At 42.0% G+C, this 144,179-nt stretch overlaps 2 protein-coding genes and 2 long non-coding RNA genes across 6 annotated transcripts; 3 read left to right on the top strand and 1 right to left on the bottom strand.

Moving 5' to 3' along the window:
• Positions 1-21,584: 21,584 nt before the first annotated feature.
• LOC308473337 lies at positions 21,585-29,186 on the top strand. Its single transcript, XR_013984050.1, has 4 exons — positions 21,585-21,748; positions 25,545-25,820; positions 27,824-28,148; positions 28,882-29,186. It is a non-coding gene; the product is annotated as an uncharacterized lncRNA (long non-coding RNA).
• A 12,410-nt stretch (positions 29,187-41,596) lies between these two features.
• Positions 41,597-86,265, bottom strand: IBTK (inhibitor of Bruton tyrosine kinase). The gene is made up of 29 exons (XM_080998726.1): positions 86,088-86,265; positions 78,500-79,166; positions 76,823-76,919; positions 76,179-76,303; positions 75,550-75,660; positions 74,421-74,591; positions 72,857-72,974; positions 69,100-69,280; positions 68,420-68,543; positions 67,146-67,320; positions 64,263-64,437; positions 62,632-63,240; positions 62,353-62,439; positions 60,886-60,968; positions 60,760-60,797; positions 57,828-57,924; positions 56,385-56,486; positions 55,833-55,950; positions 54,460-54,520; positions 53,570-53,697; positions 52,768-52,880; positions 51,003-51,151; positions 50,069-50,232; positions 49,314-49,406; positions 48,778-48,921; positions 44,561-44,695; positions 43,769-43,840; positions 43,549-43,681; positions 41,597-42,618 (listed from the first exon to the last, which is right to left on the bottom strand). Exons 2-29 carry the CDS (start codon positions 78,821-78,823, stop codon positions 42,493-42,495), a joined length of 4,053 nt encoding a protein of 1,350 aa, XP_080854852.1. The 5' UTR covers positions 78,824-79,166; positions 86,088-86,265; the 3' UTR covers positions 41,597-42,492.
• A 145-nt stretch (positions 86,266-86,410) lies between these two features.
• Positions 86,411-87,600, top strand: LOC308473335. The gene is made up of 2 exons (XR_013984048.1): positions 86,411-87,246; positions 87,345-87,600. It is a non-coding gene; the product is annotated as an uncharacterized lncRNA (long non-coding RNA).
• A 15,090-nt stretch (positions 87,601-102,690) lies between these two features.
• TPBG (trophoblast glycoprotein) lies at positions 102,691-110,856 on the top strand. Of its 3 annotated transcripts, XM_080998736.1 has the most exons (3): positions 102,691-102,807; positions 103,990-105,436; positions 110,489-110,856. In XM_080998736.1, the coding sequence occupies exons 2-3, from the start codon at positions 104,307-104,309 to the stop codon at positions 110,493-110,495; spliced, it is 1,137 nt and encodes a 378-aa protein (XP_080854862.1). In that variant the 5' UTR covers positions 102,691-102,807; positions 103,990-104,306; the 3' UTR covers positions 110,496-110,856. The 3 variants fall into 3 exon arrangements, with proteins under 3 accessions (XP_080854862.1, XP_080854860.1, XP_080854861.1); XM_080998734.1 differs by lacking the exon at positions 110,489-110,856 and having other exon boundaries at positions 103,990-108,568; XM_080998735.1 differs by lacking the exons at positions 102,691-102,807; positions 110,489-110,856 and adding an exon at positions 102,814-102,939 and having other exon boundaries at positions 103,990-108,568.
• The last annotated feature ends 33,323 nt before the right edge of the window (positions 110,857-144,179 follow it).

Genomic DNA, 144,179 nt, shown 5'->3' on the forward strand with positions numbered 1-144,179 from the left:
GTGGAAAAAGCTCCAGCTGCTGCTGATTTCTGTATATCAAACCAAAGGATAGGAGGAGACCAGGCCAGTTTGGTTTGGGTTTTTTTTTTCTGGCCAGTTAGCAAGCCTAGCTATACTGCATGTAACGAGGGTTGGGGTTGACATTGTTCAGTGTGCAAATTGCCCCTTTGGGCTTTAAACTGATTTTCACAATGTGAACTCTCTAGCATGAATTTTCCAGGCAAAAGACTACATTCCTCCTCAGAGCTGCCCAAAAGAAAAGGAAGCGAGAACGTTTCTACAAAACTGTAGCCTAATTTTCAAGAAAACAGAGATTTCCCAAACAGAGAAAGCCAAAACATTTGGATTGTGGTAATAAACGAGACCGTTTATAAAAAAAAAAAAAAGAAAAGAGCTGTGGAAGAAGCAAGGACTGTGATCCTGAAAGCAATTTATGCATAATAGCTTCTAGATGCACTCATTCACACTCATATAATGATGTTCCCCTGGCTTTCAAAAGCAGCATTTAAGGGGTGATGCTTTTAAAAAAAACTCCAAATCAAAAGACTCACTGTACCCACAAAACTAGAAACACACCTCTGTGGAAAGAAACACATGGTGTTTGGATAACTAATAGTCAAATCATGTGGATGTGTACATGCATTTCCAAGGGTCAGGGGTATTTATAAGTTTATGAATTAAATTATATATTATTATTATGATATATTCATCTATGCCCTGCCTTTTTCCCTGAGGGGCCTCAAGATGGCTAAACACAGTTAAACCCAGCATTCACTCCCACAAGAAGGGATTGCATGGCTTTAAAAGAGGAAAGGACAAATTCATGGAGGATAACACTATCGATCGCTGTACTCTGCTTTCACTATCAGAGGAAGAATCCCCCTGAATACCAGTTTCTGGGACTTGCAAGTGGGTCCGATTCTGCTTTGGGTTTTGGGTTTCCCATGGGCATCTGGTTGGCCACTGTGAGAAGAGAGTGCAGGATTAGATGGGTTCTTACATTCTTAACAGCGATATCAGTTAGCATCAATGAGCACAAATCTGGATGGATTCCCAAAGCCTTGTCTCTCTTAAATATAATCAGAACAATAGGAAACTCCAGCCAAGTGCCACCTATTAGCTAAACAAGCTCTTACTGTACTTTTGCGATTCTTAAAGGTTGAGGATTCAAGTGGAAATGCTGCAGACACTCAAACTTTTATCCAGATTTCACCAAGAGCTGAGTTTTCTAGCTCTGATTCTTTGGCATGAGGGGAAAGATACTTCGTGAGAGACAGTGATAAAAGTGGAATACTTCACCTCATATATATTTTCCTGACCTAAATTACAGACTAGTTCTGTAGCAGACAGCGAAGACCTGCACTTTGGAAACAGAGAACACTGGTCTCCAAACATAATAACACTACATAAAGAGTTATGCCCTCTAAATTATTTTCCTTCCCAAGCTTCCCTAGCTATGAATGGTTAAGACAGGTTTCCTTCACAGGAGCATGAACCAAATGCTTATTTAGTGAGAGAGCATCTCACCCTTGAGGTGAACGCAAAGAATATTCCACACACTACAGAGCAGCACCACAATTTGCAGTTGTCTGGCAGATACCAGGAATTACAAGAAGTAAAAGCTAAACAGCAGCAGAACGAGTAGTGTGTGCCTTTTTTAAAAGAAAAGAGATTATTTTACCGACTCTGACACAGTATTTCTTTTGCCAGTCTTCACCTGCCTCAAGAGAATTATTAGATTGTATAATTTTTTGGAAGGTTAGTCTACTGCATCCAAAACAACAGAGAGTCTTGTAGCCCCTTCTATATATAGCCATAATCTTTTCTGGAACCTGTTCTACTTCGTTCTTTCTCTCAGACGTATAGTCATAAATACACTGTCACACACAAACACACAGGCAAACTCAAACACACTTGGCATTTTAGCTCAGGCCTCCAGTATCATTTGGAGTGCCTCTCCCAATGTGAACTTACCCTGACCCTTTGGTCCTCATCTTCTTGCTTCCTTCATATGGCCCCTCTGAGGGAAGTTCCTGGTGAGGTCCCCCCAGCATCAACATTACCATCTTTTGGGCGGCAGGAAAAAACTTATTTCTTCTCCCAGACATTAGGAACCTAGGAAGCCTCCTTATTGTGGGTCAGACCACTAATCCATCACTCCTGGGTTTCGGGCAGGAGTCTTTCCCAGCCCTACCTGAAGATGCTTTGGGTTGAGCCTGGGACCTTCTGCTTCCAAGGCAGATGCTCTACCACTGAGCTATGGGCCTTTCATTTGACAGATCATGTTAATAGCTCAACGGTTTATTGATGGAATGGTTTCTGCTGCTGAAATTTCCTCATACGGTTGGGTCTGTGTTACAGGTTTTGTAATGGTTTTATTGTATTAGATTGTTGTCTGTTTTTATGCTAAGCATTTGGCTCTTGATTTTTTATTTTTTATTTTTTTGGCTAGTCATTTAGAGACTTTACTTTTAATCATTAATAACTGAAATAAATGATACAAATAAAAAATAACTTCCAGCCCTCCTCACTTCGGAGCTGGGGTGTGGGTTGGAAATACTACCTTTTATTTTGACAGATCATTCTGGGCAAAATGAAACCCAGGTGTGGGATGGGCAGAAATGTTGCCTTTTACTCCTAAAGAGCAGGTAGGCAGTTTTATTTTCTGTCTTAGCACTGTGGTGTTTAGCACTAAGATAAGGTTGCCATATTTCAAACAGTGAAAATCCAAACAGAAAAGTTATAGGGCTTTGTTTGGCCAAAGTTGTTCAGCTTTTTTATAGTTTTGACCAAATTCGCCAAAAAAAGGGAAGCTTTTTTAGCTACAGTGGTACCTCGGGTTAAGTACTTAATTCGTTCCAGAGGTCCGTACTTCACTTGAAACTGTTCTTAACCTGAAGCACCACTTTAGCTAATGGGGCCTCCTGCTGCTGCCGCGCTGCCAGAGCCCGATTTCTGTTCTCATCCTGAAGCAAAGTTCTTAATCTGAAGCACTATTTCTGGGTTAGCGGAGTCTGTAACCTGAAGCGTATGTAACCTGAAGCGTATGTAAGCTGAGGTACCACTGTATTTTTAAGGAAGATTGGCAAAAATGACACTGCCGACATGGGTTGCCATACATCCACATTTTACCAGACATTTTTAGAGAGATAGTTTGGCAGTGAAGTACACTAACAGAATCCCTACCCTGTCTTGGGAACCCAATGCCAGATACAGACAGCAGGCTGCTAGCTTGAAACTGCAGTCAGGCTTGGTCCCCTCTAGTAAGCCAACATCTCTTTGAGAAGCATCATAACTAGAAGGCAGGCAGGCAGCAAACAGTACAGCACACTAACTTTCTACTTGGGTATAAGGCCTGATCTTCTCTTCTTTTTAAACAAATCCATAAGAAACCTATAAATTCCCACTGGTAGTGTTGGCCTTCTGGAGTTCACACAGTTTTTCAACATTCTTCGTTTTCTTTGACCAAGCCTGTCTTAATTATTTCCATCATTTCTGACTAATTCTGAACATGAATCACAGAATCATAGGTCTGGGAAGAAACTTCAGGGTCCTCAGTTACAACTGCCTGCATTAAATCAAACTTACCCAGTCTCAACCACCCTTGACAGATGTTTGTCCATATGGATATGATCTGTAGAGGTCTTTGGCTCCTTCACTGAAAACTGAGAAATTCTGCAGAGAGCCCTTTGACCCAGTAGAAAGTATGAAGTCATGTTGGACTCGGTTCATGTAAGAACACAAGGGCATCTAGACTAGCATCCTGTTCTCACTGTGGCCAGCTAAAGGCTCATGGAAACCCAAAAGCAGGGCTTAAGCCCAAAAGCTCTCTTCCCCACTTAGGATTTTCAGTAAGTGGTATTCAGAAGCATACTTCTTACAACAGTGGAAGTAGAACATAGCCATCATGGTTAGTAGCCACTGATCCTCCATGAATTTGTCTAATCCTCTTTTAAAGCCATCCAAGAGGACTCACCATAGTTTATTAACACGTTTCACTGTGCCCCCTTAGCGAAAATACATACCCTGTCCAACTTCTCAGGGCTTTCTCCATACCTTCTCTTTTATATACAGTGGTACCTCGGGTTACAGACCCTTCGGGTTACAGACGCTTCAGGTTACAGACTCCGCTAACCCAGAAATAGTACCTTGGGTTAAGAACTTTGCTTCAGGAAGAGAACAGAAATCGTGCGGTGGCGGTGCAGCGGCAGCGGGAAGTCCCATTAGCTAAAGTGGTACCTCAGGTTAAGAACAGTTTCAGGTTAAGAACGGACCTCCAGAACGAATTACGTTCTTAACCCGAGGTACCACTGTATGTGAAATGGTGATGAAGGCATATTTACCCAAAATTTAAAAAGTGACCTGTAGTCTAAAAAGATCGTCACCCCCTGCTACAACCCCCATATAATTAATCACAAAGTCCTTCCTAAGTGTGATTTAGTGCATGGAGCATAATTGCTAAATGGCGGCCCCTGCCCCTGTGTGGGAATAAATCCCATATATTTCAGTGGCTTAGTTCCACATGATGTCCACAAATCCAAACCCTTATAGGACATGGGCAAGGAACCTGTGGCCTTCCTGAAGTTGTTGGACTCCAGCTCCCATCAGTCCCAACCAGCATGGCCAATGGGTAGGGATGATGGGAGGTGTAGTTAGCAAACCCTGGATGGCCACAGGTTCCCCAACCCCTGGTGTAAGACTTGGAGATTCTCATCCATTCCAAGCAGCATATTTGGCCCGTGTTATGCAGGGTAAGACCTTGTGTGGATACATTAAGTTTCCTGTCTTGTGGAAAATAAATAGGTAGTTACAGTGGTACCTCGGGTTAAGAACTTAATCCGTTCTGGAGGTCCGTTCTTAACCTGAAACTGTTCTTAACATGAAGCACCACTTCAATGAGGCTAATGGGGCCTCCTGCTGCCACTGCACCACCGGAGCACAATTTCTGTTCTCATCCTGAAGCAAAGTTCTTAACCTGAAGCACTATTTCTGGGTTAGTGGAGTCTGTAACCTGAAGTGCATGTAACCTGAAGCATATGTAACCTGAGGTACCACTGTATTCTGGAAACTCTTGTTTGTAGGAATGGGTCTGTGCTTTAGAAAAATCCCATGTTTAAAGGAAATAAAACAACGTATCAGTAAAATCTTCAAAGACAGCTCATAGTAAGCTAAACTGCTCAGCTTTACTGAAGGCTCATAGAAAATAACATTTTAAAAAAACCAATCTTCTGGTGGGTGACACATATTCAATGTGTGCTTGACAAGGGGAAAATGCATTACAAAATCTCTTTGAAGCTTGATATTTTTTGCTAGATACTCATATTTTCCAGCCACACTGCAACCCTTGCTATCACTACTGCTGATTCATCCCTTTGTGATGCAGGATAAAATGTTTTATGGGAACAGTAGGAGACCAGCACTAAATTATTTTGTCTGGCCCAAATGGCTGGGTGGCTGGTTCTCCACAGCGCATTGAGAAAGATGGAGATTTTCATGGTTTGTGGGTCAAATATATTCCTCAATGATGAAGAAAATGCTGCGGGACAGGAAGAATCAATTAGTCACGTTGTTGCAACCCACAGTAATTATATTGTGGGCCCTAGATGATAACTAAAAGACCATTGTTTTTCACTAAAGCCATTTTGGACTTCCAGGAGGAAAGTAAAGTGTGGTATAAATAGAAAATGAAATGGAAATGAAGAATGCTTCCGGCCGGGTGTTTATCATAGGGTAGGTGTTCCACATGCATCCAAAAAATAAACTGCAGCATCCACATATGGTTGGCATCATAATTCTCCCCATCCTCCTACCACCCTTTAATCCGTATTTATCCTTTCCAGGAGGAATTTTTTCCTCAGATTGTATTTCTTTCTCTCTGAATGCTATCACTATACATCATGGTCTATGGTCACCTTTTGACATTGTACTGGAGGCAAGTGCAAAGGGCAACTCATTTAATTATGTAGCAATCTAACAACATATTTTCACCTTCCAGAAACCTATGAAGTTTGTTTGTTATCCTTGGCACCAATGTCATGATTTTAAAATGTTGATTTGCCCCCCATTTTATGGAATGCAATGGCCTACCAAAACCAACAAAGGGTTGAAATTATTTTCATTTTCTTCTTTTTGTTACAACGAACTAACCTGGTTACCTTCTGGAAATTGCCTACCAGTTACATTTGAACTTCATGAACCTCTACCTTTGGAAGCAATCTTGTGATGGTCATCTTTCCATCAACACTCTTTATGAGCTTTGCGCCTTTTGAAAAAGTAATAAAATTGTGAGCTAATAGGCATTCTAGCCTGGATGTCATGGCAGTGTCAAAGTTTGAGTGTTACTCTGCACTTCACAAGCAATGTGACACAAAGCCTTTGCTAAGCCTATTTATTTCAACCAAGATGACTGAACCTTTAAAAAAAAACAAAAAACCTGTTGTGAACACACCTGCATAGAAGTGGGAAAGGAATCTTGGCAACAAACTCAGCCTGCAGTGAATTTGTGGGCATCTATACTCAGCTTGCAGTAGAGGGATTTCCATGGAGTTAAGACGGATAGAGTGAGGAGCCTCCAGATTCCCAGACTATCCCTGTACCTTTTGCTCTATGCTGACCTCTCTATCTCTTTGCTGTTTAGACTGATACGTCTTAGGTTGTATCCCGTTTACAACTTCCTCCTCTTACTTCTCTCTTGGACCTGAAAATGAGAAGTCATCTTCAAGCTACCCTCTGAGAGAACAAAGGAGCAAGTGTGGCTGCCTCGTTCTTCTCCAGACTAGTTAGACTAGAACGAGAAAACTTTTATATCTAATAAACTATGTTGTTGTTTTCTTACCTACAAGCATCTCCGTGTGTGATCTCAACAGGCAAAATCTACTCTTTAACCAAAATTCACAAGCTCTTTAAAATAGGGTTGCCATATTTCAAAAAGTGAAAATCAGGACACAAAAGTTGTTGAGGTTTTTTCTGGGCAAAATCACAAAAGAATTTTACATTTTTGAGCTTTTTCTAAGTAAAATTGCCAAAAATGGCATACATCTGGATTTTCCCGGACATTTTGCTGATTTCCACCTGGACACTGCTTCTAGACATATGACAACCCTACTTTAAAACCCTAAACAAACTTGGCCCTGTATACCTGAAGGAACATCTTCACTCCCATAATTAAGCCCAGACACTGGGGTCCAGCTCCAAGGACCTTCTGGCAGTTCCCTCACTGAAAGGGAGGTTACAGGGAAGCAGGCAGAGGGCCTTCTTGGTAGCGGCACCCACCCCTGTGGAATGCCCTCATGTCAGATGGCAAAGAGATAAACAGTTATACGACTTTCCAAAGAAATCTGAAGGCAGCCCTGTATTGGGAAGTCTTTGTGGTCTGATGTTTCATTATGGTTTTATTTATATTCTGTTGGAAGCCAGTCAGGCTGGTTATGGTGACCAAGTCAGATGGGCAGGGTATAAGTAAATTAATAATAATACAGTTGTACCTTGGAAGTTGAACAGAATCCGTTCTGGAAGTCCGTTCGATTCCCAAAATGTTCGGAAACCAAAGTGCGGCTTCTGATTGGCTGTAGGAAGCTCCTGCAGCCAATCGGAAGCCGTGGAAGCCCCATTGGATGTTCGGCTTCCAAAAATAGTTTGCAAACCGGAACAGTCACTTCTGGGTTTGTGGCGTTCGGGAGCCAAAACGTTTGGAAACTAAGCTGTTCAAAAAGCAAGGCACAGCTGTAATAATAATAACCAGATGCTGCTTACTCTGCAGACTATGGGTAATTCACCCTGTTATCCCATAAGTCATGGTCGCCCAGGAGCCCAGGGGGCATGTCCCTTGCTGGATCAACATCTTAGCTTGTGTTGCCATACATTGCACCTGTGGTGCCTTAGGCTCTTGCCCTGCTTAAGTACTGTACCCTTTTCAGCATAATGTTGTTGGCAGAAAAATAACCCAAGCCCAAATTGTTCATCCAGAAAAAGCCAAGACGCGAACTGAGATGTCAGCTCATCGCCCTGGTGGTTTACAGTAAGGTTACTAGATTTTTTTCAATGAATCCAGGGACGCTTTTCAACTTCAATGGATTTTGTATGGAGACTGATTTGTAATTCCAGGAACTGTCCCCAGGAAACAGGGATGCCTGGTAACCTTAGTTTCTAGTTCCCTTACACAGATTGTGCAAATGTTAGGATTTGGCCCGATTTGTTTGTTGTCCACTTCTAACTGAGCTGAAGAGCTTATAGGCCAGCGGCTATACTTTAGGGTGCAGACTTGGCAACATCTGGAAAGTCTGCCTTTTTAATGCATTTTTTAAAGTACTGCCAGCATAGGAACCACTTGTGCCTTTTCAACCTGATAAAAATGTGAGAATCGCTGACATATGAATCAAAGCTGCCATCAGATCAGTGGAGCGGCAGCAACATCCTGTTGGCAGCAGGTGGGATCCATCTGCTAACAATTCACACATTACGCTTTTATGAGGTGTGCAGAGGTGCACGCCTTGTATGCTCAGTACTCACTAAAAGAAGCATTTAGATCAACACTGCCGGCTCAGTTTGCTTTGCTATCTGAAGCGGAGGCCAAACATGTGTGTCCCACAACTAGGGCCAGCATTTTATCACTGTGCCAAGAGGTGCCCAGTCAGGGCCCTGAAAAGCATCTCTCACGAAATGACACAAGTTCTTTGGCATATGCTTTTGTGGCTTTAAGAATGCTACTTTGGATGGCCAGTACTTGGAGTAAGCATAGTTTAGAAGCCTGTGCTGATTAAATCCGTCTTTCTTCATTTCCATTATCTATTTATTTATTATCTGTCTTATTATGTTTAGATCCCACTTTTCATCCAAGGAGCCTGTGGTTCTCCGTGTCCCCACGTTATCCTCACAACAACCTTGTGAGGGGCAGAGACTGGCCTGAGGTCACCCACTGAGCATGGCTGAATGGGGATTTGAAGCGGGTCTCCCAGGCCCTACTCGAACACTATCACCACTACACCACACTGCCTGTCTCCCACACTGTACATTAGTATAGAGAGCCTGTTGTATTATGGCAATGGTTAGTATCACCAGCGCGATTTGCTAAGTGGGGAACATGCTCTTTCCTAGCTGTAACATGTTGATGTTTATGTACCATCAGTTCATATGGTAAGGCTGAAGTTTACTATCTATGCCCCAAAACCAAGTCATTTTGGCTTTTTGTTTCTCTGTTACTGCTTAGAGAAATCTGGAGGTGGGGCAGGGCAGAGAATGGGCCTGGGCTATATGGCAAGGCCTTTCTTCACAGGAGAGACGAACGCTTGCCAAATACTGATGTTTCCAGTCAAAAACGCTTGAGGTACATATGCAAATACAAAGATTTGGCTCTCTTCTAGAAAGCCTGCATTTAAACAAAAATAAAAGTATCAGGTGTATTTAAACCTCATCCAGCAACTGGAACAAAATGAATATTTCACTGGAGATGAGCCATACATGGCCAGGAGCTGCAGAGACGAGGAAGGCTAAATTTTACATATTGATTTGGAACTAGCAGTCAAAACCTTTGCCTAAAGGCTGCTAGCAGATATGTCTTGTTTAACAGGACAGCAATTTGCATTCATATTATGCAGGAATGACGATATACTGGGAAATAAATTAAATACCAGCCCTATTACGTTCCATAGGCTCCATAGTGATATTTTGATAATACTACAGTGGTACCTCGGGTTACATATGCTTCAGGTTACAGACTCCGCTAACCCAGAAATAGTGCTTCAGGTTAAGAACTTTGCTTCAGGATAAGAACAGAAATCGGGCTCCGACGGCGCAGTAGCAGCAGGAGGCCCCATTAGCTAAAGTGGTGCTTCAGGTTAAGAACAGTTTCAGGTTAAGAACAGACCTCCGGAACGAATTAAGTTCTTAACCCGAGGTACCACTGTACTGTATAGTAATACCAAAAGCATCTGTGGTAACATATCTTAACTTATTAATACACACCAAAACAAAACAGAAACAAAAACTAGAAATTAAGCTGAATGGAGAAAGTGCCAATAGCTGGAAGTCATCTTGAATTTTTGGGTATTTGTCTTGGAAAGGGGTGAAGAGCTTGGCAGAGAAGCATAAATTCTGTTCTTGACATGCCTAAACCAACAGATGTTAGAAGTGTGAAACAATCCCCATGAATGGCAGGTTTTTGTTAGATATTCCTTCCAAACAATGTGCAAAATCTTGTTTTAAAAGAAAATTAGTTTGGAGAGAGGGAGACTGAAAACATCCTGGCTTTGGCGATGATGTTAATGAATCCAAATCTTGACAAAAAATATTTTATCATAGAAGCAACAGACAGCGGTGTCAGCAGTATTAGTGTCAAACAGAACAGAAAAGGCAACTTCATGGCATTTACACCTGAAATGCCATCAAATTTAAAAACAAAACACCTGTTTAAGCCTGAATAGAATGCATCAGCTGTGTTGCATTTGGAATTAATACAGCAATCTTAATGAAAATATAGTAAAATCTTAAAGAGAATTAAGAATGAGGGGAAGGAATCTAGAGAACTACCAGAACTTTGATGGCCGCTGTGAGAATAGGATGCTGGATTAAATGGGCCACTAGCCTCATCCAGCAGGTCCTTTTTACGTTCTTATTGCCCTCTCCAGGTACTCCTTCTCAGGAGCTCGTCCTACACTCGAGTAGGACCCGGGCAGAGACACATGCCCAACTGCCATGTTCCCTCCCTCCTGGTCTATAGTTCGGGAGCTTCATAAGCTTTCTTCTGCCAGAACAACACAGTGACCGACGGCAACAGACATTGGCACACTTAGGGATCCACAGAGTTTGCGCAGCTTGCGTAACAGACCTCAGCAACTAAGCATTTTGGCTAACGTACTTTATTTACATATAAACACACACGGAGCACTGCAACATGGCTCCCTCTCTCTCTAGCATCAGACAGCAAAGAGAAAAAGAACAAAGGACAATAGTCCCACTTCACGGAACACAGTAACACAAACATCCTGTCTCCGTCGCTTCCCACTCTGTGGAGTCAAAACAGACACCGTCATGTGATAGACAAAAATCCCATGACTGCAATCATGGAGCAGGAATTCTAACACTCCTATCTCCATGTTTCTTTCCAGCTGACTCGATGTTAATTGGCTACAGTAGGGTTGACCATGTCGGCCATGTCATTGTCAACAACGTTGCCCCCCAAAAGCTCAAAAACCTTTGTGTCCGGATTTTCACTTTTTGAAATATGGCATCCCTAGTTTTGGGGGTTCCAACCTTTGTGTGGATGTCGCCATTTTGCTATAGGCTCAACACCCGGGCAATCACTTCAGCATTAGTAGGAATGATTGTGTACAATATGCAAACATTTACATTTTCTTTAGATTTGCATAATTTACAGAGGTGGTAGAATTCAGCTTTTCGTGGCATAGAATTAACAATTTATTTTATTGAAGAAGAGTGATTTCTTTAATAAAAGCTTTGCGCAGGGTTTGCATTGGCCAACCTTGTAAAGGAAACAGGGCAAGAGGAAGAAGGGTAACATTCTTTCAGCCTAGCATGCAGAACTGGCTGTCAGACTTTTCATGTACTAGAAATACCAGGGAATCAGCAAAAAGAAGCACAAAGGGGGAAGGAGTACAGCAGTTCTGCTCTGTTTTTCGCTGTTATGGACTGGAAAGGAGAAATTGAAACCAGGCTACCCAAGTGCTACAGATGGAAAAATAATTACTCATCATGGGTAAAGATCGAAATGGCTGGATTAATTAAGAAGAGAGCAAAAGAATGTTTTCGTAGTAAAGGTGAAACCATTTTTAAAAAAAATATACATTAAACTGCACATTGAAATGGCAACATACATTTGGATGCTAAAGTGGCAGCCTAATTAGCAAAATGGTGGAATTCTGCTTAGGAAATAATACCATCCCATAAGGCCATATAAAAGCAAATATAGCTGGAGTTTAAGATTTCTTCACTGCTATGATGATGGACTAGATGGTGTAAACCGAATGCAAAGAGTAATCACATTGATATACAGATGGTAAGTGTGTGTGTGTGTTTATTCTATTCTTGTATTTAATATATATATTATAAGTCACCTCAAGTGTGGTCGGCGGAGTATAAATAATCTAAAATTACGGTAAATAAATAAATGCTAAGAATAGGAGCTATTCCTCTTCAGATGAAGAGCAGTTGAGCCATAGAGCAGATCTCAGATGCCTTTCTGCTGAGTTGAAAAAGGGCAATCAGTTAAACCTTGTGTAACTGAAAATTCATTCATCAACTGGATTGAGGTAGGCATTGTGTGTATGTGAGAGAAAGAGAGAGAGAGAGAACAGGAGGAGAACTGAAGGACCATCTTCTCTCAAATCAAGCTGCCCATTTGCTATCATTAGTGGAGAACCTGCTCAGAATCCCCTGCCATCAAAGATTAAACTAATAGTGACTGGAGACCAAGACTTCTCAGTAGAAATGCCTATGCTTTGCAAATCTCTACCCAATGAGGCAAACATTTGTGGAGCAAGGGACTTTGAAATGGTGTTCTGCTGCTGTTTGTTCAATGTGTTTTCAATTTAAGTTTGCAATTATATTTTTAAAAATTGCTTAAATTAATCTTGCTTTGCTGCTTTGGAAGTTCAGGTAGAAACTCTGGATAGCACTAGATTAAATAAACAAACCCGATCAACAGCATGAGCTATGAGTCATCATTTCAGCCATGACCTGCTATTTGCTTTTGGCCTTAAGCAAGCCACTGTTTCTCAGTCCCTCAACTGTAAAATGATGCTAGTTTAGCATAGAAGGTTGTTGAAATGATTGCAAAGATTATGTGTATGAATCACTCGGAACAGTGATGTATAGTAGCTAGAATTGGTGGAATAAGAGATGGCTTCCCTTAGGAAACAGATTGTTTACAGAGGAATGCCCTTACATTAGGCCAGAGCTTTCCAAACTTTTCACACTGCTGCAGGGACAGAGGAAGGGGGGTGCAGGCCTCCCCAGGTGTCACCACTGGGGGGGGGGTGACAAAATGCCAGGTGGCACTCACCGCAGAGCCTGCAGTGCTCCCAAGCCACGTGTCTCTCCTGGGAGAGACGCAATGGCTTGGACGCACGCAGGCTCCGCGCTGCCCAGTCTGCCTGCTGCCTCCCCTCCCCACAGCTATAGGGCAGCTGAGTGGGAGGAGGCAGGCAAACTCCAGAGGCCCCGCAGTGTGCCCCACCACTATAGGTGGCTCGCCTCACCCCAGGCACCCAAGCGGCTTCCTCCACCGCTGCGTTGGTGACACAATCTTTAGACACGCATCATTTCGTGACACAATAATTCAGTTTTGCTAGCAAACCGGAGGTTAAACTAACCTCTTTCCAGTCACAGAAAATGGGAGATACATAGCAGCTCCAGCAACATATCTCTATTTCCTCACATCCAGAAATGCAAGAAGGGCTTTTACTCTTGCTAGAAGCTCAGCCTTGCCCTCACCGGTTCTGGAAGGCTCCTATAGAAGAGTCCTGTACGCACAGAGACTCTGCGCCTGCCCATTAGGGGAAATAGGAAGCCCCGGACATATATTTTTTAGATGCCCTTTTTATGTTGAGATCTGTAGAGACACCATTGATCCTTTGCTGGAGAGGCTCGTCGATCTTTCAGGCAAGTCTAAACTTAATTCTCTCCTCTTAGGCAAAGATCACAAGACAACCTGGCTGGTAGCCAGATTCTGCACCCAGATTTGTAGGCACAGATCATCCTCTAGAATAAAATAGCTTACTAGGGAAATGCTGAAGTCACCCTTTGGGGCACCTTAGGGTCAATTTTTTATGGTTGCCCAAATCTCAGTTGTACAGGTGTATGTATATATCTCAATTTTAACTCATGAGCTATTGCTGCAATCTGCTCCAATTGTATATTTTATCTTTTTGAACGCTGTTTTTATTGTGTTATGTTATGTTGCGTGAACTGGTCTTTGACCGTAATAAATTATCTAAATCTAAAACCTCTTTCCAGCCCTGGGAGGAGTGCAGGGAGCACTCACACAACACACCTATACACTGCAGCCAACACACTAACATATCGCGACACACAGTTTGGAAAGGTCTGCATTAGGCCTTGGGGGAAGGCTCTGGATTGAGCAGAGGTATCCCCTTCACTCAGCTCTACCAGCTAAGCTGCCCTCCCACCATATGCCAATGGACTGATGCAGCTCCAGAGGATAGGACCCAAACCAAAGGATACAAAATACAAGGAAGGGGATTCCAACTAAACATTAATAACTTCCTGATAAGAGCTGTTCAACAGTGGAACGCACTAGGTGGTGGACTCTGCTTCATTGGAGGTTTTCAAACAGATGTTGGGTGGCCATCTGTCATGGATTTCTTAGCTGTGATTCTTGGATGAAGCGGGGTTGGATAATCCTTTGGGTCCCTTCCAACTCTACAGTTCTATGGTTCTGGGTGTCACTCCATTGGCACCAACTTTCCCTTTGGTGAGAATGCCAGCAGAAAGCCCTGAAGCACTGCCATTGGGCATAGGCATCTGGAGCTGGTGCAGGGATTGGTTCCAATCATCTTGTCCCCTCCTTCTGCTACAGCCAGCATAAGCAATCAGGCTCTGGATGCAACAGTGGCTCAGGCACCCCACAAAGCCCCATGGGTATGTGTGGGATTAGGACTGCTGTCTTAATTGTCATCCGATTATGTCACCAGTTGCCCTTACTACTGTTCAGCACGCAAATCAGCTTGAAATTGCTTTACCGTGCTCCCTGCTGCAACAAGAATATACTAAATTCACAATGTTGGCGTGTGATGTGACACGGGTCATTTGAACTGGCCACCATTTTAACAGAATAAGAAGAGTGATCCAAAAGTACAAGAATTTGGGATTTGCAAAGAACCCATTTATTGATACCAGATGTTTTCAGTTGGCACATGCTCACCAAGCCTAAGAAATGTCAAAAGCTTTTTCAAGGTGAGGCTGGAATGTGGAATCTCTAAACACATCCTGTTTCGTGTTGTTGGACTCCATCTGTCATGGCAAAGATGTTGCTGTGAATGTTTGACATTTCCCTGATAGCTTCACAAAACCCATCACAGCAACCAAATTTATACCCCAGGGATAGACGAGGAAAGGGACTTGGCAGTTACCTTCTGCATAATGGGATGCCTAGAAAATTCAATGCCAGACTATACCACGTATACAAATTCAGCAATGGTAGGACACATATAACAACACTGTTGTAGAAAGCAGATGGGATTAAAAAAAAAATAAGATTAGTATTTGCAGTTCTAGCATGAGAATGTGTAGCATTTAGAGAAAAATTGGCTTTAAAAAAGCTGAAAAAACTAGCTGGTTGTTTTTAAAAGTCTGTCATTTTAGCTCATGTTATAGATGTGATGGAAGAAGAACAGAGGGCTGTGCAGTTCATCTGTTGATTTTATTCCTCCTACTTTTAAATAATATACTGTAGCATCTTCTCTCTGTCTGAGAGTGCTTGCTGAGGGTTCCAGGAAAGAGGGAGGCTAACGCAGAAAGGAGAGGAGCAGAAGTAGCTTGTCAAATCATTTAAAGTCTGGATTAATATTCTCAAGCACACATGGTCTTCAAACCAAATCACAGGAGTTCACTGTAGCCAGGGGGGGAAACGGTGTATATTTTACATGAATTATGCAAATGCTGTTTATCTGAGCCCATAAATCATATTTCAATCAGTAGGCACAAAATTCAGCATTGGCAAAAATAAGGATTGCTTAATTGAGAAGCAGTTAGTACTAATTGCAAAACAGGGCAATTAGAAACAGGAACAGGAACAGGCCTTGTGGGATGCTGTCAACAAATGAGGACAACGGAGCTAGGCAGGGCTTAATTTGTCAAAAGAGATACGGTAAGATTTGAAGCTGGCTGAATGTCTCATTTCACCCAGCCCAGATATTTGAAGACCAGTTGCTGTTGCTCACAGCTGTATCGGAGAGGCAGTTGTCACATGCTCAGAAGCACATTCTTTCTTATCTACACAGTTGGGCAAAACACCTGCCCTGGGACTTAGGGTGACGGACAGGAAATAAATTAAAATAATGATTAAAAATAGCGCTTTTTTTAGGACCAACCAAAAGGTCACAAAATAGTAGGTAGCTTTTGCATTCTCCAGAACAAGGCAAGCTGTTATACAAACACATGTTCTATTCACTTGGCTCAAGTGAATGAATTTGGAGTGATCAGGAAGATTAAGTCCTGGCTCTAATTTTTGCTTGATATTTTTTTTTTTTTTTTTTTTTGCTTTTGAATTATGGTGCTGGAGGAGACTCTTGAGAGTCCCATGGACTGCAAGAAGATCAAATGTCTCCATTCTTCAGGAAATCAGCCCTGAGTGCTCACTGGAAGGACAGGTCGTTAAGCTGAGGCTCCAATACTTTGGCTACCTCATGAGAAGAGAAGACTCCCTGGAAAAGACCCTGATGTTGGGAAAGATGGAAGGCACAAGAATAAGGGGACGACAGAGGACGAGATGGTTGGAGTGTGTTCTCGAAGCTACAAACATGAGTCTGACCAAACTGCAGGAGGCAGTGGAAGACAGGAGTGCCTGGCGTGCTCTAGTCCATGGGGTCACGAAGAGTCGGACATGACTAAACGACTAAACAACAACAAATCATTTTTTTTTTTATTTCAACCATTACTATTCCATTTAACACCATAGTTTCTAAGCAGTATACAATGAGGCTACAAAAGAGAGGGGTTAATTTTATCATTTCTATGTCTACTAATAAATAATAATAACTATAACAATAATAATGCATTCACCAAGTTTGACAGGTAGGAGGCTTAGCTGATCTCAGCCACAAGGGAGTTCCACAGAATTGAACCTATGAAACTGGATGCATGACTCCTGGGGGATGCAAGTCATGGAAGGTTCCCCAAGGCCTCAGTAATTGGGCAGTGATCATGTTAGGCAGAGAAATGGCATTTCACTTTCCTAACAAAATTCAAAACATACACACCAATCTCAGCAAAAGGGTGAGAGCAGTGGTTGCTAGGTAACTGCAGCAAAACTCCTTTCTCCAGAACAGTTGGCAAAACATTCAGCCGGCTATTGAACCATTGGTGTAGGAACAAGATATCTCTGGCCAATGGCTGCAGAGCACCACAGACTTCCCTCAGGTTGTTCATATTGTCCAATGGATGGGCCCACCTTCCAAACAGCAACTGAGAAATTTGGGTGTTTCAACAGCTGACTTCCCCAAGAAGCTGCTAGAGTAATTTGATGGGAAATGCTGTTCAGGCCATTTTTATGCATTATATAAATTACCTTTCAGCAATAGCTTCTGCTTTGAATTTTGACCATTCAGTAGTTCAGTGCGAATAAAAAGCAAAGACAGAAACATTCAGAAGACAACGCAGGGCTGGAATTCCCATTTCCTATCAACTTCATATACTCTGTCATTCCAGACCTGGCAACCGAGGAGGACAAATTGCTTTTGAAATAAATGCTTTCACTCTGAATGAATGGCTGTTTGCCATGCACAGAAGTGTATTGATGTATATTTGAGATTTATGGCTCTGCGGTACAATTTATAGGATAGCAGAGAAGGTTTGCTTGGAGGTTTTTTGAAAGAAAAAGGAAAGCATTTTAAGCAATGCTAAGATTTCCTACTGAGCAAAAAAAACACACAAGAAAACCTTCAGCAATTTTGTTGCTTTGTTTCTTTGATTTGACTACTCATAGAAAAGGCAGAGGAAAAGTTTCTCCCACCAACCCTGGGCCAATCTTCCAGGGAAATAAATTAAATCTAGTGCACAAAGCCAAAACAAGTTGCATTTAGAACAAAGAGAGCTTTTCCAAATTATTCTATTTTGAAGCGGCTTAAAATTCTCCTTACCCAGACATTTGCTCACTGGGCTGCCTGTCATCACACAACATTATGTTCTGGGGTTCAACCATGGATTTCCAGATGTTAAATTAGAACTACAGTTACCCCTTGCCACCTCCATCCGTGGTCCCAATGAGGATCCAGATGTTGTAGCCCAACACCATCCAAGGACCCAAGCTGAAGAACCATGCGCTAGAATAGTACATTTTTTTTTTCAAGACGAGGGCCCACCTTAAACTAAAACTATTGATATGGAGATCACTTTTAATTGGTTTGTATTTTTAACGCACATTTTTATTTAATGAATATAGACATTACACAGGCCAAACAGGCTAAATAACAAAAATATTATTAAGAATATCATTTACTGCAACACAACTCATTATATAAACCTTTCAATATTCCTATATCTTAATACAAAACATTTAATAGCATAGTTTAATTGCATAATGTGTGTATGTGCGCGTGTGTTTTAAATAGCAATATTCTTCTTAAACAACTTCCTAAAACAGACATAGGCAAACTCGGACCGCCAGCTGTTTTGGGACTACAATTCCCACCATCCCTGACCACTGGTCCTGTTAGCTAGGAATGATGGGAGTTGTAGTCCCAAAACATCAGGAGGGCCAAGTTTGCCAATGCCTACTCTAAAACCTCAATAGAAGATATTTAAATGCTTGCTTCTAAAAATGCATGAATATGTATAAATTCATTTCCTTTATAGCAGCAAAAAAACTGGCCATGAATCTTTTATGCCTATTGTTTTTAAATACATAAGAATTAGGTTGATCGCTTTGGGTAGCAAATGCTGAGAGGTAGTAGTGGCCCCCTGGCTGTTCCTCCTGAGCCATCTCCCCAGCTGTACCTCTCTGCTAGACAGCAAAGCTGTGTATGTCACACATCCTGTCCTGGACCACCTAAGCCAACCTGTTGCCACAGGCATCCAGTCACTAGTGTTGAAGCAAGATTCAGCTTGCCATTCCAGCTGGACTGTGTATGTGGAACGGGGAGTAGACACCATCTTGTCCCCCACCTCAGGCAGGCAGTAAAATGTTTCATGCCAGCTCTGAGCATTACCTTAAGGTTCCTAGGAATAAATCTAGCTAACCATTGATAGAAGCATAGGAAGGAGGTTTTAATGATTCCATAATTCTAACCCCTCAGAGAGAGGGGGCAGGTTGTACAGAGAACAGCTGCAGAAAGGGAAAGGGATAGATATTGCGAGCTTTGCAACTGTATAAGAAAAATGTTACAAAAAAGCAAAGGGGGGAAATGGCCAGCTTCATATCTCCCACAGATAATAAATTCACACTGGAATGCTCACAAGATCATACTCTTGGATTCCACATTGCAGGCCAAATACTATCGCCTTTGCTCCTTTCTTATATGCAGCCATTATTCCATACTTAGAACACTTTCCCGATGTCACAAAATAGATTGGATTAAGGTTCTGGTCTTGTGCTTTAGAATCTTTTAGCCCTCTGCAGCAGCAGCAGCAGGCACCAAACTTTATTTTGTCCAGGTAATCACACAGTTTAAAAACCTTGCTGCTCAGCCATCCTGTCTCACACGCTCGCTTGCTGCTGTCAAAAACACACAAGACTCTGCTGTCTTCAGTCCTGGGAGGTTCTCTTATAATTACCTTCCACTTTTTGATTAACCTTTCTCATACAGCCCCCACCCGCCAACGTTTCACAGAAAATAACTGGGCTGAGGACATTCATATGCCCACACTGCAAACCAGTTTCTTTCGCACTGACAATCTCACTGCCTGACTACCCACATAAAACAGGGGCAAAAATAGTTGATAATGGATGGTCTGGAAGACAAGTATGGTGCTGGCATGTTGTGGTCATACGCATGCATGCATCAAGCATGTATATTACTCAAGATGTAACTACCCTCCCATTCAGAGTTTTAATCTACTAGAAAATTAAAGAAGGGACTACACCCTGAAAAACAGAAAAACAACAATGCTGGAAATTATTTGGGGGGGTTGTGCTTCAAAGGTACCATGTGTTGTTGTTTAGTCGTTTAGTCGTGTCTGACACTTCGTGGCCCCATGGACCAGAGCACGCCAGGCACTCCTGTCTTCCACTGCCTCCCGCAGTTTGGTCAAACTCATGCTGGTAGCTTCGAGAACACTATCCTACCATCTCGTCCTCTGTCGTCCCCTTCTCCTTGTGCCCTCCATCTTTCCCAACATCAGGGTCTTTTCCAGGGAGTCTTCTCTTCTCATGAGGTGGCCAAAGTATTGGAGCCTCAGCTTCACGATCTGTCCTTCCAGTGAGCACTCAGGGCTGATTTCCTTAAGAATGGATACGTTTGATCCTCTTGCAGTCCATGGGACTCTCAAGAGTCTCCTCCAGCACCATAATTCAAAAGCATCAATTCTTCGGCGATCAGCCTTCTTGATGGTCCAGCTCTCACTTCCATACATCACTACTGGGACCATGTGTACATAGCCTCAATACCTCCCCAAATCTCCCCAAATCTCAAAACAGCAACAGAATGGACAGAAGTGTATTCCTCAATTCCCTGTCTGATCTGTCTTTCATCAGCTCAAGCCTCTGGTCTTCCTTCAGGTTCTCCGGCTCTCCCAAGGTTCTGCACCCAGACTCCAATCATCCTATTTATTGGGTTACTGCTCCTTGTATTTCTTCACATGGTTTTCCAGGTCTTAGTCTCCCTACTTTGACAACAGACTTTCTATTGGCCATTAGGCCCAAATGAACACTTTTTCTCATGGTTTCTCATTATGTGAATGAGCCCACATGAGACTTGGTTTCATGGACTTCCCACTTTCTACCTCCTCCTCCTTCACATGCAAGGAGAGAGAGAAAAATCCACCTTGGAACTAACCACAGTTTCCTATTATGTCTCAAACCAGGAAACTGTGGTATGCTTAGTTAAACCAGTGTATGAAACCATAGTTTGATATCCTGGTTTGTTTCTTCACCTCCATTACTAACCATAGTTTTCTGTTTCATCAGAACTGGACCTTGAACTATTGTGAACATTTTATTGTTCAGCTTCCCTCAGAATGCATATGAACATTTCATACTCTTGTGGATTAACAGCCAGCCACGGGCCTCAAAAGCATCAGTACCTCTCAAAGCTCACTGCAATATATATTCTGTGTAAAAGGTGTGTGGGTGGTGTTGCAGCCGATAACTGAAATAAGGGAACAACATGAATTAGCTATATCACCACCAGTCTCATTTGCAGTGTGTGCCTTTAGACTGAATGTCTAAAAGCAGAAATTGTTTTCCTTGAATAGTGGCTGAAAGTCCATGGATCTTAAGCCTTTCTGTGGTACTCAATAAGATTAAAGAGGCTGTAAAGTTAGCTGTGGTTATTACTTAGATTTACAGCTTTCTAGGAAACCCTCTATGCCAGCATCCTACACTTGTATGGATAACCCAAAGTCCTCTATTTTATCATTTCAGAGACTTGTGTCTTTTCTGATTGACTTTGTTTCCAAAGCATGAGGCCGGGTTGTATCAGTTTGCATTAGGAATGACTTGAAATGTGGAAATGCTGAGCCAGAAGTTAGCTTTTGATTTAATGTCAGAGAAATGCAACTGGGCTATCTGACTTGGAGCATTGTCATTAAATTCTTTTGAGTATCATTTTATGCTGTGAAAGATCTTGACTTTGCATCCAAACATGAACCAATCCCAACGCTCATTAGAGATACCACCGAGTTGCACAATAGACGTTTTTATTACGAATGCCATAGTAACAAATTGACAGAGAGAGTTGTGAAACGAATTAGCCAATTACTGGTTTCTCCATTTCTATTTGGTATTTGGGAATCCAACTGGAAATAATGATGGGACGTTAAAAGTAATTCAACAAATTTGCCACTCGCTAACGAAGGCCACATGCTAAAAAGACCCAGACTGTCTTCTACGAGACAACCGGTAAGAATTATAGTCCCTTCTTTCTGAATCCTATTTCAGTTAACCAGAGTTTATTACCACTGTGAAAGGTTTTGAATTTGGTTCTTTAATTAGATTAATCTGATTTCCTGTGTATCTGTTTGTATTTAGGAGGGTTTTTTTTGGTCTGTACTTGGCTTGCACATGGTTCTAGCATCCATCACACCTTATATCAGGAATGGGGAGCCTTTTTCAGCCTTAGGGGTGAATCCCCTGCTAGGCAGAATTCTCTTTCTGTGGCACACATGTGACTGGTGGGCAGGGCCAGTGGCAAAAATGGGCAGAGCAATCAATGTAAATTGTACCTTTGTACAGTAGGCTAGTTTCTACTTGCCCAGCCCGCTCTGTCTTCCCTCTAGGCAAGCAAAAGTCCTTTCAGAATTCAAGGGCACATTCCAACCAGGGAAAAGGTGAAAAGGAATGTGCAAGGCAGGTCCAGTGAAGGTTATGTCCTGGGGAGAATACTGAGGGCCAGCTGGAGAGATCTGGAGGGCCAAATTCGAACCCCCAGGTCTGAAGATCCAACAATCCTTCCTTACATTGTTTCTATTCTTCTGTAAATTCATTCTGATTTCATCTTATGCCATTTCTCCTTTTCGTATTTTAGTATTCCACCTGCCTTGCATTTGCTGTTGCTTAAAGTGCACAGGAAGACTTCTGAATTCTTTCAAATATTGTTGTTGCAATAAAATAGCCCAGTGGCTGCAATTAAATAACCATAGCAGGGCGTCCAAACCAAGGGAATTAGATTCCTCATGCTTAACTGTTCCACCTTTGATGGACTTTGTTTATATTTTGCAAGAGGAAGCAGAAGATGGGGAAGAAAGAGCTAACATTTCACGGGCTTGACTCGCTCTCACGTCCAGTTCTTAGGCAGCAGTGCTATATTTTTCTAGAAAAAGAGGTGCTGGAACTCACCATAAACACCTCCCTTGTTCTCTTATAATGGCACCCACCGGAGTGGTGCCAAAACTGAGTTCTAGTGAGTTCCAACTGGAAAAAAAGCCCTGCTAGGCAGCATCATAAATCTCTTCAGACATGGAAAGGAGAGTACTCTGCCAGATGTATCTCACTCCCGTGCCCAGTCTCTACAGTGGAATAATCCCTGTACCCTGGACCATACTAGGCCTGGTAGGAGTCCTAAACTGATTTCCCCCAAGTCATAGTCATATGCCCCACACCAAATGACACAAAGGAACTTTCTAGAGGAGGCTTAAAGTGCTCCTGATTGTCTACAACACCTGCAAAATGCCTGATAAAGATGAAATCTCCATGCAACACTGAATGCTTGTTCACAATACGGAATCGAGTGGTTACTTGCATATGTGAATGGACCATCACCGATCAAGTGCTGCTGAAAGACCTTTCAGCAGAAATGAGTGCTGAGTAGTGACATGATCAGAAATTAAGCAGCATGCCTGCTTGTTTGAACCAGTCCCAAGAGTTCAAGCAGTGATACATATATAACATACTGAGTTCAAAAAGACATGGAGGAGAAGGGGCTAAATGTCACAGTCAAACATAGCACAGATATACACTTTTTGGGTGGTGGAGCAGTTTCAGGAGGTTCCTTTTTTGAGTGAAGAGGTGGGGAAGAAGGAAATGCTTAGCCTATTTCCACTGGCCATTTTTTCTGTTCCAAATCCTACCTTATGGTGATGGTTGTAGACTATTTGAAGCAGAAAAGGTGCTGACATGGAAAGGTTTGCAGTCCTCAGCCATGACTTCTGTGTTTAAGAACTGGCGCTTTCCAAAGCTACTTTTGACTGCGGCACGTAGTCTGGCTCTAACTTTCAGGTTCAGATCCGATATCCATCTAATATCTATCAAGAGAGAAGGAGAATGACAGACAGACACAGACAGATGAAAGATAGATATATTTCTACCCACCCTATTCTCTTGACTGAAATTAGTCTTAACTGATTTTAATATTGTATTTTAAAATTGTTGTAACCTGCCCTGAAACTTCATGGAGAAGGATGGGTAAAAAATCTAAAAATTAAATGGGAAGCAGCTTTTCACACTGTTATTGTTCTGTGCATGTGCACAAATTATGCATAATTCCTATCATTAATTGTTCAAGTTTGAAAACTGAAATTACTAAGATCTGGAAGTGAAGCCACACTCCAGAAGCTGAGGATTGTTTCTACTATATATAAACATAGGATGCCTGCGCCAAGTTTAATCAGAATATGGTGCAGTCAAGTGCTTTCTAATTTGAATGACATTAAAAACACAAACGATTTTTGTTCTCTTTGCTTAACATCTGCTTATGCGATTTGAAAGAATCTACCTCTAGGCAAAGATGAAGAAAGTTGCAATATTTTATGCCAGTAAAACCAAGAAAGCAATTTCTTTTTCATGCAAGGAATTTTGCAAAGGCACATTCTGTACAAGATTTGTCTCCTCCCAGAATATTAAAATGATCTGGCTAATAGACAGGTTTGAAATTCCAATATGCCTGGGACAGTTAAAGATGTTTCCAAGTGTTCTTTCTCTCCCTCCATCCCCAAGATAACAGAGTTCCATATGCATGAAATAAGCTGGTTAATAGATAGCTTCTCTTAGCCTGTCCAACAGAGCTGTTGCCCAAGAAGTGGGCTGACAGTCTGAAACCATTAGCTTTTTCCATTTCAAGAATCCATAAAGTTCCAGGAATCCTCTATGGAATTATCTCTTCAGAAGCAGATTCTATAAACTAAGAGGAAAAAGACCGCTAGGGATTTCTTTCGCCAAATCATATACAGCATCTCTTTTGTTCTGCTACCGATTCTGGTAGCAGAAAGAAGTTGCCAGAGGACAGCTGGGGAGTATTAAGAAAGAACTAAAGATACTTTCCTTTTATTCCAAAACTTGCTTTGCTCCACCATTGCTGAGCCATGAAATGTGAGAGCACTGTAGGTAGCCTAGGTAAGGGTTAGTGGTTTGCACTTCTTTATGTAATTGAGCAGCTCCAAGCACCTTCAGGCACACAGTCCCAAAGGTAAGTCTACTAGGAGTATCTGGGATGCTCAGAAGCATTTCCCAAGACACCATCACTTTGATGCTCATGATCAAACACCTAAAACAAGTATTCTGTGGCTAGGGATGGGACAGAGATTCAATTCACTTCAAATTTACAGGCAAACTTACAAAATTTGCACTTTTTGAAACAATGCACTAATAGAAGCACAGCTATCCTTTTAAATTTATGCTTGTTTGAATTTTGCACTGCATCCTTACAGACGTGTAATGGGCACAAAACTCCATAAATCGGGGCAAAAAGACCAGAACAATGCACATATGGGGGGGAATTCCTTGCAAATACATGTACATTAATCAAAACTGTATACAAATATAATTTTGTTGAGAAATTTGCACTAAAAGACTGGTGAATTTTCATGCGGATTTTTTAATTGTAAATTGTTGTGGAAATGTGTAGAACTGAATTTAAGAGTGCAAAAATGATCGCCTTGGAGCACCAAACTGTGACTTGGTGTCAAGATGGGAGGTAAAAACCATGAAGAAATCATTGTTTGAGCCTGGGGTTTCCTGGTTCACAGTTTAGCTCTTAGGCTGCAATCATAACCCCAGTTAGCTGGGAGTAAGCCCCATTTTTGAGTAGGCATGTTTAGGACTGTGCTGTTACACTCCTTTTTAAACATCTCAGTGCAGACTGGCCCATTAGGGTGAATTAGGGTTGACATTTCAAAAAGTGAAATATGGCAAAGTTCTTGAGCGGTTTTTTTGTTTGTTTGTTTGCCGAAGTTGCTGATCTTTTTTTAGCTTATGCTTCCAGTTGCAGGTTTGCTGCCTCCACCAACCACAGCTGCCTTTACCTGCCTGCCTGCCTTCCTACTTTCCAGACTAGAGGGGTTGAGATCGCCTACCAGCTTCCTGCTCCTTGGTCTCACTGCTGCCAATGTAGGACTCAGTGAAAAGGAAGATGGGAACAAACCTAGAATTAGTTGGTCCAATCTACTATTGGGATATCTGCCTTCTGCCCCACCAGTCTCAATGAGCACAAGCTGCTACTGCCTAAGGGACTTAGTGTACGTAAGCAGCGCAAGAGGAGGTAATATTGATCTTTTTGCCCTTCTGGTAGAACCCAATTTTTGAATTTGTGTTGTTTCCCCCCTGTAAATATGTACAGCCACAAATTCCTTTTAAAGATTGAGTGTAAATGACATCGGATCTGACAAGTAGAAATGACACACATTCTCTTCAAAACAATATTTTCTAAGTTGGAATAAAAAGTCCTATCATGACAATATATTTTTTCCTTAACTCCCCACCGCACAAGAAAAAAACCTCGTAAACCTTGAAGGGCTGTGCTCAGTCTGAAACAGAAACCACTATGGTTATAGTAGTATGATATATAGTACCGTGAACCTAAAGATAAATAAGAAAAAAGAATAAGACAAACACGATAGAGGTCTATAAAGCCATGAAGTATGAAGAGAGAGCAACTAGAGAAAAATGAATGTGCTTTCCCCACAATACTGGACTTCATTCAATGAAATTGTTCAGTGGTGGGTTGCAAATCTTCTGTATTTTCTTTCTTTCTCCTTGGAATTCTGTTCGATTTATATGCAAAATTTGCTGTCCCAAACCAGCTCCAGCTGTTGCCTTCCCTATGCTGTGTCTGTATGATAGCAAGTGCTAGCCTATAGCCGGCAAGTTGCAGAGGATAACGATCTTTTCAGACAAAGCAGCTCTGTGGACAACTTTTGCTAATGTATTGGGGGAGCTGTCATAACCAGAGTTTACTTCTGTGCGCGCAAGTGTGTGTGTTTAAGTGAGGTTCGCGAGAGTCATAACTAAACGTTCATGCTTCAACTTTCTATGCTGCAGCTAGGGAGGAGAAATTTGATTTAGTTCTCCTTTAAAGGCGAACCTCCCTAATTTGCACGTTCCAAAACAACACAAAAATCAAAACACAATCCTCAAAATTCCACTTCTTTTTGCACTGCCATTCTCCAGCCAAGTAAAGTGGACAAAAATGCACATATTAAATGTGCATAAAAATGCATATTTCCATGAAAATAACATACAAAACAATAATAATAATATGCAATCACAGGCATGATGCATTAGATGTCTGTGACACTTTGTGGAACTCCATTTCACAAAGCTATCACTATCCAGGCTGACAACTGTCCGTTCAGGCGAGAATGACATTTCACCAGTGACAAAATAATATGCTATCCTAGTGTCACGAAAAATTAGGTACCTCCACTGCAGAAGTGCTACCTTGAGAAAAGATATCTAGATCTCCTGCCACAAATGCCTATTTATTATCTGCTTGAATTCGTTTTTAGCACATTTTGACTTTTATGTTAGAAAATCCCTTTGCTGACTCATTCGCAGTTCATCACCTCATTGTAAGTCCCTCATCCTTCTGAGCAATACATCACAGTCCTCTTTATAGCTCATGCACCGAATCAAGAGAAAGCACATAGAACCATGGAACTGTTGAGTTTGAGAAGACCCTGAGGGTCATCTAGTCCAACCCCCTGCAATGCAGGAATCACAACTAAAGCATCCATGATAGAGATGGTCATCCAGCCTCTGCTTAGAGAGGCACACTTCTATTCAGTAATGCAATACAGGACAGAAGAGCCTGTAAGAGCATAGCCATTAACACATACAGTGGTACCTCTAGTTACGAACTTAATTCGTTCTGGAGATTCGTTCTTAACCTGAAACTGTTCTTAACTAGAGGTGTGCTTTCGCTAATGGGGCCTCTTGCTGCTGCGCTGCCAGCACACGATTTCCGTTCTCATCCTGGGGCAAAGTTCTCAACTCGAGGTAACTCTAGAGAGCCAGTGTGGTGTAGTGGTTCAGAGCGGTAGACTCGTAATCTGGTGAACCAGGTTGGCGTCGCCACTCCTCCCCACACAGCTCCTGGGTGACCTTGGGCTAGTCACACTTCTCTGAAGTCTCTCAGCCTCACTCACCTCACAGAGTGTTTGTTGTGGGGGAGGAAGGGAAAGGAGAGTGTTAGCCTCTTTGAGACTCCTTTGGGTAGTGCTAAAGTGGGATATCAAATCCAAACTCTTCTCCTTCTTCTTCTAGGTTAGCGGGGTTTGTAACTTGAGGCGTTTGTAACCTGAGGCATTTGTAACTCAAGGTACCACTGTACACCCATGTATATAGGAAATATATGTTGTGTTGGCTGTTTCACCATCCGCCTCAACACTTTCTGCCACCATATCAGTGGAAGACAGAAGTGCCTGGCATGCTCTGGTCCATGGGGTCACGAAGAGTCAGACACGACTAAACGACTAAACAACAACATCACCCCACTCATGTCCCATTGAAGTATCTTCAATGACATTACCACTATCTTTATAGCTTTCATTATATCCAAGACATGGACTGATCCTGCTTAGTTTGCTATGTGAGTATATTCTTTCAGATTGAATCAAGAACAGTGATGACAGGGGGGCGGGGAGCGGATTGGTTTAACAAAAAGCTCCAGACTCCTTCTGTAAATGTAACCTTTGTAGGCTGAAATGATTCACTGGTCCAAAGCTTTAAGAAATTAGTTGCTAGATAAAAGCCCACAGAAGTGAAAGGGCAGCTGGCCTACTTTAATTTTTTTTATAAAAAAAACGACGAGAGAAATAAGTTTTCATGTCTGTAGGCTTTAAGAGAGCATGTTTCACACCACTGAGTTTCATGCAAAGCATTAGGCAATATATTCACATAACCACAGAGCAACTCAAATCAAAACATTGATACTTGCCAATATTATCTGTCACACTTCCATTTATAAACAAAACAAAAAAGCCACTTTCTATTTACAGATAGAGGATGGTATCCAACTATCTAGTGCAAGCAAATGGCAAAGCGATGTCCCACCTTATTCAATCATTCTGTCTTCTTTCCAAGTTGCCTAAGTTACCTTCAGAGTAAGTGCACAGGATATAATAAAAGCAGGGAAGAATCTCTCTGTGAATGAACAGTTATAGTTCTTTAGAAAATAGCAAATTAGTTTTGGCTTCTGCCACTCATATTGGAAAAGCTATTTAGCCAACTATTTTAGACCCAAATATTTAATCCAAATATATTTATTTTCCCCATATTATGTTAATAGATTAGCTTAACTGTTCCTTTCTTCTTTTTTTCAGGTTCAGAACAGTGTCATGAGAACCACTGCCGCAAGAACTAAAAATACTACAGTGCTCGATGGCAAGTTGATCACTGTGTTTTAGATGAGGGTTTCTCTTTTATTGTTGGTTTTGATATAAAGGTCACTACAAAGTCAGCTATTATTATACCTTGGGAAGCCTAAACTCTATGCCACCACATACAGAAATGACAAGTTTTAATTCTTTGGCTCTTACCTAGTAGCGGGGGGGGGGGGGTATGTTTTCCATAGCAAAGTACTTACTCTAAGATGGTTGCTGAGTTTATGTTTTAGACAAGATGAAACATTTCAATTATGTTATATGTGGCAGAAAAGAAAAACAATTCTAGTAAACAGAATACCTATTGAGTAGTATTTGTACTTGGTGGATTGTAGGGGTTGCAACTAATTCCAACCATCCACCAACACAGACCAAGATGGACTGTCCTGCATTGGAGGGATGGGGAACCTCTGAAGCTCTAGCTGCTTGCTGGACCAACATTCCCATCATCTCTCATCATTGGCTATGCTGACTGGGGCTGATGGGAACTGTAGTCCTGCAACATCTAGAGGGCAACAAGTATCCGACCCCTGCCATTAAGGATGATTTTAAAAAAATCTTGCTGATTTTTTTTAGAGTTTTAACTCGCCATATTCTATAGGTTCGAGTTCAGTCACAAAAACGCCAAGCCCCACTCCCCACCCCTCAAAGTACATAAAATATATAACAAAAATACATAGAAAACATGCCACTAAAACAAACCCACACTTATCCCTAGCCACTAAATGCTTCCTTAAGTGAATTATATCATTTCTGAGAGCTTTCCAGGCTCAGCCTTTGGCAAAACCCATGGAAAAGAAGGTTCCAGAAAGGGAGAAGAGCCAGCCATTAGGTAGAATGAGGTGGAGCACTTCAGGACTCAAAAGTAAAGTTCAAATGCCACTGCTTTGCAGGACTGTTAGCTCAATGACCCATCATATGTTTGGTATGCAAAAGGACCCAGGTTTAACCCCTAACATCTCCAAGTAGGTCTCTGTAAAGTCTCCTGACTGAAAGGCTAGAAAACAACTGCCAGGTGTTGTGGACAATATTCAGCTAGCTTGACCAGTGGCTTGACTAAGTATACCATCTTCAGAACTTGGTTCTCAAGCCTTAATTTCACAGCACTTGTGAAATTCATCTGCCAGCAGCTATATACACCAAACACATACCTCTAAAAAATACGGAATAAGCAGGTAGGTCCTCTTACAGAATGGTAACAAGTTTAAGAACAATAAGCAAAAAAGAGAAAACGAATAAATGGTCAGTTCTCACAATGGAAGGATGCAAGAAGTAGACTCCCACAATGAATTGTATTGGGACTGGTACTTTTTAACTTGCTCATAAACAACCTGGAATGCGGGGTGAGGGGGTTAAGTTTCCTGATTTCTCCAAACTAAATGAGCATTAGAAGTACGATTTAGATTCAGTATAAGCAAGTGTAAAGTGATGCTTATTGGGGCAAATGTCACATGCATGGGATCTGAACTGATGGTGACTGAGTAGAAAAGTGAGTGACTTTGGGGTTGGAGTGGGTGGCTGTTATGTACTGAGTTGAATAGGATCCAAAATGCAGCAGTCTGATTGGTCCTAGAACAATAGGATTCAGAATGCAGCAGTCTGATTGGTCCTAGAACAATGCAGCAGTATGATTGGTCCGCAGGAGCCACCCAATCCAGCTCGAGGTGGAAGTGAATCCACAACCTGATTGGCCTACAGGAGAATCCCGGAATTAGCCAATCACGTGCAGCCCATTGTGTAAATAATGTATATAAAGCAGATACTTTGAGGGGACATTCATTCCTCCTCACCACTATGAGCTGAATAAAGAGCATGAAATCCACTCTCGACTCCGAGTATATTTTAGTGGCTCAATATAAAAGGTCAACCCAGCGCGCAGCCGCTGAGAAAAAGGCAAACATCATGTTAGGGATCAATAGGAAAGGAACTGAAAACAAAGCTGCCAGTATCACAATGCCTTTATACAAATCTATGATGCAGCTGCATTTGGAATCTTGCATACAGTTCTAGCAGCTGCACCTCAAAAAGGATACTGTAGAGCTAGAAAAGATTAAGAAAAAGCAGCCAAAATGATAATGGAGATGGGAAAGGTTACACTATCTGAGGCTTTTTGGTTTAGAAACAAGGCAAGAGATGTATAGAATTATGCATGACATTCAAAACTGAATAAAGTTAAGTTTTTCTCCCTTTGTTATAATACAGTAGAACCTCAGTTTTCAATCGTCTCGGAAGTCGACCGTTTCGGCTTTCGGACACCAAAAACCCAGAAGTAACTGCTCTGGTTTTTGAACAATTTTCAGAAGCTGAATGTGCCACGTGGCTTCCGTTTTGAGTTTCCCTATTGTATTGAGGCTTCCATATTGAGTTTTCAGTTTTCGAACGGTCTTCCGGAACAGATTAAGTTCAAAAACCGACATTCCACTGTACTAGAACCCATGGCCATCCAATGAAGCTCAGTGTTTGGGGAGTCAGGTCAGACAAAAGGAACTACTTCTTCACATAGCACATAGTTAAAACAGCTGAATTTGGTCCTGCAAAACATAACTTGAATGGCATTTGGAAAGGTTTAAATCAATTTGAGTCTCCAACAGTTTTTGGATTACAACTCCCATCATCCCTAGCTAGCAGCACCAGTGGCCAGGGATGATGGGAATTGTCATCCAAAATAACTGGAGACCCAAGTCTGAGAAACACTGGTTTAGATCAGTTCATGATGGATGAGGCTATTAGTGTCTACTAGCCATGGTGGCTGTGTTCTACCTCCACCAGAGGAGGGGATATGTCTCTGAGTACCAGTTGCTGCAAATCACAAGTGCAAAGAGAGATGCTCTGCTCATGTCCTGTTTGTGGGCTTCTTATAGGCCTCTGGAGGACTCTAAGAACTGGCAAGAGAAGGGACAGTATCACACCTGAGGGCAGGAGGTGGGTTTAGGATATAATCCACACAACTTCAATACCTCACCACTGCTTTCCACCAACACACCTGCTGCCTCACTCTGCCGTGGAAATGGCACACAAAGCATTCCTGTGTGACGGTAATGCTCCCCCAGGTTTTCTAAGCAGAGTACTTCTTTTTCCAGGAACAGAACGGGAAGGAAACAATACTTGGGAATGACTTGCAAAGGTCATACTTTGATTCATGCTACTATAGACACCTTCAAGAAGCTGAACAGGATATAGACACATAACTGTGGTTGCCAATGACATTGATATCTTAATCCTACTTCTGTATCATGCTAAAGGAAATGTTTTGATGCAATCTGACCTGTATATGGGTGATGTGATACCTTCTAATCTGGACATTGACACTGTACAAAGGACAAACACAAGTACCTGATAAGAAGTGCTCCAGATGACAGTCACTGCCTGAATATTCAAGAGCAAGTCTTGGGACTAGGAGAACCCCAATCCTTATTTATGTAAAGCATGTATACCTGACCTTTAAAAGTAAAATCTCTGGCCTGGGAGCTCCCATGAAAGCAAGAATATGCAACACAAAACCATCACAAAAACCCCTAACTATAACAGAACACAACCCTGTTCAAACCACCTATGTATAATAATAAAAACTGTATATCATCCAGCTTGTTAGCCTCCATGGAGCTAATTCACCAGTCTCAAACTTCCAGTACTACACCACTGTCACTTATAAATCTAGATGTTGACCCAACCATTTTTTGAGGGTCCAAAGAAGTGGATCCTGGGGTAGAAGCTAGACCAGGGGCAGCTGGAAGACCCAGTGGGGCTGCACCAAACTAAACTGAGGGGGTCGAAGCAGTTCCTGCTGTCAGAGGTGCTGCTTTACTGGCACTGACAAGAGCATGGCCTGAGCCCCAAGATCTTCTGCCTTCATTGCCAGAGCTTCTAAGTTCAATGTGATACATTCACAGTTGAACTTGACAGTGCCAGTAGTTTCCACGTGGATGAACAAGTACTACGAACCACCCCCACCCCACCCCAAAGTAATACCAAAGAACAAGCAGAAATGATTTAGAGCAAAATTAATCATTGAACAGCAAAAATTGATGTGCCAGTCAAATTTAACTATTCCGCATATGCCTCTAATACATTTCACTTCAAGGATTGATTTGTGGCGATTAGATAGCTCTCTTGGGTTTTATATATCATTCTGAAGAAGCATCTCCTCATGAGGCATGTCGGTTTTCTTAATGGGATCAAGTCTATTTGTCTAGATGAATAATGAATCAATATGGCTATTAACAATTTACTACAGTTAAGTATTCAGAGTTGGGTATTGCAAATCTCCGCCTCATAAGCTTGTGCTTTGTTAATAATGAATTCCCAAAGAAGTAACCATCTCTTTCTCTCTCTCAGCAAAAAAAAAAAAAGTATTGTGGCAACTTAAAGATTAACAAATGTATAAGTCACAGGGTTTGCCAACCTTTTGGGGTCTGTGGCAAATGTAGAACTCTATGAAAAAGCCATGGGCCCCAATCACACTTCAATTCCCCCCATATAAGAACCACAAATGTAGCCATAAAGTTACAAATGTACCCATATACCCAGGTATAAACACACACTCCCGCCTACACACACAGCTATATATCCTTGATAGTGTAGCTTGTGATACTTTTGAGCACTTTTAACTAGTCACTGTAAGTGTTGGACTACCATTTTATTTTCTAGTTCTGTCAAGTAGTAGAGTGTTACCCAGAACCAACCTGGCCTTGCTGATCTGCTTTTTTCACTTGGCTTGTTCGTTATTGTAGCCTGAGAAATGTCTGATGTATTTCATCTCTGTCCAGTGAGTCTCAACAGATGTGATTGTATTGTAGGCCTTGGTCACAGACAATGGATTTGGTGTCCACGTACAGATCTACAGAGATCCTTTCCAAGTTGAGGCCCATCAATGTGGGCAGTTGAGCAGACACAGCACTTCAGCTCTGCTTCCCTTTTATACTTTGTATGCTGATTGCAGCATCTGGGCTTGATGAGGCAGGTGACCCTCACCTGTTCTGAACCTACTCTAGCTGAGGAATCATAGACCTCCTCCCAGAGCTAGCGAGCCCCACCTGGCCAGCTAGGGAGCTGGGCTGTGGGCCCTTGCTTGCCTCAGCCTCTTGGAGCGCCCTGCCACTGCTCCCTACACCTCAGAGCCCACCGTGTTCATGGAGTTATGGGTCCCTCTGGCTCTGGTGATGGGTCCTGCTGCTCTGGTTCCTGTGCACTGACTCCCATCGCCTTGCCAATTACCCCGTGTGTAATTCCTACATCAACCTCTCCTTCCCCATCCCCAGTGTGTCCCAGTCCTGGCTACACTCCTTGCTGGGATCCTCTTCCTTCTCCCCATAGTTCTGCCAGTTCACGACACTTTCTCATGAACTAGCTGGCCTAATGAAGAGGCATTTGATCATATCCTTCAGCTGCAGTCTGAAATGGTACATCACACACACACACACACACACACACACACACACACACAATTTCCCCCCCTAAGTGAGATGGTCAAAAGCATTCCTGGACACTAACTTAACTTGCAGTTCCAATGCTGCTGTGGCTGTAGGGAGGGGCCCAAGCTGGAAGTTTTCGGGACCAGGAGTAGCTATAGCCCCATTCATCGTGGCAGAGGTTTTATTGTCAAGAGCTACTACTACTACTACTACTAATAATAATAATAATAATAATAATTAATTAATTTTTATTTATACCCCGCCCTCCCTGGCCAGAGCCGGGCTCAGGGCGGCCAACACCAATAAAACAGCCAGTGCTTTTTTCTGGAAAAAACGTTTAGGGGTACTCTCATTTTGACTCAAGAAAATCACCATTTTATAGTTCAAATCAGGAAAAATAAAGGCAGCAAATGGACAAAAGTACAAAGATTCACAAAATGTTTAGGGGTATGCGTACCCCCAGAAAAAAAAAGCACTGATAACAGCAAGAAATCAAATCTCTATATTCCTGGGCAGCAACCATTTTACAACATGCTAGGAAGAAACAGGGAACAGTTCTCTCAATTATGCTTCCTAGAAACTTCCCAGGGGCATCTGGCGGGTGGAGACAGTGAGGTGGATTAAAATGATCTGTCAATTCTTAAACCAAAATCCATGATCCTATGTGCCACAATGGGCCCAAGCAGGGGTGTCTGAAGTGCATCTTAATCCCCGAAGATTTGCCAAGCATTCAGCTCCCTCTCCTGGTGCAAATCCCTTTGCCAAAAGCCACCAGCTGCAAAGGAGTGATTTGAATTTCACAATGAAGATAACGTTCATCGGTGCCCCCCCTTCCTTCCTTCCTCCTTCCTTCTGAGGCACACGGCTTGACGTGCGTGAGAAAGAGACAGCTCTTTCCAATCTGAACTTTTAATTAGTGCTCCCACCTTCCCCCTCCGCCTATTGTTTCAGCCGCTTTTACCAGGTGAAGAAAGCATACCGCTTTCTAATGAAGTGTCATGCTCTGCTCAATGACATTTAGCAGATGTGGCAAGCGGCTGCCCATATTACATTAGGGAGAAAATAGCCCTCAAGGATGAGTCACGGCGCAAGACGGCAGAGCTGATGAGTCACCCCCAACTAGAGGAAAAACGCTTTGTGTTCTCGGCGGAATTCACTTGTTACGATCGCAGATTTCAACTGGGTTGACTTTACAGAGAGAAAGGCACATGAAACCACAGCACCGTAATGGCTATGCGTCAGGAGACGAGGCTATGCACCAGAAAAGAAACTTTTAAGAAGCAATTACAACGGGTTTCCCCCCCAGCGTTTTTGCCGCATACTTCCAAAAGCAGAGCTTCCAAAACTAAAAGATGCGGAGATAAATGCAAAGTTGTTGCTTTAGCGAGACTTGGCCCGGAGCCCACCGGAATAGGCAGAGTGGGAGCCGCAAGGCTATCAGAACCAGCTGGCTGTACTCTGCATAAGAGAGAAAGGCAGGATCTGAGCAGGTACACTTCGCCTCGGCCTGGAGGTCCAGGGGTGCTTGGGCTGCAAGCTGACTGCGATTGTGAAAAGACTGGGTGCCCAGGATCAACTGGGGCAACAACCAAAGAATCCTGGCAATCTTTCTATACAGCACACTCATAAACAGAGCGTGGCAAGTTTCTAGACCTCACTGCTGTTGGAACATTTCATGATGCTCAGATTCGCTGCAGGTCATTCCAAAGTTATTTGAGGCTCCAGTATAACAGTAGTACCTCGGGTTAAGAACCTAATTCATTCTGGAAGTCCGTTCTTAACCTGAAACTATTCTTAACCTGAAGCAACACTTTAGCTAATGGGGCCTCCCGCTGCTGCCGCGCCGCCGGAGCACAATTTCTGTCTTATCCTGAAGCAAAGTTCTTAACCCTATTTCTGGGTTAAAGGAGTCTGTAACCTGAAGCGTCTGTAACGTGAAGCGTATGTAACCCGAGGTACCACTGTACACACTTCTCTCCTACTGTCCTACTGTCTACTGAATGCGCAGGATCTGCTGCTGTAGCCAGCCATTTTTGTTCTCTCCCCGCCTCCCGCCATCTTGAGGCTTTCTCCTATGTCACTTTCTAAAACTTGAAGCACCTCCCCGTTAAGATCTGCAAGAAGAATGAAGGGCAACTTCTTTTTTCGGAAGTTTTTATTTCTGTAGGACATGGGTGGGGAGCCTTTGGCTCTCCTGATGTTGTTAGACTACAACTCCCATCAGCCTTGAGTGTTGTATGGAGCTGATGGGAGATGTAGTCCAGCAGCTTCTAGGGGGCCAAAGGTTCCACACCCTTATTACAGCATAAACTGACTTGGGAACATAGGAAGCTGCCTTATAGAAAGTCAGTCCATTGGTTCATCTACACCAGGGATAGCTATTGTGGTGCCCTATGGGTGTTATTGGACTACAGCTTTCATCAGCCCAAGCCAGAATGGCCACGGAGGCAGGTGGAATTGCAATGCAACAGCATATTGAAGGCACCACATTGGCTACCCCTGGTCTACAATGGCTAGCAGTGGCTCTCTGGGATTTCAGATGGGGGTCTCTCCCAGCCTTACTTGGAGATTGAACCTGATACCTTATAATAATAATGAAAAATAATAATGTACTTCTTGTACCCTGTACATCTGACCGGGTTGTCCCTTCCCCACCCCCCATACACAATGCTAATGAAAACCCACCCCCAACACTAAGTTTGGTCCTCCTAGGAACTTGTTCCCAAGTGATTGCGCTTAGAACCAAAGGAATATTTGTATAACATTTACAGACTTAACCATTAATTGGCAGCTCTTTGATCTCCTCTCCGTAAATAAGAACATCTGCATTAAGCTACAAGACAATAGGAATATTTATGGCTGGTGGTATAAGTACAGTACAGTCTGGGAGGAAATTAACAGCAGCTTGAAGATGCAAGAAGGCCACAGGAATAGTTTGATTAGGGGAATAGTTTGATTAGACAATAATGTAGGCTGCTTTGAAGTTTTCGAGATAGAGCAAAAGTCAAGGTAAACAGAAATGGCCTATGAAAGAAGAAAATCAACATAATCACTTGGGTCAGCCTGGTTCAAACAAGCCAACCATTTGGCGTTTTAGATGCCATTGTGTACCACAACACATCAAAAGCCTTTGTTTGCTTTGGGGTGGGAAAAGCTGGCAGCAAGAGAATCTTGCAGATACATACAATCATGTCTTATGCCAATTTCACTGTAAACAACTAGGATTGAAACAGATGTAATGCAGGAGATCATTATTATCTTGAACTGTATAAAGTGTGGGGAGGGGGAGTTTGAGCAGCAGCACTTGGGGTGGGGAATGCTGTTGTATTTTGCAAGGGAAAACCAGGACTTCTAAAATTTCACAGAACACTTAGCTTTTAACAGTAAGGTAAAGGTAAAAGACCCCTGGACAGTTAAGTCCAGTCAAAGGCGACTATGAGGTCGCGGCACACATTTTGCTTTCAGGCCAAGGGAGCCAGTGTTTGTCCACAGACAGCTTTCCGGGTCATGTGTCCACCATGACTAAACCGCTTCTGGTGCAATGGAACAGTGATGGAAGCCAAAGCGCACAGAAACACTATTTACCTTCCCGCCACTGTGGTACCTGTTTATCTACTTGCACTGGCGTGCTTTCAAACTGCTAGGTTGGCAGGAGCTGGGACAGGAGCAGAGGCCATAGTAGGTGTGGCCAGAGGCAAAATGTAGGCAGGCCAGTGGCAAATGACTTTGTTAAGCATACTCCATCCCAGCTGTAGAAAAGCCCAGTTTGTCACCCACCCATCCTCTGCATCCTCCATTCAGGCAAGCAAGAGGCATCATGACATAGTTAAAGGACATATTCCAGGCAGTCCAAAGAACCTGAGGAGCGCATAGACCAAGGCATGTGTAAGGTGCCACCTGGGTAGGGAATATGATCTAGGAAGCGCTTCAAGGGCCACAGAGTCCCTCTGCTGCATTCAGTCTCTCCTACCTGAGGGTGAACATCTGACACTAAGTGTATAGATGAATTACTATGTTATGAAATGATGCATGTCTAAAAAGTGTGTCAACGTGGACATTTGGAAAGCTCTGGGTTAGAGCGTTGGACTATGACCTGGAAGACCAGGTTTCCAATCCTCACTCATTCATGGTTACCAGGGGACAGTGGACCAACCACTGTCTAACCTACCACACAGGGTTGTTGTGAGGATAAGATGGGGAGGGATGAACCATGTACACTGCCTTGTGCTGCTTGGAGGAAAAGGCAGTATATAACTGTAAGGAATGCAATCAACACCATGCTATGGAAAAATCAGCTACATGTTTACAATCGAGGACAGTCTGATTTGCATGGGATATGCTGAACTTTGTAGAATTTGTAGCTTTAGTGGTAGAAGTCATAGAAGGCCTTGAAATAGTAGATGCAAGTCATGGACGCTTCACCTGGAATGATGGAGCCTTTTACAAGCACTGGATGAGGTCTTCAAACTGTGCAAAACAGATATGTGCGGTAAGTATCCAGCCCGCAGTTTGTACCCACATACATTTACTTAATCCATTTAACTATATCATAGGTGAATAAGCATATAAGTTAAGCTACAGTGGTTAGGCATGCTGCAGTTAAGTCCTAAATTACATGGAGTATTTGTAGAGTGAACGGGAGATCCTGATAGAGATCTCAGCATGGGTAACTTTGAGGATCACGTCAACATTAATGGTTTGAGGATGTTATTATCTATAGTTTGGTTGCCACTATTTTGCTAGGATCATTTCTACCTAAATGCCTAGAGGTTAACACAACTATTGGGATTCAAAGGACTTTAACATGAGCCAAAGGAAATTATTCCCACCTGTGCGCCAAGGCAACCACACAGATATACACACACAACTGTTTTATTTGGGGTTCACGTGTAAGAGTTGCTTGCATACTCTCTCTCCTTATTTCGTTACTAGAGGGCATCCAATAATCCATGGGTCAAGTCCAGAATGCCGCCTCCATTTTGAGAAGTGGCATTTTCCTTGTGCATTCCTCTTCTCTTTTTAAATATTTTGTGTTTCTCTTTAAAGAAATATGTCCATGGTTGTTTTCCAGCAGATGCAGAAACTCTTGAATTTTGCAATGGCATTTTGATGTAGCATTAATACAGTTTCTGTTTGTTGGGCTTATATCCGTATTTATTCCTCTGCCACAGCCCGATAGGCAACACAAATAAGTCTTTGCACATAATTAGGACTGTGCATTTATGGCTTTCCCACACTGTATTTGAGCTTCGGTGCAAGACTCCCACAGGATTTTTTTAATAGGGGACAGTGGTCCTGTGTGGAATTCTTGCGTAACAGATTGGCAACAGGAAGGGAAAAGGGAATTGCCTTGTAGAAGAGAATTGGGTTCATTGGCAAGAGATTTTTCTTTTTTTTAATAACACATAAGCAGGTGTGCAATTTTTGAGCTGCCAAGTATGAGTGCACAGCCTGCAGGCTAAAAAAGTTCTAAAAGCTCCAAAATACAAGGATACTATTGCAAAGGAGAGAACATCATAGCTGCTGATTGTATTTCCTCGATGAGTGCTTAAGATGACTCTCGTGTAAACACTGGCAGTGTCACTTTTCACAGATGACACACACAGTGCCATTAACTGTCCGCCTACAGTATTCAGAACTGCAGTTGTGTTTTGTTTTGGTTTTTTCCAGTAAAGGTATCAGTTTTGGGGAGTAGTTGGCAATCCTTCAAAGAAAGAGGTCATTTCCCCATAATAAGCCATCCTGTTTTACAGGAAAATATATAAATAAATTTTAGGGAATCCTAAAATTTACATGTACACCTAGAACAACAATTTTTTAAAAGCAGCACCAATCCTGAGAGTGTGTCATGCAATTCCTTTGTACATAATATTGCAAAATCTACTTTTTGGAGTTCAAGGGTATAAAATTCATTTACATCAAAATAATAAAGTGATGGACTTTTGCCCATTTGCAAAGAGTTTACAGAAGGAACAGTTTAATAGCCAGACAGCACTAATTTATTTTGTGACTGTCGCTGGCAAGGGACTCGCTTTGTAATTATAACAGACGAACTGGAGGAGGGGGAGGCAAGGATTAAATCTGGACCTAAAGCAAAGTCAGGAGCTCACAGTTGGCACCTTCTCCAAATTTTGATTTGTCCCTTTGGGAGAAGCAGGCACGTTAAAAAATATGTAAATAAAATGACCATAACACGACAGGCATGTAGTTGAAGCATATTCATTGTATGTTTGAAATTACTACTCGAGAGTGAACAAGAAAATGCAGCTACCTGTGATTCCCCAATAGTATCAAGAAAGCTCAGATGATGTTCCAAGGACTAACTCTTAATTGTGGAACACCAAGGTTAGTAATTTTAGTTACACAGAGGAAGATTTATGTTATATCCATGATATTTGTCATGAGTCCTCCTTCATCAGTTGATTCTGAATATAGCCACAACATACTGCTCAACTAACAACTAGGAATTATCAGTTATACACTCCATTATTTTCTTGTGCAATAATAAGAATTTTGTCTAGTCAACTGTCTTTTTGCTTGGTATTTTGAAAACTTGCGCAGTGCAGTCTTTTCCTCACTCTTTCCCCACACAAAAAGGGCTATATCGAGAGCCTTCACCAGTACATGAGAAAATCAGCCATAGGTACACCTGTTGTATATATGAAGCGTTATGAAAGACCTTAACTTGAGGGGGAAAACAGAGGGCAGATCTACACTAGTCATCTAGAACATTAAAAATGTGTTATTAAAATGTGGCAACAGAGGGTGCTATAAAAATAATTCAGCTAATCCACAAAAATAACCCGCTAACTAATGTGTATCCTGTGGTAGCTCATGCTAAACCACCACTTGCTCTTTATTGTGTTTAAAGAGTAATTTTTGGTGTTCAACTGCACACCATGAGATACAACTAAATTTAATGTAGACTACAGGTGACTAAACTGCGGCTCCAACTAACATCATCCCTGACCATTGGTCATGTTGATTTTGGCTGATGGGAGTTTGGAGGTTCTAGCAGAGAAGTGTAGCTATCACATATCTTTGGCGAAGGAGTAGTGAATGAGGAAGGGGACACCCACCTGGTCAATCAGACCAGTCAAATCAACCCTGCAAGTCAAAGGAGTGAAAGACGTTGCAGTCACATCAGGGAGGTGGAGATCAACAATCTCCAAAGCTTCCTCATCATTTCAACAAATGTTGAGATAATTGAAATTTGGCCTCCCCACACCCACACATACACAAACTGATCGGACCAACAGCACTTTTAATACAGTTAACAAACATTCTTTTATAAGACTTTCCAATGACAAGAAAAATCATCCACAATCAGGCATAGGGTTTTGAACACAGAGTACCAATGCATCTGTTACAAGTGAAAATTGTCAAAATGCAATGCTCATTTGTATGAATAGTTTTAATGCTTAATTAATAGCATGTGCTTTTCTGGAAACATTTTGCAGTTTAGCATGCTGCTACCTACCCCCATCCCATTTTTGCCATACAAGCCAAAATATGCCTTTTTTCTATTTGATCTGGACTCCCAGAACAGTAAAGTCTGCATTATTACAAGGGCAGTCTCAGAAGAATACCTACTTAAACCAGCACGAAATGCCTACCCAGTACAGACTTGTTTGTATAAGGCATGATGGCAACAAGCATTGTCCAGAATAGCAAGAATGAGGCACCGAAACATACCAGACACTGGATATCATTGCTTCAGCAGACAGCATTTTTTCTCTTTTTCTCTTATTACACACACAGTAACAAAATTTAGGAAATCAAAATTTGTGGTATTCTGGCTGATCATTCATTTGCATTAATTCAACATGTATGCATGATATTGACTGTTCAGCTGTTGTTAACTGGGGAAAAAACACACTTGGCTTTCCACCTTTTGCTAATTACTAAAAGGGTAAGCTCATACAGCCCTACTTAAAACTACATATACTTAGTTTTAAGTATATGCAGACTTTATTCTCCATCTTCATAATATGAACCTTCTTAATATGAACAATTAGTAATGCAGTCGGATAAGGAAGATACATTTTCAAAGCAGGTACTATGTTGAAAAGAGATGGACACACGTTACTATCCTCAATCTTAGGGCACACATCTTCATAAAATCCAAGATTAGTCCAGATCAATGCTTGTTCCACATTGGAGCTGCTATTGGCCCTTGTGGAGACCTTTCAACCACAACAAACTCATCGGGGTTGCCAACTGCTTGATAGTGGATTAACAGGTCCTGGATAGCACGTTCTTCTATCTGGAAGAAGAGAGTAACAAAGGGGAGGGTGATGCTTTTTGAAATCTGACAGGGCTAAGGATGATGTTTACACAAGCAGAGAAGAACGGATGTCACCAGACCCTTAAGCCTCAAAGTGCCCAAATCTTCTGGCAAACTCAGTAGCACAGCAAAGCCTCGCAAAAGGGAATTAACTGTAATCCCACATTCTCCCAGATTCTCCCGTTAAGGAAACAACCCATCCAACTTCTCTTGAACCATGGCACAAGGGAATCAACTGAACACATAGATCTAACTATCGGTTAGGACTAGTTAAATCGAGGGAAGGGCCTCCAGTTGTTGCTCCAGCTGAATCTCATACCAAATTGGGCCTGGAGCAGTTTAAGGCATTGGGTGATTTGTGAGTTGGGGGGGTGGACAGAATGCAGAGGATGCAGGAAGTCTGCCTGCATCTCCTTCTCCCCTGCCCCAACTGCATGCTTAGTTAGGCTTTAGAACCCTAATTAAACACAGTTCAAGGCTCCTGATTCACTCTATTCAGATTCAAGTTGACTAGATTAGAGATGCTCTGAAATGTCAGATCAGGCCCCAAATCGGCTTCAGTGGGGACATTCCCAGCCCTGTTGTTAGACTCCCTACTCCAATCAGCCCCACCCAGAATGACCAACAGTCAGGATGAGGTGAGCTGTAGTCCAACAAGACCTGGAAGGTGGTGGAATTATGAAATGAGAAATAAACAAATAATACTGAACTGGCATTAAGAAAATACTTGACGTGAAGGCATGTGAATAACACAGCATATCATAAACAATGTTATATCGGATTGTATTTTCAAAAAGTGGTTGTAAACAGCTTGTTGGGGCCAAAGGTCTCAGTAAAAATGTACTTAATAAAATTAAAAGAATGGTAATCAGCCACTCTTAACATATTGTACTGAGCATTTTGCCTTACCTGGATCAAAGCTAAAGGTTTCTCTCTACTCCGGATGAGAGCAGCTTCTTGCTGGAGTTCTTCCTCTACAATTTCTGCAAATGTGATAGTTGTTGCTACAACTGGACTCATAACGGATGCTGCTAACCAAGGGCTGCAAGGTAGATTACCAAATGAAAGATGTCACCACATCACAGAAGACATTTTCCTACAAATACTTTTAATTACAAATCCAACTTACTTCAGATTTTCCGACAGTGTTGGTTCATTAAAATGTTGATTTTCAGCCCCAACAGCAGTGGCAGTTGAGCATCTAGAGACACAAATAAAATATTAACAGAAGAACTGTTGATTAAAAACATCACCTAAGGAAGTAAAAAGGTTGCCAGCCAACATGAATTCTGGTCTCTGGAATAGTATGAGGAATACAGATTTTGACTAGAATTTGTTTTCTATTTCTTTTTTAAAAAATAAATCCCACATTTTCCATTTTGATTAAAAACAACAACAACAAGGCAAGTTTTATTTATCTATAGAAACCAGAGCATCTATTTATGAAAAGGATGGGAGTGGGGATAGAAGTCACCTCCCTTCACTAACGGGATGGCATGGCTCAGGGTAGAGATTATTATTTTTAACAGCCACGCAGAAAGTAGACTATACCCCTCTCTCTATTCCCCCCCCCAACTCCTTCACTTACATTAAACTGGTGTGCAAACCCAAAGAAGTAACATTATACACACGTCTCACTTGAACTGCTTCTGAGAATAAGCTTCCCTAAGCCACTTCACTGATTAAGCTATCAAATTAGACATATCTATACGATATTATGGAAGTACCGTAAGTGATCTATCATTTATTCTGTTCAGTAATTTATGATAGCTTTAAAACAATGAAATATAGCATGCTATCAGAACATATATTCAACTAACATGAGATGCTCTGTATGTAAGTACTTAAATAGCTTTCTATATTGATGTGCACAACTTCCGTGCTCGCCAGAAACATGCAAATAAATGTTATACTTTCTCACCTCAGAGATTTTTGATCTTGTGCATCTTCCATCACTTTAGCACAATGTTTTCCAGAAATGGCACCAACTGCTCTTTTCCCTTCCTCCAAGAGATTACGGAATGACTTTGGCGAAGCAGATTGCAATGAAGAAGCCCTTTAGCAGAAAAGAGGGATAAAGTCTCAAACCCTTGTACCTTTTGTGCTATATTTGAGTCACACCAAACTAAATGAATCAAACACTGCTATGTTGTAACTTCCAGAAGATCCTAGAGATTTTTCTGTCTGAAAATTATTTTACCAACAGACTAAAATTGTGTGAAAAATTAAGATAAATCTGTTGCATGTCCATGGCTGTTTATTATTTACTTAAAGAGTATTTATACCCTGAAAGGGACGCGGGTGGAGCTGTGGGCTAAATCACAGAGCCTAGGTCGGCAGTTCGAATCCCCGCAATGGGGTCAGCTCCCGTTGCTCGGTCCCTGCTCCTGCCAACCCAGCAGTTCTAAAGCACGTCAAAGTGCAAGTAGATAAATAGGTACCGCTCTGGCGGGAAGGTAAACGGTGTTTCCGTGCGCTGCTCTGGTTCGCCAGAAGCGGCTTAATCATGCTGGCCACATGACCCGGAAGCTGTATGCCGGCTCCCTCGGCCAATAAAGCGAGATGAACGCCGCAACCCCAGAGTCGGTCACAATTGGACCTAATGGTCAGGGGTCCCTTTACCTTTACCTATTTATACCCTACCAACCAACTGGAGTTATTGAGTCATCTTAAGTATACTGAAGACCCAACAAAATAGATAGGAGTTACTAGGCAAAAGTGCTTACTAGCCTCACCCAGCACTCCCAAACTTGAGTCCCTAGATGTTGGACTACACATTCCATAGAGACTGGTTGGGGATGACAGAAATTGTAGTCCAACAACAACTGAAGACCAAAGATGGATGAAGGCTGCAGACACATACTCTAGTACTAATGCAATTGGGAACAGGGGGTAAAAGATCTGGTTATTCCCCAACTATTCACAAACAGTGAGGCATCACTTTACATTACCATTAGTTACACTGAAACATTGTTGCCCATTGGATAGAGCCTTTCGAGTATTTTTAACATTGTTGTAAATATCTAAGCACAGTCTATAAATAGCTTTTTTTGAATGACAATGGCCATTGACTTTGGAGGGCTCCGGCTCCCTCAAATATTTTATGGGGGGAATGTAGGGGCATTGGCCCCTAGGAGTTGGCTCCTATGGACTGGAGAAAGCTTTTGCATGTGACTTGAAAGATCACTGAGGGCTGAAACGGTCAGACTGAATACAAGATAACTTCACAGGCTCATAGTCAACATCCCTGCTGTAGCAAAGTTGAAGACAAGAATAATATAAGCCATGCAGAAAGTCATCTGCTACTACCCTTGCAGCTCTGGAACCTGTCTCCTTCTTTAGGTTTGGGCCAATTTCAAAGGAAGTTACACATTTCTATTTGGACAGATTAGTCAGCAGGGCTTATTTTAACTGTACTATTCCATCTGTTTTGCATAGCAGTAAATACAACTCTCCTATTGCAAAGTGTTTTTTGTGTGCTGCTATAATTTTATCTTGTTTGAATTAGAGGCTGGTGCAAAGGCCTAATAAAAGACAGTGGAGGAAAGAGGCCTAGGAAAAAGCCCCAAGTGAGGAACACAGAAAGATGCCTTATGCTAAGTGAGACCACTGGTCCAATGAGCTCAGTACTGCGGAAACTGATGGGCAGAGGGCAAGTGGCTTTCCAGAAAAAGCAAGTGCTCTACCACTGAGCTACAGCCCTTTACTTGTACACAGTAAGTATCATGCCCCAAGCTTTGCCTGCTGGATGTTAAAAGCTCTCATTCTCTAGAAGGATACATTGCTGTGCAGACTTTTGTTATAACTGAAGTGTCAATGTTGCTGGCCCCTATAGGTCAAGTCCATCCCAAGCTTCTCCAAGTTTTTTCATATAACTGTTAATTAATATACCACAAGCCCTAGGCATTAGAAGTGAAATAAATGCTATTTATCAACATTTAAAACCGCTCTGTCACAAGAGACTAGGGCCCTGCGGGACTTGACATCTTTCCGCAGGGCCTGCAAGACAGAGCTGTTAGCCGCTCTGAGACTGGCTTCGGCTGGCGAGGGCGGGATATAAATAAAAATTATTATTATTATTATTATTATTATTATTATTATTATTATATCTGAAATGTTTGTCATGATGCCAATTTAGCTTTCTATTCCATCCTGTCAGAAGATGATTGAAATGTTATATGCAAGCAGCATCTCTCAGCAAAGGTATTACTTCACTCCCCCACCAAATACTATTACAGTGGTACCTCAGGTTACATACGCTTCAGGTTACATATGCTTCAGGTTACAGACTCCGCTAACCCAGAAATAGTGCTTCAGGTTAAGAACTTTGCTTCAGGATGAGAACAGAAATCGTGCTCCAGCGGCGTGGCGGCAGCAGGAGGCCCCATTAGCTAAAGTGGTGCTTCAGGTTAAGAACAGTTTCAGGTTAAGTATGGACCTCCGGAACGAATTAAGTACTTAACCTGAGGTACCACTGTATAATAAGTGCACCTTGAAAACTTGGTCAGAGGTATTTTTTGCTGGGAGTGTGTGCTAGTTTACCTTCAACCTTTTATTTGCTTGCCAACAATTGTGCTTCCAAAAATGCTCAACACTGGGTTTGTTTTTATTAATTAATCTTCAAAGAACACTCCACAGTTATAACTCCCTCCCCCCCGCGCGCAAACCATGAAACTAGAGGTTTCTTTTGGCAAGTATGGTTTAAGATATATTGAGTCTCCATGTCAACCAAAAAAAGAAGAAGAAAGTTCCAGAAGGTCCCACACCCATCTGGCATGTTGTCTTGCCAGTAGAGCTGCTGAATTTCCAAGACAAGGATCTTGTTTCACTGCAAAACAAAAGTTCTGGAGAATGCCACATACTGCAAGCACGGAAACCTCAACGTGATGCCAAATGTATTCATGTGAGTTCATTTGGGCTTCAAAGCAGTCAGGGTTATACCAGAACTCAACAACGTTAAGACAAATGCAAACTCTTTTCTGTCACTCTAAATTAGTTAAGTCAAGAATCCTTAATGAGAACCATGTTGTTAATGAGGAATTGTCATCAATCCAGCAGTACTGTGTATATATATATATATATATATATATATACACACAAATATATATATATATTCAAAAAGGACATTAAAATAAATTCCATTATCCAATGAGCCATAATTTTTTTAAAAGAAAAAAATACTATAAGATTTCACACTGATGGTCTGCTTAAAGCTTTTAGGGGGTTTGCCATTTTCCATTTTTTGCAGCCAAAGGAATTTTATGAAGGAAGTTTGGCCATCTATGCCCACATTAAAATTAAACCAAAACTCATTCCACAGCTGAAGTACACCAATGTATGCCAGTGTAATGTATTGTAGTGGAAAGAAAAATAAATTTCCAACCATGTTGAAATGTCTGCTCAGCTATGGAGCTCACTGTGTAATATTGGCCTAGTCATCATCTCTCAGCCAATCCAAGTTCAAAGGGCTGTTGAGAGTATGCAGTGGGAAAATGTCATGTATCCTGAGCTCCTGGTAGGAAGCACAGGATACAAACATGACAGATATATAATGCAATTTTAAAAGGTGCCCAGTGTGTTTCCCTCCCTCACCTTGGGCTACTGTGGAAAACTACAAAACTTTGGAACTGCTTTGGAAAATGCAATATTCACTTACTTTGTACAAGGTCCCAGATGCAATCTAAGACAACTCTAGTTAAAAAGAAAGGTGCAAAAGAGAAGGAAAGAATTCTGGCAAGACGGTGAACAGCACTAAGTTAGATGGGTCAATAGCATGATTCTGTAGAAGGCAGCTTGACCGAGAAAATATAGATGATTGCAATGGCCTGGTTTTCCAGACTCTTGAAACCCTACTGATCAGTTATTCCAAATTAACGTATCACACTTCATACAGAGTAGTCAGCTCCTCAAAATTAGCACTGCAGTTAGTCGTTTGTATATATAGGTTTGTTCATGAACTCTGAGAAAGGTTGCCCACACCAGAAAAGAGATGCTTCTGAAAACACTACTTGGGTTCAGGTAAATTCCTCAGCACTTAGTAAGTTACTTAGGTGTTCTGCTCAGCTGAAACAAAGCTTATTTTAAAGACTGAAATAGAGTCCAACAAGCATTAACACTAAGGCATATTAAGAAACATACCACACATTCCCTGGTTTTGCAGCATTTTGGGGTGTTGGTGGCATGGCTGCCTCTGGCACAATCTCTGGGCTGTTATCCTTAGCAGCCATAGCAATCAGCTTCCTTTGCTTCTGAGAAAGCTTACTTCCATGAGAAGTGGGTCTACTAAAAATTACAAACAGAAACGTGATAACCACACAAATAATCACACAAACTAACAGCTCAATGGACTTTCTTACTTATGTAGGTCCTAAATTAGCAAAAGTACAGAAACTCCATAGCTGTGATACCACCAGTGGAGGCGGGGGAGGGAGGCACAAATCTTTCAATTCTATCCCTCCTGATCTGTTTTTACACAATCATGCAATTAATAAACAATATTTCTGAGGCAAGACAGGTGCTATATCATCAGGTAGATCAGAGCCCCATAAAATTATTTCCAAAATAAAGTTTCAAAGCCCCCCTCAAAAAGTAGGAATTTATAAGTAAGTTAAGAATTTAAATTAACACAAATAGATCTTATCATTTCTCTTATTAAATCATTTTCTTTTACCAACCCTGAATTTATCTTTGGCATGCTTCCACATTTTTGCATGTTTTCTTCAATTTCCATAATAGTTCTTAAATCCATAGCAGGGGGACTGGCAGGACTGAATGAAACAACAACAACACCACAACAAGTTGTTACTTTTCAAGACATCCATTTTTACTTATCTTCTACTTGCCAGGTACCACTGAAATATTCTATATCTTGCATATATTTTGTAACCGGATGTATAATTTATGTCTCCTTCCTCAATTATGGCAAACCTCAAATAGAATGTTTTATATATTTTCCAGAGAACACATGCAAACATCAGGGACACTTTTAGTTTCACTGACGATGCCCAATAACATTAACTTTTAGTTTGTGTGAAGTTTGGTGACATTTCTTTCAAAGCCTACCATGAAGTAGATCCTTAAAAGCCAGCACGTTTGGGCTGCATCTTTTACACAGCTAAAGTCGTAGTAACTCCCAATGAAAAGGGGAAAGTAGCACTTTCAACACAGAGTCAATATAATTGCTTTTAACTTAATGTGCATAACTACCACTAAATAACCTGGTCATCTGATGCGTCAGAAAACATGTCAACAACTATGCAGGCCAAATGCCCTCTGGAATGTGAACTTCCCTTCCACAATGAAGACTCACTAGGATGGAGGAGAAATTCAATTCACATTTTAACTTACCTAATTCATGGCATCAGCAACCGACTCAAATACTGTTAATAACTCAGCACATGACACACGTGGGAACAAACAAAATATATACCTAAAAGAGCTGATAACCCAGTTGGAAGAGCTTGCGGAGGTGTTTTTGTTGTTAGGAATGCACTGTGGAAGAGATATTTTTTGCAACGATGTTCTCTCGGGTATTTTCACCTCTTTTTTAGCATTTGGAACGTGTGCACGGGAAACACACATTTTCTCTTTCACCTAAAGTCAAAGCACACTAAAATTACACAGTTTTAAGACACAATATGTGCATTTACGGACAAATATGATGAGAACAAAACCGGATTCTGCATTTTATCCAAAGTAGATCCAGAGAGCTATTTCGGCATGCCCAAGAGCTTGGCATGAATCTCATATTCTGTGGGATTTTCAACACCCTTCGGCTTTAGAAATGGTTTGCCATGCAACAGTGTGGAAGGCCTGTGGCTTAACATGTCAAAAGCCCTGCATGGTGCTCTGGACTGCTCTGTGAACGTATTTCAAGAGTGTAATCATGTTCACAGTAAGTGGTATTTATAAGAGCTACAGTCCTTCAAGTTTTAAGAGAATCCTTTTATAACTTATTCATATTACTGCATCCAATACAACTATTCAATTAAATGCAACAATGTAGCCATTTCGCTCCTTTAAAATTTATGCTACATTAAGCAAAGAAAGTATTCTGTTATGTGGCATACATAAAGATTAGAAAGAAGCCAACTAAAGAAGAGACGGGTTATCTGCATTATTCAGTTACCAAATGCATATACATTAAATGTGTCTCAACACGGCCTCACCAGAATTTTGAAGACCCATCAAGGTTTGCTTGGTGTTCAAGAAGATCCCCAAGCTTTTTTGCTCTTTTTTTTTTTTGCAAACTCAAAAGCAAAAATAAAAATAAAAGATTGGCACACATGTTTAAAAACATTAGATGCTGTGTTTTATTTAATTAGTAAACACTGAGGCAAAAAGAGAAATTAAAATGCTCTAACCTCAACTTTATCTGCATTGAATCCTGCTGTGAAGTCAGGGGACTGCAAATCTCTGGGGCTATTCACTCCTACGTAGCTACCTTCAGAATCCGAGGTCAGCATTTCAGGGAGGGATTCAATGGAGTTGGTTTTATCTAGTTTCAGTATCCCTACAAGTATTAGCAGAGGAAGGAAAAAAGAAATGGTTAGTCTCTGTAATTCAAGCTTGATTAACACCATATCCTGGCAATGTAAGTTCCCCGAGATGCAAAAGTTGTTTGAGTTGGGGTGGGGATTGCTATCCTATGCCTTACAGCCCATCTGCTTGACTTCAAAAGATCCAGCCCTGATCTCACCCTGATCTCACCCGAGCCAGTTTAGCAGATAGCTTCCTCACTCCAATCTCAGCATTTACTCTTCACTACTTATCTGTACAGTGGTACCTCGGGTTAAGAACTTAATTTGTTCTGGAGGTCCTTTCTTAACCTGAAACTGTTCTTAACCTGAGGTACCACTTTAACTAATGGGGCCTCCTGCCGCCACCACACCGACGCCACACGATTTCATCCTGAAGCAAAGTTCTTAACCCGAGGTACTATTTCTGGATTCGCAGAGTCTGTAACCTAAAGCGTCTGTAACCCGAGGTACCACTGTACTTTCTGGGAAATGAAGAGGCACGGGGAGAGCCCTGTCTGTTGTTCCCAATGCCTTTACAGGCTCCTGTTAAGGAAACTGAGCCCTGTGCAGGAACAGAAGAGTGTCTTCTGCTTCTCCTGATGCCCAGTGCTACTGCTGCCTGTGCTGGGGCAGCAGCCAAACTGGACGCTAAGGAGTATGTATGCATGTATGTATTCTGACATCCCTTGAAGTTGTTTGTTTCTGCAAGGTCCTGTTGAGGCTCTGGGAGTCAACACCAGTGATCAGGTTATCTATTATGCATTGTATAGTTGTACTGTAATAATGATACAAACAAGCCATCTTGCGATACAGAATAAGGTAACGTGTTTTTCAGTTGAAGATTTCAGTTTGCTCTACTTTGTCATGGACTATTGAGAGGAAACTCTTGCATATAATGGAGAGAGAGTGAGAGAGATAGAGTCAGATAGAAACAGCAGCAGCTGAATGCACCACATCTTGCACAAGTGAACTGGCTTCATCACTTTTACTGCAATGAAGTTGCCTGCAACTGAATGCAGAGGTCAGGGGAAAGCCCTGTCTCATTTCAGCACAGCTCTTTGCAGCCTTGGGGTACAATTTACAGAGCTTAATCAAAACATTATGTATTATCAAGTCCACAGCCACAATGAAAGCAAAAACAAATGGCAATAAAGTAGCAACAAGCCCCAGCAAGTCACTCACACCAACAATTTTTCAGCCTGGAAAACGATTGTCACACGATACAACAGATTTACAATAGTACATGAAAAACAAAGTGGCAGCTGACACATGTGAATCAGAAACCTTCCACTGATCCTGTCAGGTGGAAGGGGCTCTAGAGGAACAGGCAGAGAGCCACAAATAACTCAACCAAAGTATCAAGAAAGCATGCATACTAATTGCTTCCCACATGATCCACACAATATTCACAATGTATTAGGTGACTAGTCTTCAACCATGTTGAGATCCATGCATCCCAGAGCTAATTCTGGCATTACAGAACTAACAGAAACTGAGAACCATACCTAGTACACTACTATTTTGTGAGTATGCAGATTTACTTAACTGACAACCACTTTAAATGCAATCTACAAATCAGTAGTGAAAACAAAGCTCATCTGTCACTAACCTGTAGAGGGTGGGCTCTGAATAATATCAGAAAGATTATACCCTCCTGAGCTGTCTGACCGTTTTCGTGGCTTCTTCTTCGCCTTTGCTTTTGCTTTTTTGAAAAGAGCTTCCCTGGTTTAAAGCAAAACACTTTTATTTAGATTTCACTTACTTTTTTTATTGTGACAAACAGAATTTCATCTTTTCTTACTACATTCTCCCAGGCCCAAGTTTTCCCAATATCAGGACCGTGTCTTTTCCTAACCCAGTTTTTAAAAGCCATTTTAGGCAAACCTTTTTAAAAAATAAAAATAAAAATACAAGAATTTGTTTCCTTAAATTTAAGTATCGGAGCTCTACAAATCATCCCCTGCTTTAACAAATACCCTTTCTCCATCTTTTCTTGTTCAGCTTTGAAATGGGATAATGAGATTCACACTGGGGATTTACGATACCCAGGGAACATAACACAGTTCATTTAAAAGCCAATTACTATCATAATCCTGTCTCCATCCCACCCCAGTCCCCCTTACTATTTGAACCAAAAGATGTATGGGCAGTAGTTTTTCCTTACCAAAGAAAATTCTGACATTTAAAAACTTTTATATGGAATGTGTTTACTGACACCAATCCACATTGTTCCATTCTAGCTTGAGATTTGCTGCTTAGAATAACTGAAAACAAATAGGAACACAGCAGGTGAGAGGTGGGCAGAGCAATCCAAACCTGAAGCTGAGGCTCTGTGAAGCAACAGAGCTACCGCCACACTAGAAGCCTCGTCACTCACAGCAGTAGAAGGTGGAGGGCAGGCAGACACTTACTGAATAGTTTGCTCTGCACTCAGCTCTTCTTTCAGGAAGACAAAGGTTTCTCCTTCCTCAGGCTCCAAGGAACTAATATCAGGGCCATCTTGGTATGGAGTAATTACCCTTCTGACCATAGCAGGAATCTACAACATCATAAATGCTTGTTAAGCTGTGCACTAGGAAAAACAGGTACGCATTGAATGCAGATTTTAAAAATCTGTGCTGTTGTGCATTTTGATATCCCATAAAATCCAGTTTGGAAGAAGAGTGACTAACCCCCAGTTTGGGGGTGTCATTTCCCACTTTTTTTTTTTTTGTCTCCCTGCACCCAGACCCCACTATTTTTGGTGGCAGCAAAGAGAACAAACATTAAAGGTGACAAAGCACTGCCGTGGATGGAGCCCGGTGCTCCCGGGTCATTGGACTGATTATTTCAGTCAAGAGTATATGGCTCCCAGAGGCTTGCCCCAGGGTAAATGTGGCCCTCATACCAAAAATGAACAGCCAGCCACCCCTTGTTTAAAGTATGGCATGGTAGAGAAACCCTCCATACGATTACTCTAAGGATGTGTTGGCATATATAGATGATTCATAAAGTAATCTAAAACATTTGGAGTAATATAATCCGAGTAAAGTTGTAAATACCTGGTGAAGCCTTGACAAAGTTTCTAAACCTATATTTTATTCATTATAACGACAGTTCAGCAGACTCTGGAGGAGTCTTGCTTTAGTATCTGCGGGACTCTTTTTCTATTATGGCAATTTAAACCATGAGACAGATTATGAATGCTGCACAATTAGAAAATAAACTGGTCAGAATTTCTTTTAACAAAAGACATATCAAGACATTTCATCACTCAAGCTGCTTTAAAATCTAGCCTACTTAAACGAATAATAGCACTTACCATTTTTCTGTAGGAAACGGAAAGGTCCTTCAAAACGTCATCACTTAAAACATCTAGAGCCCTAAGACAAACACATATTAAATGCAAATTCAAGAGTGGCTCGCTGATGACACTCAACATTTAGTTGTGCCCAAGCACAAGGAAATGAAAGGCAATCTTGATAAATTCTACTTAATTCATAAAGTATTTGGGTGTACTGATAACAGAACAAGATTCTAAAGTGCTGGGGGTTTAATGAGTTGCTACAGACCTTAGACCTGTAAATGCCTGCTTGTGAACTGTCTCTTGGCTTAGTCCCAATTCTAGAATTTCCAGGTAATCTTTTTTTATTATTATTAATGGTACAAGTGTGAGTGGGTGGAAAGAGTAATGGTACAACAGCTCTCCAGATAACAACTTCCCAAGACCAGGAATCAAGCAAAGAACTACAGGTGCTGCTATGATGGTACAGAAAAGAGAATCTGCGGGTGAAGTATGCAAGGAGAAATGATGAAAGGAAAGAGAACAGACAAGAGCAGAGATTATGTAGAGCAACCTCTCCCAATCTGGTGCCCTCCATGTTTTTGACTACAATTCCCATCAAACCTGACTATTGGCTATGCTGGCTGGGACTAATGGGAGTTGTGGTCCAAAATATCTGGAAGGTTGAGGAAGGTTGGTTTAAACATGGGATGCAGCCTGTCATTCAGAAGGCACCAGTAGCAAAATGGATCAAAGAGAAGAGCGTAGAAGACTGTGAGAACAGGAAAAAGATCTGAGTGGTAAATATTAAGGGAACAGAACTGGGAAATCTAGAGGCTAGGCCCATGTAACTTGAAACTGATGTGGTAAAAGACAGGGATCCAGTACAGGCACAAACCCTCTTCAGGCTTTAATGCTCCTGTGTTGAGTGACATGGCAGCAGGAAGTGGCAATACCATGAATAACTCCATCCACTAGCCTTCAGATGAACAGCACATCTATCTATGCTGACAAAGCTTATCTGTACACAGCTGAATACTCAAAGGCCCTGTACACTACTTGGCGTGCCCCTGTTACTCAGCACATGAGCCTTAATGCCCGAAGGGAGCTATAGTTACTTTTGCCAAACCTCCAAAACCTTTTAAATAATGGCTCCCTCACGCCATTCTGAAAATCTGTTTGAAATGTGACACAAGCATTCTCTTTAAATCGCATGTGTTTATCAATGTCACTTGCTTGCCAGCTCTTTTATTTTAAAATGTTCATGTGTTACATTTTCAAACTGCTTTTTAAACCTGATGTGTTGATGTCAAAGCAGGATACGCTCAATGAACGTTAATATACTACTCATTTCCCTGTGGGTTATGGTCTGAGACAGTAGTTGAGCATGGAGTGCCAGGGATTGCTTTTACCTTGTTTCAAGTATAGCTGCCATGTTTAGAACGATGAATTGCAAGCAAGATTGTTTCAATTGCTCAGCGTTGTACATTGCTGCAAACTCCAGAAGCTCAGCAGCATTCTTCAAAGTAACTGAAATTGGGGGGAAAGGAAGAGAATACATTTCCCAAGCCATTTCTGTTAAAATGTCACTTATCCACAATATAAATTTATAGTGCTTTGCAGAAAATTCTGGGGTATGTACATAGATCATCTGGGGCACTAACAAAGCCATTTGGACTTGCACAAATGGAATGCATTATCTAAAATTCCTCCATTCATGCTCCACAGGTGCATACTGCAAAGGAAGATTTATAATGGAAACTTTATTTCAGAAAGTTTATCCACCATTACTAGGGTTCCTTACAGCACAATTTGAATGTCATTGGGCCTAAACATTTTATTTTAACAGGCACACTACAATGATGTGCAATAAATAACATCATATTTTGACATTCATGCAAGCTATTGTGTAACTTTAAAACAATAAGTAGCATTACTACAGGGTCAATCCAGTAACAACTCACGTTTTTCGGTAATGGCTACTTCACAGATTTCTTTCAGTCGCAATGTAAGGAGCTGATCCGCTACCACAAGAATATTGCAGATGAATTCCACATTTTGAGATTCTGGAAATCATTGGAAAATTGTATCTTGAGCCTAGTTTCCAACTTTCTCTATTTATTGTCTATCTGTTAACTCAGCCAAGATTACAGTCTAACATAACACAGTATGAATCAGCCCACTCAACTGCAGACGCCTTCAGATGATTAGTTAGCCTGGAATGTGCAAGTCACTCTCTAGGGGGGAAAAACTATCCCTATTCTGTGTGCCATACTGAGGCTACCGAAAAAGGTACAGATCTCAGCTTTCTGCAACCTTAATCCAATGCTTTTGCAACTTCCCAGTACTTGTTCTAGTCCTAGTAGATCTAGTAGTTGCCTCAACCCTCCTCTACCCTTTCATATTTGTCTGGTTTATGGAAGACATGATGCCATTTTTACATAATCAGCCATCTGCATCTCTGTCATAAGGTGATTTGGAGTAAAGTGTGGTCAATATGCAGATGACACCCAGCTCTATCTCTCTGCTCCAATTAAACCAGGAGAGGCAGCTGGTGTGTTAGATCAGTGCTTGGGGAAAGCTTGGTCCTGAAAGACAGAGGTACTATGTGTCCTGATTGCTCATGTTCCAGGAGGTGGGGAGATGGCCGGCAGCTTAGGGGTGCTCCTGGATTCAACACTCTCACTGGAGGCTCAAGTGTTTAGCAGTGCCTTTTTTCAGCTACAGCTGTGGCCCCTTTTGTACAGAAATGACTTGGCCACTGTGCTCCATGTTCCAGTAACTTCCAGACTGGATAATTGTCATGTCTTCTACGTGGGGCTGTCCTTGAAGATGACCCAGAAACTTGATCCAAAATGCAACAGCCAGATGACTGGGTGGGGCTCCTTCGGGTCTCATACATGCCATTTTAAAATAGTTGCCCTGCTTACCAGTTCATTTCCAGGCCAAATTCAAGGTGCACACTTTAATGTTTAAAGCCCTAAACCACTCAGGCCCCAAATACCTGAAAGATCACATCCTTCCCTAACTTCTCAAGGTGCTAACACAAGTGGAAGGTGCCCTCTTGGTTGCTCCATTGCCCTCAGAAGCTCAGGGCAGTCGTGGCAGCAGTCCCTTAGTTGTGGAATTCGCTTCCCACATAGGTATGTCTGGTGCCTTCATTGCACTGCTTTCAGCAAATGCTGAAGACACACATCTTTATCCTGGCTCTTTACACTTGTTTCAAACTGTTTTTAATATTGTGTAATACTATGTTTTTAATTGTTAGGTTTACATGACATTATACCATTTGTGTAATTTAATCCATTAAGCTGGCATTTTGCTATTGATACTATTTTCATCTCCTCCTCCTCCTGTTCCCAGATTCCCAAGCATGTAATTTATTCCCATTCTATTAAAGTCCTTACCTTTTACTATAACAGCTTCGTCAGTGTAAATATAATCCAGAATGACCTGCAGGATGTCAGAGGGGAATGGCATTTCCAGAGCAGCACAACATGATGCCTAAATGGAAGCGGGTTTAAACAAACATTTCAAATGCCAGCCCACTTTAAGATCCAGTAGAAGCTCCTTGCGAACCTTTAGGGAAGTCATCAGATTTTAAAAATGATATGTGCCATTACAAATAGTGCATGCAACAGAAAACTAGTAAAACTAGTAGTAGTAACAGCAGCAGCAGCAGCAGCAGCAGCAGAATACATAAACCTTTGATCCTTTCCAAATAATCCAGATCACCAATGTATTGTGTTTACTCTTCTGTATTCATATATATATATAAAGTGTCTTGGTAGCTTTCATAAAAATCAACATACTAACAGGGTGGGTGAGCAGTGTTTCCAAAGGTTCCAACAGCCAGTGAACACATTCCCCCTTCAATGACCTCAGATGCACATTTTACTAAAGGGTTTAGAGTATGAGTGACCAATCCTCAAGGAAGAACACCTCCAACGTTTCTGCATGGGTCATAGTTCTGAGCATGCCTCTTGTTTGGAAGATGATGGAATAGAAAGCCCATGCTAGGAATGATACAATGGCACCCAATGGAGAGAGCTTGAACAAATTACCCACTCCCAACAGAAACTGATTAGGAGGAGACAGGCGAAAACAGTACATCATGCTGAGATGCAGAGGGTAACCTCCTCTGCATTTATGCGTGCTGGGCTTATAAAAAACCTTCAACTTCTCGTGGTGCACAATGTGGGAAACACTGACATAGAGCATCCATCCCTAATCAACTGCTCTAAACAAACCAGCCAAATATAAACAAAAGGAAAAACTTCTTATGAAGATAGCATTCTGCAGTCATAACAGAATTATCTCAAGATTGTTGGCAAACACCCCATTTGGGAAATAAAGTAGTAAGAGGTTCCATTAGATTATTCACAGCTATTAGTCATCCTCTGGCACTTTCAATATGCATAAACTTGAAGAGGACTTGATCCGACTTAACGTTTTCAACGTTTATTGGAAAAATCTCGGTTCAGATGGGCTGCTGTAACATGGAAGGAATTTCAAGAACCAATTTCTGGGTTACTGTTACATACTTCAAACTCTAGTATTATGTGTCCACCATTAAAGAGAACAGCAAGCCACAAACTTGTCATTCACATCTATCCATCGCCTAAAACAAACTCAAACCGGCAGAACTTGCGCAAGTGCTTACTAATTAATTCTTTAAGTATACAAGCATTACCTGTAACCAAAGAGGTCTATAACTACTAGCTACCAAAAGTCAACCTGCAGAATAAAATATCTATCCCATCATGGCCAGTAGGAAGTCTAGGAGGACAGAATTCCATACACGTTAGATATCTGGCAGAGCATGTGGTAATATTCTGTTGTAAAGGTTCATTAGTTTCTAAAAGCATTATCTATATGGCAAGGGCTGGGGGCAGGGGGTAGTATGCAAAAAAATGCTAGCTATTGATTATTTGGATCTTGATATTTGAATATGTGGTATTTTAGGAAACAACCAAGGCAAACACATTTCACAGGCATGGGTGGGCTTATTTCAATAAGAGCACAAGACAGAAAGACCCAGGGACCAAGAAGCCAATAACTTCAAGAAAGAATGGGGAAAGTTTCTAATTTATTTAGGAGACCACTGTAAGCAGATGAAAACATTAGCAGGATTCTAACAACACTTGTAATGTAACTAATACGATGGACAATATAGAAAGATACAAAATATTGATTATACAGTTGACAATAGGACCCATGGAGAGGAAGGTGGGAAGTCGAGGGATTCAGAGAAATCTGTATATATGGTTATGTATTTGGTAATGTGACAATCTTTTACTTGTAAAATAAATAAAAAAATTATTTCAAAAATGAAAGAAAGACCCAGTTTGGACATAACAATAGGCCAAATCATGACTTGTTGTGAATGAGTGAGTCTGCAGGTTTCCGTAGAGGAAATCAAGGCTCCTCCTCTGGTCCTGCTGCTGCTGCTGCTGCTGCTGCTGCTGCTGCTGCTGCTGCTGCTGCTGCTGCTGTGAACCAAGCCATAGCTTGGCTTAGTATGTCATCCAAACCTGGGCTTCTGGTTAATCTCACTCCAGGCAACCACAAGATGTAACCAACGTTTGTTCTCTCTCTGGGAGCCAGTGTGTCCACGCTAAGTAATGGTTTAGCTTAGAATTATGTGCAAACTAAGCCAAAATAAAAGGCTGCTGGGGTTATTTTCAAAGTATGGCTCAGAAATAAGGCATTTATAACTATTTCTAACCTACAAATTTATTAACTTCTGAAGCTGCCTTTTACCAAGCCAGACCATTGCTCCATCTAATGATTAATCCATTATTGTGTCTACTCTGATTAGCTATGAAGCCTCTCCAATCTTAGGCAGAGAGGCTTCCTTACAGAGAGTAAGAACATTGGTCCACCTAGCTCTGTACTGCATAGAAATTGGTGTGTATCTCCAGAGTTTCAGCTAGGCATCTGTCCCAGCTCTATCTGCAGGTGTCTGGACTGAGCCTGGGACCTTCTGCATGCAAAGCATGTGTTCAATAGTCCCTCAAACCTTTCCCCCCATTTCTTTTAATTAAGCTGCCATAAATTAACCACAATTAAAATCCCATCATCGAAACAGTATTCCAACTAATGTATCACAGCTACTATAAAAGGCCCCTTGTGCTCAATATCATTTATGTAATGAAGGGTGCACATGTAGAATTCACTGCTGGATAATTTTTATATTCTTGCCTTCTGTTTTGCAAGCCATTACAAAGTTCTCTTTCGTGAATAATTACTTTCTCCCCCACAACGCCTGAGTAAATATTTTTGCACAAATTAAAGACGAAGGGCAATGCATCCAAGCACTTATACAGGCACGCTTACCTCAATCCAGGAGCTGCTCAGCATGCTGTGAAAATAGTCTGAAAAGGAGAGAGACCTCATTTTGACATGCATTAAAAGACAGATCTCTATTAATAACGTGGCCAAAGTACCTTACATTATACCTACCAAGTCTTGCGCAAAGCACACATTTGTGACATGGGAATTCTTTTCCATCTACAGATTTCATGGTCACATCACAGAGGTAGGAGCTGCAAAACAATTAAAAAACCTACTATAAGGAGACATTAAAATGCAAATGTGGTTTAATATAAACAAGGATAAAGTAATGCAGTGGGATAATAGGGGGATAATCACCAGATTTTTTCCGGAGTTAAGAAACTGAACAGTTTATACAGGTTAGTACATATGGGGAAGGGTATTAATTAACATAGAGAGGGGGGCAATCTGGTTGGCTGTGGGCATGACACAGACCGGGACTCCCCCATGACAGGGGGGACTCAACACGCCCCCACTGACCGCGGGAATGTGCAAGAGCCGACACAACCCCGCCCCTCTGTGAAGAGGAGCGGCCTTAATGAACATAGAGGCGTATGGTCAGTAACAGTTCAGCATACAGCAAGCTGGTTGGTTCTGCAGTGATTCACACATTTACAGTCATACCTCGGGTTAAAGACATTTCAGGTTGAGCATTTTCAGGTTGTGTCCCACGGCGACCCGGAAATAACGGAACGGGTTACTTCCGGGTTTCGCCGCTCATGCATGTGCAGACGCTCAGAATGACGTCACGCACATGCGCAGACGCGGCGAATCGCGACCCCCAGACACGGGTTGCATTCTGCTCATGATGTGAACAGGGCTCCAGAACAGATCCCGTTCACATCCAGAGGTACCACTATATATACACTAAAGTGATGGCTCAGTAAGCATTTTACAAGAATAGGAGTAGCAAGGATTTTTCCTGCTTAAATTCATGGAGGTTTGGTCACAAAAATGTTGTATGTTTTATCCATGTGATAAAATGCACAACAATTATTCTCACTAAGAGAAATTTTTGAATGTATAGTTTTAAGTTTTATTTTACATGGTTTTCAAAAAAAAAAAAACTTCAGAAAAATGAGAAGTTGAGACACTTGGGACTTCATACAAACTAGAAGTCAGAATTACGTGAATTATTTGAATTGGCTTTCATTATACCCTATAGAATGGCTTTCATTATACCCAGGGACGCGGGTGGCGCTGTGGGTAAAAGCCTCAGTGCCTAGGACTTGCCGATCAAAAGGTCGGCGGTTCGAATCCCCGCGGCGGGGTGCGCTCCCGTTGCTCGGTCCCAGTGCCTGCCAACCTAGCAGTTCGAAAGCACCCCCGGGTGCAAGTAGATAAATAGGGACCGCTTACTGGCGGAAAGGTAAACGGCGTTTCCATGTGCTGCGCTGGCTCGCCAGATGCAGCTTTGTCACGCTTGCCACGTGACCAGGAAGTGTCTCCGGACAGCGCTGGCCCCCGGCCTCTTAAGTGAGATGGGCGCACAACCCTAGAGTCGGACACGACTGGCCCGTACGGGCAGGGGTACCTTTACCTTTTTATACCCTATAGAAATCTTCAAGCTTCCATACTGCACCTTTTGAAACTCACCATTTTTTCTGGTTTAGCTTTGGCTTGTTGCCAGTTTTTCTGTTGGCAATGTTTATTCTTCCATTTTCTATTCTGACTCCATCTAGCCTGCAAGGAAAATGAATTGTTTAAAGTGATAACAACGCTCCACTGTAAAAAGAATAATGCAACAGGATTAGTTGACAGGAAGAGTTATAGATGTTTATTCAACTTAACCTGAGGATCAACCCGTTAGAAAAAGAAAAAGCACGTGTGTGTGTGTGTGTGTGTGTGTGTGTAAAAGCCTTAGTGATAGCATACCTTGAACTTAAGCTCCCAATTCCAAATTTCTTTGCAGCAATTTGCAATGTTTTTATGAGATTCACTTCTTCCCCAACACTCTTACATTTCTTAGAAGCAGATTTTGGTTTGCTCTTCTGTTTTTCATTTCCCATGTATACTTGGTTACTTCTGTAAACCTCAAACGCAGACTTCTTATTAACATCTCCATTGATAGTTATTTTATTCAAATTTGTAATTAAAGTGTTTTCATTCTCTTCCATTTTTTCTTTGTACACCGCTTTGAGCCTGTGACCATGAATGAGGAGATCACATGTATCTGTGTAAATGTACTGCAGAATGTACATAAACAAATCTGGGTGAAGTTTTTCTATCACAAAGAGATCACAGCCAACACCATCTTCATCTTTACGATAAATATCAGCAGAATCTATCCAATTGTGATCCGATTCAAAGAGCTTCCGGAAGAAGTCAGAGCGTGCTGCCAAAATGTACTTGTGCACAGGGAAAGTCCTGGAGCCAACTTGAAAAGTCACATCATGGATGTTGTCCGTAATTTCTGCTTCTCCCAACAATTTGCCAAAATCCTCAGAAAAACTAGAAGTCGAGACACTTGGGATTTCATACAAACTGGAAGAAGAGAGTTATAAGAATTATTTGAATTGACTTTCATTTCATTTCATCTTCATGCACCATGCAAGAAAAGGAAAAGCAAGTTTCTAAGGCAGGAATTGGGAACTTGAAGAACTTCAGACGCTGTTTGGACTAAAACATTAATTGTCCCTAACCACTGGCCATACTGGCTGGGGCTGACTGGAGTTGGGAGTCCTACAACTTATGGAGAGCTGCAGCTTCCCCCACCCCTGGTTCCAAGCAGTATTTGCTTTCCTTCTTCGAAACATTAAACGAAAGCCCTCAAGATGCATCATCACACATGAGTATGTAGAGCCCCATTGTGGTAGACTCGTAAATATACTGGATTCATGCCTGTATATTTTTAACAGTACCAGCAACGCTTTCCCAGTCCGCAGACTAATAGCTGTGGTTTAATGTAGTATATGGTGTTCCATTTTCAGAAGGCAAAACTGGGCACTTTATCCCTCTTTTCAGGAAGGCAAGAATATCTTCATCATAACCTCACGTGCTAAATATTAGTAAAGGATTGGCTTGACCAGAGTATCAAAAAGCACAAGTAGATCAAAAGAAAGAGCACTGCATCCAGGCACTAGTTTTAGAGGCCCTTGTAGTGTGTGCCCCTAAGGTCTATGAGGTGGGAGCCCTCATGGCATTGGAAATCCCTTCTCAGTAAGTTTTCATAAGGCTTAAAAGACCTATTTGTTTCCATTGGCCTTCCCTTGAGTTATTTTGGTCCTGTTTGCTGAATTGAGGCTGGAGTGGATAATGATATGGGAAGATTTGAATGGGTTTTATTCTTTTGTTTTTCAATAATTGTAATTTGTATTGCTATCAGTTAGTATGGATGGGCTTTGCCCAGGAAAACAACACCGAATTGTTTTAAAATAAAATAAAAATATTGTTTTCAAAGCTTTTAGGTAAATTATTCCCATAAATTTCAGGTAAATCATTCCCATAAAGGTAAATTATTTCCATAAATTTCAGGTAAATTATTCCCATAAATAGCTGAACTATACCTTGTTTTAGGATCTGACTGTAAAACAGCAAAGTTGCACCCATTAGGATCAGTAGTAACATTAACAGCTCTGTGAACAAAAGCAAGCTTCTCAAGTCGAATTCGTTCATATACGTTGTTTGTATCGCAAGATGAGACCTCGGTTGAGGAATTCTGAACATTTGTCACAATCTCTGCTGTATTTGGAGAGATTAACTAGTTAGATAATCAGTTGAGGAAACAAATAGGAAAATGTTTTGCTGGAAGCATTGCACTAATTCCACTAAGGTTGAAAGGCAAGTATTTGGCTTTAGTTAGACATTTATTGAAGACTACTTCATACTTGATGTGATTTCCAGACAGTACCACTAATTTCATAAGAAGAGCCCTGCTGGATCAGAGAAACATCTACAAGTAGGAAAATAATATAGAACACTATCTCATTTAATTGCAGCATGAGTGTAGGAAAAAGTTACAACTGAAGCTTCCATGAATAAAGACCCTGTGAAAAAAATAATCTCATCATCTTAGAGTGGAATCTTATATCCCCTTTTTAAAAAAAAGATTCAAAATGTTTTGTTGATTGAATCATACAAATCCACCAATCATATAATTAGTTTGAAGTCTTTACAGTGGTACATACACAAATTGTTTAAACTCCAAACTAATTTTAAGTTTTCTACAAGTTTTGGAAAATATTTTGGTACAGAACATCATTCAGTTGAACTTCCAGCTCTACTAAAGACTATAAAACATCCTGAATGTTGTATTCATATGCAGCAATCACTGTTTTAAATTTCATCAGCCCAACTACTGTGATTTGCAATAGATTAGGGGTTCTCAAATTGTGGCTCATGAACCACGAGTTTCATCAGGTGGTCTGTCGTGTGTCTATGGATTTGTGGTTAAAAATAGGAGGTGGCACATCCATTGGACTGAATATTTAAACTGATTCAAACTGTATTTTTATTGCTTCTTGTATTTTAGTGTTTTACAATCTGAAGTCTATGGAATTCCAATTGCTACAACAAGTAGGGGGAAAAAACATTAAAACTGCCAGTCTGCAAAGACCCTCAGCAATTTTAAGGAAGTTGAGAAACTACTGAAATACATGCCCTCCTCACAAACATGCGTCTTGAACTAAATAAGCTTGGGGAAACCTAGAATGGATTTGTGTGCGAAAGGACTGGGTGCAGAGCTGAGCTCCGTTTTGACACACAAAAATCCGTTTCTCAGCAACTGCTCAGAACTATTGCACCTTTTGCAGTGGGCTCACTTTGGTAAATCTTGTGATTCTAGTAAAATAAAGCTGATACCACAAGCTGAAGTGTGCCTGCCCCATGTCTTTATCATTATTTAAATAAGAGTATCATTTCCCTGACACTTTTATGTAAGCTTGCATACTGCTCTGATGGCACTAGATGGCACTAGTTACTAGTATTTGCTCTGCGGAAAACAGTGTTTCCTTTTAATAGCAGAATTGGAGGTCCAGTGTCAGCAAGCAGAATAACTAAACACTCCAATTCTGAAAATTCCTGAGAAACAGAGAAAGAAAAATGTTGCCGTTGGCTAAAAAAGAAAAAGAAAAGGAACAAATACCCTCAAATCCTTTCGTGCATACACCTACCATAGAAACAGAACATTAGAAAGCCCTGTTAGAGCTACAAAAAGTCTACTGGATAATTAATTTGTTTGGACAGGGTGAATAAGAAGATATACCTATAAAATAACCTGATTGAAGATTAAATCAGTGAAAAGAGCAGGCAAGAGAAAATACTTAAAAGCTCTCTATTAGTCTGGAAAAGGTACAGAAGGTAACTACTGCAAATAAAATTTTTGAACCTCAGGCTTTTTAATTCCTCCCTTTGCATGCTTTAAGTGGACCTGTGCCAGTCCTGATACTTCAGTCTTTGTAGTGCTACAGCGTTATGGCACTCAGGTTCACAGCTAACAATGTAGTTGGAGGAGAAGAAATTAAATGCCCCTCTTCGTGGTGTTAACTCCTGGGCATGGGACTGTCCTACTGCCTTCCCCCACAACAATTAGCTTGGTCCTCTTTCTGTGGGTCTTAGAGGCCACAAGCTTCTATTGTTAGAAAGTCAAAAGAAAGGACCCCCCCAAAACCCACAAGTACTAAGATCCTGTCAAACTTTTTTTTTAATAAAAAAAACATAATTTGGTAAGACTCTAAAACCCATGCCCACACAGAAGCCTTAAGACCAATGCTATAGAAACTTGTTTTTAAAATTCCATTACAAAAGGTACAAATGACAACCAATATACTCAGCGATGTGTTTATTCATAGTTGTTATGGAGAAGGGGTAGGAAGGGAAAACAACGCAAGTTGTGCTAGATTTAGAATGTGATCCTTCCCCTACCCCCATGCTGAGGTTGGGTGTGTATGTGTCGTGTGTAGATTTCTCCCCACCATCCTCTGCTGTCAGAGAGGAATGCTACTGGTGAGGGAAGCTCTACTACAGCGAAGGAGCGTGGGTGGGAAAATATTGCCAGCAATTCTCTTTATGTTGGCCAGTGGAAATCCCTGCAAAAGAGGCATTCTAGGACAGGGACGCAGCTTCTTTGGATCCAAAGCCAAGGGGTCCAGCTATGTCAACCTAAAGTTGGCAGATCAAAAACAAAGAACTGACACACACACACCCGCTTTCTGTCCTGGCCAGTGCAAGAAGCAGTGATCAGCCACTCTGCACCTCTGTAGCCCCTTGTTAGAATTCCTGTGTCCTTTGAGTAGTACAACTGTAGACATCTCCTTTTTATTTTTATGTTTTAACTCAGGAAAAAAATATTGTGTGTTCACGTTCACATTTACACTGGTTGACCCAAAACTGCTCTCGCAACTGCTTCCATTCAGCCAAAGTTAGCACACTCAAAAATCTACTTAACTTACCTTTCTTCTCCGAATTTTTGTTCCCCTCCATCCACTTTCCTTTGAAAGCTTCACCATCCTGTGTAACAAACATAATTTCATTCCTGTTTAAAGAAATATCAGACATGTAGACTTGGCGGCCATACACCCATCGGCACTGCTTCAAAGGATTGTTGGCAGATTTCCAGCAAAACACCTAAAGATTTGTGGAGTGTGGGGTAGGGAGAGGAGAGAATGAGAGCAGTTTACACATTTCTGCAATAATTTATCCCCCTGCCTTCTTTAATTGCTTTAAACTAAATTCTTTATGCACCAAGAAGCTACTAGCGCCTACTCCTGCTTCCGCAACCTATTTGGGGATTTGCTCACCATCTGTTTTGTCCTCATACAGATTTACACAATTTTAAGCTAGAGTTGTCCTGCTTCCCTAAAGCAGGGGTGGGGAACCTCTGGCCCATGAGCCAAATTTAGCCTGGAACAGGTCCCAAACTGAATTCCCCCTAACCATGCCCACCTGGCCCACACCTGATGACATTCGTGAGAGGTATGGGGCAGGTAAAGATGCTGCTGGATTGGCTGTATGGCCAACTTCCTCATGCTAAACTCTACTGTGAATCAGATCCTCAAAGAAAGCAGCTTTGTCAGCAAGTCCCCCACCACCACCACCTGAAAGTTTGCAAAATTTGTTTGCTTTTTCAGTCTTAAGTAAAAGTGATCAAACCGCCTCACAGCTGAACAGCAAAAGGTTTTCGGTAGACAGAGATGCAGACTTGATCTAAGGGCCGAACTATGTGTGACATTAGTCACATTTAGACAAGCTTGTGTGAGGAAAAAGCTAGAGCAGATGAGGAACACTTGACAATTTTGTTTGGTCCATTTAAGTCAAGGGCCCTGAATCACACTTCCTGGACTAATCAGATCAAAACACAGTGATGGGATGAAAAAATTGTGTATATAAAATGTATATTTTAGGATAAAATTCATTCAAAAATACCTATTTAGTAGAAAACTATACAAAAATACTAAATTTTGTGTGTGCTTATGTTTATCATTTGCAGAAGATGCAGAAACAGAACGGAATGGACTTAAGAATAAACATTTGTAAATCTGTTATGGACTGAATAGACTGATCTGTTCATCCCTTGGAGAGGCATTACATGTCACTACTGCAAACAAATACATTTGCATTTAGTGACAATGCATAACTAAGTTACATGCTATAAACATAAAAGTGGTTTCAAGGTATGCCTTTACACTTTATAAAGTGGGTGGCGGCACAGTACTGGTCAACTTACTCTTCCCGCTTGGTCCAGTGCAAGAATACAAATCCTCTGGCCTCCGTTTTCTTTAAGGTGTTCAGGAGCCACTCTGTAGTCCAAGTAGCCTCCACTAACAAGAACCTTCTTTAGATTTAGTTGCCTGGACAATCACAATACAAGGAGAGCTTCATTTACACAAAATACACACAAATCAAAATTGTAAAGAAAATGAAACATTTACATAAAGAACAAACCTAACAACTTTACTGTTAAAGAAGCTACAAACAAGCAACTGCTACCAGACTATCACAGATGCTAAAACCATTATATTGACCTTAGGACAAGATTCATCACAAGATTTTACCCTGCCCTCTTACTAACATATTGCCCAATAGTTCATACAGACTATGTGACATGTGAAACATATTTGCCACATAAATGTTAGAAAGATATATTCATAAAGAACAAAAATAAAACCCGCTTTGCATTGTAAGACAGCATAATCTATAAAGAAGCACTGAAAAGAAGCAAAAAAGGAGGAACATACTAAGCTGGGAGTGGGCGCCACTACTGAGAAAGCCATCTGCCTGGTTCCCTGTAGCTTCATGTCTTGCAATGAAGGAACCGCAAGAAGGCCCTCAGAGCTGGACCTCAGTGTCCTGGCTGAACTAACAAGGGTAAATTCATAGATTTTTTTTCTGAGGAAAAGCACTCACTTGGAAGCAATCTTCTTGCATTGATAGTCGGTGAGCAAATAGATATCTCCTCTTTCAGTAACACAAACTGTGGCACCATCACTTGCAGCGACAAAGGACATAGTAATGTCTTTGTGATGCAGAGCAGAGACTTGGCGAGGTGAAGTTACACACTTCTCTCCGTTAGGATCTAGCAAGTATCCTACAATGTAAAAGAACACCTTCAATGCCAACTTTTTCAGACTCATGATTAATTGGCCCAATAGTTTTCCTACTCAAAAGAAGGACAGAAACAAGTGCTGTCAATTCATATTTACACACACACACACACACACACACACTTAAAACTTCTGGAGCATCAGAAACTAGTTTATAAATGTAGGTCAACATATGAAGCTGCTTTACACTAAATCAGTGCATTCCCTGCCAAAGTACAGATACCGTATATACTCGAGTATAAGCCGACTTTTTCAGCGTATTTTTTATATATTTTATATTTTTTATGCTAAAAAAGCCCCCCTTGGCTTATACTCGAGTGAGGCGGGCGGTGGCAGCGGAACGAGCAGTGAGAAAGGAGCCCTTTCTCGCCACTAGTCCCACCACCTACCTCTCGCAAGGGCAGGCACAGGAGCTGCGGTTGGGAGAGGCGCTGTGCTACACTGCGCCTCTCCCAACCGGGCTCCTACACCTGCTCTTGCGAGCGGCAGAGGCGGCGGCTGAGTGAAGAGCGGCCCGAAAGGGCTGCATTCAGGCTGCTCCTTCTTCCTCCTCTTCCGCCTTTGCTGCTGTTGGCAGCAGCAGAGGAGGAACAAGCAGCCCGAAAGGAGCCCTTTCAAACTGTTCCTTCCTCCTCCACTGCTGTGGGTGGCGGAAGAACCAGCAGCCCGTGAAATGAAGATTTACTTTTGGCCGGGGGGCCACTAGGGGCGCATTGGAAGATGGCCGACAATACCATCTCTCCGACCCACACGGGGTAATTAAGAGGCTGTTATGGGAGTAGGCAGCCTCCCTTGTTGCCCCAAGCAAATGGGGAACACTGCCCTTGCCTGCTGTGCCCATAAATCACCCCCTAATTCGAAAGAAGGGGGTGAGGGCCCTAGGCAGAATGCCCCCGTGTGGACCTCTGCTCTCCTGGATGCTGTCTCTGGTCGCGCACTAGCTGCAGCAATTTGGAATAATTAATTACAAAAGAAACAAATGCACATATTTCAAGTGAAGAGGGGGAATGAAGTCTGCTAATTTAAGTGACCTCTGCGAAAGACGACGACGGGTTGGAGAAACAGGAATATTTTACGATGAAGATACACCAAAGGCTGGGTATGTTGACAACGGGACTGAATGGGGGGGGGGACCTTTTTTACTTTCCTTCTATGTGATTTACAAGAACCCCTCCTCATTAGAATCGTTGGTTGAACTGGCCCAAGCAGGATGATTAAGGTCTGTGTGGAGATAAACTTTAACCAAAGGCATTCTTTATGGAGATCGAGAAGCAATAAGAGCTTTTGGAATGGCGCAGCAATTAATTCGGAGTCGCCATCTTGCCAAAGGATTTATAGCCGGGAGGAGGAACGGACCCTTTTTCAGACTGCATTCCTGGTGAATCTCCTCAGAGGTTTTGAGAAAGGAGGCAGATTGGTGAAGATTAATGACGCTAAGACTGTTTTGATGTATGGAAGTGATGTTATATGGAAAACGTCTGGATATGGCTACAGGATTACAAACTGCTCTAACCAGCTTGTGGAGACTATCAGACTATCAGGTCACAAAGAGCAAAGAGAAAGGAAAAATATATGAAAATAACAACAAGAGATGTGGAAAAACAATTAAGAAAGGACTGGATAGTACTGTGAACATCATAAGGTTAGATTTGTGGACATTAAAACAGCAGTAAGAAGCAAGAAGTTGATTGGATCCCCTTCGGAACTTGAAATATGGGTACCCCCAACAAAAATTTAAAATTCGGCTGTGTAATTTGGAATTTATGTAATTTGGTTTGATTTGATGTGATTGGTCGGTTAATAAAAAATTATTCTTAAAAAAAAAAGATTTACTTTTTGCCCCTATATGCATCACCTTATACTTTTTTGCACTGAAGTAATTTACCATTTTACCTGCTATACACTCAGCCTTGAGGTGCTTTTGGAGTTCTTCACAATCCCATTGTTTTAACAACCCTGAACAGTTTAGTATTGTCAGGAAACCTAGCCACCTGACTGCTCACCCTTAACTCTAGATCATTTATGAAGCAATTTAAAAGGCACAGCTCCAATACCAGTCCTTGGGGAACTCTACTTTCGACATCCTTCCACTTATGAGAACTGTCCATTTATTCCTTCTCTCTGCTTCTTGTTACTTAATCAGTTCCCAATCCTCAAGAGGACCTCACCTCTTACTCTATGACTACTATGCTCACTCAGGAGTATTTGGTGAGTTCAGATGCCAAAGCCAATTTAGAACATTTCACTCTATGATAGGACTCTATGTCCTCACACCAAGCATTTTCCCATTGTGCATAAAAATTACACCGTGCAATTTTTGTTGTAAAACAAATTATGGCCTCTGCGTGTATGCATTTTAAAGAAGAATTTCAGTATCGGTAGTGGAGACAGAGAGAATAAAGAGAGCTAGCAAGTTGCCACAGGGTGGAACAAAGAGTGCTGTCCAATCTTTTTCCAGTTTGAGCTTTTAACAGCATCATTTAGACTAAGGGGAAGTAGGGTCTGGATTCAGTTCAGCAAGCCACAGGCAGTGCCTTCACCCCCACAGCTTTGGTTTCATTCTGGGTGATAAATCGCTCTGTTCTGCAGAGAATGATCTCTAGAGAACACAGAAAGCATTTTATCTCCTGTTTTGGAGATAAAAGATCTCTCTGGCTGATTTGAGAAGCAGTCAATCTTTTCTCTGAGTGCTAATCACCACAGCACTGAAATCAGAGATAAAGCTCTTCACTTGGCTCTCTGAGAGTACATTACAGGATTTCCCCTCCACCACCACTCAGGGCTGGAATGGTGAGGGGGCAGAAATGCCAGGATTGTGCAAGTGTGCATGCATGTTTGTGTGAGAGAGTTTGACTTAACCATTCTGCTTTAAGGCATTTTTTTTAAAACTTCGGTGCTTTATCAGTAAAACTGACAGTCCAGCATTTACTAGTCAGCAAACCAACCATGCAAAGTATAAAATACAAAGTCACAGGCTCCATAAAACCAATTATTACAATATAAGCTAGCATAACAGGTTTAACAGATAGGACAACATCCAGATATTTTGCTACCTATTCTGAATTCTAATAAATTAAGAGACCTTGTCTCAAATTTTGAGATAGCCATGTGAGCTGATAATAATCACTTTCCCCTTAAGATGTCCCTTGGTTTTTCAAAGGAATAAAACTCAAGTTCACATCATTTGCCCTCTAAAATGTTTAGCACCAAAGGAAACGAAAAAAGACTTAGCTGGTCCACTGTAACAGAGGATGCATTTGCTAAGTTCACTTATTCTTGTTGAAAAATGTGAATGTATTGACAAATAACAATGGGTTTTTCATATGAGTGCTGTATATTGAGGTCTGAATCCCTAGTACCCAAAATACATTTAACTTTACAGTCAATATATGAACTCCTAAATAGTCACTGGTGCAAAATACAGGTGTTTGACAGAGGGAGCTAATCTTAGTAAAGCAACAAGGAGATTTTAAGCTGCTTCTTAAAGGAATGGCAATGTTTTGTTTAAAATAATCTTCTTCCCCCAGCCATCACCTTAGATGTAAAACTCCCTCTCTCACCTAGCTGTCCGCCATTCAGTCCTATTGTGTATACCGCTTCTTTGGTCCATAGCACAGTATGGAACCTGCCTGCAGCCACACCAATCACTGTTCTGCCTTTAAGATTTTTTGCTTGAACCTATATGAAAAATCCAAACATACACAGGTGTTAGTTTTTATTATCAAGTATTTACTGCTGTGCTCTAGCTATTGACAGAAGAGACAGCAATGTTTTTATTTAAAATAAAGAAATAAAAGCAATGTAACAATACAGACTACAGTTAAAAACACAACAACATAATCAGTGCCAAAATACTTAAAACCACAATGGCCGGCATCATAAGCCATTCAACACCAGGAGGAACAAAATGCTTTTCAGCGTGTGCCAAAACTGTAACAGAGTCAGCACATGTTTTATTTCTAGAGGAAAGGTATTCCAGAGGATGACATCAACACGGAAAAAGCCATGACAACCAGGAGGGCTTCCACTGATGATGATCTCAGTGGCAGATTAGGTCCGGAGTTGTTCAGAGCCCTGAATGTTAATACCCAAACTTTAAACCTGGTCCAGTAGCAAACTGACAAGTAGTGGAGACTCTCCAGCATCTTCTCAGTGAAAGTCACTCGGCAATGTCTCTTGAGTTTCAGGTGTGACATAAAAATGGTTCTCTTCTACCTGGCTTTTAACAGTTTCCAATGGCCTTCAGGTTGCTTAAGTTGTTACAGGCAGTTTTCATAGGTGCTTTGCCACAGTGTTGCAAGCACCAATTGTTTTGTAGTTTAATGTTTTGTTTTAGCCGCCTGATCTGCTCACTTTTAACAATGAAATCAAAAGCACACAGAGGCAACTAGAATAGGACAGAGCAGTAAAAATACTAAGTGTGTATCCTATAGCCTTGAAGACACTTTGAAACTGTGTTAGTTTGAACTGTTGCCCCCCCCCCATCCTAAGATCTTGAGATTGATAATACAATTATTAGTTAGGCAACTTTTCCATGATACAGTAAATTTTTATTCTCACTCTCTTTGGAAATTCCACCTGCAGTTTCAGTTAAGATTAGGAATAGGTCCACTGCTCACTTTCATTGATGCAGTCCCACAGAAAAAGGTAGAAATAAACCACAGCAAGGGATCAGCTAGTTGGCCACTTCTTGGCTGAGACCAGGGGTAACCAACTTGGTGTGCTCCAAGTGTTGTTGAACTACTACTTCCATCATCCCCAGCCAGCATGGGTGGTGGTGAAGGATGATAGGAATTGTAATCCAGAAACATTCAGGCTGCTACTAGTTTAGACCGCCATGCAATGCTGCCAAGTACTGTTGAAAAATGCACATTCCTCATTTAAAGGATTGTGTAGGCTACGAATAAGTCACTGCCATGGAGTCGTCCAGGTGATTAATCATCTGATGTTTCTCTTAAGCAATCTGAAATATTTTTTTTCCAGCAACAGCAATAGATATCATCTATCAAGCAGCAGCAGTATATCTAGCACTGACCAGCATGTACACATGGGAACATGTGCACACATCCATCCCTAATTTACAGGCATGCCAAAACTATCCAATTATTAAAAAGACCATTTTACCTGTCTGGGAACATTACAATTAGGGGGAGGAGGAAGAACACCCAGCTGATGAAAAGTATTCAGGCCAAATGTATACACACATCCATCTTCTGTTAAAACAAGCGTATGATCTTTCGCTGCTGCCACCTGAGAACACTGGTGACCCATCAAGCTTTCCACAAGTCTGGGAATCTAAGAGAGATTAAGAAAATATTGCACCTGTGTTTCAGACATGCCTCCCTCAGTCAAGACGTACATCAACTTTGTCAGGAACAAAGCAAAACCATTTCATAAAATATATTAGGTGACACACACAAACGTCTCTAATAAAAAAATCCAGAAACTTTACTATTTATATGCACTAGAATCCTCCAGGCTTAAAAAACTATTTCCATTTTGAAATATTTATACACTTCAGCTGGCCATTATAGCTGTTCAAAATTTGTGGTCTCCACTAATCATGCTTCAACTGATGGCAAAAGTTTGAATCCATTTAAAATCAAAGCCACTTAGGCTGGATCTAGACACATCAAAGAAGTGTTCAGTTAAACACGCTGTAAACTGAAACAGGGAAAACAGGAAGAGAAAAATGGCACTCCACAGTGCCATCTGGTGACAAAATGTTATATCGCATATACAACGCATATAAACCGCTTTTTCTTTACCAATCTACACATATAAATCACTTTTTCTTTACCAATCTAGCTGAGTCCTCAGTCACTCATGGTTAAACTCAAAACCAACACAACCCCCTTAACCAAGGGATCAGGAGAATTTAGTTTATTTCTTGTGAAATTAAAACAATATGTTATCCTCGAGCATTGTTCCAATTTGGTTTAAATATGGCATAATTTAGAGGGTACTCAGTTGAAAATCATAAGCAATATGATTTTCAGCAACACAGAACTCTGCAGAAGATCTGAACATGAAACAATTTGCATAGACAATGATGCTTTTAGCTCTCTTGTTAAAACAGCAGCTGCATACTGCACTAAAGTAGCAGCTACTTCTGACAGTGTGTCAAAAGCAGTTTTTGAAGCACTGCAGGGGAATTACTTAAAATTTTAAAAACCCTGTGTATGTACAGGGTCAAATACAATATTTGAAACCAGTTTCCTTTTTCATAACCTAATAATTTGTTTTAAAATACCAAGCAAGTCTGTTCATCACCATGACCCAAGCGTCCTCCTTGACCATGTCCGCATGTGTATACTTGTCCTTTTTGGGAAAGAAACACGGAGTGAAATTTACAGAGCACCACCTAAAGGAGAGAGAGGAAAAGGTCCTTAACAATGTTACTTGAGCTGCATCATGAATTAACATTACTTATTATTATCACCATGAAGTAATATATAACGAACTAACAAAAGGAGCAGAGAAAATTCCAGTAATTAAACCAGATTTTCTTTGGAAAAGGAAATGCTGAAAGGCGTGTACTTACGCTAACAAACCAACTGATGAGACTAGAGAAGATGCTGAGGCTGCTTGCTTTCCCACCCACACCAGCTACTGAGATTTAATGCCAGGTGTATTGAGAGAGGGTGGAAGAACAGAAGCAGGGAATGGGCTGTTTCTGCTTTGTAAGTCACAGAAAAAGAGGGGAAGAGGATGGAGGACAGAAGTGAAGCAAAGACACATGATCAACTGGGATTCTAAGGTCTAAGACCTGGGACTAAGCCCTATATTTGCTTTGAAATAAATGCTTTGAAAGGGGGGGGGGGCTTGAGGGAGTTTACCATGCTAATCCAGCATGTTTTGATGTGTATATATATTAATTACCTGTTTAATATAAACGCCATTCCTAGGAAAGAGATCCACCAGCTCAGGATGATGTTTACTCTGTTGACCACCATGTCCCAAAGTAAAATTTATATTGTTTCCCCAAGTGTAGACATCTGTGGGATCTAACACAAATCATGACTTCCATTTGAATCTTCATTCACATATGCACACGATGCATTATTTTAAATGTACTTCTACTTTCTGTTGAATGGATTCTTTCCAGATATCCTGCAAAACTAGGCAAAAGGCCTAGAAAACTCAAGACTATCAGTTTTTTTATTACAGCAAAATTACATACCTGAGCATTTACATAGTTTAACATAATCCCAACATTCTCAAGATATATATGGAAGAGAACTAAGTCAATGAACATAGCTTAAGTACCAACAGGCATGCATGTACACACACAATTTCAATAAATGTAGGTTCAACCTGCTGTTTTAAGGTACGATTTAGGCCCCTGTGGATTCAGAGGAGAGGCAAACCCAGCATCCAACACCTAACATTGCACTGCACTTCATAAAACATACATTTTCTAAAATATAGCTTTTTTCTGCATGTTCAAAATATATTTATTTCTTCATGTTCAAATCTGTACAGTAAGTATCAGTAAGCATAATGATCCTCTTATGGTGACATACCTGTATTCTTAAAAATGACATGGGCTGGTCTGTCCTTCATTACAAGATCCAAAGCAGACAAGCCTTCTTTATCCTGCATATACAAGTTGACACCATGCTGAGAGCAAAGGGAGGAGAGAAAGAGGAGAGGAAGTGAAAACTGATAATCTGGTTTCTTTTCTTATTTCATCCATCTTCCAATCTAAATTAGCTCATTCATATTTTTATAGGTGTCTGAAACCTCCAATAGACTCATAAACTGAAGCACCATCCTGCCAAGACACAGGTATTATTGGTGAACAGTTTTATGTTTTGGTTGGGGGATGAGGGACTCCCTCCAAAGATCAGATTCATAGTCTGACGATGGAAGGGCGCTCCTTCTACCAGCTGAGGCACCTCTAGATATACCACCCAGTTCTCCTCAGACGGGTCTAATGTGTTATATGCTGTGAGCTGCCTTTGAAGACAGCTGATAGGCTAACTTTATGTAGGCACTGGGCACATATCTTGTTGAGCTTAAAGGGGTCCACTGACACATGATCTGTGTAATTTTTTCTCAAACTTGGGTCCCCAGATGTGGTTGGACTACAACATCCATCATCCCTAGCTAGCAGGACTAGTAGAAAGGGACGATGGGAGTTGTAGTCCAACAACAGCTGAGGAGGCAACTGATCTATGAGAAAGATCCTGAGAGAGGCAAGCAAAGGCCACCTCTGCGCATGGCTCAGCTGAATGATCTGCTTCTCTCACAGGGCCTTCTGCCATCGAGTGCTCTATGGGAAGGAGCGTGATAATTACGTGTTTATATGTATATATTTTTATTGCATTGCATTAATGTATTTCCTTATTTGTAAGATGCCTTGGAATTATTTGGATAGCTAGGTAGCTCAGTTGGTTAGAGCATGTATCGTGAAAAGAGGGATATAAATAATTGTAGCAAAAAAAGGAAGCAAGAACAATTCAAATTGTGGCTAGTTACATTTAAAGCCCTACACCAGCCTTGCCCAACCTGGTGCTCTTCAGATACATTGTACTACAATTCCCATCTGTCTCAGGAGGCACAACTGTGTTGTGAAATGCAGTCCAAAACATTTGGAGACCAGTTTAGAGAAGACTAACAATGAGAACCTAGAACTGTTCTTCAGCTGAAAACAACTTCAAATGGATCAAAAAGAAAACAATGAGACAAACAGACAAAAACCTAGAGCAAACCTGAAGCTATCTGTAGTTCACCTTGCCTCCACCTTGCCTGCAATGGCAGGGAATGATTTGTTTTGACATCAGACTCAAACATTACACAGAAGGCTTCCTGTTAAGATTTTCCCCCTACATATTATTCAACAGAACAATCTAGCTTGATTTTATTTGAACAAACCATGACAACCTGATAAAAAGATATGTGCAACTGAAAGAATGACCACATGGGATTTGGCAGAAGTGGGTGGTATTCTATCAGCGCAAGGATTTTCACTTGTGGTTACTTTCCTTGCTTCTCCCCACATTCCCTCCCCAAGAGAAAGAACGTTCTGTTGCACAAGAATAAATGCTTGCACTAACATAAAGTTCACCTGAGCACTACACTGGGGTCCATCCAACTGCTTATATACAGTACAGTCTGATTTTGCTCAGCGCTTGGTTCCTAAAATCATGAGGCCAAATGCATATTCATAACGGAACTATGAATTGCAAAATACCAACCTTCAGTAGCGACCACGCACAGTCTATATGACCATAGAAAATGCCACGGTGCAAAGCTGTCCATCCCGACTCCTTGTCTTTTGCTAACAAATCCACTCCATTTGTTTCTATCAGCCAGTCTAGCACCCCTTTCTTACCACAGGAAGAGGCAAGATGAAGGGCGTTCCTGCCAAAGATATCCTTGCTTGTTGCAGCATTGTAGCAGTGAGAAGTGAGGAAGGCCTTGATTTGGCCTTCACTCCCTTGAGTTATGACAGAAACAATATCCAAAGCATGCTGCAGTGATCGACACTTCAACGTACAGTCAGGCATCAAAGAACTCATCTTACGCTTTACTGCACTACTCCACTGTACAAGAGAAACCCCTGTAAAACACACACAAGGGAACTCTGCTTTGTGCCCCTTCTTCACAAGAAAATCATGATTTAGGTACAGTCTTTATTCAGTTGCAGAAAGCTGCCATGGGAATTATTGTGCTGTTAAGGCTTGGCACTTAAAAAAATAAATATTTTCATCGATATAAATTCAAGAGTTCATTTCTTTATCTACAAAATACCGTAATATAGTCAAGGAAGAAAAATTTCCAAAAGGCAATAAAGGTGTGAGGAGGGGGATTCCCCCTCCACACTGGCTAGTTCTTTCAGATATCCATAATTGCAAGGGAGATCTGCAAGAAGAGAAATGGGAGAAAAATGAGATTAGGAAACGTTCTGAATATCAGCAACTGTGTTTCAAGGATTTATTAATTGATTGATTGATTATTTTTTCCTGGCCTCCCTCTTAAAGGAGATGAGGGCAGCAAAGAATGGATAAAACAAAAACAAAACAACATCTAAAACAATTCCAATACAGATGCAAATTGGGAATTTATGTGAAACTCCACTCCGCCCCCATCCCTCACTGGCAAAGAGAATACCTTTAGGCGCCAGACAAAAACTATTATTTATAACCAGGCCTTTGGCCTTTAATTATCTGTGACAGTGACCTTTCAGAAGTGGGATGTTTTTAATGTATTTCTCTTTCCTCTTGGTTTGAAAGCACAGTATCAATGTGGGGCTCATTGTCTGTGTTTGACTGTAAGTCGCTTTGGGTTGCCCTGAGCAAGATAAGGTGACTGACAAATTTAATAAATAAAAACATAATAAGTACCAAAACATTTTTTTTCTTAAAAAAAAGATATGGAAATAAACAAGATTTAAACTACATGCTTCTATTCTATTTATACAGGCATTTAAGTATATTTAATCTTTGTCCCAGGTACAACATATTCACTAACTAATTTACTGACATATTATATGAACTTGCTTTTGGAGATATACCACATCCATACCTTGTTTGCATTTTTATGTTCTTAAGTTAACTTTGTTCATCACTGCACTGTTCAAAATTTTCATAAATCACATGATGCTCAGGCAATATTAACTCTATCTCCCCCTTCCAACTTTGGCTTTCAGACTTGAGCAACAAGTGACATACATATAACTGAACTTATAGAAAACAGAAAGTAAATCCATCTCAGTATCTTATGCTTTAATTGCTTTAATAAAGTATCTCACTCTATGACTCCTAAGTCTCAATAATGTTTAATTTGTTTCAAAAAAGATACTGTAGAGCTGGAGCAAGTTCATAAATGGACAACTAAAATGATCAAGGGGTGAAACAAGTTCCCTATGATGCAAAGTTACAACATTTGGGGATTCTTAATTGAAAAAAGAAGCAAATAAGGAGGGGCATGATAGAAAGGCAAAGATGATGCACAGTATGGAGAAAACAGATAGGGAGTTTTTTCTTCCTCTCTCACTATTAGAATTCAAGGATATCCAATGAAGCTGAATGTTGAGTGATTTAGGGCAGACAAAACAAAGTACCAAGGAAGCTGCCTTATACCTAGTCAGACCACTGGTCCATCCGTGGCTCTCCTGGGTTTCTGACAGAGGTCTCTCTCAGCCCTACCTAGGGATGCTGAGGACTGAACCTGGGACCTTCTGTATGCAAAGCAGATGCTCTAATACTGAGCTATGGCTCTTCCTTCAAGTACTTTTTCACACAGTGCTTAGCTAAACACCCACAAGATATAGTCATGGACACCAACGTGGACGGATTTAGAACAGACAAATTCAGAATGGCTACTAGCCATGATGGCTATGTTCTGCCCCCACTGTTGGAGGCAGTATCCCTCTGAATACCAGTTTTCATGTAGAAGAAACAAAATTTCAAATGCTGAATTAAAACTGAGTGACCAAAACTGCAAAGCAATCAAGAGGCTATTGCCAGACATGTAAGAGAAATAGACTCTAACTAGGGACTTTTCTTACTTGCTCATTACCAGCAGTTGTGGCTTGGTGCCTGATGCAACTCATAATCATATTTGTTTCAAGTTTTATATGGTCTCTGGCTTGCCCTGCCTCATATTTCACACACTCGTGTCCATTTTTAAATATGACACCAGCATGTAAACACACACACACACACACACACACACACAGAGTACCCATATGGGATTTCATGCAATTGGTGTTCTATTTAAACTAAGTAGACACCTACAAACAGGTTTAAATGTGACACTAAGTACATAAACCTCACACGGGTAATGTTTTCTTTATGCTTCTTTATATGCCTGGCCTCATGTTTAATCAGGCAAAAAGGACTTGGGCTAAAACCTGTTCTTTTTAATTTTTTAAGTGATATGTGTGCTTACTGATTGCATTTCACAAGAACCTGCCTTCACTAATTTTTAATGTTAAAGTGTACTTGCAAATGAAGTTGCTCTGTGCATCTGTCTGTGAGAAACCTGTACCCCCACACTCTGTCGGCCACTATACTAGCCAGCTCTCAAATTATGTAGGCATGTTGTTGGCATCCATCTGTCTTGAGAGACAATGGAAGAGCGCACCAATGGGGGTAAATTCAAACTGCTGGAGAGTTACAGTGCCTACTGTTGCTGTAGAGACCAATATGGGAGAGAGATGTTTTATAGCAGCTGGAGCAGATGAAGGTGTCCAGTTTCACTGTTACAGATGCACCATGGCATTTTTTTTCTCTGCTCTTCTCCCTGTGGTCATGTAGGCTTATATGTATTTATTTATAAAATTATAAACCACTTGATTAAAAAAATCCATGGGCAATGTAGAAATAACATTATATATATGCATGGCTAACATAAATTTTGGTAATTTTCACTACAAACTCTCAAACTTCATAGTTAGTATTGATCTAGAAATATTTCACCCCATCAACTATGATATTTTCAAAGAACCACTGAGTGTTATCATCCTATTGGAGGAAAAGGGCAGAATATTAAATATTGGTTATATAACCATCAAATACTTGAAGTGGAACCAAACTATCAAATGCCAAAGACAGCCTGTCAATTTGTAATGAATTATATTGTATATTAATAATTCACACACACTCTGTAACATCTGCAGCACTAAGATTTATAATGGCAAGCATATTTTATCACTTATTTCAATGGCTGTCAAGTTAAAACTTAAATGCCTCCCTTTCAAAACTATACTTCTCAATTGGGGAGGGCAGTTTGAAGGGACAAAACATACAGCTAATGTATTGTAACTGCCAAACTCCACAATCCAAAAGTGGGTTAGCAGCACTTACTTAACTTGTTGAGTTGACAGTAAAGGGCACAGAGGGAACAAACTGGAAGGCAGGACAACATTAGTCAGAGTACTATTTAGGAACTTGCTATAAAAAAGTAAACTGCTGACATCATGAAGCATTTTTGACTCAGCAGTTCTCTCTTATCTGTTGCTTCACAGGTTGTGTAATAGTGATAGACAAATTCAACATGTAAATGTTGGCTCACATATCTGTTTCACTGTAAGCCAGCCTGCATTCCTTGCCAATGAAGTGGGCAATAGGTTATTATTTAACAGTAATATATCCACATGTCATGGAAATGAGCACAAAACTAAAAATCTCTAGGTAAGACACATCAAAAAGAAATCTTAATACAAAGCAGAATTCAAGCGATCATGAACATTAAAACGAAAATGACTATCCAATCAGATCAGCTCATGGGGGGGGAAATGCAAGAAAGCTGAATTCCAGCATTTACTGGAAAGTTACGATTCATCTCAAATATGATCAACACCAGATGCTTCAAAAGGTAGGAAAGTGTGCATCTAATAATTTAACAAAATACAGGTAATCTCCTACATTGACAGAAGATGTATAACCGAAGCCATACTATCCATGTTCAGAAAAGCCTGTTGTAATTGGTGCACCAACTGAAGCTGGACATAGGCACTCTTAGCCATTAAAGTCACTTGGGACACAAATGTCAATAATGTTCTAGGAACAACCTACAAACTACAAACCTGCTCCTCCAAGGGGAGGTAATATGGTAATGCAAGAAAGACTAGAATCATTTATTTGTTCTAATGTCAAACAACAGTATGCTGTGTACCAGCCCCACAGTCCTTTCCACCCATTAAAGGAGAGAACCCAATTTAAAGTGCCAACAACCATGCAACACAACAATATAAGCAGGCATTGGCACAGCCTCTACCCTCCCCCCCCCTGCCCCCACAACACCCAGATGTCCACAAACAACAGTAAGGGTACAGTGAGGAGACTGTGAACAAAGAAGTCTCTGATCAAGCCCCAGGCCACTGTGGATCCCAGGAAGTCAAAAAGCAATACCAAATAGCTTCTATCAATGCAAGCTCTTGCCCTATAGAAGAAGCACTCTGGAGGAAGAGGTATGGTTCAGTAGTAAAACACATGTTTGCATACAAAAGGTACCAGGTTCAATCCCTGGCATCTCCAGGTAGGACCGAGAGAGGCTGCCATTTGAAAAACCTGTAAAGTTGCTGCCAGTCAGTGTAGGCAATTCTGAGCTAGAAAGACCTACGGTTTCACTCAGTATAGGGCAGCATCCTGTTTCCTTAAGGTTGAACTCTCTTTTTTTTTTAAATAATATTTATTGAGAATTTAAAATTGCAGAGAAAAAAGAAGGGAGAAACAAGAGAAAAAGAAAAAAAAGAAAAAATAGACAAAAATAGCAATTAAATAATACACATCAATAAAAACCAAAATCAAAGAGAAAAAACAAAACACACAATACATCAAAAGCAAAAAGCAAAAATAAACAAAAAAATTAAAAACAAATCCAATATTCCCAAATCCTTAACTTTCATTAACTTATTTCATCAACCTCCTCACACCTCCCTTTTTTGTATTCTAGTTATTAATTTCCTTAAGGTTGAACTCTCAGTAGTTATTAGTGCACTAGCTTATATGGCTTATGTTATGCTTCCTTCAGATTGCTTGCTCAGTTGAGTTGCCAACTTGGAAGAAGTAAAATCTTGGATTGGACATGCTTACAATATTCAATTCTCTACTCCTTTCTTCTTATGCTTTTAGGCTTTTGACTAGGGAATAATCAAGTAGCTAAGGTTTTGCCTTTAGTCCTTTGAATATTCAAGTTCAATAAAAAGGAGACTTCCAAAAATCAGCACAATGTCTTCATTCCCAAGGAGTTATTTTTAAATCACTGCTCTGAAACCACCACTAAAGCTGAGCTGCTGCTCTCAAGACAGTCTGAATTACAATTCTCATCATTTTTACTGGCTAAACTGACAGGAACTGAGAGATGGAGTCCACCATGCATGGAGTGCACAAGGTTTGGGGGAAGGCCATTGTAAGGAGCAGTTGAAAATGGCTCAAGAGGAAATAGACAAGGTGTGAAGGGGGATACAGAAAAACGCTGGTTTGATGTCATTGTCTCCAAATTTGCATTTAATCACTACCACCCCCATCACTACTTGGGCAAGGTGATAGATAAGGTTTTAGTGGGATAGCTTCATGCATGCTTAGATGAAACAGTGTATCTAGACCTGTGCTTCCTAACCTGGGGCACACACCCCACAGGGGGGCAATTTGATTTTTAAGGGGGACAATTTGAGAATGAGTTATTAACAGTTAATGGCCTTTTAGGCTTCCTCCACTGAATAGGAGTTCACTTTTTGAATAATAAGAATTATATGTCATGGGGGGGGGGAATCAGGATTTTAGAGATGCTTAGGTGAGGCATGGCCAAAAAAAGGTTGGGAACCACTGAACTAGACCCATTTAAATCTGCATTCAGTCCTGGTTTTGCAATCAAAACTGCCTTGGTCACCTGGTTAATGGCATTTGTTAGGGAAGAGGACAACCCTATTGATATCAATAACCTGCTCTAGATGCAGTTGCACTCCCCCTGGAAGAGCAGGTTTGTAGTTTGCAGGTCACTTCTAGAACCATTATGGACATTATTATTATGAACATTTGTGTCCCAAGTGACTTTAATGGCTAAGAGTGCTTATGTCCAGCTTCAGTTGGTGCACCAATTACAACAGGCTTTTCTGAACAGGGATAGTTTGGCTTCAGGTATCCATTCTCTGTCAACTTCCAGAATAGACCATTGTAATGTACTTGATGTGGACCTGCTGCAGGATGCTGCAGTCAATGTATTGATGTGAGCAGCAAGTTGGACATGTATAGCTTTTATTCTTCAACTGATTGCAGGTCTAATTCAAGGTCCAATTCCATAAAAATCAATTATCAATGCAATATTGAAACAACAAAAAATAAAATAAAACAATGAGATGTCATAATTCATTAAGAGACTTGGGGCATCTTGTGAACATTTCAGAGCTGACGTACACAATCAAGATTTAGAGGTCTGAACTCCGCCTATACAACCAAGAACATTAGATTCCTTTTGCTCACTGTATTGTCAGTACTTTTCTTTCTAAGCTGTACATTCCATTAAACAGAGATGACCTGCTCTGCTAGTGTGTGTGTGCAATAAATTATCCCACAATCAAAGTAAGGAGAGCAAGGCGTTCCTGACCTAGACAGTGTAAACATTCAAGGGGAAGGTGTCCTCAGCATTATCTGTCAGAAATAAACTGTCATGCAAAACGGCCCTCAGCATGTTGCCCTTGGAACCAATGAAAGCAACACTACCCAATAGTTTTGCAGTGGAGTTCAAATTACAAGTCCTATTAGCAAAATGTTAAGGAACCAGAGGGTACAGTAGTGGCCCTGAAAGTCAATCCTGCAAACTAGGTGTAAAAGCATCCAGAAAATATATTTCCATATACAATTTCTTCTGGGGGGGAGGTGGAGAGAGAGAGAGGGAGAGAGAGACAGACGAGGGACTCTTTTCCCCTATATAAAAATACAGGTGTCCAGCTTCAGTTTTCCTGAAGTGTGTGTGTGTGTGTGTCACAGATTGGCCACAGATTGCCATCTTTTATTTTTCTGGCAGAGCTTCTGCAGTCTGGGGAAAAAACCAACTGCATGGCGAGGAGAAATGCAGTCGGTGCAGCTCTTCCGTTCAACGCCTGCCCATACTGGGACCGTCTGCACCTGTTGAATTCCTACCTGCCATGCAGCTGCCAGAAGCCCCCAGGCCACTGCCTGGGCGAGGGTCGGAGGTGGGGGGGGTGGGAGGCTGGGGGACGAGGTCGGGACGTTATTTCATGCCTGCCTTCCCTCCCGCCACCGTCCTCTCCTCCCCCCATTTCCCCCAGCAGAGCCTTCCCCCCCCCCCGCGCGCGCGCAGCACCTCCCCCCTCACCAGTCGCTAGATGAATGGGCTGGGACGGTCGCAGGAGGCCACGCGCTGGGAGCCGCGCAAGCTCATCCTCAGTGTCTCCGAAGGGCTACGGGCCGAGCCAGGGCGACTGACGGCGGAGGGGAGAGAGCGGAGCCCAAGGCAGCCAGGGAAGGAATCGGCCACGGCTGCAAAACCCTCACAGGAGGAGACGGAACAGGGCAGCTTGAGGACAGCAGAGCAAAGGAGCGCGCGATTGGGCGAAGCGCTGAGTATCGAGAGCGCCTATTGGCCGGCGGGAGCCAACGCTCCGGCTTCTGCCTCGGGAGCCAGAAGCTGTAAGGGGCTGACGCGCAATAGGCCCTCTCCGGGCAGGAGGGAGGGCGAAGAGTCCCCCAGGAGGGGAAGGGCTGAGGGACGGCTTCCCTCGCCGAGTCGCCGCCGCTGCAACCGGTCGGGTTGCAAGCGAAGCGTGCGGCGGCGGTTGTTTCCCCCGAAGCCAAGCCCCTTTAAATAACTTGAAACTGCCCCGGGCGAAGCAGCACAGGCAGCAATTCGGAGAGAGCGCAACCCTGTGCGTGTTTGCTTAGGTGCGGGGTCTGTCAAAAGGGGACTTGCTCTTCAGGCTTGGGCTCTAGTGAACCACTTTCGCTGTTTGCTGCGGAGCCGCCACTTCTTGTTTCAATGGGTGTCGCCTCAGGAAAACTGCGCACCCCTCCTGTCTTATGTCCCTTCAGGAGTAAGACCTCCCCCCACACACACACCCCTCACAGGGTTCAGATCAAGGTGCAGAGAGAGGATTGCAAACTTCCACTGGCTCGAAGGAAACCAGGAAGGCTAGCCTTAGGAGCTATAAAACACTCTAGTTTTAACCGAACTTCTTTGGTGACCTTCTTGGGGGGGAACATGACTCATGCAAAATGCGGACTGCATTTGTAGAAGGAAATCGTTGGTGGCACACAGCGGCCACACCCTCAAGCTTTTGGTGTTGAGCCCCTGCAAGAGCTTTTGAAAAGGCTGACGAGAAAATTAGTAGATAGAGAGTGTTTCTGAGGTCAGAATTAGCACTGGGGTGTAGAAGAACAGACTGTGGAAATAGATCTGAAAAATGAAGCATCTGTGTATAGCATTGCATCAGAGGTGCTTTTCCGATGGCTTTAAAAGGCCCGTTTCAGCTATTTCGGTAATCTTTGTTCAAGGTTAAAAAAAGATATAGTACAATAGATATCAAGCCATGGCGAAAACCACTGGGGTGGTAATTATTTTTGTTTTTATATACAGAAAGACATGCACAGAGCAACTCGTTTCATGCCATAGACCACATTACTGGCAAACTGTAGAGCATTTTAGGTTAATGCACAACCAGGTCCTCATTCCTTGATGACTTTGCAGGCGAATGTGTGAACGGATTTACCTTACTCAGCTTATCTTTTCAGCAGTGCCAATTGCTGTGATATTAAAATCAAAGCTATAGTGGCACACTTGGATCAGTCCCATGTATGTACATCACTTCCTTCAATAAAGCCTATTAATTTTGGCCAATGCTGTTGATTAAAGCTAAATCGATCTAGATTTGTTTATGTAAATAGGAAAACAAGACATCAAACCTGCCCTTTTCTAAGTAAATAAATACTGTTCCTTTTGCTGTTCAAATTTCATACATTTCAGTGAAGATATCTGCCACACCTGCATATATGATCATTCACCCTCCAGCATTTTTATTATTTTTAATTTCTAATTCTCTGTCATCTTTTGGATCAAAAAAGGCCCAGCCTCCAGCCAAGAAATCCCACTGTTGTTTATGTTAAAAAATGGGGCTAATCAGAGTTTTCAAGGCCAATAAGGTAAGGAAGGATCTTCATAGATGCGCAAGCAATTGGTAAGGGAAAATTCATTTTTTTGCCACTAGGTGTCACTATTGAGATATAGGTCCTCAAATTCAGCGTTGATGAAACACAGCAGTGTGTTTGGAATTGTTAAAAATGCTTATTAAAAGTACCTGTTTTCCACTTTTTGGTGCAGAACTAATGTTAGATGCTATAGCAAAAAAAACCAACCCAGTGAAATACAGTAATAAATTTATGAACACATTTAATTTGCCATTCCAGCATATATTGAAAAAAGTGGCCTTTCCTGTTAGCACCATACTCATGCTAGCCTTGCAATGTTTGCCACTTAACCACTTCTCTGCAACCATACTTGCTGAGCTAGCTTGAAAGGATGAAAGCATCTCAATTTCCCGTCACAAAATATTAGAGATTGAGGGTTGGGTAATGTGATATATCCACACAAGAGAAGCATTAGCTTGAGAAAAGGTCCTCTGAATCCTACACAATAGATTAATAGCTGCGCAGATATTGCATGAAGACAACCTGAAGGAGTTGCCTTCAGTTGTGCAATTCATTATCTCCTTGATAAAGATGTCAGATGTCAAGGAGATAAAGAATTACACAACTGAAGGCAACCCTGGATCAAGAGGTTTGTAATGCTCTATGCTTTCAATGTGCTATAAGCTGCCCAGTGGGCGGGGTATAAAGAAAATCATCTTCTTAACAGGAATATGGAGAGGTCTGGGAGAGTGGGAATTACTTTCGTTAATTCAGGGATCCAATTAACACTAGTGCATACTATATCAATATCTGGCCAACATAACAACAATAATTGGCCCAGTGAGATGGAATGAATTATGACCAGCAATAAAAACCACAGACTCAGAATTGTAACTGGTGTAAAATACTTTGAAACATGATATTAGCATCCTCGCTGATGACTTTCAAGTGTTGCTCGGATATCTTTTTATACTGACAGTCCTATGCAGTTGTCCAAACTTTCTTGATCAGCCAGTCATTTTAATTATTATTTTAATTTGTTGTAGTATATATGTTTTATTGTATATACTGTTATATACTGCCTTGATATTTTATTTAAGTTGGCAGCAAGCAAATATTATAATAAATAAATATGACATCTGCATGAAATAAAGCTACTTAAAACAATATAGTAGAAAATAATATATGTATGGTTTAATAATAAGAGTAAATCATGGTAATATCATTAGTTTAAAAATGGCAATTGCATTAACAAAGCAATCAAAGTCACTAAACATTGTTAAAATAGTCTCCTAATGCCCTTCAGCCCATCTAGTTGTGAAACAGAAGTTATAAATTCACAAGCATATCCACAGGTTGGAATAAAGTTCACAGTTACCAGTCTGGGGCAGTACATATTGTGCTCTTTGCCTAAGCAGAACAGAGCTGACTAGCCAGCAGGTTGCAGGAAGGAGTGTGAGGAGACAGAAAATAATTCTCTATACACTTTACTGTATATTGATCAGGAACTGAACCAGGAGATGGACTTTCCCATCTTTAGCATTAATGCCATTCTTAATGTAGCCCTAAGACTATGAATTACCAAAATCAAGCAGGAATGAGACTAATGTAACAGGGACCCTTGCTTGATCAGCAAGGCAACTGTGACACACAACAGCACTGATTTTTCCAAAACATACCATGGTTTCTCCTTTGTTTTGGTTTCATGGCTGTTGCCTTCTTCAGGTAGATAAGATCTCATAATGCTGACAACCTTGGGTTACCTTCCAATCGTATCATCCTGAAGGATGTCAAGGTCTCACATAACCAGCAGCGAAGTTGACTAAGCAGCACAAAAGTGACAGAGTTACACATGCCATCTATTTCATGGCTGCTGCACCGTGTGCTTGAAGTTCGCTGTAGTTTCTGATTCTAGAGGCCTAGCAAGGTCCATTTTAACAACTTTCAACTGCGTATGTTTAGGACCCAGCTGTAACAAGATACATAGTGATCTTCCTGACCCTTTTGGCATAGTGTGCATGCTCATCTTTCTAATTACTCCTTGCTGAACATCTGCCCAGGAATGTTGTTGAGTCTTGAATACTTTTCCATCACCTCTCTGCACCACTCATATTTCACCTGGGCTCAGCTGTGTTGTGCCCCTAACTGTACAGATGGAATTGGACTGAATTAGGGAAGCCCCAGGACATAACATGATCCTGGGTGCTCATACCATCAGACAGTGTCATTCATTTAAGTACATACACGGGGCTTGATTTTTGCAAAAATGGGACTTCCGGGGTGGCGCCATCGGCAATGGCGGACTCCCTCTGAACTGGAGGGACTAGCTCCGCGCTAGATCGATGGGATAAAAAGGACTGACAAAACCCGGGACCAGGAGGAAGGGACGCTGGATGAAGATTGGATTGTTTCTATTTCTTTTTTTTTATCACTAGGATTGTTTTATAAAATTTATGACTGTTAGAAAAATGTTGGAACGAAACTACTTGGCTCTAGCAAAAATGTTTAAAGAATTAGGCAAGAATATTATGGTTATGAGAAGTGGGTAAAAATAAGATTTAAGTTTTAAGGTTTTTTATAAGATAAGATGAAAATAGATTAAGGTAATGTAATGACAGAATATTATGAAATATGGAAAGGATTTGCTGCGATAATCATTAACTGGGATACAAAAAAAGGGAGGAGGAGGAGGTCAAAGAAAAAAGGTAATGAAAGTTGAAGATTTGAGAATGTTGGTTTTATTTTTATCTGTTTGTGGTGTATTTTTGTATTTTGAATTTGTATTGTTGGATGTGGTTTGTTTGTTTTTTTCCCTCTTTTTCTCTTTTCCGTTTTTTCTTTTTTCTTTCTCTGCTTTGTCTTTTTCTGCAATTTAAAAATTTTTCAATAAATATCCTTTTAAAAAAAAAATAATTTTTGCAAAAATGGTTTTATGGCACATTCATTTTGAGGCAATTAAAATTTAGTTTTCGATCACGCACTGTGGCAGATGACCCTTGCTCTGAAAAGCGTGGTCAAAATTAAAGGGTTCAGGAACTCAGACAGGACCAAATTTCATGAAATCATACACAAACTTTACTAAAACTAAACTCTACAGGAGAGAAAAGCTCCAAATAATTACACAGATTAAAATAGCTTGGAAGGTAAGAAAACAACAAACACTAACCTATCCAGCTAATTAACATAAACGCTTACACTTAAATCTCAGTAGGCTGAGCAACAGAACAGGATGCTATCAAAAGCCCAAATAGATGCTGACCTCGGCTTTGCTGGCTCCCACCAATCCAGGTTTTATGGGAACTTAGACCATGGGTGTTCACCTCCTCTACCCAATTACCTTGTGACACTGGCCTTTAAGCCTTAATGGGAGACAGCTGCATGTAACCTCTTATTTCTGAGGTTCTAAGACATTCCCATAAACCAGTCTTAAATGGGCGACATCACCACACCCGCATGAGGTTACTATCACGTAATAAGAGTGTGCATAAATATCACTCTAATAATCTAATAATACTGTATTAAGATTAAATCTGACTATAAAAAGGCTGCTTACCTGTGAGAATTTTAATCCCCTCCGCATTAAATGTATTCACTCAGCTTCAACTTTATGCCCACAGAAATAACTGACCACTAAATGCTTTTAATAAGCTAACAAATAACCGTCTTCGTATATGCAGATCAGGCAAGATAAAAACAAACAAAACATTGTGGTATTGCCTTTTGTACATCTCACATAAGGATAGATTCTTCTATTCATTTCAGAATTTTCTAGGTGGTCAATCAGACGATTTCAAAATTAAATGGCCGCTGGTCAGTATAGGCAAGTCTGTTACCAACAGGGAACCATTATTTGTTCTAGCAGTGAGTAACTAATAACAGTGAGTTAGAGACTAATTGTTTTGATCTGAAACTGCCAAGGGGATTTATTATTATTTAAATGGTTTGGGGAAACTCTGCAGTTTTAAGTTTTTAACAAATTGTATTTGTGAAAATGTATCTGCTGAACAAACGTCTTTGATTATCTTTTTTGTTTCTGAGAGTTACATTGTAATAGCCATTGACTACAAACAATAATGTCATGGGAGTTGACCTATGTCACTTTCTAATTTTGTCCCCAGGTAGAGACCATTTATTGAATAAAAACACAGACGATATTCAAGCAAGAACAATACTCTTTTTAAAATTTGACTTTACTGCGGTAAAGGTCGGTCCCATAAAGTGATGGGAACCGTAATGATCACAGGTTTTACACAGCTTTTATACTTTGTCACAAACATCTGCCATATGGGGATAATAATAGTATATACAAGGAGGGACTGTTGTGTGAAAAACTGAGATAGCATGAAACACTGTACATATACTCTAAAAAGGTGTGTAATTGCTTAATATTGGTATTATTACTAACACACATTCCCAGCTGAGAAATAGGGTTTGTGTGTGTGTATTTGCATACCATACAAAGAGAGAAACAAACTTTGTCATCAGTATAACAATACTGGGAAAACACTATGTGATTCAAGATTATGGGTTGATTCCTTTAATCACCTAGACCAAAATTTGTACATATAGGTAGGTATGTCATCACATTATCTAAAGCAGATCCAAGCTGGAATAATGGTTTGAATAACTAGATGCCAGCATAAGATGATGATGATGATGATGATGATAAAGATTTTAACAGAGCCAGTGTTAAAGCTTTAATTACCAATACTTCAGAGGAATCTGGGGGAAAATGCGTCTGATTTATGTTTGCCATCATCCAGTCCTCTGTGATTTCTTGAGCTCTCCTGTCCACAGAATAAAAGGCAAAAACCTCCCACTCTTACAAGGTTCCCCAGATGCAAGTAGAATGTGTCATGTATTAAAGTATTTTCTTCATTTCAGTGAAATGTTCTTTTATCAATTACTTTAATTCCTTGCCTCTGCCTCATTTGCCCAATGAAAAAGATTTTTCAGCAAGAGCATTTACTCTCATTTCCCGGAGTGTTTGGGGCATAGGAGGTAGCTGCAGTAGAAAGGGGTTTTAGAAAAATCCCTTTGGCACTTTTGCACAGGTAAGCCAAGAAGCAAGGCCATTCAGAATTAAGGAATTGGCAGAACTAAATTCAGGAGGTCAGCTCGTTAGCAATGCTGCTTCAGCACATGGAACAACAGGCTGCCATTAGAGATGGAGTTTTTAAAAAATTGCTTAATTAGTGTGGGCATGATAAATGGCCTTTGCAAACATGCTATATTTAAAAAGAGCAAAGAATGCAAACCCATATGTGGAGGTAATGAGCCACAGACAGCCCTTCTCTCCCACCTACAGTGGCCCCTTTCATTTTGGTAGCAATGCATATAGATTCTTAGTTTACCCTTGGAGCCATCATTTAGAGGTAGAGCGCAGGCTTTGCATGCAAAAAGCCTGGCTTTTGATCCCTAGCATCTCTAGGAAGGTCTGAGAAAACACTCAGGTTTGAAACCCCGAAGAGCAGAGCCGCTGCCTTTCAGTGTATTTAATACTGAACTACGTGAACCAATTTTGTCAGGAGAAGGTTTGGACCTTAGTGTCTGCTGTGGGGTGCTTGTACCTTTCATTAAAGTAGCTCAGGAAAGAGATGCTTTTCCAATTTCTTTTCTATCATGATGGTTGTGCTGGTCTATTTGGTCCCAAAGTGGCACCATGTTGTTCTGAGTCACTCCTGATGGCATGAGACTGTTGAAAAGAATTAAGCTCCAAATAGTTTTAATAATAATAATAATAATAATAATAATAATAATAATAATGTGTAGTGTTGCCAACTTGTAGTTCCAAGTTTTAAAAGATCTGTATTATTTGCATTATTGTACAGTCGTACTTTGGTTTTCAATCAGCTTAGTTCTTGAACGTTTTGGCTCCCGAATGCCGCAAACCTGGGAGTGTTCTGGTTTGAGAACTATTTTTAGAAGCCAATCGGAAGCCACACCTTGGTTTCTGAACGTTTTGGAAGTCAAGCAGACTTCTGGAACAGATTCCGTTTGAGAACCAAGGTACGACTGTACTTTTATTCTTGTATTGTTCTTTTTATCTATCTTTGATAGCAAACCAATGTGAATGGGCATTTGCCTAGAAAAGCAGCCTAAGAACATTTAAAATTTTGTTTACTTATTTATTTTAACCAGATTTATATAGCACTTAATCCATAAAGCGCCCTGTGTTTTATATAAAACAATACAAAATGTACATAATACTGCTAAAATCAAACATTTAAAATGGATGAACATAAAACTTCTCAAAATACAGTGGTGCCTCGCAAGACGAAAATAATCCGTTCCGCGAGTCTCTTCGTCTAGCGGTTTTTTCGTCTTGTGAAGCAACCCTATTAGCGGCTTAGCGGATTAGGGCTATTAGCGGTTTAGCGGTTTAGCGGCTATTAAAGGCTTGGCGGCTTAGCGGCTAAAAGGCTATTAGCGTCTTAGCAGCTTAGAAAAAGGGGGGGAACGAAAAAAATCGCAAGACTCACAAGACATTTTCGTCTTGCGAAGCAAGCCCATAGGGAAATTCGTCTTGCGAAGCGCATCGAAAAACGGAAAACCCTTTCGTCTAGCGGGTTTTTCGTCTTGCGAGGCATTCGTCTTGCGGGGCACCACTGTATAGGGTAAAAGATACAAAGGTTTGAAACATATGAACATACTGAAATTACATACATTAAATTACAAATAATAAATAAAAGCCAGAGTTCGTTTATTCTACCTCTGAAAAGTGGCCTGTATACATTTAAATTAGCAGGCGCAAATTTACATTGTGGCTCTGAGTCCTTTAAGCAATGTCCCTGCATATAAGGAAATCGTAGAGAAAAGTTGAAGTGGGTAAGAAAAACTGCCCTACGAAAAACTCTCTTACCATCCATGTTGCAGTAAAGGAAGTTAAGAGCATATTCTGCCTGTGATTCAGCTTACGGAGAGTGTGCCAGCTGCCACAGTCCTTATTGCTGGCCCTCTGACGGAGTACATCACTTTTGGAGGTCACAAAATGTCATTCTGAGTAGTTACACTATAAAAAAAACTTCCATTTCTGTTATACTCAGTAAAAGACAGCATACAGAGGTTTAAAAGTTCACTCATTTAAAATAAATTAATTAAAAAGCATAGACCTGCTTGTTCCCTGCAGTCATGCCTTATAAGAGAGAAAGAAATAAGAAGGAAAAATGATAGAGACCTCACAAATAAATCGTAATTGCAGGCTTTATGTTAGAAATAGACAGGCCCCAAAGTGAGATAAAAATAAATCTGGTAGTTTAATGTTCCGAAATGAACACAAAAGGCTATCTTCAAGGAGCTCGGAGACAAGATGTTTTGAGGCACTGGTGGAGCTGGCTGGCACCGTAGCCGTTCAAACAGTTGATGAAGCACTTTGTCCCTATATGGAACTTGAAAGAGCAACACAGGATTTGAAAAAAGACGTTTGGGACTTCAAAAACTGGGGCAGGAACTGTAGTAGTAGCTCAGGGGCAGAGCACATGCTTTCCCACATAGGAGATCCCTGATTCTAATCCCTGGCAGTTTTGTTTCACAAGATAGGATGGGAAAAAATATGAAAGACCTTGGTCAGTCAGAGCAGACAAAGGCTGGGACAAACAGTCCTGACAAGTAGTCCAGTTTAACTCCCTGCGTTCCTAAACACAGCAGAATAAAGCAAGTGCCTTAACAGACATGCTGACTAGAACCCTTTAGCGTTCTGAGGGCCCATCTGCGCTAGACAAGGAAAGCCGTATCACACCACTTTAAACGGTTTGGGCTTCCCTCAAAGAATGCTGAGGAATCTAGTTTGTCAAAGGGCACTGAGAATTATTTGGAGACCTCAGCCTCCTTTACCGAGGACTGGAGTAAATTTACGGATTATTTGAAAAGTATTTGTGACGACCAGACGACGTTTGTAGGTTTGCAAGAAGTTCTGTGAGGAATAATATTAGAAATATTGCAAAAATGGAGGAGGAGACATGATATGTTAAGAATGTAAAGGCAATATTAAGTTAGAAATGCGTAAGAAGTGATTAAGATGGAGGATTATCAGAGGTGCTGATGGAAGTCCAATAAGAATGTATTTGTGATAAATTGTGTGGTATGTTTTATAATTTTGTTTGTTAAAAACCAATAAAAATACTTTTTTAAAAAAAGAGAGAATTATTTGGAGACTCCTATTCCCAGATTTCAGAGCTATCATTCCCAGAGTGGTTCAACAATTAATCCAAGAGAACTCAAAGAACTGTAGTACTGGGAGCGAAATAGGGGTTTCCTGACAACTCTGAGCACACTTAACAAACTACATCTCCCAGGATTCTTTGGGGGGCCCAAGTCTCTCTTATTATGATTACCTTATTACAGTTACAAAGTGCAGATTATTTGCTGTTTATTTGATTCACTTTTGCAATAGCAGGAGTGGGGAACCTCAAGCCCAGGGACCAAAAGTGCCCACCCTATCTCTCTGGCTTCTCAATCTAGCCTCTCCTTAGGCCAGATCTCCTCCCCAGCCACATCCCTTACCAGCCCTGCTTCCCACCCTCCTTGAAGGTTTTTGGATGTGACGTGTCCCTGAACTCTGGTAATGCCTGTTGTTTGCTTGGATGGAGGGCAAAAAGCTGTGTGGGTGTGGATGTAGAAACCAGCAAACGATAAAGAAGAAAAACTGACATTTGTTGCTCTGCCCCTCACTGGCATATCTCCCCACCCACCAAAAGGTCACCCAGATAGGAATGAGGCCCTTGTACAATGTCACCAGACTCCCCACCCATCCAGCCAAAACACCACCTTTTTCTTAAAAAAAAAAAGCAAAATAGGTGGTTCTGCCACACACAAAATATTTGAAGGAAGTTTTAGGGAAACCAAGAGTTTTATGGCACTAACAAAATTCCCTTAAGGGTTTTTGTAGATATCTATCTAGGGAACATCTGGATCAGAAGCCCTCCCTATAAACTATAAGGATCTGAAGTAAGACAGCTACACAATGGGACTTAAAAGTGCTCAGCTTTGGCTGAAATGTGTGTTCTTCATTTCTTTCAAATAAAACTATATGGGAAATGAGTGTGTCATTTATTGCTGGTTTCTGTTTAATGTTTACCTTTAACAAGGCAAGAGATTCAGGTCTATTAGCTATGACCCAGTTATAACTGTTTTATACAGTATCATTTAGCTGAATGCAACAGTTTGAGGATAATTAAATTACATTTAAAAGGCACCTTTTCATATTACATCTGAAATTTATTTTTGTACCCTATCATGTCACGGAGTAAATAATGACTCACTATAAAGTAAATTATAGTTGGATGAGCCGTCCCTGGTATTCTACGGTTATTCAAACCTATACAGTAAACAAAGATGCAGTTAAATCAGTAGATATTCTATTTATGTACAGCAGAATTAAGTTATTCATAGTAAATACTGCAAGCCCCATTAAATACTTGGGAAATAGTTTTCTATTTGTATAGCATATATTGACATTTGTTAAGCTAGTTCAGATACCTACTGAATCATTTACTATTCTCTCATTAGTGGACCAGGAAGACAGATATCTAAGGCCACCGATCTGCAAAGGACGAGTAAATATATTCAAATTTTAAAAAATTGAAGGAAAAATATACACATCATGCTTTCTGGATTCTTGATGGAAAGAGTCTTTGTTGGATGCTATGAATTGTCTTTCTGCAGTTTCCTCCTTTGGACAGCTGATTAGTGAAGTGTGTGTGCTATTGGTAATGGTAGCACCCAAATGGCTGTTCTGCTTCTCTTCTCTTCCCTTGCTAATGCAGCAGTAGCAGCGCTAGGTTGGGTTTTAGTACTAACAGATAGCACTGGCACCCATATCTTATTTTTCAGGGGTTTTGCATTGTCTGGCTCGGGACTTTGAGGGCTCAATCCAAATTCCAAAATCCACTTCCCACAGTGGGCTTTTTGATCCCTATACCAACATGTCATGCTAAATTTTAAATGGTGGGAAATAACTGTATGCCAGAATAGTTTCCCAAGTTTCAGCACATGGAATTACAATGCAAAATTTCTGCAATTTTCCAAGTTAATGGGGTTGCAAACGGACTTTTTTTCTGGAAATAATTAAAACAGAAATGAATGCTAGCCTTTCACTAGATTCCACTAGATTTCCAGAAGTGGCTTTTACACTGTGTGAGAGTTCACATAAATCACAGAAATGCTCAGGTAAAGAGGCATCAGGAAAACAATAAAGTGCTGCAGCCTAAGTCTACAAATTATAAGAATACAACAGAATTATTCTTTTTTTAAAAAAAATACTCTTATAGAAATTGTTCATTGCATTTTAAATGAAATAACACTGTCCTATCCATTTTTCTTAAGAGCAGCAGTGTTCCAAATTGCAGCAGATTTCTGTAACAGTTTTGATACAGAATCATACCCCTGTGCTACTTTCAAAGTACATTTGTGTTTCCTTTATAGTTGACCCTCTTCCACTCAATTTCTGTAAAAGAAACAAACTTCACTGACATATTGTGAGCCCTTCCAGACAAGCTGCTTAGTGGACACTGATTTGGGATATTAGATGATGCTGGCTATTTAATGAGCATTCATTCTGATTTGTTTGCAGAAAGGCTAGATGAGACAGTGTAAACGCAAGTGTTACCCCACACTTTCATTCATTCATTCATTCAACCTTTATTGGCATAATACCTCACACTTTCCACTGCCTTTTCCCTTCCATGTCACTTTCCATATCTCTAAAACTCCAGTCTTCTGAAGAAGTAGCTTTGTTGCACAAGAGCTCCAAATAAGCTTCAACTGTGCAACCTGAATTTACCAATTCGTGCTTGAATCCCACTCCAAAATAGAGAGGACCCTGGAACCAGATAGAAAGAAAATGTATTGCTCAATGGAAATCCAGAAGAGGAAATCTCAGCAAGTCCTGCTTCGTATACTATGGGGAGAAAAAGCATACCTGCCTAAATTCCTTCCTTTGCACAACTATTGGAGCCCTGTGCTCTAAAGCACAGGTGGAAAGTCTTCAGGCTTGTGGGGGACACTTTGCTTCTGTTTTTAGAACCAACTGGAGGCAGGTATAAAAAAGTGGGTGTGGGGGTCGGAGCTTGATGCATAATGGTGGCTCAGGTGGTAAAGCCAGTTCCCTTCTGCATTCCACCCATCTGGCATCAGTGGCAGACCTTGGGATCTAAAATTTCCACGGTGCCCTGTACAAAATTTGGCGTGCACATCTCTCACCTTCAATTTTACATAATAGCTGCAGCACCTCCTGCAGTGCCCCCTGAAACTCCACACCCAGTACCACCTTTGCTGGCGTCCTCTGGACTACAACTCCCAACAGCCCCAGCCAGCAGGGGGTTATGGGAGTTGAAGTGTGCAAAATTTGTAAGGCACCAGGTTAGCAATGGCTGCATTAGGATGACCTGTCTATATCATTGTAAGTGTACATCTTATCAAGTATTCTAGCAGCCTAATTTAGAAGGTGGGGGAAGGCACATTGCTCTTACGACTGGGAGTGAGAAATCCTGGCTGGCGTAATACAACTCATCCAGAGATCTACCAATTGATCCTGATCTGCTTCCTCCCCTGCTTTAAACTGCATCTGGTCATTCCTGTCTGGAGTGCTGCCTTTTGCAACTTAGTTCTCATTCGTTCCTATGGGACCTGAAAAGAGTAGAGTAATGCAATCCGCAAAGGCTGTGCCCCCAATCTGCCAGTGCAGATGTTCCCCAGCGTCAGTTCTGTGTCAGCCACAAAAGGCCCTTAGTACAGAAATGTACTATCAGTGGGCTAGGATCCTGCCAGAGCAGCATTAACAGGCTTCTGTGTAACCGGGAATCCAGCCTGTGAGTACACTACAAAATTAAAGGTCGCAACCAGAACAAGAGGGGGGGGTGATAGCTCAGTCGGTAGCCAGTCAGCATACAACCAGCTAACTCCTCAAGTGTGCTTCCTTGAACAGTAAACTGCCAATTGCATGGCCTTAACATTGGTCAATAAAATTGTTTTGTAACCCTGTTATGAAATGGCATAACTGGATCGCTATGAATGAATGGCCAAATCATCTTTCAGAAGCTCGCAGGCAGCAGAAATAGACCTCCTGAGCAAGCTGATTAAGATATAAATTTCCACTTTGGCTACTTGGGGATGACAAAGAAGCCTATAGGACAGGGGTGGAATGGGGGGGGCAGGCAACCCAAGCAACAACCTGCGGGGGGAGGGCTGGGAGGTACTAGCTGCAAACCCCTGAAACAAATAGCCAACAAACTGAAGCTCAATCCAGGTAAGACAGAGGCAGAGTTAGTGGGCGATTCCCTAGACTGGATGGATGGGAGACTGCCTGCTCTTGATGTGGTTACACTCCCTCTGAAGGTCCATAGCTTGGGGGTACTCCTGGATCCTTTGCTGTCTTTTGAAACTCAGGTGCTCCTTTACCACTGGAGAAACATTAAAATGCAAGGGAGAGCAACAGTAGGGATTCCCTGGTGAGGAGGCTGGGAGTGCTGGATCCAGAGAGACTGAAGACTTCAGAACAGATGGCGACAGGGTGAAGTGACAGAGAGCACAAACACCCCCAGACTGCAGACAAACCACGAAGTCTGCAGACTGAATAAAGATGAAAAATAGAATTAATAGAAAATAATATAGTACTGCAACAGGTACATAAAAACACATGGCAATCAGACTCAAATTATACGCAGAACAACACAGATTTAGTTTCTTTGGCATTTGAGTCTATCTGGCCCTCAGGGCTATTCTTCTCTGTCACCTCCCTTCTCCTCAGGCCCTGTTCTGCAACTTCCTTGAGTGTCTACACCTCCCTAGAAAGCATCCTTTTGATAATGCTTCTTGCCTGCTGGGATGGAGGACCGAGAAGGATGTACAAGTGCAAAACGTGGAAGGCTGTTTAGAAGGGGAATGTGGCCCTCGGGCAAAAAAAAAAATCCCCACCCCCCACATGAAGATGAAGCTTGTGGCCACTGTGAAGCAGCAGCAGCAGGAGTGGGCATTGTTTAAGGCAGGGCTCTTTCAGCCTCCTTGGGACGCAGGTGGCGCTGTGGGTTAAACCACAGAGCCTAGGACTTGCCAATCAGAAGGTTGGCGGTTTGAATCCCTGTGACAGGGTGAGCTCCCGTTGCTCGGTCCCTGCTCCTGCCAACCTAGCAGTTTGAAAGCACGTCAGTGCAAGTAGATAAATAGGTACCGCTCTGGCGGGAAGGTAAACGGCGTTTCAGTGTGCTGCTCTGGTTTGCCAGAAGTGGCTTAGTCATGCTGGCCACATGACCCAGAAGCTGTACGCCGGCTCCCTCGGCCAATAAAGCAAGATGAGTGCCGCAACCCCAGAGTCGGCCACGACTGGACCTAATGGTCAGGGGTCCCTTTAGCTTTAAGCCTCAGCCTCTGTGAATGCTACCGCCTGATACTGTGGAAAGAGTATGATCAGCAAACCCTGATCATGGGTAATGTTCTTGCTCAGATATGAACCTTGGCCGGTTGTCTGGGGGTTAGTCATATGCCTGTGAGCGCCAGCTCTCTCTCGGCCTCACAGGGTTGCTGTGAAGATCAATGTGGCGGGCAACGAGTGCCGTTCTGAGGCTCCTGGAGCAAGGTACAAAAAACCAAGTAAGGCTGCAACCTGAGAGTAAGGCCATATCTACACCATACAGTTAAAACACATTCATACAGCTTCAACAGGCACAGCCTCTGCCAAAGAATCCTGGGAGCCGAGGTTCACCCTCACAGAATCGTAGACTTGGAAGGGACCCCAAGGTTCGTCTGGTCCTGCAATGTAGGAATCTCAACTAAACCACCCATGACAGGTGGCCATGCAGCCTCTGCTCAAAAATCTCCAAGAGAATCCACAATCTCCTGTTCGTTCCACTTTCAAACAGCTCTTACTGTCAGGAAGTTCTTCCTGATGTTTAGTCGGAATCTCCTTTCTTGTAACATGAAGCCATGGGTTCAAGTCCTACCCTCCAGAGCAGGAGAAAAGAAGCTTGCCCCATCTTCCACATGACAGCCCTTGAGCTACCTGAAGATGGCTCTTATATCTCTTCTCAGTGTCCTTTTTTCCAGGCTAAACATACCTGGAACTCCGCCAACTGTTCCTCATAAAGCTTTGCTTCCCAGACCCTTGATCATCTTGGTTGCCCTCCTCTGCACAGAGCTACAATTCCCAGCACCCTTAACAGTTCCCAGGATTCCTTGGGGGGGGGGAGCGTGTGGATGTGACCTAAGGCACCACTCAATTCAATGCACCTAACTTCTGAACAGACACATCTAGGATTCCTTCCACTAGCACCTTGGAGACCAACTAAGTTTGTTATTGGTATGAGCTTTCGTGTGCATGCACACTTCTTGCATGCACACGAAAGCTCATACCAATAACAAATTTAGTTGGTCTGCAAGGTGCTACTGGAAGGAATTTTGTTTTATTTTGTTTCGACTACGGCAGACCAACACGGCTACCTACCTGTAACTACATCTAGAATTGTAATGCAAATAGATCCCCTTCCACCCCACCGCGTGCGCCCTTGCTCAGTGCCAGGTACGGCTCAATCCTGGGATCTGTGGCGCGAACAAAAGCAATCCAAGTGCCTTTCTCTAACCGCGAAGGCGTTTCCACCAAACGGGCTGAGGCTTCCGAGCGGAACGCTGCTCCCGAGACGCCGCTCGCCACTAGCCCAGCAGCGGCCGCCGCCGCTTCGGCTCCAGCAGCCTCCGCGCGCCCAGAGGTGGCGAGCAGGATCCGGCGTCGGCCGAGGGCGTGGCGCGCGGCTTCCCCCGCGGCCGCGCCTGCCATTGGTTTCTCCTGGCAGCGGAGGCTGGGCCAGAGGCACGGCCAGGGAGTGGGAGGGAAAGTTGCTGCCTGCGCCATGTAGTTCGCACTCGGCGGCGGAGTTTGCACGGGACTGGCTGGAGAGGGAGCCGCGCGCGCCAGGAGAGGCAGCCAGGTAAGCAGGCGCGGGGAGGGGCGGACAGCGGTGCGAGAAGGGCCCATCCTGCTGCTGCTAGGACCTCGCTGCTCGTCGCCCACCCGCGCAGGAAAAGGAGCAGAAAGAGAGACGAGTCCGGATTGGATCCAGGTCAGGTGCGATCTTGTCTGTACTGTACCTGCGCCCAGAGCCGGCGCGCTTTGCTCGGTACCCGACGCGCGGCCGGACTCTGCGCATCTTTAGATTCCAAAGTGAAGCCCAACTAAATTCGATGGGATTGATGGACTCTCAAAGTGAGTCTTTGTAGGGAGAAAAGGAGGTGGAGAAGCCGCGGGAGGGGGGGTTTCTTTTGTGAGTGTGGAATCTCTGCGGAATCTCGAGGTTTCCTGGCGGGAATCTGGTGGAAGGGGAGAGAGAAGTTAAGAAAAGAGCCCAGGGGCAGCGGGGACTTTCCGCTTCTGCAACAGAGGCGGGATTAAGAAAACTTGCAAGATCGCCCGGTTATACAACGTGATGGTGAAGGCTCGCTTTGAAGGGGTGGGGAGAGGGGGGTAGTTCTGTAGTTCCAAAAAGCTGCGCGGATTAAAACGTCACGTCTCTAAAAAGGCACAGGAGAGAAGCTTGGTCTCACGGTGTGGGTGAAGTATGTGACCTTGGAAAGTGGTGGGAAGTTTTTTTGGGGGGGGGGGCGAGGTGGCTTAAAAACTGGACCAGAGCGAAGTCCCGTTGGGTTGGTGTTTTTCCAGCAGGGTCCAGTCAGATGCCTGGGAAAGATCGCGAGAAGGATGTAAAAAGTGGTGGCAATCCTCTCTTGTTTGCAGCCTCTAGAATTCAGACAGTTGCTGCTTTTTGCATGTGTTCTTCTTGGCTGGAAGGTGGCTCTCTCCATAGAGGAGGAGGAGACAGAATGAACCTAAGGCGAGATTCATGGTCTGCTGATAAAAATTCTTCAGATGTGAGGTGTCCCCCTCCCAACCTATTTCACAATGTAGTAAAACCAAAGACAAGCCCAGACTGTCTTTTGCAGTCTTAAGTTCTACTTGGTTTTGTGGTTAGACGTGGATGAGTAGGGGCAAAGCTTTCGAGAAGGACTGTGTAGAGGTGGGCTGGAGAAAGGAGAAGAGAGAGTCTGCAAGCGAAACTGGCTTGGCATGCGATGCTTCCGTGACTTTCATACTTTCTCTTTGTGGCTTCTTTCAGGGGTGGCTGGATGTGAGAAGGAGCAAACGGAGGATTTTGGGGGCCCCCCGAGAGCTCCCCCACGAAACAAGACAGGAAGGAACTGCTCTGCATTGTTGGCTGGGCTCCTGCTCACACCCTGGTGCTGGTGCCACACGCTCTAAGTCGGTTGCGCTGAAGAGGAGGGGTTTCTTTGCTCCCACTTCTCCCAGAAGCATTGACTGTGCCGGGATTGACCTCTTGGCAGGCTTGCATTCTCCAGCTTTCCACAGCTTGCACGAAGCGGCCGAAATCGCTGTGTGAGTGTCACAAAAGAGCAGCCCCTGGCAGAGGCGGTGATGCTGGGGTGCTCTCTTTGGGGCTCTGCACCCCCCACACCAACTGGGGAGAAGAGAGGAGCCGGGTGGCTTGAACCGCTGCTGCTGCTGCTGCTGCTGCTGGTCCTCTCCAGTTGGGTTTTGGCTCAGCAGACGGCTGACTGCCCCGGAACTTGCGACTGCTCCGAGGCAGCCAGGACAGTGAAGTGCATCAACAGGAACCTGACGGAGGTGCCTGTGGGCCTGCCCCGCTATGTGCGGAACCTCTTCCTCATGGGCAACCACATCCAGAACGTCTCGTCCGCCTCGTTCCCCCCGGAGACCCTTCTAGAACTCAGCAGCCTCAACCTGAGCAGTAATCGCCTGCAGTGGGTGGAGGCTGGGACCTTTGCCGGGCTGCCCAACTTGAAGCAGCTGGACCTCAGCAACAACTCCCTCCTCGAGCTCAGCCCCATGGCCCTGGGCAACACCAGCAGCCCCCTAGAGGAGCTGAACCTGCGCAACTCCCTCTATAACAACAGCTATGTGACCGCCGTGGCCCAGCTGCTTCAGCAAGAGGCCTTCCTGAACTTGAAGCGCCTGGACCTGTCCGAAAACACCCTGTTCTACCTGCCCCAGGGCATGTTCGCTGCGCTACACAGCCTGCAGCACCTGGACCTGCACAACAACTCCCTGGTGAGTCTGCACGGCGTGACGCTCGAGAACCTCCGTCAGCTCCAGAGCGTCAACCTCAGCGGCAATGCCCTCAAGCGCCTGAGGAACAGCACCCTCCTGCAGCTCCGGGGCCTTCCTCGACTCACCAGCCTCAACCTCACCCACAATGCCTGGGTCTGCGACTGCGGTATCGAGGACATGGTCAGCTGGCTCAAGGAGAGTGACCTGGTGGAGGCCAAGGCGTCCCTCAAGTGCTCTTACCCCAAAGGGATGGAGAACAGGTCCTTGGTGGCCATTGATTTTTCAGAGCTGAGCTGCCCAGAGCCGACCGATAACCAGACTCAGCTGCAGACCTCTTATGTCTTCCTTGGGATAGTCTTGGCCCTCATCGGTGCCATTTTCCTCCTGGTTTTGTACTTGAACCGCAAAGGGATCAAAAAGTGGATGTACAATATCAGGGACGCCTGTAGAGACCACATGGAGGGCTATCACTACAGGTATGAGATCAACGCAGATCCCCGGCTAACCAACCTCAGCTCCAATTCTGATGTCTGAAGATGCGTTGCAGGGAAGCAGGCCAAGGGGCGCAATAGCTATGCATGGAATGTAGACTTTAGCTTTACCCCCCTGAAATGTGTGTGCTTTCTGCTCCCGGCATACACTCTTCGAGGCATCGCAGACTTGACATGCGCCATACAGAGAATTATGCCTACCTGTACAAGTTGCCATTATTATTATCCACAGTCGATTGTGCATGATATCAGGTTGTATGTACGAAAACATGCTGCTGCTGCTGCTGCTGCTGCCGCCGCCGCCTCCCTGCCTGTTTGCTTTGCAACTTGCTACCAGCCTTTGCTTGGAAACATCTCTCTCTCTCTCTCTCTCTTGGCACCTAAAAAAGAAAAGGACATTTTCACTCCCCCCACCTCCACCTTCTCCCACTCTGATGTTCTCAAACCACGAGGGCTTATTAAAAAGTACGATTCAACAAAGGCTGCCTCAACTTCTTTTGGGAGAAATGTTTGATCCATCAGTACCCATGTTGCTTTTATGCATCCTGAACAGTGAAGAATCTTTGTAGTGCACATGCATGTTTAGAACATGCCTTTTTAAAAAGGGAAAAGGAAAGTTCTTTGTATAAAGAAGCACATAAAATAGTGAGCATGCAAATAGTTGACAAATTTACATGGTAGGCGGGGAGAAACTGAAAACCGCAGTACAAGTGTTTGCAATTTACATGGAAACAGGATTTTTTTAAAAGGGGGGGACCCTATAAACTACATGTGAAGAGTTTGAACTTTTAAATAATTCAATAAATGCTCTTACAGGAACTTTTGTTTTGCTGAAGTTTGCTGTTTTTAATGCTCTGATCTGGAAATGAAGCACAGAATGGAATGGACACAGTTTCTTCAGTGGGGGAAAAAATATTTCCCCATTACAAAACATGGTGGAGCCTTCATATGTTAAGATATTTGCTTGAATTCATTTTTTCCCCCATTGCTGTCGTTTATCTTTCAGAGAGACTAGGAATGTACAAAGCTATACTGATTTGCACTTCTTTATTTTAAACTGCATGCAAACAACCGTCTCTTTCGATAAGCAATGTTGATTTTCATATCCTGTTCCTAGAATGTGGCAGCTGTTCAACTGCCATAACTCTGCTAGTGAGGGCTCATTAAATTGCCGCTACAATTCTGAATCTGATCCTTAGGACAGTCATTGAAATTGGGTGGGAATTGCTGCTGAACCATGCACTCCTGCAGTCTAATCCTGGGTATATTTGCTCAGAAGTTCCAGTGGGTGGATTGTTTAATGTATTAATTTCATTTGTGAATTGCTTCTCCCAAAGTATTCCAAAGTGATGCAACTATTAAAAACACCTGTAATTAAAAACATATATAGGCTAGTAGAGTTTACTCCCAGGTACTTGTCCATAATCTTACAAGTTCCATGGATTTCAGTGGGAGGGGAATTCATGCATATGTTTAGCCCATTCCTTTTGAAATGAATTGGACTGAAAGGGGCTTATTCTTGGGTAAAGTGTTTAAAGCTTTGAGCGATAGGCTGCTGTGATAAGTACACGTACAGACACATTCCACGCATGTTTCCTTGGAAGTAAGTTCTACTGAGTACAGTGAGTACTCTTAAGTAAACAGGCTTGGAGCCTGGCTAGAAAATAAATATTGTTGTGTCTTAGTTCTCACAAACAGCAAACAAGCTGGTGGTGAATCTGCATGAACACATCAGTGCTGCTTGATTCACTCCCCTCATACAGAACACTGGCATGTTGGCGCTGGGGTGTGTGTAAGTGTGGAGCAGCCTTTTCCCCAAAATGCCTGGGTTTTTTATGCTTAGGGTATGGAGGAGTATGCAATGCTGTGAGCCCACCGCTAGCGTTTCTCAAGTGGTGCAGTTGAGAACCCCATTTGCCACCTCCGCGCATTTGTGAGAACAAGAAGGAAGTTTCTAATTAATGCATTTAGCTTTTGCGGCTGGGCAGTCGCTTGTAATCTCAGTGTTGATCCAAAGGCAGTATTGAAGAAGCCAAGTCTATAATACAGAGACAGGTATGTGGGGCAAATTTCAAATCTACCTGTGACATGCATCGCTCTCTTTTTTACATTGTTACATGATTTGCGTCACACACGTTTATAAGCAGAAATCGCATTTACTTTGGATGCTGCAGATGTTGCAGGGTTGCAGGAAACAAAAGTGAATATGTTGCTCTTTCTGGCCAGTAACTTAAGTAGCAGCAAAAGGAAACTGCGCAGAATGTTGATGCCGCTCTCTATACTGGCTCTTAACAGAATTCTAATAAACTAATTTTAAGCGAAGCTATTTTATCAGGTCTTGGTAATCCACATAGTAAGTTCTATGCTTAGTTTTGCTTGTGAAATCTAATTACTTCAGCTAGGTCTGATAAAATACTGTAACAACTTAGCAAAGCAATATTGTGCATGTTTACTTGGAAACAGATCCCAGTGTGTTAATGGCTCTCATTCCTATGTAGGTGAGCATAGGGACTGAAGCCTAGTTATCATAGTTCAGCATCCTGCAGAACTTAATTTTACAGTTGTCCTCAGTTCTGGTGTTTTTAAAGTGTCCCTATTTAATTTTAGGTAAAGCTAAGTCTCTTCAAGCTTTTTCCCCCCACTTGCCTATTTAAAAGTCAACCCCCTATTTTAAGGCTCAGGGGTAAATAGAAACTATACTACAGTTTGCTTGTTAGCTTTTAAAGACACAATTGCTCTAACTGTAATCACATTCTGCTAAATGTAACTTAAAGATTACAAGTGCATGAGAAGAGCAATTGAATTTTTGAATACAGGAGGTACCAATTTTAAAATAATTTTAATAATGGTATATTTGTTGGGCCAATTTGAAACACTATGGGATTTTCACAGACACATCTATGTTTCTAAGAACAGGGCTTTGCTATGCTTCCTGAGACAGTCCTGGGCTATTTTCAGAAACTGTTACGGAGAACACTTGGCACTACTGGGTTTCCGTTCCACTCCTCTCTCAAGCAATACTGTCATGTAAATTTTAGATTGTTATATGTAAAGCATGTACCAGCCAAACAAATGCATATGTGAACAGATGTTGAAAATAAATACAGTGAAACATGAGCTTGTTCGAAGGCTTTGAATAGTGTTGAGTGCTCCAGAATGCATATGTGATTTGGACCGACTTGAATCAAATGTGTCTTCCATTAAAATACCTAGCAAATTTACAGTGTCTAATGAATAAAGTGTGCTCTTGTATCTGTTTATTGGCTGAAGTGAGAATGGCCATCTCAGAAGGAACCAAAATAACCTGCAATGTTAGTTTAATAAAAGAACTTGTTCACTTTTCTGTTTTACTTGAGCTAAGCTCTGTTGGTTGCTTTGCTGTGGCACATGGGCTTATTTTATTGCTTCCTAAATGATATGCACCCAGAATTGTTTGGCATGCAATAGGTGGACTGATATTTGAGCTTAGTGTGTTGTGCATGTTTAGAGGAGTAACAAAGACGTCCTTTTAAAAAAAAACAAATCTCACTATGAAGCAGAATGGCAATTTACAGCATATACCAGTATTTTCCATAGCAGCTGAAAATGTGTTTGTAGTTCCCACACAAAAAAAGTACAGTTTGAAATTATTTATTCGTCTCTTCCCCCTTCCCCTGGAGCTTGTATTTTCTGATGCTGTAGCTATTCAGTGTGTTTTGACACAGGGAATGTTCTTTGACAGATGACAGAGCTTAGAAGGGATTATAAGGTGTATAACATTAGTTCTGCAAGGGACTGAGTTGTGGGGTTTTTTAATAGATCGGAAAATATTTATACCATTTCATCTATATGGGAGAACTTAAATCAGGTTCATTTGCTAATTTGGAATTGTCAAATACAACGTGCTTCTTAAGTTACAAGGCATCAGAATCTGTGGATCTTATTATATGCTCACTTATGCCGGTGATGTGATGGGCACTGGATGCTATGATCACAGTGCTATAAAGTTGAAAAGTATATCTGAGGCCAACTAGAATCCAGCCTAGCTATGGTAACATTTGGAGCATGCAATTCATTTGAGCAACTTGTCCTGTTTGCCAAATAATTATTTACATTTAGTAGACATTATCTGGATCTTCAGATTAAATCTTTGCCACAGTCTGAACCCACCAGCTCCTTAGCTGATGCAGTAGCTCACGTGACATCCTATAGTCAACAAAGTCGATGTGTCCTTTGCCACACTTGGTGTACATTGCCCACTCCATGCAATGCAAAGGCACAGAGCTCTCTAATAATGGGGTCCCCCGGCTGCACCATCGCCAGCTATGCTTCTGCCCTGCTTTCTCTGCCTTTTGTGTATTCTGCTGCAGAATAGTATCAGAAAGCAGAGGACTGATGGAAATGGTGGCTCCTGTTATATTAGAAGCCCTGGCCAAAAACAAGGCAAAACTTGTTATTGAGTTATGGCTTACTCCCCAGGCTTGTTCCTCTGTAACCAAAGCCTGCCAATGACTTGCATTCCAAGCCTTTCATCATATGCTTTCCAGCATATGGGTGGTAATTGAACCCACCTGATTACTAAGTGGATCTCTAAATTAGAGGTGCCTAATAGATATAAGATATAATAGATACTGCATATAGAAGTCATGTTTACACACAGTGATTGTGCCCACATCTTTATTCCACTTAGAGGTTTCTAGTAATCTTTCAGCCTTTCATATCAAAGGAGCACTGCCTTTAGATTCTGCCGTGCATCATATGCTCCTCGACTGTTCTAGTACTTAGAAATACCGGTAAAACCCTTGTGGCACTAGACTTCTAATAAGGCTTCATTATAAACTCGCAATATGAAACTTCTCAGTTAATTTTTTTCAATCTCCAGCTCAGAATTTGATTCCCCACCCTCAATCTGGTTGCTAGTGAACGGGATAAGCTTTTGGCTTGACCGCTGCTAGATGTTTATGCATATTGTTTTAATTTCCTCTTGAGTCACGGCATTTAAGGAGCTCAGCCAAAGCAATGGGATCAAAATTTAACTGTCTTTTTGTCTTTCTTCAGCATCTGAATGGGTCGCAAGCAACAACAGCAGCTCTGTACATGTGATGAAGGAAAATAAGATCTGGTAAGAGAACATTCTCAGTTCCAAGCTTCTGAGTTACTTTTTATATACTACAGAAGAAAGACTGAACTCGTTTTTGCTGTTGCAAAGGAGCCCTTGACAGTGTCCTTATCAGCAATGAGGATTACGACATGCTTAACTGAAATAATTATTACTTGATTGACACAAGATTCCTAGCACCACCATTGACCTGTTGTGTGACCTGCTGTGGAGTGGATGATAAACTTTATACATGTCTTTATGGATGCATTTGTAACAATACATCTCTGAGCTTTTGCACAAAATAAAAAGAACTATGCTTTCGGGATTTGTTTTTCATTCAAAAGTTTCAGTTGCACTGTACCTGCCATTAAATAAGACTAGTCAGTAGAGAAGAATACAAGTGGAGACTTGTGAGTCACACTACTTGAAGGGGAAGGCTTCAATTGGCTCACTGATGGGATACTTCAGGAGGGCTTCCACCACTCCTCTTGGCTCCGTGATTGTTGCCACTATCATATGCAGCCTTATCACCAAGCAACCATGCAAAGGCAGGGCTGGGACTTTTCCAGAAGTGCCTAGATAATGCACTTTTGAAAGGAGGTTTTTTTTTTTAATAAGAATTTGCCCATATGAGATAACTGAAGCAGCCCTTGAAAGTTGGGGTGTTGTTCTTCATCAGTTGGTTTATGGCAGGCCATTTTTAATGTTCATGTGCAAACTGCTCCTTCTGCACATGTCATCTAAATAGGACCTTGTCTGAGGAGAGCATCAACAAGACATCTTCCATCAATATCTATCGGTTCTGGGTAGGTCAGTTGGGTAAAAGTGTGGTGCTCTGAATGCCACAGTCGTATGTTTGATCCCTTTATGAAACAATGGCATATTCCTGTATTGCAGGGGGTTGGACTGGGCGATTCTTTGGCCTTTTGATGCCCATGGTACATATTTTTAGGGCCTACCCTATTTTGATTTGTAAATTGTTTCAACATATTTTAAAATTGTATTTTTAAATTGAAGTCACATGCCCTGAGACTTTATGGTAAAGAACAGATAAAGACATCATCATCATCCCTGACTGTTGGTCATGCTGGCCATGGCTGAGAGGAGCTGGGAGTACCATAGGTTAGTCACTCCTGCAGTGGAGCATTTAATTTAGAGTATTCATGAAGTCTCCTACATAGATTAATGAGCCAGGCATATGCCCAAAGTAATTATAAAGTTAAGTCCTGTGCAGCCTAATATTGGTGACTACTGTTCAGTGTGGCTTATTCTCAGGTAAGTATGTGTAGGGCTTCTGCCTGCCTTAATATGAATGTTTAAGGGCACTGAACTGCAAACTTTATTGTCCTTATTTTTCTTCTGTTTATGTTGTGACTGGCACATAATTCTGCCCATCCAAGCTTTCTCTAGTTCCATTGGACCTGGACATGTATTGCTTGAAAAACAGGCAAAATATGAATAGAGGATAAATCTGCCTACCTCCAAATTTCACTCACCAGGGAGCAACAGGAAATGACGATTGCACTCATGTCCTGCTTGCGGTCTTCCCATAGGCATGGTAACCCTGGTGACTAGTTGCTGGGAAACAGAAAATTGGCCTAAATAGGCCTTTCATCAGCTCTTGCAGGTCTCTTCTGTTTTCAGATGTATCAGTCAAGTCCTATAACTTTCTAACCTAAAGTGTATACTTCAGAAATAGTGTATTTTTAAATTTTAAAAAATGCAATTGAGAAGTTGGTTAAAGATTGAACAAACAAGAAAGGCCAGTTGAAATGGGAGGTGCATTAACATAGTTTTACACAGCTCATGTTTGTTTCAGTGGAGCTTGTGCCCAAAGCCCTCTTCACGTTTTGCAGAAATTGGATTGATTGGATTTTTGATTGGCATGCTTGTGAAATGGTGTGTCTTTTTAAACATTTGTACCCCTTTAAAAACTATGCATGATAATGTACACTGAGTTGCTACAACTACCAAGTGACACTGATAATGCCAATATAGTCCTAAAAGAGTTTCTAAGTGTTTGCGTAATGTTCATTGAGAAACTCTTGTACATGCAAAGTGCAGTAATAATATTAAGACGTGGACCTGTTAAATGTTTGAGAGGATGGTTATGGAAGAAAGTAGAAATGCTATATTTACAATCACTTTCCTGAATGGGCCACTTCATCATGGGTTACATTGGATTGTAGTTTTGAATTAAATGTATTTTTAGTGATAGAAATAAAATATTTGTTGCCTGTTGCATGTTGTTGCTTTTACAGATAGATTGCTGGAGTTATTTTTAGAAGTAAATTTTGCAAGTGGCTGAATGGTTGCAGCCTAATTGTGTGTTTTTTTCTGACTGTGACTTGGTTGTCTTTTATTTTTACACTGCTTTACCTTTTATGAAGAAGTGCAGTAGAGTCCAAACCTCACAGTACAATCGACTACATGTCTATTCAAAACAAAGACCTACCAAGTTCAGTGGGACTCCCTCTCAGGAAACTGAGAATGGAACTGCGGCCTAGGTGGTTTTTGTTTAATATCTCTGCTGCAAACATGCTGCCTCAAGTGACGTATGATCCTTTTTTCTGTCAGGCCCTAAACCCTCTTAAGGTGTTGAGCTTGAAAATGCGAGGGCAGGTAGCTGCTCCACTTTACAAACCATGATCAGGAACCCTGGTATTGCAGGCTTCCTGATCACACAGAGGCTTCCAACTGTGTTCAGCCAAACACTCTTAGAAGATCCCATCACACCTTCATGCTAAACGCAGGAGGGCAGGGAGGAATGTTGGAGCAGGGCTGACACATCTGTCATAGCCCCTTACACACTTCCCCCTTCACATGTTAAGGATAACTGCCTGAAGAGGATGATGGACTTCTCTCATAACCCGGCATCCTGTTCACTCTACGTCCTGTTTGGGTGTTCGATGTAGACAAACCTGTAAACGAGCACATGAGAAGTGGGGGCACAGGGCATGTCTTTAGAGCTGTTGCTTTAGAGCCTTCCAAGAATTTGAGGGTGAAGGTCTGGAGTTGGATGTCTCTTGTATGTACTTAGGAAAGCTCTCCTCTATGTAATCAAGGTGTCAAATTGTGTGGGGAGCCTCAGCAAGGAGGCTCCCTGTTTTCAAGGATCTCAAGGCAGCAAACATGCTTCTCCCCCATCTCCTGCGTTCTACAACAACCTGAGGTTCATGTATTAGTGGGGCCTTGAACCTGGGCCTCTTCAGCCCCCCCCCCATCTTGACACTGTAAACACCACACTAGATGCTAATTGGGATGACCGACTGCAATCTTGAAAGATACAGAGCGGGATCTTTACAGACAGTGCGGCTTTTCCTTATCTTCCACAAAGGTAGCCACCCCACGCCAGATTCAAAGTTGTTGGTTTAAAAGAAAAATCCGTAAATTGTGTGGGGAGGTTGCTGACAGTGTGCTTACATGCTTGTGTGCATTCGTAAAGGGGCTCATTAGATGGGGTCCATTATGTAAAAGCAAATCCCATTTAACACAATATTTAATACCAGAATGCTAAATTTACAGTTGCCCGAAATTCAGGTTCCCTTGTTTAGCTGCATGTAATTAGCCTCCTAATTTATCTGAACTTGTAATCCCCTGAGGACTGGCGTGTGCATTATATTTTTATGGCATTAACCCCAGGGATAATTGCTACTGGTCCCTGTAGATTCTTGCTTAATTCTATTGAATATTCTCTACTCATTGCCCACAGGTAAGTTGTGGGCTATTTGCATTTTAATATACCAATTTCCTTTCCGTGGAACAAAACAAGAAGTAAAACAGAATATGAATGCTGGCCTAAGCATTCTCCTGAAACCTCCAGATCAGTTCACTTTGATTTATTATATTTCTATGCCACTTTTCATTCAAATGAATCCCAAAGTGGTTTACAAACAATAAATAACAACAACGTGATAGAACATAATAGAACATCACAAATACAGCATAAGGCATATAGAATAAGTAACAAATCATTGGTAAAACAAATACAGTCTATAAAACACTTTTAACAAAGCAACAACTAAAGAAATAAGGTAGTCACAATCAAAGCAGAAGTCACAGTATATGATTAACAAATCAATACAGCATTTATAATCTCAGTGCTATTTTTCTAGAAAAAGAGGTGCCAGAACTCACCGTGAACGCCTCTCCTGTTCTCTTATAATGGCAATGGTGCCTACCTGAGAGATTCTGGAACAGAGTTCCAGACAGGAAAAAAAGCCTTGTATAATCTATAAAGTGAGAGCTGGAACCATAAAGAAGGCTGATCGCCGAAGAATTGATGCTTTTGAATTGTGGTGCTGGAGGAGACTCGAGAGTCCCATGGGCTGCAAGAAGATCAAACCTATCCATTCTGAAGGAAATCAACCCTGAGTGCTCACTGGAAGGACAGATCCTGAAGCTGAGGCTCCAATACTCTGGCCACATCATGAAAAGAGAATACTCCCTGGAAAAGACCCTGACGTTTGGAAAGATGGAGGGCACAAGGAGAAGGGGACGACAGAGGACGAGAAGGTTGGACGGTGTTCTCGAGGCTACCAGCATGAGTTTGACCAAACTGTGGGAGGCAGTGGAAGACAGAAGTGTCTGGCGTGCTCTGGTCCATGGGGTCACGAAGAGTTGGACACGACTAAACAACTAAACAACAACAGATAATCTATAAAATAATATTAACAACATTAATGAAAGAGCAATCCAAAGATAATTTAAGCACCATTAAGTTCACACATACACAGCCAACTCCTAGGGGCTGTGGAGGCTTCGGCCCCCACAATAAAATATTTGAAGGGGCCAGGCCCCCACAAAGTTGATGGGCATTCCCATTTAAATGGTATGCATGCGCTGTGTCAATCGTGATTGATTACGCAGGGTGGGGCTTACCTGGGCACCCACAATATTTTATTCAAGTTGGCACCCCAGCTCTGCACCCCCATGATTCATAATCTTTGACTCTACTCTAAAATGCACATACACATAATGCCCATGGCAGCAAGTCCCTTCCGAAGGTTCCTCATGCTGGAGGTGGGGCAGCAGAGATGAAACCAACCACACACACACCCGATGGCCAACAGTCTCTCTCTCCCCTTGTTCCTCTGGAAGCAGCTCCATTATGAAGGCTCCTAGGGCTGGAGGTTGGAGTAAGGCAGGTGGTAAAAGCCATTACCTGCTGGCGAACACAAGATTCTCTCAGCCCTCACTCAGCCCTCTCAGCCCTCACCAGTTTAATCAGAATCCTGTTGTACAGAAAATGCAATCAGAAAAGATCAGAGCCTTTACTTCCCTTTGAATTGGGACACCTGTAGAAAAGTGGCTGCCAGAGGGAATGCAAGTCCGTCTCTTAATGACAGAGTGTCTGCTTTGCATGCAGAAGTTGCCAGGTTCAACTCCAGGTAGAGCTAGGAACATCCCATGTCTTACACCCTAGAAAGTTGTTTCCAGTTAGTTAAGACAATACAGAACTACATGGACCATTGATTCACTAAGACAGCTTCTTATGCTAAGTCATGGACAGCAAATCACTATATGCTGCAATGCCTATTCTGTGTGTTTGTTTAGACATAAGCCCTATGTGGCCCAGTGAATATTGAACGAGTCCTTCTGGACTTCTGAAGCTTCTAGCCAGATGAAACTGACTACTTATCTTTAAAAAAGACTTCTAAAAACAGTGGCTGCCCTTTTTGAGAACATTCTCCGTATTCAGATGCAACAGAAATGTCCATTACAGGATAGGAATTAAGAAGAATCTAAACATTATTGTAGCACAAGGGTTTGTGATATCACCTCACCTTCAGATGATATTGTTCAATGGCAGCTTTCCTCAAGGTCAGCCATCTTTGCTGAGGTTATTCACTGATTTCTTGAGAGACGCTCTGCTGACACTCTGTGCTGGAATGATTGAGGTAACTAAGAATCTGCAGCCTAAGAGAGGAATGCTATTTGACATCTGAAAAGAATTTGAATTAACATTTTAAGTGATATTTTATGCTTCTTTTTATATGTTTGAACCTGTTAAATTTTCCTAAATGCTTCTTTTGTTAGCAGTAAATTGCCCAGAGTTCTGGCCAAATCATAAAGCTGTTCCTAGACATTTGCAACACAGTACAATAATTATCAAGAAGGGTGCATTGAATAAAGCTGCAGATTTTACATTGTCTTCAAGTCAGGCACTTTTGATTTCCTACAATTAATATTTTCAAGCATTCAGAATGCCAAAAAATATTTAAGGGATGTCGTTCTAGCTTAGATCTCTGGAGTGCAAAACCTTGTTAACCCAAGACTTGGGGGGGGGGGGGGGGAGACACACCTGGAAAATCTGCAGAGCAGAAGATAGTGTCTCTATATACATAATACAATAGATTATCTTTTCCAAGCGTTATTAAGCTTACGAATTATTTGAATTCACTGTGTGTTCTTCTTGTGGTCACAGCCCCGAATAAACAGCCTTTCTATTTATCCAGCCTCTAATAACTGAAATAGTTTATATGTGCCTCTGAGCAATTCAGATAAATGAGTTTGAACCTTACTTAAAACTTATCCCAAGATCAATTTTGGTCACTAAACTTCGTGCTCTGCATAAAGACAGAATGTATCATTCAACAGCAGGAAGCATATGATATCTTAAAAGGTAGATTTTAACTCCTTCTGATAATATTATTGAGAAAAACAGATTTTTTTTTTAAAAAAAGATTAAAATCATATTTGTTATTAATGAACTAATTAATTTATATATCACTTAATGCTAAAGTAGGCTTCTAAGGTGTTTCCAAGTATAAAAAGCAATTACATAGACATTAAAAAGAAGGATTCATAATTAAAATATACACAAATAACAAACCCTTTAAACATAATCTTTGGAATATAAAAGGTGGTATAGAAATGTAACAAATAAAAACAATAATGACAACAACATCCTTAATTAAAATATGAAATAAAGCATTCATATTAAAACAACAGAGCACTTAAAACAGGAAACTCCAGTGACAAGATGAAGGGGAAGCCTGTGTAAACAGGTACATCTTCAAAAGCTGGCAGGATGCCACTACTGATGAGCACCTTCTATTTCAGCAGGGAGCCTGTTCCACCAATGAAAGGTTTCACCTCCATGTCACAAGCTGATTATCACTAGGCCATGGCAAGACCAATGGCTTTGCATTGCTTAGGCTGCAAGCCTGCATACAGCATTTGGCTGGCTGAAGGACCGTAGGAAGTGACGTTAGTGATGTTCCATCAGCAGAGAGGGAGGCCTGCTAACAAGACACCACACACACCACAAAATGGCCCCCAAGCATAACACCAAAAAGCTCTGCAAGAATGGACGTTCTACTTGCTGTGTTCGGCCAGCAGTGGGGCCCCAAATAGGGTTTTGGGGGAGTCATAGATATGCAGCTTTCTATCACCACTTCCCCCCTGACATGCTCCCAGTGTACCCCAAAACTATAGCAGCCTTGCAGCCAGGAAAATTATTTCCCTCTCATTGTGTTCAGTGGGAGGAGGGGGACAGGACGATTTCCAGGTTTCCCAGGCTGATCTGAAGTCTCCAGGTTTGTCTGTTATGCTCCAGGTGGCAGAGGGAGAACTTGAAACTCCAGGCAGGCAAGAGTGCCTTAAAAATACAGTGGTACCTTGATTCCCAAACTTAATCCGTTCCAGAAGTCCGTTTCAAAACCAAAGCGTTCCAAAACCAAGGCACGCTTTCCCATAGAAAGTAATGCAAAACAAATTAATCCGTTCCAGACTTTTAAAAACAACCCCTGAAACAGCAGTTTAACATGAATTTTACTATCTAACGAGACCGTTAATTCATAAAATGAAAGCAATAATCAATGTACTGTACTATAAAATAAATAAGACAGTATTGTAGATGATTTTTTAAAAAAAATTCTTACCAGCACTGATGATAGTCATTGTTTGGATGGGGGGCTTTTATCCATTTCCGCAGTCACACAATCAATCAGTAGCTGAACTGATCACACAGTCACAAAAACAAATTAACCGAAAAAGCCTCAAAAACAAAAACACAAAATAAATAGCAAAAACAAAAGCGCCAAACTTAATCTGTTCCAGAAGTCCATTTGACTTCTGAAATGTTCAAAAACCAAGGTGCAGTTTCTGATTGGTGCAGCTGCCCCAGAAAAAATAGCCAACAGCCACATCGGATGTTCGGCTTCTGAAAAATGTTCAAAAACCAGAACACTTCTGGGTTTTCGGTGTTTGAGTACCAAGGCGTTTGAGAACCAAGGTACCACTGTATAAGGGCTGCAAATTCAGCCCAGCAGGAACTGGCTGCAAATTATTGCATATAGACTCTTGAGAGAGGGTTGTCCTCTGCTCCCTCCGCCTCTCTCCCAATTAACTTCCATCTCACGGGTTCAGTGGTGGAAGGGAGTGCAGAGGAAGAAAAGGAACTGAGCTCCACATGAGGAGAGGGTTATGAGTACACGTGGGCATCTGATGTGAAATACGGGGCTACAGAAGAAAGTGGAGCATATGAGGAACAGCAGTGGGACCCAAGTTGCCTGCGCCAACTCCTGGATGGTCTTATGTTCTTCTCAAGCAAGTCTGAGGAGGCAAGGAGAAAACTGACTGATGAAGACAGGAGTCCTGAGAAACAGGAGTGGATTGGAGAATTTGGACTACAGGAGGTATTTATTACTTAGCTTCATTTGAAATGGAGCAGAGACTAAATGGATCATTTCAGGGGGAAGTGGTGGAGTAGAGGCAGAAAGAGAGGGGAGAAGGATCCAATTGGGAACTCATGTGCCTATGTGGAAGTAATGTGTCTACTGACTTGCCCAATCTATGAGGACTTAAGGGCAGTCTTGTTCGAAGATTTACATCTCCCAGTTGAGAGATCAGTTGGGTATATGATAAACTTTTTATTAAGGGGCAGGTCTTTTAGAGTGGCAATTTTAAAGAGAAAAGTTAGTGGGGATAAGTTAAATTATCCAGGGGAGGAAACTCTTTTCTGACATAACACCCAGTTTCAATAATTATTCTAACTGTGTAATGTATTTCATTCTGTTTTATGTATTTTGTTATTTTGAAATGTCTTCAGCTACATCCAGTAAATATTATTTGTGATTCGTACTGGGGAACCCTAGGACAGGCATAAGAAATCACTTTGGATATGGAAAAAGATGGAGGGGGGGAGTGTGTTTAAGAAAAATTGAGAACTTTTCCAACTCAGTTCTTGATTGAAAACAGTGCTATATTGATTTACAAAAGGGCTTCTGTTAGCTTCTGTTAGGTATTTTTGGCTCTCTACCCACTCTGTCTATTAAACACAGAGCTTGGAAAATAAGTTGTGTCTGTGTCTAAAGCAGAAGTTTGGAAAGGTCTGTTCTTGAGGTGAAAAAAGGATCTTTGAGACCTTAAGTAGGTCTTGATCTAGACAGAGCCTGGATGGGGAACTTGAGTTTCACAATGGAAGAAAAACAGGATATTACTGTATGTAATAAATGATGGCAATTTATTTCACTGATGAATCGCTTTCCTTGAGGTATCTCAAAGTTTCTACAATGTAATAAAAGCATATATAAAACAGTTACATATATAAAAACTGTTAAAACAATTGCATTACATACAGAGGGAGAGACATAGTTTAAAACAGCAACATAGCATGTAGTGAATACATAAAATCAATTCAAATCCAATACAGGTACCAATGGATCAATACACCATCAGCAGCTTTCCCCACCAGATGCTTTCACTGTCAATTGCTGTCAGCACCAGTCAGCATGGTCAGTGGTCAGGGAAACTGCAGTCCATCCACATCTGGAGGACACCAGGATCTAGAAGGCCTGACCTTATATAGCACAAGAGTTTGCTTCCTGAAAATATATCATCTGAAGCAGCCTTTGCCAACATGGTTACTTCCAGATGTTTTGGACTACAACTCCCATCAACCCCAACCTGAGCTAGAGGGAACCAAGTTGACAAAGGCTGATCTAGAGCACCTTAAAACAAGGAGAAATATATGGGAGATGGTGGTCCTTGGCAGCACTTGGCTTAGGCCATGCAAGATGTTTAAGATTATAAACATACAGGTTCATTCTTGTATAGCAAGAAGCTATCAGCGATTTGTCATGCGTTCTGCTCCAATCTCTTTAGCAGCATCCAGTTTGAGGGCTATAGAAAATGAACAAATATGTTTGAACAAGTCATCCCGAGCCCTTGCGCACTTGTCTGGCACACATTTCCAACGCTCTTTTGTCGCAGCATTGTATTGCATTTGCTTTACATGAAACTATTTATAGTATGGGTCTGCTTCAAACAATATTCATTTTAGAGGTTATCGTTTGGTGCTTTCTCATTTAACTATGAAATCAGCTCTCTCACTGCAGCTTTAGTTAATCTCCAAACATGAAAACAATGCATTACCATTTCAAATCAGAAACTACAAGGAATAGCTGCCTTTGAGCAAGCCTGCATTTAATTTTCGAAGGTTTCCTATTCAGTCCAGTGAGTGGAAAGAAAGAGGAAAACTAATTTGCAAGCAAACGGAGGAAAGTCTAAACATTCCATGCATCTGCCAGAGAATAGCATGCTTAGAACTAGATATTTCTTCATGAATTTTACTGCAGCGGCACCCAGTGCTCAAGAGACAAGCTGGAGCTGCTGCAATAACTTCTGAGCAGGTGGGTTGTCGTTACAGACCAAGGGGAGAGGGGCAAGTCCAGAGAGGAGATTGCTGTGGTGCAAGTGCAATAGCACATCCAATCCAGTGCTCCCACTGGTGCATTTGCACCATGCAATTCTCCCCACCCCCTCGCCCCTCCCTCTCTCCCTGTTGGTAAGCAACAGACACCCACATGGTATGGAGTTATGCAACTCCCGAGCCAAGGAGATAAGTAACTTCACGATCTTTAGGAGACATCTGAAGGCAGCCCTGTATAGGGAGGTTTTTAAATGTTTAATGGTTTGTTGTGTTGGAAGCCGCCTAGAATGGCTATGGGGCAAGATAGGCACAACAGCAACTACAACAACTACAACTACTACTACTACTACTACTACTACTACTACTACAACGGATGTCCCTATTTTCATCAGAGAAATGTTGGAGGATACAACATACAAATGTTGGAGGGTTTGTTGTTTTCTAAGCTGTTGGGATTTTGTTGTCTCCAATTTTTGCAAGTTACATATTATTGCTTGAACTTTGTATTTATGTTAACTTTTGTGAACTGCCTTGGGGGCCCTAAGTGTATCCAACAAAGTTGTCCAGTGGCACAAGAGGACTTCCTCTTGTTCTTCTTTCCCCACATGCCCCCTAAATCAGAGGCTTCTCCAACCCTCCATGTGAGGGAGGAAAGAGAAAGGAAATTCTATGACCTAAGCAGAAATCCTTCATTGGATACAGGTCTAACTAATTAACCAACTCTCCTGTAACCACGGGTGGCGCTGTGGGTTAAACCACAGTGCCTACGACCTGCCGATCGTATGGTTGGCGGTTCTAATTCCCGCGGTGGGGTGAGCTCCCGTCTTTTGGTCCCAGCTCCTGCCCACCTAGCAGTTCGAAAGCACTCCTAAGTGCAAGTAGATAAATAGGGACCGCTTTCTAGCGGGAAGGTAAACGGCGTTTCCGTGTGCGGCGCTGGTGCAGGCACGCCAGATGCAGCTTCGTCACGCTGGCCACGTGACCCGGAAGTGTCTTCCGACAGCGCCGGCTCCCGGCCTCTTGAGCAAGATGAGCGCGCAACCCTAGAGTCGGTCACGACTGGCCCGTACGGGCAGGGGTACCTTTACCTTTTACCTGTAACAAAAGCTCTTGCGGTCATGATGTTTGTTAATATTTGGATCAGTGGGTGGTTAGTTACAAGCAAATTCATTTGTACTGTATTTCAAATCATTATTTAGTTTGTTTGGCCTGCAGCACATAGAGATTCAGTCTGTGTATTAAATCTAATCCTAGTTGGGCTTTGGGGAGCAGATATAGAAATATACTGTATCAGAAGATATCTCTTAAGCAATCTATCCAGCAGAGACGTGATTTTCCTGTACAAAAAGTGTTCCTTTGTTTTCTCCTTAACAACTTCTGTGCAAGAATATCAGCCTGTCAGGCAGCTAGTTTGCTGTTCTTCCTCAGAATAGTATCAAGGCCAACTGACCTGTTACAGGGTGGGCACATTTGTAGTGTACTAGGGCTAGGGAGCCATTTCTCTTTACACTCCCCTCCCCTCCCCTCCCCTCCCTCTCCTTTACACATTGTGTTCACCAATCTAATACCAGCATACACACTGCAAACACGATTTTGGTACAGGGAGAATTGTCTCTCAGAAGAGTTTGGTCCTCCCTTTCAGCATCTGCTCCTGAGTAGACACCTTTTCAAGGAGTAGCTTGGCAACACTCAGTGGCCCATTCATTTGATGCATGTGGTTCACTCCTTCCCTCAAAGTTTCACTTCTGCTGAGGGGATATTGCATTTTTCTTAGCATTCAAATCAATTTTATTTTGTGCCTGGGAAAATGCAGTTTTCTCACCCACGTAGCCCATCCATTGCTGAAATTGCTGGGCTGGGAGAAATTATACACACTAAAAATTTATGTGAACATTTAGGCCAAATGTATATTCCCAATGCTGTTTTGTGAAGTTGTTGCTGGTTTTCTTGTTTAAGCGGCTATAGCCAAGATGCTCCTGTATAACTTTATCATGAAGTGCCCTACTAATGTTGTTTTATAATAATAATAAAACCAGTGTAGTCTCATTCTCATAACAACCCCTTGAGATAGAGAGAGAGAGAGAGAGAGAGAGAGAGAGAGAGAGAGAGAGAGAGAGAGATGATAGATAGATAGATGATAGATAGATAGATATAGATAGATAGATGATAGAGATGATAGATAGATAGATAGATAGATAGATAGATAGATAGATAGATGATAGATAGATAGATAGATGATAGATATAACACACCTTTTTATTATTTGAAGGCTCTGAATTCCCCTGTTCAGTATTGGAGTGAACATTCTTACTGAAGGTTTTAAGTCACTGGAATGGGACAACTGGGACAACTGCAATATGGCTATCTGCTGCCTATGTTCATTACATATGGACTGGATATTCTGCTATTACTTTTTTTTTTTAAGAAGAATTAACATCAAAATGTGGGGCTACGTTTCTCCTTGCCCCATTCCTAGAAAACACGGGTCTGAGCACCTTTCTGTTTGCCCTGCCGCTTCCCCCAGGGAAAACTTGCAAACATCAATTGACAGAAAACCTGGTTGACCCATATATCAGGCAGAATTGACGTCTGGGGGGAATTTCCGAAAGGCGGTACTTTGTCCTGGATCTTAGGCAAGTAAATTGAAAAGGCGTGGTTTTTTTTGGGGGGGGGGGGATTTTTGTATTTAAAAAAAGCTCAACAAATTTGGGTGTCCTGATTTTTACTTTATGAAATATTGCAACCCTGATTCAGCGGTAAAGATCAGGTTTTCCTTGTGGAAAGCAGTGCTGGGGTGGGGGGGGGACACAAGTAGAAGTCTGGATAATGCCTTAGTTGACTGATTCATTAGAGTAGCTATTTGATGAACATACTTTTGTTACTTATGGAAAAACTTTGAATAAAAAACATTTATTTATATATACAAGTGAGCAGAAGGAAGGTAAAGGAATTTAATTTTTTAAAAGGTTGTGTGTGTTTCTAATGAAGAGAAGCAAAGTCTTTGGACAATTTTCAATCACTAGAGAATGAATTGGAAAGGTTAAGGATGGAACAATTTATTATGGAAGATGTCGGTTTATTATATTCTCTGGGGTTTTCTTTTTGCTCAAGCTTCAGCAATTGCCCAATTAGTTATTTAATATAGCTCACTCGGAAATATCAATATCAATCTTTGTGCCCTTACCCTTTATTTCTCCTATCCTCTCCATGGGGAAAAATAAAGCGCAAATGTCTGCAGATTCACTTCAGGCAGCTGCTGGCAACCTTTGGCAGTCTGTGTATGTGTGCCTGTGTGTCTGTGTAGTTTCCTCCACACAATACAATGAAGGCACATTTAATGTGCATTTGAAGACCATGACTTCCTCCAAACCACATTTCTCAGGATGTATGCACATGGGGAAAACCATGTGCATTAAATGTGTTTTAAATCTCTCTCTCCCTTTTTTACCTTTTCTTTTCATAATATTACTGTGTCTTTGATATGGATGCTATTATTGTAAAAAGAACTCTAAACCCTTTTTTGATTTAGGCAACCTAAATCTGTAAGCCGCTTGCTCAAAATAAATAAATAAATCTCCAAGTGGTGTGCAAGCCCAGTTATGCATAAAACATGTCTAAAATAAACAAAAAATATTTTTAAAATAAATATACATAAAATCATAATTAAAAAATATCAATGAAACATTTAAAACAAGGGTAACTACATATGCACAGGGTTTCTTGCTGAAACAGAAATGTATTCAGCAGGTATCTACTGAAGGCCACTGCCTAATGTCAATGCAGGGATATTATTAGGAAGAACTTTCTGATGGTAAGAACTGTTTAACAGTGGAAATAATAATAATAATAATAATAATAATAATAATAATAATAATATATTTATATCCCACCCGCCCCGGCCAAAGCCGGGCTCAGAATGGCTAACATCATACAAGTAAGACAATGCATAAAAACAAGCATTCAATAAATTAAGATACATCCCACAATTAATTTAAACAAATTAAAATTAAAACTGGACAAGTGGCAATTTAAAATTAATGGCGGTTACCAACTGTTTCCACTGATATTATAAGCACCTGTGAGTGGGCTGGGAACCTCCTTCATGCTTGTTCTTACACAAGGAGAAAAGGAGTCAGACTGAACCCTGACCAAAGGCCTGGCGGAACAGCTTCGTCTCGCAGGCCTTGCGGAAAGATGTCAAATCCCGCAGGGCCCTAGTCTCTTGTGAGAGAGCGTTCCACCAGGCCAAGGCCACGGCTGAAAAGGCCCTGGCTCTGGTCGAGGCCAGTCTGATCTTTCTGGGGCCCGGAATCTTTAGGATGTTATTTGCAGACCGTAAGGTCCTCCATGGGACATACCAGGAGAGGCTGCCCCATAGGTATGAGGGTCCTAGACCATATAGGGCTTAAAAGGTCAAAACCAGCACCTTAAACCTGACCCTATACTCCACCGGGAGCCAGTGCAGCTGGTAGAGCACTGGGTGAATGTGATCCCTCGGCGAGGACCCCATAAGGAGTCTCGCCGCGGCATTCTGCACCCGCTGGAGTTTCTGGGTCAGTTTCAAGTGCAGCCCCACGTAGAGTGAGTTACAATAATCAAGCCTGGAGGTGACCGTCGCGTGGATCACAGTGGCAAGGTCAGGGCAACAGAGGTAAGGGACCAACTGCTTAGCTTAGCGGAGATGAAAAAATGCTGCCTTTGTTATAGCTGTAACCTGCGCCTCCATAGAAAGGGAGGCGTCAAAGATTACACCCAAACTCCTGAAGGAAGGTGCCGGCACTTATTGCACCCCCACAAGGGATGGGAGTTGGCCCCCCAACCCCATATCATCTCAACCCAGCCAAAGGACCTCTGTCTTCGAAGGATTTAACTTCAACTTCAACCAGATGTCACTAGACTCATTCATTGGAGGTTTTTAAATAGAGGTTGGCTGGCCATCTGTCAGGGATTCTTTAGTTGTGATTCCTGTGAAGTCTATGATCCTATATATAATTGTTTTTAATACTGTTGATTTTATCTGTATTTTGACCATTTTATTGCCAACTGTTTTGAAAGTCTATATCAATATTTGTAGTTAACATTTTATGCTATCATGTAAACAGTGGTTTTTTTGTTTGTTTCGGATGAAGCAGTATATTAAATCTTGCTAAACAAACTCCTGCATGAAATCTTTTAATAGTTTTGTCTATGCCCACGCAATCCTTTTGTGTAACAAAAAGTAAATTCCATACTAGGACAATATCTTTACTAGGCCAACGGAAACGTCCCCAAAATAGTGTGCAGATTTTTTATTTCTCCAGAACTCTTCATCAGGCTAGATGATAAACAGAGCAAGTCTGCGGGAGGGAGGGAGTAGAAAGGACTGCAGTTGACTGATGGTGAAGCCACAAAACCTCCATCTGGTGTTACTGTTTCATGTGCAAATACTTTGCATATGTCTGAGCATTACCCAAGGTACTGCTAGCATATGGCTCCTGCTCTCTGAGACAGGTCTATATCTATCTAGTTTACTGCATGTTAAATTAATGAGGGATGCATTTATCCTGGCACTCTTCAACCAACAGTTGAACCGTGTGCCTTCTCATTAAACAAGTGTCCAACTCAAAGCATTAAAATATCTCTTCCTCACCCTTCAAACCTACGAGACTTTCTCAAGTTGATCACAAGCATATATTTTATTTTATTGTATGTATGTTTATATGTATGTGTGTTGTCCCAGCCCACAATTTTAGGCTCCCCTTTTTTCAACAGTCATAACCACCTGCAAAGGCTCTTTTGCAGAAGCAGAAGTTTTAAAATTCAGGTACCCCAAAGTTTTGCAATTGCTCTGTTATAGTTCTTGCCTTAAACTTTTCCAAAGCCCCACCAACTGCTACCCAAATTTCTTTCCTCTCCTGGCATTCTTCCCTTCTTTTCCGAAAGCTAGTAACATCTTCATTTACCTCTTCAGCTAAATGCCACCCACCCCCACCTCACTTTCTCTGACCAACTACTTCACATGGTAGTTTATTTTCTGTGTGTCCTCAGGTATGTTTTAAAGTAATTGGGGTTTTTTATCTCTTCATTTTGTGAAACTCTTTTATTGACTCTGTTCAACATCTGTAGTAAATGTGCTAATCCTGTTTTAGGGGCTAACTGTTAACTTTCATTCTGCAGGTCCTCTCTGGCCATTGGTAAAACAGCTGTGATATCACATAAACCTGGAGACAGGTCTTGATGGGCCTTGGTCTTCAGTTAATTGAAATGTATATGGAAAGTAGCCACTCAAAACAAACCTGATAAAGGAGGGCCAAGGCAAGAGTCACATCCACCCACATTTTACTTCTGGCCATGTATACCACTCGTATGTGTTCCATCCCAAAGCTGCCCATAAGGGAATGTGGTCTTTTGCAGAAAAAGATTCCCTCTTGCTGTAAGGGTTTGAAGGCTCCTGATACAGACACCATGTCAAAGGTAAGCACTGTGTCCAATTCTGGGCACCACAATTTAAGACGGATGTTGACAAGCTAGAACGTGTTCTGAGGAGGGCAACCAGGATGATCAGGGATCTGGAAATCAAGCTTTATGAGGTACAGTTGAAGGAGCTGTGTATGTTTAGCTTGGAAAAGAGGAAACTGAGAGGCGATATGAGAGCCATCTCGAGGGTTGTCACATGGAAGATGGAGCTAGCTTGCTTTTTCCTGCTCTGGAGGGTAGGAATCGAACCAATGACTCCAAGTTACAAGAAAGGAGTTTCCAACTAAACATCAGGAAAAACTTTCTGACAGTAAGAGCTGTTTGACAGTGGAACGATCTCCCTCAGGAGGTGGCGGACTTTCCTTCATTGGAGATTTTTAAGCAGAGGTTGGATAGCCATCTGTCATAGATGCTTTAGCTGAGTTTTCTGCATTGCAGGGGGCTGGACTAGATGACCATTGGGGTCCCTTCCAACTCTACAACTCTACAATTCTTTGATACTAGGTCTGGGTCTGGCCACCACCGGATAGGAGACTGCTTCAGAGTTTCATGTAGGCCTCAGTGAGCACCATGTTAGAAAGACAAAGCTAAAATGTGATAAACAAATGTAACCTGTTATTCCCTGAATCCAGCAATGTTGGAATTTTGCTTCTCAAGCAGATCTTCTGAGCATGTTGCGTAAGTCTCCTGGTGCAAGTCTTGAGAGGTTAGAGATGGATTGATCACACGGCAACAAACACAGTGGTATGGGATGAAAGGAGGGCTTAACAGCAACTCCATCTGGATCTTGTCAAAGCTTCTGCTTAGATTGTCCGGAGAGAATTGTTTGAGAGGAACACATGCAAGGGCCTCCGTTCTGATGCAGAAGAAAAACCTATGACTCAGAGCACATTTCCTGCACGTGTGCACCATTCTTTTGAAAAAGAGTTGCAGTATCAGCCCCAAGGAGGTTTCTTGGGCCATGAAAAGACACTTGAGGATTAACTCCCAACTTCTGCATGAATAGTATTTTATCTGGGCACCTCGGTACAAAAGAAACTCCAGCCTTGCACAAATAGTAATACATTTGTAAGCAAGTATGTGCCTACTGGGGTATTAATTTTAGTTCTTTAACTAAAAACCCATTAGAGAGCTTTCAAAATGAAATATAATACACTTCTTAAGGCTAGCCCTACTTAGCAGAAGAATGCGCATTATCCCCAGGAAAACATTGGGGGCCAGGAGTCAGCATAGCTACAAGCATGTGTGTTCCTGGTACAGTATTAATTGCATTCATTAACATTCATTACTTTATAGATAGCATAAAGAAGGTTTCACTGAGGAAGGCAGTAAAATGAGAAAGCAGGGAGGTAACACACAGCATGCTGGATATCATGCACCGTGGACTTGGCCTCCTGATGAAACAACATAATGTCTTCAGACGCAATATGAAACTCTGATAGCTTTCCCTGGAAGAATTGTTCCTTGGGAGTCCATTTCATCTTCTGCATTTGGCTGGGAGTAAGAAACGTATCATGTGAACTCAAGTCAAGGAAGATCATGGAAGGAGAGTAATTGCTTTGTTCTGCGCAACAGCTTTAAATGTACTTAAGAACTTGTAGAGCTGGGGAATTAGAAGTTGGTTGCTTTGTTTCTTTGTTTAAAAAGTATGTGTGTGTTTTGCACCATTAAAAAAAAACCATGCTAATTGCAACACAACCAATTTGTGTGGGGAAACATCTATGTATTAAAGTTTTCTAAGTGATTTGTTGTTGTTTAGTTGTTTAGTTGTGTCCGACTCTTCATGACCCCATGGACCAGAGCACACCAGGCACTCCAGTCTTCCACTGCCTCCCGCAGTTTGGTTAAACTCATGCTGGTAGCTTCGACAACACTGTCCAACCATCTCGTCTTCTGTCGTCCCCTTCTCATTGTGCCCTCCGTCTTTCCCAGCATCAGGGTCTCTTCCAGGGAGTCTTCTCTTCTCATGAGGTGGCCAAAGTACTGGAGCCTCAGCTTCAAGATCTGTCCTTCCAGTGAGCACTCAGGGCTGATTTCCTTAAGAATGGATAGGTTTGATCTTCTTGCAGTCCATGGGACTCTCAAGAGTCTCCTCCAGCACCATAATTCAAAAGCATCAATTCTTCGGCGATCAGCCTTCTTGATGGTCCAGCTCTCACTTCCATACATCACTACTGGGAAAACCATAGCTTTAACTATTCAGACGTGATACAATATTCAAAAACAATAACGAACAAAAGGAGAGATTGCAAAGTGCAAGTAATCAATCAAATGTAGAATTTTCTCAGTTACCACATCTAAGAGCTTTTTATCCTAAAACGTCCATCCATGATGACATTTCCAGTTGCCACTGGGATCTCGTCATAGAGATTGCAATTTGCAGGGGAGACGAAGACATACAAGGGTGCGTATATTGATCAAACAATGTCAGTACTCACACCCTGACACTTCATTTTCTTATCCCATATCAGAAATGCCCTTGGCTTTGGTCATTATGCCATTTTGAAGGCCCCTTTGTTTCCCACATTGCCCAGCTAAGAACAAGTAAAATGGTTAACAACTGGGTGACCAGATGTGTGTGAGAGAGAACAGAGCTCCTCCAGAAAAGAAGAGCAACGTTGTACAGAAAAGGACAGTAGAGGCTTGTCCATTAGGGCAAAATAGGACACAGCCCCCACCAACCTCAGCCAGCTCCCATTAGCCACCCTTCTTACTTACAGCCAATCTAGGGGATGGCACTGCTTTCAGCTTCCTCCTCCTTAGACTCAGTGTTTCCCTTGCAGAACTCAGTAGGAAGGAGACGGAGACAAACCTAGAATTAGTTGGTTTTGCCCATCATTGGCTCTGGCGCCACCTACTGTTGAACTCCCTGCCTTCTGCCCTACCAGCTCCAACAGACACCAGCCTCCACTAGAAATAGGCATTTCAGCAGAACAGGAACTTATTTTAAAAGATCCCCCCCCAATTTATTTTTATTTATTTTTAAGTAAAATTACCCCTGCATGATCCCAGGATGACAGACTTCCTAAAGTGAAGTCCCCTTTTTCATAAGCATACTGAAGCCCTTCCGTTTCCATCTGGTCACCTTGTCAGGCGAAAAGAAAGAAAGAAAGAAAGAAAGAAAGAAAGAAAGAAAGAAATTATTATAAAGGGATGGATAAGGGGCAGGTGAGAGAAGCTTGTAGTCTTCTTTTTTCTTTTCTTTTTGTAATGTGCAGTCAGGATTAACATTAATTTGATTAATTAGCCGGTGTTCACAAATACAATTTTCTTGTCAGCCTGTACAGAACCTGACTGCAAAACATCAGTTGGTTGTGACTAATTAAACTTGGGAGAGCTGCTTCAAGTGCGCTATTCACATAACCCACAATTCCTTTGCCTGTCTCCACTTCGCCCTCTCTGTCCCTGGTGATCCAATGTTCATCATTCTCAGGTGCATTGGTGCTGCCTGAGGTTACAGCAAGGAGAAGTGCAAACCTCCAAGTCGTCTTCCCCGCTTCCCAGAAATCCTTTTTAATGAGCACATTTGCTCCTTTGCAGGGCGATCCTTGCACGTTCCCTTTGCTCTCTGAGCGAGGACACCCTGGGATTTTTCAGCGAGGCTGTGTATTGAAAGCAGACCAAAAATAGGGCTGCAGAGGAACCCATGATGAATTGCTAGCCTTTGTGAGTCACATTTGAAGCATGAACTGGTGCGCTTCATGAACTTATGTGGATCCTGAGCAGTAAGAAAGTGTGGCAAACCTCACCGCAAACATCGGAAAAATTGGAATGTCACTAAACAAAGTACAGTAAAGGGGGAAATAATAATTGTAATTAATTGGTATTGTTGCACGCCACCCCAATCTCTGAGTGGTATGAGATTCCAAGGGTTCTAAGAAGGTTAAAAAAAAATGTAAAGGTATTCTTCCCACTGCTGTGGTTAAAACAAGCAATTATACAGGTAATTGCAGGTAATGGCTGTGAATCTTTTAGACCAGGAGTGGAGAATTCCCTATAGCTTTCCAGATGTTGCTGAACTACAACTCTCATCATCCCAGAGCATTGGTCATGCTTGCCGGGGCTGATGGAGATTGCAGTTCAGCCAAAGGTCCCCCATCACTGTTTTCATCATCCTTATACATCTACACAAGTTGCACTAGGAGCCTTATTCATGGAAAACCATTAACCAACCAGACAGAAGAAGAAAAATAATGATTTCTGGAGAGCAAACAGAAGATATATCTCCCTTTTAGATAAACCTTTATCTACAGGTTTCAGACTTCCACCAGGATTTGCAAGCATGACAGTGTTGTGTTTGGTTCACAATAGCCTAAGAGTTTCTTCTTTTCGGTGCTCACAAATGGAATACATATAACTGCTGCAGTCAGCTGCAGAGGCAGGAGACCTTTCCTTCCCACTGTTTCCCCCTCCTGTTTGAGTTGGCTGGAAAAAAGTCATAGCTAAGAAGACTTGGATTTGTTGGTTCAAGGGGTAAAGGTAAAGGTAAAGGGACCCCTGACCATTAGGTCCAGTGATGACCGACTCTGGGGTTGCTGAGCTCATCTCACTTTATTGGCCGAGGGAGCCTGCGTACAGCTTCCGGGTCATGTGGCCAGCATGACTAAGCCACTTCTGGCGAACCAGAGCAGCGCACGGAAACGCCGTTTACCTTCCCGCTGGAGCGGTACCTATTTATCTACTTGCACTTTGACGTGCTTTTGAACTGCTAGGTTGGCAGGAGCAGGGATCGAGCAACAGGAGCTCACCCTATCGCGGGGATTCGAACCGCCGACCTTCTGATCAGCAAGTCCTAGGCTCTGTGGCAATGGCCTAAGTTGCTGGGGGTACAGAAATACGTGCCATAAACCCTTGGATCCCCTGGCCATCTTCTGACTGCAGTTTCGTTCTTCCTTTGCCTAATCCTGGAGAAACTGAATTTTGATGCCATTGCTTGAAGCGGTGTGTTTGTTTGTTTTTGTGGGGGATGGTAGAGGAAAATATTGGGCAGGTAAATTAGATTGAGTATTTGTGCCTGCAGTTTCTCAGTGAAGTGTCTGCCAGGGGAAATACCCTCTTTAAACAGGATCTGTTTTATGTTATTGGGCAACACAGGGTCTGTTTTAGCTACTTATTAAATTCTTTTAATTGTGTGTGTGATTGTCTTATGAAAAGCTGATGTGCTTACTGAGGTGCCCTGTTTTGATCTGTACCCTGTGCCCAAACCCATCAACCTATGTGGGGCTGCCATCTATCTGAGGCTTCTGGAGGCAATGAGCAATTTTTGGCTCTCCTGGGAATCTCTAGTGAGTGAAACGGCCTTCCCCTTAGACCTAAACTTAGGGGTGGTGGCAGCACTTTAAAAAAAAATGGGTCTGGTTTGGCATTTATCCTGACAACCATCAGCTTTCCCAGTTTCAGGTAAAGTCACTTTATCAGGGCCAGGCCCTAACCTACCTCACAGGGTTGCTGTGAGAGGGAAAAGGAGCACAAAGTAGAGTAGAACCTCTTCCATAATCCTTAATGGGCAGGAGAATGGTCCATCACCAGCAAACTGTGCAGGCTTTATACTGTAGGTAATAATTCAAGCTTCTTGAATTGTGGCCAGAAGCTAACCTGCAGCCAATTTTTCTGAGATGGTACCACTGTCAAAGACTCTTATCCCTCGCAAGAGGGGGACAGCAGAGTCTATTCCGAGCTGCAACTGCCAAAGAGTTATAATGGCAGCCTGTTGCAGTTACCACTACCATGCAAGATGGAAACTTCGACCAGCAAGTTCTGCCCTACTTGGTTGACCTGTCCTATATTAGCACAGTCAAGGATGGCAAGAGTGAAACAGTTTGTATTTTCTTTTCAAATGGCAGATGGAAGAATAGCTGTGGTGCATCACGGTCTGTGAACAACCTAGTTATTAAATGCTTTCCAACAATGGCTGCCACCTTTCGCCCTAGAACGACTACCTTTCAAGAGAGATGTGCGAAACCTAAAATAGCACATTTGCCAGTATGCTGTAATTAAGAGGACCTCGCTTATTTGTGCATTAACTCCCCCCCCCACTGCCAAAAAAAAAAGCATTATCTGAGAGAGCTGTTAAATATTTTCTAGCCGTTTCCTATCTCAAGGGGTGATCCGCTGTGATCTGGGGAGCCATTTAGTCGCTTCTCAGCGGGAGGATAGCTTTGCCCTTTACATGCAACAACAGGCTTCCTCTCCAGTCTCTGGGGAATGGGGCATTTCATGCGCTCCTTGCCAGCAGCCCTACTACAGAGAGCCTGTGAGTGACACACTTATTGCCACATTAAGGCTCTAAACGGCTGGAAAGGAGCTGCCGAGCCGCTCGCGTATGACAAATGAGCTGCTCTTCAGAGCAAAATGGAAAAAAATGATCAATCATATATTCCGTCAGGGTGTTGTATACAGTGGAAGTCATGCCTGCCTGTCCATTTTGCCATGATCAATTTCACTTCTCGTTTTCCTTTAAAAGAAAAGAAAAAGGAGGGGGGAATCTAGGCTGGTTAACAGCCAGCTGGGATTTTGTTACCTAAGTTGGGCCCCAATTCAGAGATCTCAGCAAACAGCCCTGGGCTGTAAGCACACTATTCCATGAAGGGGAATAGGCAAGGCTATTTTTCTAGAAAAAGAGGTGCCAGAGCTCACCATGAATGGCAATGGTGCCCATCTGAGAAGTGGAGCTGAGCTGAGCTCTGGCTGAAAAAAGCCTTGGGAATAGGGGAATAGGGGGCTGCAGCTCAGGCACAGAGCAACTCATTCCCTGGCATCTCTGGGGGAAAGACCCTTGCTTGAAATCCTGGAAAGCCATTGCTAATAAATGTAGACAATGCTGTGCTAAATGGCCCAAAATTCATTCATTCATTCACATCCTGCCTTTTTCTCCAATGAGCTCAAGGTGGCACACAGGGTTCTCACCCTCCTTATTTGATCCCCACAACAACGCTGTGAGGTAGGAGAGGCTGGGAGGCAGTGACTGGCCCAAAGAGGATTTGAACCCTGGTCTCCCAGGTCCTAGCTGGACATCCTAACCACTACACCACACTGGCTCACAGTAGTCTGAGGCACCTTTCTATGCTCATATACACACAGGCCAGCAACCCCAACTCCAGCAGGTCATCCATTCAGACAGCGACAACCAGCTGTTTGAAAGCAGAGTGAAATGAGCTGCCTGGAATCATTCCTGTCCTTCCAGCCTCAGGCTGGCTGAAGCAGGTAACTGGTGCTGACAGCACCAACAGGCCCACGTGAAGGATTTTCTAGGTTTTTCTTTGCCCGGAACAAGAAAAACCTGGGGGTGCTCTCAAGGCCCCACTTAAATGCTGCAGAAAGAAAATCTATGGTGGTACCTTGGGTTAAGACCTTAATTCGTTCTGGAGGTCTGTTCTTAACCTGAAACTGTTCTTAACCTGAGGTACCACTTTAGCTAATTGGGCCTCCCGCTGCTGCTGCCGCCGCTGCGCAATTTCTGTTCTCATCCTGAAGCAAAGTTCTTAACCCGAGGTACTATTTCTGGGTTAGCGGAGTCTGTAACCTGAAGCATCTGAACCTGAAGCGTCTGTAACCCGAGGTACCACTGTATGTCTATTCCCAGCTAGCCATCTCCATGCAGAATTCTCGTTACGTTTGTCTCCTCTGTTGTCTTAAAGCCATCTAAGCCTTGCTGAGCATGTTGGCAATATTTGGCACCGGGGGGTCTTTCGAAGGGATGCAATCAAAACTCAGGCTAGTGAGACAGCCGTGTGCCATTTACCTCCTACAGGATGCTGCTGCAACAATACTGCTCTCTGCGTAATTGCCACTCCGACAAAGTGATTGTCAGGCTGACAGCCTCACTGAAGCCAATGGAACAAAGTGCGTAGGTATAAGGACTATTCTTGAATAAAGGTCTGGTAGGGTCACAGCTGCAATCCTTTATTCAAGAATCCTTGCACACTTGCCGAGGAATAAACCCTATTTGAGCACCGTGGGGTGTGTTTCTGAGTAAACATGCACAAGATTTCATGGCATGAATGTACTTTTGGAAGAAGAAGGAGATTTTAACAGTCACATAAAAATCACTTACCTTTGCAGTACTCCTGCCTGAGGTCCTGCCCTTAATATAGTAGCAAAAGATCAGGAAGCAGCCACAGCTCAGTGGCAAAGCAGCTGCTTTAAATGCAGAGCACTTTCAATGCAGATTCCCAGGGCGGCTGGGAGACAACCCTGCTTGAAACCACGGAGAGCTGCTGTCAGTAAGTGTAGATGGACTGAGCTAGATGGACCAGGTGGATCAGTATAAGATAGCTTCCTATGTTTCCAACTGCAAGTGGGTCCTTGGTTTGAAAAGATTCCTATTTACAGATATACACACTCATCTGAATCTGCATCTGCTGTACAGGAGTAACCGGGAAATCCTAACCCCCATCTAGTCTGTCCTGTTGAAATCAGTGGGGCTTATTCCCAGGCAGAGATGGGTGAATATGTCAATTTTTGTTTCTCTCATTTTCCCACTCTGAAGTTCAGGTCTCATGAAAATCACCAGGATTTTAGTGCTAATTTCTCCTAATATGCACATTTTTGTATGTATTTTTTCCTATAGTTCACATTTTTTGGCAAAGCAATTTCCCCTAATACAGCACATTTTTGTATGTCTTTTTCACTAATATATGCATTTATAAGCATGATTTACCCCAGTACATGCATTTTTGACACATTACTCAGTTGGATAACAGCACTGTAACATTCAGAGATATTCACATTTTGAAAGTTGACTGTGTTTCAGTTAACACACTGCTTTAAAAAGTGTGAATTTGGTAAGTTCACTTTTACATGTGAACTGAATTGTAATTCTCCCTCATCTCTGCTCCCAGGTAAGTGGGGTTAGGATTGCATCCTATATCTTACTTGGTTTCATGTTTCTAAGGCAAGGGAGCAAAGGGGGTGGGGGGTTTGGTTACTATCTCCACACTCCGTAACGGGTTCATCTTTTCAGTGTGCTTTGCAGAATTTACAAAATGCTCAAGAGAGACACTAGAGAATGTTACAACATATAACATCAGAGCCAGAGGAATGCATGCACATTATGAACAAGGCAAGTTATTAACCAGCAGTGAATTTCATTAGAAAGAGAACATTAAACAACATTTTATAAATCCTCAGTGGCAAAGCAGCAAGCACCGAGAGATATCGGAGAGTTTTGAAAAATTGCAAGGAGCAAGAAAGCAATTTCTTTCTTGTGTTTTGTTGCCAGATCAAAGTTTACTACTCATACATGTACAAATTTGCTTCTCCAAAACTGCATCACAAATAATTTTAAAAATAAAACACATGTGATCTCTTGTTGCGATATAAAAGTAGCATAGAGCCAATGAAAATTTGACCGCAATCTGCCTCTTGTAAAAGTTTATCTCCACTAGATCTCACAGGGCTTTCCACTGGCTAATCAGGAGATCCCAGATTGATGAGGCCTGTGGAAATCCTTTTGCTGCTGCTGCTGACTCTTTGAATAAACTGTAGTCTCCTGAAGAAAGGCTATGGCTTGACTTTTCTGCGTGTGATTTCATTTATTTTGAACATCTATTGTTTGCCCAACCAACAAAGCCCTCTGGGTGGTTCAAAAGGTAAAGGTAAAGGGACCCCTGACCATTAGGTCCAGTTGCAGACAACTCTGGGGTTGCGGCGCTCATCTCGCTTTACTGGCCGAGGGAGCCAGCATAAAGCTTCCGGGTCATGTGGCCAGCATGACTAAGCCGCTTCTGGCGAACCAGAGCAGCGCACGGAAACGCTGTTTACCTTCCCTCTGGAGCGGTACCTATTTATCTACTTGCACTGCGTGCTTTTGAACTGCTAGGTGGTTCAAACAGAGTTGCAATTCACACATTAAAATCTTACACCATTAATTAAAACGTTTTAAATATTCAAAATCAATCTTTCAGGTACAATCAGTGGTGGGCAGTTTGGTTGGACTATGCTCCTGACCTGACCTCCCTCCAGCTGTGTTGCTGCAGGACAGAGAGTAGGAGGGACATGGCTTGGCATGGTTGGTGCAGTGCGAACACACCAGCTGAGCCCATTTGGTGGTGCTGCCAGGCTGTTTGCACTGCATCAGCCTTGCTGCTGTGCACCATCCTTTCCCCATCCCGGTATGCTGCAGCAAGTCAGCTGGATGGAGGTCATGTGAGAGGCGCAGCTCCACCACACCGTCTGCTGCTTGGTAGAATAAACTTTGCAATGTGGCCTTATTAGAGAAACTCACCAGCAACATGAAGATTGCATGGTGATGATAAAATACCAAAACCTCATTCCGCCACTTGTCATCCATTTATTTCATGCAGAAGAAAAAGCTGAATACTTTGTTTCTATTGATGCTTTTATCAATTTTACTATAATTTGGTATGTTGTATACCACCTTGCTGTCTTTTTTTCCTGAAAAGTGTGGTCTATAAATATATAAATAAGCAAGCAGGCAAAAAGTGGAGCTGCAAGGTGTCCATTGGCCTGCTATAGAATGTTTTGGATCGCTTGGCTTTTCCTTTTCCTTCTTGACATGACTGCACACTGGCTCAGGAGTCAGGACCGGTGGCAACGGCACAGGCAAGCCATGAGAGATCATGGTCTAACTCACAACAACCTCCCTTGCTTTGTATATATGTTTGTTGCATTGTAATTGTTGGATCATGATAAATTGCTTTTCTTTTTAAAATCCCTTTAAAAAAAAGAAAGGATTAGTTCAATTAGCTGCGCCAATTAAAACGAATAAACACATCTCTTAATTTCCTACCTGAAAAACTGCACTAGTAGCATAACATTTAAAACCCATCTTAAGTAATCTGTTGTCTGGGCAGCCCCTCACTTTCCCAGCAAGAATAGCACCAGTCGCAGTAATTAATTTGTAATATATGTATCATTTTTCCCCCAAAGGATATTTATTCTTTTTTAAAACAAACACACACACTCAAATACTCTCTAATTCTCTGAAAGACGTCCTATATAGGCTTCTCACTCTTCTTTCGTGCAAAATAATTAAACAGATTGCTTAAAATGCAAATAGGAAAGAATAAGTTGTGGCCAGGTACTGTTTAGGGAGAGACCAGCAGTGTGGGCAAGAAAGGAGGGAACAGTTAAAGGACCAATTGAAACAGGAAGCTGCTATGAAAGAACTAATTCCACAGCCATTGGTGGGGATGAGGAAGAATTGAACAACCAATGAAAGCACTGCCTTCTGGGAGAAGCTGCTAGGCCTTTGCTGAACAGGAATGATAGATCTTGGCCGGGATGGGGGGCATTGCTAGGATTCTTGCAGGGGAATAAATTGTTGTATTGTGTGCCTTGCAGAACACTATTGCAATTTCACTTTCCAGCTGATTGTGGAAGAAAAATGCTTCAGCAATGCTGAAGAACCCTAGTATGGAAGCAGCTTCAGTCTCTCAACAACAGAAGACGAGAGAGGAACTCTGGGATTTGTCTCGTGGCTCAGAAGTAGCGTTTGGAATATTCAACATGAGCTTTCTAGAAAGTACATCTTGGAACAATCCTCATGCTAGTTTTATTGTCAGGTAAAGTTGCTGCACTTAGTCAAATGGGCACGGTGTGCTTTAAATATCTGGTCTGAGACAGCTACCCAAAAATGCATGGCAAACTGCATTAAGCAGATGTGCAGTAGCCATAGAAACCGCAGGCTACACAAAGCAAACGAACATGCACATTACCTACAATTTGATTCATGTCGCTTCTGCTGCAGCTGTTATAAAACTCCTTATATGGTACGCGGTGAAAAATATGCCGAGTACGAATCCTGCAGGATAGAGAAGAAAGCCATTTAATCCTTAATGGTGCCACAAAGATATTCAAATGAACTAATAAAGAAATCAGTGAGATGTGTCATTAGCACAAAATTAAAATTGAAAGAGAGTGGAAATATGTTGTCACAGTCTGATTTTAGGAGTAGCATGGCATTATTACAACAGGCGCTTCCGAAGTTTTTCTTAAGGGATTTGCCCATTGATTCCCCACCTCCTTTGAGTGGAAGGCCCATGAGACATCTCTAGCTGGCCCATGAGTCACTCCCCTCAAACCATACCCCATACTGGCTCTGCCTAGCAGCTTCTTGGAGTGTTTTTGCCTGGCTGGAATGTGTCCTTGAGCTCTGATAATGCCTCTTGAAATTCAGCAAAACTACCACCTGTCCCATTTCCCCATGTGGAATGAAAACTAGGCACTGGATCTTTTTATATGCTAAGCCAGGGGTGTGCATCCACAAGGCCTCTCTGTGCAGCCCTTTGGGTTCTCCCTAGGCTATGCCCCTCTCTGGCAGGCCCTGTTCTGGACCTTCTTGTGCACTTTTGTTGGATGGAATGCATCTCTAATAATGCCTCTTGCTTGCCTAGGTGGAGAGAGAGGTGTGCAGAAACCTCTGGAATGTAGGACTTGCACAGCTGGAATGTAGTCTTCTCTAAAAAGGTAAGAGTCGCACAGCCATTGTGTCAGGAGTAGGTAACCTGTGGCCTTCCATATGCTGTTGGACTCCCACCTGCCCCAGCTTGCGAGAACGCACACTATTTGGCTAGAGAACTGCCTCGAAAAACTCTTGATTTTCAGGGATGGTTGTCTTTCAGTTAGTAAATTGCTTTGGAAAGTGTGAATTAGGTAGGTTAACCTTTAAATGTGAAGCAAATTCAGTTCTCCACCCCCATCCCAGCTGAGTAGATATCTATATATATAGCATAGCACTATAAGTCCAATGGATCAAATTAGTCGTGACGAAATTCAGCTGGATCAGAACCAATACATTCAGCTGAAATGTCCTCATGTCTGAATGTGGGGCTGTTTCTGACCCAGTGACGAGCTTCAGTGCATGCATGCATGTATTTTAATACGAGAGACAAAGTGAAGAGAGGCCTGTGACTGTCCTTGGACTCCATTTCCCAAAAGACCAAGACAGTACAGCCAATAGTCAGGGATAAAGGGAGCTGTAGTCCATCACTATCCAGATGACCACAGGTTCCTCAGTCTGGTTTTTGTGTGGCATGGAGGCAATATGATGTTATTTGTCGGTGTTAGAACTGCAGAGAAAAAATGAGTTCATAACTGTACAGATAAAACAATAAGGACATGAGGAGAAAGGAAACCTAATGGTTTCCCTGTGTTTGGGTTCTGTGAGTAATGAGGCATCATTTTCATTAGTTCAAATAGTAATCTAAAGGAAGATACTGCACTCCTGATCTACCGGGAATTTAACAAGCAAATTCTGAGTTTTGACTGAAACTCTGCACTCACTTTCCAGATTTCCCCTCAAGGGCTACTTTTCAGTTTTTACTTAGAACAATACATTTCAAATTACTGCAGTTGAACAGCTGAAATATTACCTCAGCTTTCTGAAATCTATATTGTATGGAGCACCCACACCTAGAATACTCTGACAGTATTGGGGCCCGGGGGCACAACAAGCATTTGTTTAAACCACATCTTGTCATTTGTTCAGCTACAGCAGCGATGGGGAACCTGAGGTCCAGGGGCCAAACATATCCTCTCTGTTGAACCATCAGGCCTTTCATCAGGCCAAAGCCCTCACTGGCCCTCATCTGCACCCTCCTCAGGTACTTTTGCTTGGCTGGAATCCTTGAACTGTGATAATACCTCTTGTTAGGACTGGGTGGAGGTGTTTGTGTAAAACTCTTGACTTTTGTGTGGCTAGAATGCAGCCTACTGCACACAATTGACAATCACATCCATCGCCCTACGCACATTTTGGCCTCTCACTGGCCCCACAGCAGCCCTTGCAATTTTGCCCAGAATAGAATGTGGCCCTCAGGCTGAGAAAGGCTTCCCACCTTGATATGCAGGTGTAAACAGAGGAAGAAACAAGCTGGGCTATATGGCTGTCTAATTTTGATAGTGAATTTGGATGGACAGGGCTGTATCTTAGTTACCTCTAACAGCTCCTCATAGCTTTTCCTTGCCTACTCCCTACAGAAGAGGCCTGCCAGCCATCTTGCCTGGCTCAACAAGGACTAGAGGTGCCAATTTATATATATATATGTGTATACACACACTACTTAATTGTCAAAACCTCTCAGTGGCTTACACAGAGCATAAAATATACTTTAAAAGTATCAGTAAATATCAGAAGTTAAAAACAAATTGACCTAGCATAAATAAAGCATAAATAAAATCAGTAGTTAAAAGTATGGCATAGGCATTATGTGGCACTTGTAAAAGTGCAGAATGAAATGGGCATATACAGGATAAGGCAATCCCACAAGTAAACCGGTCCCAAGCTGACAGGAGCTTATATATTAATAGTAACAGCTTGAATTTGGCCCAGTGCAGTGCTTTTCTTCTTAAAAAAAAGAAAGGTGCCAGTACTCACCATGAAGTTGTTAAAGCAAGTGCCACATTTTTAACCAGTGCTTTTCTTCTCTGACAAAAGGTGCCGGTACTGCGTACCCTTGAGTGCCCCCAGAAAAAAGAAAAACACTGGTCCAGTGCCAAATTGGCAGCCACTGCAGATCGTTCAGCAGGGGTGTAATATACAGTCCTCTTAGCAATTGTGCTGCAGCATTCTGCAGTAACTGCCGTTTCTGGATCAAGTGCAAGGGAAGCCCCACAGACAGTGCACTGCAGTAGTCCAGTCATGACATCTGCAGTGCCTGGACATCTGTGGTTAAGCTCTCCTGGTCCAGGAATGGCCACAGCTGTTGTACCAGCTGAAGCTGGCAAAAGATGATTCTCGCCACCAAGAGGCTTCCTGAGCCTTCAGTGACGAAAGCTGGATCCAGAAGCAGCCCCATACTTCAGGGAGGGTGCGGCCCCATCGAGGACAGCCAAGTGGCCAAGTTGTTAAATTGCCATTCAGCACACCTGGACCTCTTTATGCAGATGCTTGAGCTTTGTTAATGTAGACACTCAGGCAATGTAAGTGATCTTTTTGCCAGTGTGGGTCTCATGCTTGTGTTGCAAAGCAATTGAAGCAAGCCTAATCATGTTAAGCCTCATCAAAAACAAAAAGGAGTGGCACTATCTAACCAGTTTTTAAATATGTTTTATTTTTATGCTGTTGCCATAACAGACTAACACGGCTATCCTTCTGGGATTACGTGCCTCACGTGTGAAAATGTCCTGGCACTATTGAGTCCAGCTATTAACCATCTTTTCCAACAGCCTCTTGCAATTTTCACTCTGCATAGACCAGAAATGTTCTAAATGATCATGTTAATCTGGTGGAGAAGATCCTTCTCAGCAGAATACCTCTTTTTGGCCTTGTTCGCTTGGTCTCTTCTCATGAGATCATAAAGGGGCTTCACAGTGCTAGCAGAATTCTTTGCAAGTCCCTGGGCATAATCAAAAAATTCCAGGACAGTTGTTTTTTTAAAGCTCATTTCAAGTAGGCAGTTCAGGCCAGTTAAGGAGAGCTGAAACCTTATCTGGGTCTCTGGTAGCTCCATCTTGTGATAAAATAGGATCCAAAATCATCAAAACTGGCATTCACCTCTATATATTTTTAGACACTCTCTCCACTTCCATCCATTTCTTATGTTATTAAAAAAAAATCCTAAAAAACCCCCAGTTTAAATTAAATTAAATTAAAGAGCAGAAAGTTCATTTGCAATTTAGCGTTTCTGACTGCAGATCCTGTCTGCTGTCTGGCTGAAAGATATGAGGGTTGTGTGGTATCTTGGTTCTCAAACTTAATCTGTTCCCGGAGTCCGTTCGACTCCCAAAACCATTCGAAAACCAAGATGTGGCTTCCAGTTGGCTGCAGGAGCTGCAGGAGCTTCCTGAGCTAAAGCAGAAGCTGCGTCAGAAGTTCGGCTTCCAAAAAATGTTCGCAAACTGGAACACTTACTTCTGGGTTTGCGGCATTTGGGAGCCAATTTGTTTGGGAGCCAAGCCGTTCGAGTACCAAGGTGCAACTGTGTATGTAACAAAGGTATTCTCAGAGAAGACATATTGAAATTAATGGACCTAAGTTAGCTATCTCCAGTAATAGCTGGAGCCAGTGCGGTGTAGTGGTTAAGAGCGGTAGTCTCGTAATCTGGGGAACCGGGTTCGCATCTCCGCTCCTCCACATGCAGCTGCTGGGTGACCTTGGGCCAGTCACACTTCTTTGAAGTCTCTCAGCCCCACTCACCTCACAGAGTGTTTGTTGTGGGGGGAGGAAGGGAAAGGAGAATGTTAGCCGCTTTGAGACTCCTGAAGGGGAGTGAAAGGCGGGATGTCAAATCCAAACTCTTCTTCTTCTTCTAATGTCAGAGGGTTTGGGTAAAGGTAAAGGCATTGTCCTTGCCTGCCATTCAATCTCCCAAACACACGTCTTTTCAGGAAGGCCTGTAACATCCATTAGGATAGCCTTTCTCAACCTGTTGCCCTCCAGATGTTCTGAACCACCACTCCCATCAGCCCCAAATCACCTGGCCAAATTTTCAGGGATGATAGGAGTTGTAGTGTTCATTATCCCATAATATAATAATAATGATCCACAAAGTCTGGAGGGCACTAGATCAGAGGAGGCCGTACTAGGAGGGAGGAGACTGGCAGCAGCAATCATGGAGAGGTAATGGGATGTC

The sequence above is a fragment of the Podarcis pityusensis genome, assembly GCF_964106645.2.
Source record: "Podarcis pityusensis genome assembly, chromosome: 3".
Classification (NCBI taxonomy): domain Eukaryota; kingdom Metazoa; phylum Chordata; class Lepidosauria; order Squamata; family Lacertidae; genus Podarcis; species Podarcis pityusensis.

What these genes read in the sequence shown, in the direction of transcription:
- TPBG (XM_080998734.1), top strand. Translation starts at nt 104,307, where the DNA reads ATGCTGGGGTGCTCTCTTTGGGGCTCTGCACCCCCCACACCAACTGGG.
- IBTK (XM_080998726.1), bottom strand. Translation starts at nt 78,823, where the DNA reads ATGAGTTCTTTGATGCCTGACTGTACGTTGAAGTGTCGATCACTGCAG. An exon ending in TGAGCAGCTCCTGGATTGAG is followed by an intron (nt 57,925 to 60,759) that starts GTAAGCGTGCCT and finishes GCTTCCATTTAG; the next exon opens with GCATCATGTTGTGCTGCTCT. An exon ending in AGTAGCCATTACCGAAAAAC is followed by an intron (nt 55,951 to 56,384) that starts GTGAGTTGTTAC and finishes CCCCAATTTCAG; the next exon opens with TTACTTTGAAGAATGCTGCT.